Source organism: Salvelinus sp. IW2-2015, linkage group LG4q.1:29, assembly GCF_002910315.2.
Source record: "Salvelinus sp. IW2-2015 linkage group LG4q.1:29, ASM291031v2, whole genome shotgun sequence".
Classification (NCBI taxonomy): domain Eukaryota; kingdom Metazoa; phylum Chordata; class Actinopteri; order Salmoniformes; family Salmonidae; genus Salvelinus; species Salvelinus sp. IW2-2015.
This window is the reverse complement of record NC_036842.1, coordinates 47,808,350-47,952,528: the sequence shown is the minus strand read 5'-3', so window position 1 is coordinate 47,952,528 and position 144,179 is coordinate 47,808,350. Positions and strand designations below refer to the sequence as shown.

The window sequence follows — 144,179 nt, the reverse complement described above, 5'->3', positions numbered from 1 at the left end:
CTCCACAAAGTCTTTTACTTCATAATAAACAAATGTGTGTGTGTGTGTGTGTGTGTGTGTGTGTGTGTGTGTGTTGTGGGTGTGTGTGTGTGTGTGTGTGTGTGTGTGTGTGTGTGTGCTTGTGAATGTACTCTATGTTCAGAAGGCTCTTGAGCTGAATCAAATGCAGTTGTTAGTGGAAGGAAGTGCGTCATTGTTCCTCTGTGCTCCTAATAAGTGTTTACTTCCAGACCAGCGTTTCTTTCAATCAAGTACACTTCAGACTTATTTATGTTTTTTTGCAGGGAACATTTTGCTCATCAAAAGCAATGAAGTGCATTCATTCTGCCCATTTCTGCCACAGGTCTTCGCTTCCAGAGCTTGTTTCACCTCATTACTGATCTCAGTGCTGCGGTTTGCCTCACTGGGAGGCACATCCACATGACTCATTATAGTCGACTTGGGAAATTATTGTTAATAATGAGTTGATGTCTTGCATTAACTGCAACATGTTAAAAGGGAATTACTCACGTCAGAGGTTACTTTTTTAATGCAGCTGATGTTAATGGGTTTGCATTGATTTGAGAAAGACACCGTTTTTAAAACCCTTTACATGTTTGCTGTACTTAGCTTTTCCTGTTCCTCTATTGTGGGTAAAGATGTGATTTTTCTTACCAAGTTTTTATTTATTTTGACCTTCTTACAATATGGTTTTCTTTACTTTTCCCTCAACCAACATATCGGCTATGTTACAACAATGTATTCGATGTTCAGTTTGTATGCTCCAGAAATTGTCAGTGTCATTGCTGTGATCCATCATCAAGTACACTTTAGACATGGGTCCTTACAGCAAACATTCACTTAAAAATATATAAGTTGCAATACTCAATCAGCTTTGCTCGGCGCAAAGTACATGACAAAATATGTACTTTTCACCAAAACATCTGAAATGGTTCAAAATGTCCTAAAATCTTTGTTTTACTGCAATATATCTACTAGTACTAATCCAAACTCACAATGGGGTAGGCCTATGCATGTCTTTTTTTTAGGGGGGAGAAAGATATGGGGTGCTTGTCTTTTGTTGAGTCTGAAACTTTTCATTTTCTCTTTCATCTATTTATATATTCCCTTCTTCTCTAATCTCCCAGGCAGGTAGGCCTGATTTCTCTGGCATGAATTCTTTGACAGGCCCGAGTGCTTTGGAGCCGTGATAATGCTCATCTGGTGTCTGCTTGCCATGTCTGGCTTAAGGGACCCGTACTGTGAGGATCAGAAACCTCTGATCTCTCTCCTTCCATTTTCATACCACAACCCCAAGCTTTATTCACCTACACTTCTTTTTGGTAGATTTTCATAACAATTAACCACTGATGTTACTCCAACTAGAGCACGCGCTCCCTTCCTTCTCCATGTCCTCCGGGGGTGATTATGTAATGATGAAATGATAGGGGAGTTTCTACTTCTTCTGCTTAAGCTGTTAAAAAAAACAACGTTTTAGCCTGATTATTGGATTTAGAGTTTGGAGGCAAACTGTGTCAAGGTGAAGGAAATTAAATTTTTAATCCCCCAAAAAACGATTAATCCAAAAGTGGTGCATTTTCAAAACTTTCCAGCTGAGCTGTTTCACTTGAGTTATTTCACAGAAGCCTTGACGGGCAATGGAAATAAATGATTTAAATTGTAATTATTGTTTACAATTTTGCATTATTTTAAAAACTGTCCAGTAAAGTTGCTTCTTATTGTATCGTTCAGTGATGGTAAACAGATCAAATCAATCAATATGTTAAAAAGTAGTTCAAGTTAAAATATTTTATTGTATGAAGCCCTCAGAATTTACTTTTTTTCCCTTAATTTCAGTAGATGCTCTTATACAGAGAAACTTACAGTATTGAGTGCATCATTTTTTTTGGTACTGGTCCCCCATGGGCATTGAATCCACAACTCTGGCATTGCAAGTGCCATGCTCTACCAACTGAGCCACACGGGTTCCCTTAGTGTGCCACAAAAGGTAAAGGTTTCACTATTGAGAGCGATATGAGCATTCATATGAGCGGACCAATTTGCGATATAAGGTATACAATAAGTTAGGATGCAATGAATAAAGGATTTCCATTTCCAACCATATGGTAGTGGGTTACCCATATCCGAAGATTTTGCCATAAGCATGTAAGATTGGGCCATGAATAAAAACTATTCCCATCACAATACACAATCACTTACTGGAAGTATCAGACATGACTTTAAAATGTTAATTCCATCAGAAAATGTAATTGATTACCATACCAAAAATATGAATATTTTACATGAATTTAAAAAAAATCACACATGCTTACAAAGGTTGTCATCTCGGTTCTGAATTCCAGTCTGGGTTAGGGAAGGACAAATTTGGTGTGTTCTGTCTAGTCTCAGAACAGATTGTGTCAAATGTCTTACGTTAATAATAGGACAGGGCTTCTAGGGGGAGGGACCTATAGTTATTCAGATTAAAGACACTTGCTATAACTACTGACAGAGACAAGGTCAAAACTGACACTAGAGAGAGAGAGTCAGAGAGTGAGACTACAATTGAGATAGAGGGAGTAAAAGGCAGACAGTAAGAAAAAGGTGTGTATGAAGAATAGAGACACTTGCTTTATCTCGTGGCAAAGAGGAAGTTGAAGCTGCTACAGAAAGGGAGATACAGAAAGGAGAGAGAGGAAGATTGAGAGAGGCAGAGGTTGTGAGTGGACAAGAGAGTGCAAAGCAGAGGAAAGGAGGAGAGTGAGAGAGAGAGGGTATAGGAAGCACAGAGCGTGGAGCAGGTTCTTTGCAGGCACAGCCTTACTGTCAGCCCCAGCAGAAATGCCCAACTTTGCCGGTACCTGGAAAATGAAGAGCAGTGAGAATTTTGACGAACTTCTCAAAGCCCTCGGTAAGCCCCTTCTTGACGTTTTGTCTCTCTCATCCCTCTTTTTTGTATCCCTTTCTTTTTTCAATGGCCTGCACAGTGCATCCCTGCGTGAGCTTTAACCATCATGTGCATATAAGAAAATATTTTGTATTTTCCTTGGGCATTGCTTCACTTCCAACAATATGCTATTGTCTTATCTCATCTAAATGAGGAGGGAGGGAGAGCATACAAGCAAGCTGTAGCGGGAAAGCCTTCAGCTACAGGAGATGTCAATGATATAGACATGGTATTGTTATAGCCGGGGTCCGGCTGCATGTGCATGGGAACAACATTACTCATGTATTAACGTTTAAGTAGGGCATGCRTTAGCAGTGTCAGTGGAGGTCTTCATGGAATTCTCTCCTCTTCTGCCTTTTGTGTTTTTTTCTCTCACTTGCTTTTTTCCCCTTTCTGATCATTGTGATGGTTTAGAATTGGACCAGTTTATCTGGGTCACTCATTTGTGTGGCTGGATCTTTCTGTGTCTGGACTGTAAGTACCATGCTGCTCAAGCAATGAGACCACACTGGTTACATTTTGGTTTTGGGTGAGAATATTCTCTATGGGGYTGTTTGGGTTTGTTTGTTGCTCAGAGGATGGCTTTGAGTTGTGAGCACCATTAAACAGTTTAACAGTTAGTAATCCGACGGGTGCGTGTCATCAAATTGGCTCAGGGGGCCTGTTAAACAGTTAACAGAAACATGTTACGGTTCTATATTTCCAGGTACAAATTCAGTTCAAACCAGAAAAAGTAACATTACAATTCAATCTATAACTTGAAAACTGCCCAATCCTWTTCCATTCATGAATTGTAAATCAATTACCTGAATTGAAAGAAAATTGACCCCCTTGTTCTGGACCTGTTTGAGTCCCTCAGCTTAACTAAGTTTGTTTAATATGCAAGCTGCAGTTTACTGACCTTGTTTAGCCTCCACCAAACAGATCCTGTGAACCACTCCGAGCTTTGATTACATTTTCCTTGTGAGATGTCTGCCAACCCAACACAGCACAGTTCAGCTATGACCCAATGGGGACCATTCTTCGTGGTTATGATTGTATGTTTCAGAGAGATTGCATGCATTCCGTCTGTTCTGCATTTCGTTCAGTCGTGCCCACAATCTCTTAAGGATCGGACCCTTTTTTTACATTTTCACCAAAAATGACATGCCCAAATCTAACTGCCTGTAGCTCAGGACCTGAAGCAAGGATATGCATATTCTTGATATAATTTGAAAGGAAACACTTTGAAGTTTGTGGAAATGTGAAATGAATGTAGGAGAGTATAACTCATTAGATCTGGTAAAAGATAATACAAAGAAAAAAAACATGCCTTTTCTCTTTTTTGTTCCATCATCTTTGAAATGCAAGAGAGAGGCCATTATATCACTTAGGAGTGTAGGCGCAATTTACATTTTGGCCAATAAATGGCAGCAGTGTACGTGCAACGTTTTAGACTGATCCAATGAAACATTGCATTACTGTTCAAAATGTTGTATCAGTATGTCAAATCGGAGGGCCTGTTGTCTGGACCTCTGGCAGTCTCTATGGGGGTGCCACAGGGTTCAATTCTCGGGCCGACTCTCTTCTCTGTAAACATCAATGATGTCGCTCTTGCTGCTGGTGATTCTTTGATCCACCTCTACGCGGACGACACCATTCTGTATACCTTTGGCCCTTCGTTGGACACTGTGTTAACTAACCTCCAGATGAGCTTCAATGCCATACTACTCTCCTTCCGTGGCCTCCAACTGCTCTTAAATGCAAGTAAAACTAAATGCATGCTCTTCAACCGATCGCTGCCCGCACCTGCCCGCCCGTCTAGCATCACTACTCTGGACGGTTCTGACTTAGAATATGTGGACAACTACAAATACCTAGGTGTCAGACTGTAAACTCTAAATTAAACTGTAAATTAAATCTAGAATCGGCTTTCTATTTCGCAACAAAGCATGCTTCACTCATGCTGCCAAACATACCCTCGTAAAACTGACCATCCTACCGATCCTCGACTTCGGCGATGTCACTTACAAAATAGCCTCCAACACTCTACTCAACAAATTGGATGCAGTCTATCACAGTGCCATCCGTTTTGTCACCAAAGCCCCACTGCGACCTGTACGCTCTCGCTGGTTGGCCCTCGCTTCCTACTCGTCGCCAAACCCACTGGCTACAGGTTATCTACAAGTCTCTGCTAGGTTATCTACAAGTCTCTGCAAGTCTCTGCTGCCTTATCTCAGCTCACTGGTCACCATAGCAGCACCCACTCGTAGCACGCGCTCCAGCAGGTATATCTCACTGGTCACCCCCAAAGCCAATTCTTCCTTCTCCTTCCAGTTCTCTGCTGCCAGTGACTGGAACGAACTGCAAAAATCTCTGAAGCTGGAGACTCTTACCTCCCTCACTAGCTTTAAGCACCAGCTGTCAGAGCAGCTCACAGATCACTGCACCTGTACATAGCTCATCTGTAAATAGCCCATACAATCTACCTCATCCCCATACTGTATTTATTTATTCATCTTGCTCCTTTGCACCCCAGTATCTCAACTTGCACATTCATCCTCTGCACATCCTACCATTCCAGTGTTTAATTGCTATATTGTAATTACTTTGCCACCATGGCCTATTTATTGCCTTCCCCCTCTTATCCTACCTCATTTGCACATGCTGTATATAGATTTTCCTACTGTATTATTGATTGTATGTTTGTTTATTCCATGTGTAACTCTGTGTTGTTGTATGTGTGGAACTGCTTTGATTTATCTTGGCCAGGTCGCAGTTGCAAATGAGAACTTGTTCTCAACTAGCCTACCTGGTTAAATAAAGGTGAAATACAATAAAAAAAAGTCTGCCCAAATGTGCCGAATTGGTAAATTGATACATTTTCAAGTACATAACTATAGAGAACATACAAAAATGATATGGTAATAATTTTTTTTAGTTACACACTTCCAGGAATGTCATAGATGGATACTTAACTTCCCTACAGAAAAGACACTAACCTTCACACATCTAGATATGGGGGGGCAGACACAGCAGGGGTTCAAACTGTAGAACCCAGTTCCTACATAAAAATGGATTTCATCAAAACTATGCTACATTTTATCTCTGGGACCCTCAGGATGACACATCAGAGCAAGATTAATGAATGTAAGTACATTAACTACCTTCAGAGGTGAATGCATCAAACCAGTTGCCGTGATAAAAGTATTTTGTTGTTGTGCACTCTCCTCAAACAATAGAATGGTATTTTTTCACTGTAAATTTCACTTTGCTCCTGTAAATTGGACAGTACAGTTAGATTAACAATAATTGAAGCTTTCTGTCCATATAAGACATGTCTATGTCCTGGGAAATGTTCTTGTTACTTACAACGTCATGCTAATCATTAGCGCACGTTAGCTCAACCATCCGGCGGGGGGGGACACCGATCCCGTAGAGGTTAACCACAACTGCCCCTGCAGATCATTAGTGTCCTCTTGCATAAGTGCCTGGTTAACTGAGAGCCGTGCATCAGCCTAATGTGGATTCCGAAGTGGCTCTGCCTGTTTCTATCAATGTCCCAATAGTCATCTGTTAACTGGGAGGGAGGGGGGTGCACGGTGGACCATGATGCCGGTATCTTCAGCACGGCAGCACGGAACATCCAGTGCTGTGTGCTATGACGTGATGTCAGTGTACATACGCAATACCCTGGTCCATGGCTCGTTACGTGGTCTTGCTTGTTGCATTCACAAGTTGGTTAAGGTTAAGACTACTGTTACACCAGTTGCTAAGTGCTGAAACCTACTGGGCAAAGACGTCAATTCAATGTCTAGTTTTGAATTCATGTGAATTCAATGTGAAAAAAAATATTTAAAAATGCCCCTATGTCATTGGATTTAGGTTCAAATTTGGTTTTTAAAAATACAAAATTCCCTTACATTGATACATTTTTGCAAATCCAATCAGTTTTCCACGTTGATTTAATGTCATCACATTGAATTTTTGTTGTTAAAATGATGTAGAAACAATGTTGATTCAACCAGTTGATTCAACAGTGGGAAGTATCTAAAGCCCTTGATGATCAATGCATGTTTGAGGGAAGCCATAGGGTGAATGTCTGGGAGTGAGTCCTCCTCCTTGAAAAGCCCACAATTCAACCGTCAGTCTGTATCATCTGTGGCCATTTTGCCTGCAAGATAATATGGACAGTGGTAGGGAGAGACCAGCAAGACCTGGTAGGGCGGATTCAGACAGTTGGAAGGACGTAGGGGTGGCCAGACAGACTTGCAGAGTGGCACAGGGCATGCCAAAGCACTCCCCTCATGCCAGGACTTTGCCATGCGTCTTAGTCACTGCTTTACACAGCCAGCCACCAGATTCTCCGAAACCCAATTCAGATCTGGCCCTGTCACACAACAAGTGTTGTTTTTTCCCCTCGGGGCAATCAGGCCAAATACTTAATCTCTTGCGCAGGCCGGAGTGCCAACAATTCCTCCGGTTTCTCCTCAAGTTTTCAGATTTGTTACCACAGAGCACTTACTAGAAGAACAATGCTCTACTATTATGGTTTACCACTTTTAATTGGTGTTTGTTGAAGAAAAACTATTCCTCATTCAGTTGGCCTATCATGTTTTTTAAAGTAAGAAAATATACATGATTAAGTAGCCAAGAGAAGAGAACGTCCATAAAGAGTGAGAGAGAGATAGGGCAGGGTGGGGTGGTGAGAGAGGGGTCAGGTCGAGGACTGTTTTGGGGTAAATCTGGTCCAGACGGATCTAGGCGGTGGGGGGTGTCTGTCTGTCTGAATCAGGCCTAACTCCCTCCTCCTACCCTTCTCCCTCCCTGGTCTCTGCTGTGCCCATCCAGGCGTGAATGCCATGCTGAGGAAGGTGGCTGGGGCGGCTGCCTCCAAGCCTCACGTGGAGATCCGTCAGGACGGGGAGCAGTTCTACATCAAGACCTCCACCACCGTCCGCACCACCGAGATCAACTTCCACATCGGCCAGGAGTTCGACGAGGAGACGGTGGACGGCAGGAAATGCAAGGTAATATGGAAAGGGTATCCTCCATTGTGCAGTACAGGTACATGTTGCCTCTTAATAAGTGTAATGCACACTGATTTAAAAACAACTATATGACATGAAGTCAATCATAAAGAAGTATTCAACAGATTTTGGTAAATTACACATAATATTCCCATATTTATTTTTCTACTTGTTAGATTAACACTGTTATTAGGGCAACTTCTCGTTCAGTCCAACGGCATCCTTGACTACATCTAACAAACTAAATATGAAAATACTGGCAGAGAACTGTGATCACATTGCCAGATTACGGCAATCTAATACATTGTGCTAATTGTGGGATTGAAACTCTGTTCACTGGAATCTTGCCTGCAGATGTCCTATATATTAAAACATTTATTTCCGAATACAGTTATACAAAAGTATACAGAACACCTGCTCTTTCCATGACATAGACTGACCAGGTGGTCCAGGTGAAAGCTATGATCCTTTATTGATGTCACTTGTTACATCTACTTCAATCAGTGTACAGTCGTGGCCAAAAGTTGAGAATGACACAAATATTAATTTTCACAAAGTTTGCTGCTTCAGTGTCTTTAGATATTTTTGTCAGATGTTACTATGGAATACTGAAGTATAACTACAAGGATTTCATAAGCGCCAAAGGCTTTCATTGACAATTACATGAAGTTGATGCAAAGAGTCAATATTTGCAGTGTTGACCTTTCTTTTTCAAGGCCTCTGTAGTCCGCCCTGGCATGCTGTCAATTAACTTCTGAGCCACATCCTGACTGATGGCAGCCCATTCTTGCATAATCAATGCTTGGAGTTCGTCAGAATTTGTGGGTTTTTGTTTGTCCACCTGCCTCTTGAGGATTGACCACAAGTTCTTAATGGGATTAAGGTCTGGGGAGTTTCCTGGCCATGGACCCAAAATATCGATGTTATGTTCCCCGAGCCACTTAGTTATCACTTTTGCCTTATGGCAAAGTGCTCCATCATGCTGGAAAAGGCATTGTTCGTCACCAAACTGTTCCTGGATGGCTGGGAGAAGTTGCTCTCGGAGGATGTGTTGGTACCATTCTTTATTCATGGCTATGTTCTTAGGCAAAATTGTGAGTGAGCCCACTCCCTTGGCTGAGAAGCAACCCCACACATGAATGGTCTCAGGATGCTTTACTGTTGGCATGACACAGGACTGATGGTAACAACAATTGAACCGCTCTCCTTGAAGTTCTTGATGATCCAATAAATGGTTGATTTATGTGCAATCTTACTGGCAGCAATATCCTTGCCTGTGAAGCCATTTTGTGCAAAGCAATGATGACGGCACGTGTTTCCTTGCAGGTAACCATGATTGACAGAGGAAGAACAATGATTCCATGCATCACCCTCCTTTTGAAGCTTCCAGTCTGTTATTCGAACTCAATCAGCATGACAGTGACCTCCAGCCTTGTCCTCGTCAACACTCACATCTGTGTTAACGAGAGAATCACTGACATGTCAGCTGGTCCTTTTGTGGCAGGGCTGAAATGCAGTGGAAATGTTTTTGGGGGATTCAGTTCATTTGCATGGCAAAGAGGGACTTTGCAATTAATTGCAATTCATCTGACCACTCTTCATAACATTTTGGAGTATATGCAAATTGCCATCATACAAACTGAGGCAGCAGACTTTGTGAAAATTAATATTTGTGTCATTCTCAAAACTTTTGGCCACAACTGTAGATGAAGGGGAGGAGACAGGTTAAAGAAGGATTTTTAAGCCTTGAGACATGGATTGTGTGTGTGCCATTCAAATCAAATAATTTTATTTGTCACATACACATGGTTAGCAGATGTTAATGTGAGTGTAGCGAAATGCTTGTGCTTCTAGTTCCGACCATGCAGTAATATGTAACAAGTAATTTAACCTAACAATTTCACAACAACTACCTTATACACAAGTGTAAAGGAATGAATAAGAATATGTACATAAAAATATATGAATGAGCGATGGCCGAACGGCATAGGCAAGATGCAGTAGAAGGTATAGAGTACAGTATGTACATATGAGATGAGTAATGTAGGGTATGTAAACATTATATAAAGTGGCATTGTTTAAAGTGGCTAGTGATACATTTATTACATAAATTTTTCATTATTAAAGTGGCTAGAGATGAGTCAGTATGATGGCAGCAGCCCCTCAATGTTAGTGATGGCTGTTTAACAGTCTGATGGCATTGAAATTGAAAAACAGCTTCTATCTCGGTCCCCGCTTTGATGCACCTGTACTGACCTCGCCTTCTAGATGATAGCGGGGTGAACAGGCAGCGGCTCGGGTGGTTGTTGTCCTTGATTATCTTTTTGGCCTTCCTGTGACATCGGGTGGTGTAGGTGTCCTGGAGGGCAGGTAGTTTGCCCCCGGTGATGCGTTGTGCAGACCTCACTACCCTCTGGAGAGCCTTACAGTTGTGGGCGGAGCAGTTGCCGTACCAGGCGGTGATACAGCCCGACAGGATGCTCTCGATTGTGCATCTGTAAAAGTTTGTGAGTGTTTTTGGTGACAAGCCAAATTTCTTCAGCCTCCTGAGGTTGAAGAGGCGCTGCTGCACCTTCTTCACCACGCTGTCTGTGTGGGTGGACCATTTCAGTTTGTCCGTGATGTGTAAGCCGAGGAACTTAAAACTTTCCACCTTCTCCACTACTGTCCCATCGATGTGGATAGGGGGCTGCTCCCTCTGCTGTTTCCTGAAGTCCACGATCCACCATCTCCTTTGTTTTGTTGACATTGAGTGTGAGGTTATTTTCCTGACACCACACTCCGAGGGCCCACACCTCCTCCCTGTAGGCCGTCTCGTCGTTGTTGGTAATCAAGCCTACCACTGTAGTGTCCTCTGCAAACTTGATGATTGAGTTGGATGAGTGCATGGCCACGCAGTCATGGGTGAACAACAGGGAGTACAGGAGAGGGCTGAGAACGCACCCTTGTGGGGCCCGTGTTGAGGATCAGCGGGGTGGAGATGTTGTTACCTACCCTCACCACCTGGGGGCGGCCCGTCAGGAAGTCCAGGACCCAGTTGCACAGGGCAGGGTCGAGTCCCAGGGTCTCGAACTTAATGACGGGTTTGGAGCTGTAGTCGATGAACAGCATTCTTACATAGGTATTCTTCTTGTCCAGATGGGTTTGGGCAGTGTGCAGTGTGATTGCGATTGCGTCGTCTGTGGACCTAGTCATTTAGCTCAGTTACCTTCGCTTTTTTGGGAACAGGAACAATGGTGGCCCTCTTAAAGCATGTGGGAACAGCAGACTGGGATAAGAATTGATTGAATATGTCCGTAAACACACCAGCCAGCTGGTCTGCGCATGCTCTGAGGACACGGCTGGGGATTTCGTCTGGGCCGGCAGCCTTGCGTGGGTGAATGGGCAAGACAAAATATCTAAGTGCCTTTGAACAGGGTATGGTATGGTATGGTGCCAGGCGCACCGGTTTGTGTCAAGAACAGCAACGCAGCAATGTTTTTCACACTCAACAGTTTCCTGTGTGTATTGTCGTGAAATTATTGTAAACAAAAGGAGAGTTATTTAAATTTCTTCAAAAGAAGTGAACTTTATTATTTAATTACTGCAGTAATGGAGCTGGTCTGTAACCACCCCTGGAGGTGATCACTGAGAACTCAACAAGCTGGTTTGAGCCACAGCATTTTATAGCAAAGTCCATCCTCCTGGATGTTCATGACAAACAACAGATGTATGGAATGGGTCACAAGGTTACTAATAATTCACAGCAAACAGTATCTGCAGTAAATACTGTCCTCATTGTGTAGAGACCAGGGTCTGGCCCCCCAACTCCATACGGGAGCCATCTCCCCCTGGTACAGTACTATAACAATCTTGCAATTTTGCTCTCACAGTATAAAGAATGGTCCATCACCCAAAGGTCATCCAGCCAACTTGACACAACTGTGGGAAGCATTGGAGTCAACATGGCCAGCATCCATGCCGCAACGAATTGAGGCTTTTCTGAGGGGAAAAAGGGTGCAACTCAATATTAGGAAGGTGTTGCTAACGTTTGGTATAATCAGAATGCACTCATTAGCTCACCGCTCAATCTAAAAAAAAAACTAAAAAAACACAGGCCACCCAACTCCGAGTTTGGTGCCTGAAGCTCAAAGCACAATTAACAGACTTGGGAGAGGAGTGGTGATTGTGTTGGGGATTACCAAATTAGTGTGGTGGGTAGGTAGGGGGGAGAGGGAGTTACTGTACATTTGGAATTTGGGAAATTTGGCTTTCAGTGATGGGATGGATTTGGGTTGGCAAAATATGGTGGTTGAGCATTGGGAAGGGTTGCAGAGCTACAGAGGAGACTGGGAAAAGTGTGCCCTGGGGTTCCCTGAGTGTCACAATCGTTGTAATGAGCGGACCAAGGCGCAGCGTGATTGAAGTTCCACATCTTTATTACGGTGAAACTTTAAACAAAAACCAATAACGAAACATGCACAAAACAATATCCCACAAACACAGGTGGGAAAAATGGCTACCTAAATATGATCCCCAATTAGAGGCAACGATTACCAGCTGCCTCTAATTGGGAACCAATTGACTAGTGACTAGTGTCGGTGGCAGCTCCGGTGCGGGTCGTAGCCCCTCCCCAGACCCCGGATCCAACCATGGTGCCGGGCTGAACGCCGTGCCTGGGCTGGGCACAGGCGCAGAGGAGGGCTCCGGCCTTGGAGCTGGGCTGGTCGCCGTGCTTGGACTGGGCATCGGCGCAGAGGAAGGCTCCGGCCTAGGAGCTGGGTTGGATGCCGCGCCCGAACTGGGCACCGGCGCAGAGGAAGGCTCCGGCCTTGGAGCTGGACTGGACACCGTGCCTGGACATCGGCGCAGAGGAAGGCTCCTGCCCTGGAGCGGGACTAGACGCCATGCCTGGACTGGGCATTGGCGCAGAGGAAGGCTCCGGCCTAGGAGCAGGACTGGGGAGGTGCTGGTGCCCAGTCCAGGCACGGCGTCCAGCTCCAGGGCCGGAGCCCTCTGCGCCAGTGCCCAGTCCAGGCACAGCGTCCAACCCAGCTCCAGGGCCGGAGCCCTCCTCTGCGCCGGTGCCCAGAACCAAGGGCTCTCTATGGTCAGGGCGTGACACTGAGGGTGTGGGAGAGGAGAAGGGGGGATGATAAATAAGACTGGTTGAAGGTGTGTGTGTGTGTGTGTGTGTATCTGTGTTTGTGACAAGGCTTTTAGGGATTTCTTATTTTCCTTTTGAGTAGCGTTTCCATGAAAAATGTATACATTACATGGCTGACTTATTAGTATCATGCTGACGTCTGAGAAAGTGGATTAGAGGGCTGACATATATGAGATAGATGGGGCCTCTCTCCAAGCTTTGGCCCTTCAGAGAATTCTCAAGCCGTTGTTTGGAATGAGCAGGGTCACGATGCCACGTCAGTGCAGATAAACTGTGACTCAGCCATATTCATCAAATACAAGGTACTACACCAGTCCCCGGTTATAGGCTGCTTTTCCACCAGTGTCGTTGCATGTCATTTCAGCAAGCCATGACATTGACCATCTCAGATTGTTCTGAAATAATTTTAGCAGTTTTAAACATATAAGTTTAGCATTCCTGCATCATTTTTTTATTTATATAATTTGATCCCTGAGAAATTAAGCAAATTGATTGCACCCAAATTGGACATTTAAATTGCTAGGTTTCATCGAATATTTTTCTACCCCTTTTTCATGATATCTAATTGGTGGTTACAGTTTTGTCCCTTCGCTGCAACTGCCGTACAGACTTGGGAGAGGTGAAGGCGAGAGCCATGTGTCCTCCGAAACACGACCCTGCCAAGCACTGCTTCTTGACACACTGCTTGCACCAACGTGTCAGAGGAAACATTGTACAGCTGGCGACCGAAGTCAACTTGCAGGAACCCGATCTGCCACAAGGAGCACTAGAGCGCGATGGGACAAGGAAACCCCGGACTGCCAAACCCTCCCCTAACCCGGATGACGCTGGGCCAATTGTGCGCCGCATCATGGGTCTTCCGATCACGGCCGGCAGCCTGGGATCCAAGCCCGGTCTGTAGTGACATCTCAAGCACTGCGATGCAGTGCCTTAAACCACTGCGCCACTCGGGAGGTCCACAAAAGTTTTTTCTAATAATGAGTAAGACATGAGGAATCCAAATAAATGGTAAAAAGCCACCACCCAACCTAAGAACCCAATTCAGAATTTTTTGATCCACTGTCCACACTCAGTTTTACCCATATCAGATTTGCACATTCACACTGTAGCCTCTGAAGTTGCACACAGATGCAATGCTCATTTCCTGGCATTGTTACTTAACATTTTGGGGTGGTTGTCATGGTAACGCCAGGTCTCGTGCATAAAAGCCACATCAGAGCAAACATCAAAATTGTATCAGGATTGAGATCCACATACGGTGCTTTCGGAAAGTATTCAGACCCTTTCTCCACGATTTGTTACATTACAACCTTATTCTAAAATTAATTAAATAAATGTTTTCCCTCATCAATCTACACAAAACACCCCATAATGACAAAGTGAAAACAGTTTTTTATAAATGTTTGCAAAAAAAAAAAAAAAGGATTTACGAAATAACTTATTTACATAAGTATTCAGACCCTTTGCTATAAGACTCGAAATTGACATCAGGTGCATTCTGTTTCCATTGATCATCCTTGAGATGTTTCTACAACTGGATTGGAGTTGACCTGTGGTAAATTCCATTGATTGATCATGATTTGGAAAGGCACACGCCTGTCTATATAAGGTCCTATAGTTGACAGTGCATGTCAGAGCAAAAACCAAGCCATGGGGTAGAAGGAATAGCTCTGAGAGGATTGTGTCGAGGCACAGATCTGGGGAAGGTCCCCAAGAACACAGTGGCCTCCATCATTCTTAAAATGGAAGAAGTTTGGAACCACAAAGACTGGCCGACCGGCCAAACTGAGCAATCGGGGGAGAAGGGCCTTGGTCATGGAGGTGATCAAGAACCTTATGGTCACTCTGACAGAGCTCCATAGTTCTTCTGTGGAGATGGGAGAACCTTCCAGAAGGACAACAATCTGCAGCACTCCACCAATCGGCCTTTATGGTAGAGTGGCCAGACGGAAGCCACTCCTCAGTAAAAGGCACATGACAGCCCGCTTAGTGTTTGCCAAAAGGCACTTAAAGGGACTCTGACCATGAGAAACAAGATCTGATGAATCCAAGATTGAACTCTTTGGCCTGAGTGGCAAGCATCACGTCTGGAGGAAACCTGGCACCTTCCCTACGGTGAAGCATGGTTGTGGCAACATCATGCTGTGGGGATGGTTTTCAGCGGGGACAGGGAGACCAGTCAGGATTCATGGAAAGATGAACGGAGCAAAGTATAGAGAGATCCTTGATGAAAACCTGCTCCAGAGCGCTCAGGACCTCAGACTGGGGCAAAGGTTCACCTTCCAACAGGACAATCATCCTAAGCACACAGCCAAGACAAAGTAGGAGTGACTTTGGGACAGGTCTCTGAATGTCCTTGAGTGGCACAGCCAAAGCCCGGACTTGAACCCCTTCGAACATCTCTGGACAGACCTGAAAATAGCTGTGCAGCGACGCTCCCCATCCAACCTGACAGAGCTTGAGAGGATCTGCAGAGAAGAATGGTAGAAACTCCCCAAATACAGGTGTGCCAAGCTTGTAGCGTCATACCCAAGAAGACTTGAGGCTGTAATCGCTGCCAAAGGTGCTTCAACACAGTACTGAGTAAAGAGTCTGAATACTTATTGTATGTAAATGAGATAGTTTTTTATTTTTAATACATTTGCAAAAAAATCTAAAAACCTGTTTTTGCCTTGTTATTATGGGGTATTGTGTGTAGATTGATGGGGAAAAATTGAATACATTTTAGAATAAGGCTGTAAAGTAACAAAATGTGAAAAAAGGGGTCTGAATACTTTCTGAATGTGGTATATAAAAAAAGATCAGATTCCATGTTTTTTGTTGTTGCTGTTTACACATTAGGGAAAATATCAGATTGGTATCAGATATGGAAATAATCTGCAATTTATAATTTTGCGTCCCCTTGATATTTTAAGTAGAAATTGTGCTCCAATATTGTTATATTAAATAAAGTGCCCTTTAATATAGACCACATAGACAATTCAATAAATTAGATGTTTTATATGAATAAACACCTAAATTGCTAGTGCCAAAAATCTGCATTTTTACATGTCCCTCATGACTTCTAGGAAGATTTTAACCCTTAACCCCAACATTTCTTCAAGTTTTCACCATCATTATAAAGGCCTAGTTACGCAATTTCTGAAGATTATAATGTATTTCATGTGATTCATTCATGTGATCCCTCATTTTACGGTAAACCCTGGTATGCGAACTGAACTCTCATTATAATATGGTTAAACTATTCCTTTTTAAATTATTTTTGCAAAAGAAACATTGAACATATAATACTCAAATCATAGTGTAAAAGCAGGTGAGCTGGTCCTACTCTTTTTGGCCATTTGCTGGTGTTTTGTGGTGGGAAACTGAGCACAACACGTGTTATGTAACAGGGTTGACGTCAACCCTGTTACCTATAGATAGATAGGCTAAAAATGTTTCACAATGAAAATACATTTGTGAAGCTTGCATTCAATTGCCCCTCCCTCCCTCAACCCTGTTACTTTAATGGCACTTTGACACTTATTATAGACATTTCATTTACCCTTTGAAATGGGAAAACATGCTTTTTATGAAGTTGAACACGTGCTCTTTATGACAGAATGTTAAAATGAGGTGAAATGAAGTTGTTTTAGACCAAGTTACACTACCGAAAATATACTCTATTCAAGGAACGACCCAGATCTGAATTGGACTGCATGTGTAAACGCATCCTAATAAGCTCACCCTCAAGTACACAAAACAGACTTTTCTACTTAATTTTAATCACATTAATTGTCCTATTGAATAACACTGCTATGATCAATTCTGAATGAAATAAATGTTTATTTTAATATGAACATTTAAAAAATGTAAATGCCGAAAACCCCCAGAACAATAATAAGCCATATGCTATTGTTTGAACCAAGTCACATCAGTTAACCTCTTGCATTTAGGGGAATGTGAAGAACATGGATCTTCAATTCTTGAGTTAATCATTTTAAATGTGATTAAGTTAGGTCGAAGTACTTACCGGCAATCTCATGTTATAGCAACATTGATCTTGAATCATATATTTTGGTATGTTAGATCTAAGACTGCTTAGGTCACCAGTTTCAGAGCAGGCCATGGATGATTTTACAAAGAGCTGGTAACAGTCGCCAAAGCATACAGCTCTAGGACACCAACATATTCCTCTTAAAATAAAATAAAAGAATAACAGTCGAATCCCCCACAAAATCCCCCAAAAATGTCTAGACAAATGGTATTCTGGTGGCAAGATAATTGCAAATGGAAAGAAAAAAAAACATGCATCATTGCGCAGAGAGCTTTTATGTCAATAAAATTGCTGCTCATAACTGTAAGGGGAAAAATAATCTTACTGGGGAAAATAAATCTTACTTTTGTGGAAAAACATCAAATAGAAATGCCAACATTGTATCGTCATGATACGAATGCATCTTACTCAATTTCTAGACTGACTGAACCAGGAAACTGTAACTCATTGGTTTGAGCATCAGATTATGGCACTGGGTTTTTATTCAACCTTTTTTAAACTAGGCAAGTCAGTTAAGAATAAATTCTTATTCATTTTTAATGACGGCCTAGGAACAGTGGGTTAACTGCCTTGCTCAGGGGCAGAACGGCAGATTGTTACCTTGTCAGCTCAGAGATTTGATCTTGCAACCTTTTGGTTACTAGTCCAACGCTCTAACCACTAGGCTACCTGCCGGGTTCCATAGCCTGTGCAGGATATTTTACAGTTCAGTGTTGGATCGTAAGAGACAGAAAGGGCCCCTACAGTCTGTGCCATCAGGCATGGTGGACAGACCCATACATCTCTTTGGCTGCCATCTCTAGGCCATCTTGTACCTCCAGATCCCCATCGGTTATGTGTAGAGTCTATGGGAATGGCTCGTGTCTGTCAGGTAGCATATGATCGATCCCTCCATTCCTTTTGATTTAAAGTATTTTCTGGCTGTTGGTGAGGTTTGAGGATCACTTTTAAAAAAGGCTCTTCTCCCGTCCTCGATACAAGTATTCCCCAGGTATATTTTCTTGGTCGGCTTCCACTTAGCTTCATAGTAGGCACAGTCCCCAATTAGACACCGTACTGGCTGGGCTTGTGGCAGGGTCCCGAGCCCTGGGCCTGGCCCAGGTTGGGGGGTTTAAAGGGATTACACTAATCTACCCAAGGCAAACAGGCGAGGGCTATTTCACACTGGCACAAGGTTAAAAGCGCTCTCTAATCGGGGGATTGGAGAGGATCAGGAGAGCCCTTCTCACTTACAGGGGCATCTCATTTCTGCCGGCAGGGAGAAAGTGATAAGGAACATTCAGCGCTGAGAGAGTCACCCCACAGGGAAGGGGGCTGGATCAAAGTTTTAGTCAGGAGTCACAGTGACCCCCCCAAAAAGTGATAATGAGACAGAGAAACCTGGCTGACGTTGACGAGCAAATTTCACCAACGCAAAGCTCTTCAACGTCAAAGTGGCCATTGATGCTGTAGAAAGTTGAAAAGCTACAGCTGTGTATATGTACATACCACGTTTAACTCACTCTGCTTGTCAGCGACCACGCTTATTTTTTATACCGAACCTTGGTGCAACCATTATGGTCTCTCCTGTAGACCGACACCAAGAGGAGAACGCTACACTTCACGACAAACAGACGACTTTGACAAATCAAGTCTTTTGGCCTGGCTGGTTGCTATAGAGACAGACTTTTAGAATTACTCACCTGCCACAGGGTACACTACGTGCAGGGGGTTCAGGGAGATCGATTAAGATGCCGTGCAAAGACTGCAGTCGTAGTTCCTTCCCGTCGTTTGAGAAGACAGTCCATTAAGACGACAAAAAGGTGATTCTTATTGACATACAGTCCCTTCATACCCCTTGACTAGTTCTACATTTTGTTGTGCTACAGCCTGAATTCAAAATGGATTACACATTTTTTTTCACCCAACTACACACACTACTCGACAAAGTGAAAACAAATTTGTTTAAAATGAAATGCAGAAATATCTCATATTTCTGCATAAGTCAATACTTTGTAGAAGCACCTTTGGCAGCGATTACAGCTGTGAGTCTTTCTGGGTAAGTATCGAAGAGCTTTCCACACCTGGATTGTGCAACATTTGCCCATTATTATTAAACACATTTTTCAAGCTCTATCAAATTGGTTGATCATTGCGAGACAACCATTTTCAGGTCTTACCATAGATTTTCAAGTAGATTTAAGTCAAAACTGTATCTTGGCCACTCAGGAACAATCACTGTCTTCTTGGTAAGCAACTCCAGTGTAGATTTGGCCTTGTGTTTTAAGTTATTGTCCTGCTGAAAGGTGAATCAATCTCCCAGTGTCTGGTGGAAAGCAGACCGAATCAAGTTTTCCTCTAGGATTTTGGGTGTGCTTAGCTCCATTCCGTTTCTTTTCTATCCTGAAAAACTCCCCAGTCCTTAACGATTACAAGTATACCGATAACATAATGCAGCAACCACTATTCTTGAAAATATGGCGAGTGATACTCAGTAATATGTTTTATTGGCTTTGCCCCAAACATAACACTTTGTATTCAGGACAAATATTTTATTGCTTTGCCACCTTTTTTTTGCAGTATTACTTTAGTGCCTTGTTGCAAACATGATGCATGTTTTGGAATATTGTTTTTCTGTACAGGCTTCCTTTTTTTCACTCTGTCAATTTGGTTAGTATTGTGGGGTAACTACAATGTTGTTGATTCATCCTCAGTTTTCTCTTATCACAGCCATTAAACTCTGTAACTGTTTTAAAGTCTCCATTGGCCTCAGGGTGAAATCCCTGAGCGGTTTCCTTCCTCTCTGGCAACTGAGTTAGAAATGATGCCTGTATCTTTCAGATCTTAAACATGCAAGTAGGACCTAAAAAAAAAAGTTTAATTCACTACAGAAACATCAAGTACTTGGTGGACATGTATAACATCTGATACACCATCCAAAGTGTAATTAATAACTTCACCATGCTCACATTGATATTCAATGTTTGCTTTTCATATTTTTTTACCCATCTACCAATAGGTGACCTTCTTTGCAAGGCATTGGAAAACCTCTCTAGTCTTTGTGGTTGAATCTGTGATTGAAATTCACTATGGTGTAGGGTATAGAGATTTGGTTGTCATTACAAAAATCATGTTAAACACTATTATGGTACACAGAGTACAGACAACTTTTTATGTGAGATGTTATGCAAGTTTTTCCCTCCTGAACTGATTTAGGCATGCCATAACAAAGGGGTTGAATACTTATTAACACAAGACATTTTAGCTTTTCATTTTGATTTAATTTGTAATTGTTATTATTTTTTAAATATATATACACACTACTGTTCAAAAGTTTGGGGTCACTTAGAAATGTCCTCGTTTTTGAAAGAAAATCATTTTTTTTGTCCATTAAAATAACATCAAATTGATCAGAAATACAGTGTAGACATTGTTAATGTTGTAATTGACTATTGTAGCTGGAAACGGCAGTTTTTTTATGGAATATCTACATAGGCGTACAGAGGCCCATTATCAGCAACCATCACTCCTGTGTTCCAATGGCACGTGGTGTTAGCTATTTCCAAGTTTATAATTTTAAAAGGCTAATTGATCATTAGAAAACCCTTTTGCAATTATGTTAGCACAGCTGAAAACTGTTGTTCTGATTAAAGAAGCAATTAAACTGTCCTCCTTTTGACTAGTTGAGTATCTGGAGCATCAGCATTTGTGCGTATGATTACATGCTCAAAATGGCCATAAACAAAGCACTTTCTTCTGAAACTTGTCAGTCTATTTGTGTTCTGCGAAATTAAGGCTATTCCATGCAAGAAATTGCCAAGAAACTTAAGATCTCATACAGCGCTGTGTACTACTCCCTTCACAGAACAGTGCAAACTGTCTCTAACCAGAATAGAAAGAGGAGTGAGAGGCCACGATGCACAACTGAGCAAGAAGACAAGTACATTAGAGTGTCTAGTTTGAGAAACTATTTTCTACTATGTAAAAAATAGTAAAAATAAAGAAAAACTCTTGAATGAGTAGGTGTTCAAAAGTTGACCGGTAGTGTATATCTACAGTGGGCTCCAAAATGACTGGCACCCCTGACTGGCAATGGACAAACAATACTTTAAAAAATAAACTATAGAGAAACTCAAAATACTAACATGTGAGAAATACTGTTCTTTATTAATGTTTCAAACGGAACCCACCAAAATAATTTATTGATTTAATTATAAATCAATGTCCTCCAAATCAAGGTTTCACAATTAATGGCAGCCTTAAAGATTATTGTAAATAACATCTACCAAATTTAAACCAACAATTAAATTCAGTTTATTTAAGTTTATGTAAGTCTTAAGGAACTATATTTAGCCATTACATTACTTCTTTTTTCACTAGGGTATAAAAATTAGGTAACACGCATGTACTATCCCTTTGTCATCCAACACCATGATGAAAACAAAAGAACTGGCAGTTCAAACGAGACAGATGGTCGTAGACCTTCATAAATCTGGTAACGGGTACAAGAAGATCCACATTGAATATACCACTGAGCACTGTCAGGGAAATTATTAAAACATTCAAAAGATATGGAACAGTTGAAAACCACATGGGTAGAGGACACAAATGCATTTTGCTCTTCAGGATAGGGAGGAGTATGGTGAGAGAAGCAACAAAATCCCCAAGAATCACTGTGAAAGAATTGCAGGCCTTGGTGGCGTCTTGGGGTCAACAGGTTTAAAAAAGCACCATCAGACGCCACCTCCACATCCACAGGCTCTTTGGAAGGGTTGCCAGAAGAAAGCCCTTTCTGACCCCAAGACACAGACGCAACCGCTTGGAGTTTGCCAAACATCATTTAAAATATGACTGGAAGAAGTTGCTCTGGTCAGATGAGACCAAAATGTAACGTTTTGGTCAGATACAGCATCGGCATGTTTGGCGTCGAAACAGAGATGCATACAAGGAGAGGTACCTCATACCCACAGTGAAATATGGTTGTGGGTCAGTGATGTTTTGAGGCTGTTTTAATTCCAGAGGTCCAGGGGCACTGGTTAAGATTCACGGCATAATGAATTCCACCAACTATCAGGCAATTTTGGCTGACAATCTGGTTGCCTCTGCCAGAAGGCTGGGACTTGGCCGTGGGGGGACTTTCCAACAAGACAATGACCCAAAACATACCTCAAGATCCACAAAGAAATGATTCTGTGACAAAATCAATGTTCTGCCATGGCCATCTCAGTCGCCGGACCTCAATCCAATCGAAAACCTATGGGCTGAGTTGAAGAGGGCAGTTGATAAGAGCAAACCCAAGACTGTGAAGGATCTTGAAAGGATCTGCATAGAGGAATGGTCCAAAATCCCTCCAAATATGTTCCTTAACCTTGTCAAACATTACAGGAAAAGACTACATGCTGTTATCCTTGCCAGAGGTGGTTGATGAGGAGTGAGGAGTGCCAATAATGATGAAACCTTGATTTTGGTGATATGTATTTTGTATGAAATAATTGTATGATTTTGGTTGGTTCCATTGAAACATTAATAAAGTACAGTATTTCTCACATGTTGGTATTTTGAGTTGAGTATATTGTTTATATATTTTTAAGTATTGTGCCAGTAATTTAGGAGCCCACTGTCTTTATATATTTATACTTTGACATTTTGGGGTATTGGTGTGTAGGCCAGTGACAAAATATATACATTTAATCTATTTTAAATTCAGTCTGTAAAACAATAAAATGTGGAAAAAGTCAAGGAGTGTGAATACTTTCTGAAGGCACTGTATAAGGAGATTCGAAGTGAGTTAGTTCAGTGAGGCAACATGCCTTCAGTTTAGAGTTAAGTGAGATGGCTTCCTGGGTCTTGGCTATTGGAGCTTATTAGGCTGTTGCGGTGACAGCCACGCTCCCTGCTGTCCTTTGACAGACAATGTGTCATCCACAGTCAGCCAAGTGCTTGGAACACGCCTGCAGCGAGGCACAGGGAGACCACAGCTCCACAGCTAGCCGTGGAAAGTCTTATGAAAGAATGCTTTTGGCTGAATTTTGCTCAAACACTGTGTCATGTTGACAACTCACTGGATCAATGTGATAAACTAAAAACCAGTGACGTACCAATGAATAATAGATAGCTTTCAGGACTGTGCATTGTCATAAAATAAAATCTTTATGAAGATGCACCCTGCATCTATACCTTGCAAGCAAATTAAAAACTGTAATAGCCTACAAGAATATCTTGGGTGGGGTGGAGTTCATGGGAAGGGCTTTAATTTAGGATGCCGCTAAGTAAAGCACAAGAAATCCCAATTCACCCCAAAACATAGATGATTATTCAGAGCAGGAAATAGGATTTTCCCCACTTAAAATTAGACTCCCTCTTTGTCTGCTGAGAGGCCATGGTAACAGAACGGCTCTTATCCAAAGCCAAAGCCAGCAGATGTTCCAGTCAACTAGCTTGTTAAATGATACAGAAGAGGCATGACGGGGTAAACCAAATGCCCGGAGGAGGGATGGGGAGAAAGAGACCAGAAGAAAGAGAGAGGGAGGGAGAGAGGTAGAGGGAAAGAGAGAGCAAATCCATCCGAGTCGGTGCCAGAGACGGATGATAGTGGAAAATGGGGCCGTAGCAAATCGCCTCTGGGTTTATTAGAAAGGAGAGGAGAGAGCTTGGAAAAAAGCGCAGTGCACAGCGGAGCTCCACTGTTCAGCTGTAGCTTGTCTGTCTACGGGCCCGGCAGGCACTCTGATCGCTTCCCCCAACCTTTGATATGGTGATTAACATTTGGGTCTCACAGACTAGGAACTGCAGCATAATCTACTGTGGACAACATCAAACAGCGTGGAGAACGGCTATGTGCACACTATCGAGCTTTGTTCAAAAGATGTCCTTTTAATTACATCGAAAAATAGGTATAGTCACCAGCAATTAGAAGGAATAGATTACTTTGTAAATCTTCATAGTTGATTGAAAAAGAGTTGCAGTAGTTTGATCATTTGGGAAAATGTTTTACTCAGTTGTGACTAAATGTGTTGAGACCAAACATTGTACACATTTTGGAGTTAATGTAGTATTAAGCTCCTTTTTGATCATTTGGAAAATATTCTCTGACTGTATTGTGGAATGTGGATGACTAAATTAGCATTGCGTAGTGACTTCATCTTCTGGTCAGTTACCGGAGTGACAGGCTAGCATCTGGCTCCAGAAGTTTGCATGTTATGCTTAAGTCAGTTGCGTTGTTGGGGACGCAGGTTTGAATCTCGAGTCTGCGGTGGTGGAGATGGACAGTGGTGCTATTTTACTCAGGTCTCTCAGTCGGCTCTGAGATTGCTGCCAAGATAGAGGAGGTGGTCAAAGGTAACATTATCAAAACAAACTTCACAAGAAACCCTTTAGCCAAGAACCACAGATCTGGCTCATTTGCATAAATAGTCAGCCAAGACCTTAGGCGTTGGTCCCTGGATTTTATGAATTGATAATCCTTTAATATTTGAATCAATTACCCAAGGGAAAATGTGTCTTAAAACTATTATTAAATCAAACTATGAGAAAAAACTTGACCTTTTTGGTGCTAAGAGGCTTATAGAATGTGTTTTTTCTGCCTATAAAAAAGGCCTTCATAGATGAGATAAATAAATAAATAAGTCTCAAGGATTTGGAGACAGGTCCTGAAGTTTGTATTTCATTTAAAAGAGACTTAAATAAATATAATTTAATGGAGGTTGTTCCTTTTGCACCCCCGGGCAAGATTAGGGGGGTTCAAGGAGAGGATAGGGGTGTTGCATCAAACCGATTGAAGTAGCTTGTGTCCAATGTACATAATGACTAATGGGTCCCATTGAGACCAAGGCCCTCTTTTGAAAGGGAGCCCTGCATAAACAAAATGTATAAAATGTACAACATTCAAACATAATCAATCAATCAAATGTATTTACAAAGGCCTTTTTACATTAGCAGTTGTCACAAAATGCTTATACAGAAACCCAGGCTAAAACCCCAAAGAGCAAGCAACGCAGATGTAGAAGCACAGTGGCTAGGAAAAACTCCCTAGAAAGGCAGGAACCTAGGAAGAAACCTAGAGAGGAATCAGGCTCTGGGGGGGTTGCCAGTCCTCTTCTGGCTGTGCCGGGTGGAGATTAGAAGGGTACATGGCCATTAAGGCCAGATCGTTCTTCAAGATATTCAAATGTTCATAGATGATCAAAATGTCATAATCGAGCATACAGAGGTCGAGACAGCAGGTACGAGAGAGAGAGAGGGGGAGGGAATAGGGAGTCTAAACAGCAGGTCTGGGAAAAGGTAGCACGTCACGTGAACAGGTCAGGGTTCCATAGCTACAGGCAGAACAGAAGCACGACCAGGTGGACTGGAGTCGTCAGGCCAGCTATTCCTGAAGCGTGGTCATAGGGCTCAGGTCCTCCGGGAGAGGAGAGAGACAAGAGGGAGAGAATAACTAAGATCACACAGGACACCTGACAGGAGAATTTAACTAGATAGGACAGACTGACCCTAGCCCCCCGGTACATACACTATTGCAGCATAGACACTGGGGACAGAGATGGCCGTCTCCCCTCTCCACTGGGATTCTCTGCCTCTGACCCTATTACAGGGGCTGAGTCATTGGCTTGCTCGCGCTCACCAATGCCGTCCCTAGGAGGGGTGTATCACGTTATGCCAGGATTGTTTTGCTATACAAGTAGGCTGAGTCACTGGAGTGATCTTCCTGTCCGGTGTTGTGCCCCTCGGGCTTGTGCGGTGGGGAGATATTCATTGGCTATACTCAGCCTTGTCTCAGTGTAGTAAGTTAGTGGTCTGTTGATCTCCCTTTGGTGGTGTCGAGGCTTTGCTTTGGCAAAGTAGGTGGGGTTATATCCTGCCTGGTTGGCCCTGTCCTGCCTGGTTGGCCCTGTCCAGCCAGGCAGGATATAGCCACTTATCAGTAAGAGGCACATGACAGCCCGCTTGGAGTTTGCCTGAAGGCACCTAAAGACTCTCAGACCATGATAAACAAGATTCTCTGGTCTGATAAAACCAAGATTGAACTCTTTGGCCTGAATGCCAAGCATGACATCTGGAAGAAACCTGGCACCATCCCTACTGTGAAGCATGGTGGTGGCAGTATCATACTGTGGGGATGTTTTTCAGCGGCAGGGACTGGGAGACTAGTCAGGATCTAGGGAAAGATGAACGGAGCAAAATACAGAGAGATCCTTGATGAAAACCTGCTCCAGAGCGCTCAGGACCTCAGACTGGGGTGAAGGTTCACCTTCCAATAGGACAACGAACCTTAGCACACAGCCAAGACAAAGCAGGAGTGGCTTCTGGACAAGTCTCTGAATATCGTTGAGTGGCACAGCCAGTGCCCGGACTTGAACATCTCTGGAGAGACCTGAAAATAGCTGTGGAGCAACACTCCCCATACAACCTGACAGAGCTTGAGAGGATCTGCAGAGAAGAATGGTAGAAAATCCCCAAATACAGGTGTGCCAAGCTTGTAGCGTCATACCCAATAATACTCGAGGCTGTAAATCGCTACCAAAGGTGCTTCAACAAAGTAGTGAGTAAAGGGTCTCAATACTTATGTAAATGTAATATTTACGTTATTGTTTTTAAATAAATTAGCAAAACTTTCTAAAAAACAGTTTCTGCTTTGTCCATTACGAACCCGATCAAACATCAGATTGATGAGGGAAAAAAACATTTCATCCATTTTAGAAAAAGGCCGTAACGTAACAAAATGGAAAAAGTGAAGGGGTCTGAATGCTTTCCGAATCCACTGAGTGTACAAAACATTAGGAACACCTGCTCTTTCCATGGCATAGACTGACCAGGTGAAAGCTATGAACCCCTATAGATGTCTCCTCCCCTTCATCTACACTGATTGAAGTGATAAATCCACTTCAATCAGTGTAGATGAAGGGGAGGAGACCGGTTAAAGAAGAAACCTTGAGACATAGATTGGGGTATGGTAGTAAGTGCCAGGCGCACCGGTCTGAGTGTGTCAAGAACTGCAACCCTGCTGGGTTTTTCACGCTCAACAGTTTCTTGTGTGTATAAAGAATGGTCCACCACCCAAAGGACATCCCGCCAACTTGACACAACTGTGGGAAGCATTGGAGTCAACATGGGCCAGCATCCCTGTGGAACACTTTCGATACCTTGTAGAGTCCATGCCCCGACGAATTGAGGCTGTTCTGATGCCAAAAGGGGGTGCAACTCAATATTAGGAAGGTGTTCCTAATGTTTTTTACACTCAGTGTGTGTATGTATATACACTGAACAAAAATATAAAACGCAACATGTAAAGTGTTGGTCCCATGTTTCATGAGACAATGCCACAGATGTCTCAAGTTAAGGGAGCGTGCAATTGGACTGCCGAGTGTAGGAATGCCCACCAGAGCTGTTGCCAGAGAATTAAATGTTAATTTCTCTACCATAAGCCAATTTGACCGTATGTCCAACTGGCCTCACAACACGTGTAACCACACCAGCCCAGGTTCTCCACATCCGGCTTCTTCACCAGTGGGATCTGAGACCAGCCTGAGACCAGCCACCCAGACAGCTGATGAATCTGTGGGTTTGCACAACCAAAGAATTTCTGCACAAACTGTCAGAAACCGTCTCAGGGAAGTTCAGCTGCGTGCTCGTCGTCCTCACCAGGATATTGACCTGACTGCAGTTCGGCGTCCTAACTGACTCCAGTGGGCAAATACTCACCTTCGATTGCCGCTGGCACGCTGGAGAAGTGTACTCTTCACGGACAAATCCTGGTTTCAAATGTACCGGGCAGATGGCAGACAGACAGCGTGTATGGCGTTGTGTGTGCGAGCGGTTTGATGATGTCAACATTGCGAACAGAGTGCCCCATGGTGGCGGTGGGGTTATGGTATGGGCAGGCATAAGATACGGACAACAAACACAATTGCATTTTATCGATGGCAATTTGAATGCACAGAGAGATACGGTGACCAAATTCTGAGGCCCATTCTCGTGTCATTCATCTGCCACCATCACCTCATGTTTCAGCATGATAGTGCACGTCCCCATGTTGCAAGGATCTGTACACAATGCCTCGAAGCTGATGGCCCAGTTCATCCATGGCCTGCATACTCACCAGACATGTCACCCATTGAGCATGTTTGGGATGCTCTGGATTGACATGTACGACAGCGTATTCCATTTCCCGCCAATATCCAGCAACTTCACACAGCCATTGAAGAGGAGTTTGACAACATTCCACAGGCCACAATCAACAGCCTGATCAACTCTATGCGAAGGAGATGTGTCGCGCTGCATGAGGCAAATGGTGATCACACCAGATACTGACTGGTTTCCTGATCCACGACCCTACCATTTATTAAAAAGGTATCTGTAACCAACACATGCATTCCTATACTCCCAGTCATGCCATAGATTAGGGCCTAATGAATTAATTTAAATGGACTGATTTCCATATATGAACTGTAACATCTTTGAAATTGTTGCATGTTGCGTTTATATTTTTGTTCTGTGAAGATAAGCCAAATATCAAAGGTGGGACATACATATACAGTCTGTCACAAACACAGGCTTCAGGGAAGCAGTGGTTCCTTGCTTCCGCGACCACCACTTCCCTAACTATGGAKCTCTCCCATAACAACCACCACTGGAGGATGAGGAGAGGGTCGCTGCGAGCATGTGGTCCGGAGGCTGCTCCATGAGATGGCAGGCTCACTAACCCAGGACCAGATTCAGAGGATCTTGCACTGGGTACTGAGATGGAGTGAGAAGGACAGGGGGAGTGGCGGAGGACTTCGTCGGAAGGCTCCGGGTGAAGTCAGGGGGCTCAAAGCTGTAAAACGGTTAGAGAGCCGCAGCTCTGGGCGAGAGAACAGAGGGAGGATACGTTGGATTCCACTTTGCCTCCAATGGTGTAGAGCAAGACGCAGTAGCTCTCCGGTTCTCGTCAGTGGGATGTGTTAATATGGGAACGTGGTCCAAGGTAGTATTCTCAGTAGCTACTGCAGAGGAGCCCAATCTCGTATAGCAACCAGCATGAGTCACCTCAGTCATTTAGAATTGTTGCATCAAAAACAGCATGCAGTCTTGAAGTTTCCATAGCGAGAGCGAGACGTTCTTTTAGGACCCTGTTCTCCTCTAGTAGCTCAATGATCTGGTCTGTTGAGGCAACGAGTTGTTTACACTTTCCACAAGTGTACAAGTCAGTAAATCATTACTCTTTCACTATGATGAACATATCACAGATCTCACATTTTATGGCTTCACTGTCCATCTCTGGATCTGACTCCAAATCAGAGCAGTCCGACATGCTTGTACTCGGGTCAGAAACAGCAGTCCCGGCTTCTAGAGCCAACCGCGACGTGAGACAAGCTTCGTTGCTGCCAGCCAAGTAGCCTAGCTAGTCGGAGCTAGCCAGGGCTTGCCTGCTAACGTTAGCGCCATGAGACAGTACAATCCAGCCAAAAAGAACAGCACTAACACCATGGCCCCACAATAAACACTTAAAACAGAAGTTTAAACTGGTATAAAATGTACAAGTGTCTTAAAAATGTTAAACGTGTAAGTTTTTTTTTTTTTAAGTATAAAACACAGAAGCTCTGTATCACCGCTCCATACTGTCTGCTTCCTACGAACACCAATAATGACAATACATTGTAGTCATACACCTTATAGTCTTCTACTGTTTTTGTTCCAATTTTAAGCATTTATTCGAGGGCATCCTATGTGGAAAATATTGCTGTGTGTAAAAGGAAAAATGACCAGTTGTGTTGCGGAGGCATCTGCCAATTATGTTTTATATTATAAAACAATGAATGTACTGTAGTCCACTGACTAGTCCCCCTATATCTTCCTATGGCCTCACAGAGTCTAGCAATCTGGGAGACGGAGAACAAGATGGTGTGTAAGCAGACGCTGGTGGATGGAGATGGGCCCAAGACATACTGGACAAGAGAACTGCGAGGAGAAGAGCTGATACTGGTGAGGACTACAATAGTAGTCATAGTGGTAGTCAAGTAGTCTCTTGACAGACTGTGAGCAGGTGATTTGGTTCTGGGTGTCGGGGTTACTGCCCAAGTTCAGGTTTTTGGCTAGCGATACTACTATTACTACYACTAMTAKTAGTRGTAGTAATAGTAGTATCGCTAGCCAAAAACCTGAACTTGGGCAGTAACCCCGACACCCAGAACCAAATCACCTGCTCACAGTCTGTCAAGAGACTACTTGAGTGATTAAACAATCTCCCATTTTGACATGGATCAATGCGCATAGAATATAAATGAATTATTGGTAAATCTTTCCTTGAAATTGTTATATTTCCTTAGAAAGGTCATAGCACCTTCTAGATGCATACAGCATTATTCAACTATGTTGTGTGCTATTTCTTTATTATACCATTTCAGGTCACACTTTATTTGGATAGTCTAGATTTATAATCAACAAACTATCCGTTGATAAGCAACTGCTTGCTAAGGTTACAGTTTAATTTAGAATAAGGGTTAAGGTTAGGGTAAGGGTTTAGGTTAGGGTTAGAGCCAGGGTTAGTAGATAGTAGATAGTTCATTGGAATATTACTCAGTCTGTAGAGCATCTACAGATGGACTATCCAAATAAAGTGTTACCCAGTTTCATAATACACCATCACTGCATCTATAAGATGCTATGAATATGTTTCCAAACCTAATTTTCTGCAGTCCAGCCCAACTCCTCAGTCACAGATCTCATAACATTTTACATTTACATTTAAGTCATTTAGCAGACGCTCTTATCCAGAGCGACTTACAAATTGGAAAGTTCATACATATTCATCCTGGTCCCCCCGTGGGGAATGAACCCACAACCCTGGCGTTGCAAGCGCCATGCTCTACCAACTGAGCCACACGGGACCACATAACTAGTGATATAGTATGAGGGGGAAGGTCTAAAAGCAGCATGTACATTTACTGCACATTAAAGATGGGATATAAAAGCACCTACTGTGCCCTATGAAATACTTTGTTAATAGAATCCCATAAGCAGCCACCCTGGAGATGCATCCATTTCCCAATGCCACATAAAGGAAATTAGATTATATGAGGACATCTTCTGAAGTGAGGAGCTTTACGTCATCTTTCAGAGAGATGTGCAAGGATTACAGGATAACAAGAGGGTTATATAACAGAGTATTGCCAATACCATTATACTCCTGTTGCATGAAGCCAGTGAATACGGGTTTGAGTCATGGTTTAGTCTATAGCCACAAAAGTCAAATAGAACGGGAAGAGTTCAGGATTAGTCCAATGCACCATTATGAGCCAATAGAATACAGTTAACCGCAAACCAAGTGGAAAATGGTTGTTCAGAAACGCTACTAATGACAAAGTAGATCTTCTTTTTATAAAATGCAATGCATCTTCTTACATACTTGCTCTTCCTTGTCAATGAGTCACCATACTGGTGTATGAGCAACCATACTGGTGTATGAGCATCGCTCATAAAACTGACGATCAGGAAAGAGTGTATGTATGGATTTTCTTCAAGTGGGTTAGTGATAAAACCAGAGTGCAGCCGTGTGTTGGGTGCACAGAGCCGGGCTCCGGTGACATTGGATGCCTGACCTCCAGCTGGTGGGGGTGCCTTGCAGCACTAATGGATCCCATTGATATAGTTGAAGAATGACAGCAGCGGAACTATTCGGATGGCTGCTGGTGACACAAGCACTGCTCTTCTTACTTCAGTCCCCATCACAGGGAGGTTGGTGGCACCTTAATTGGGGCGGACGGACTTGTGGTAATGGCCGGAGCAGAATGATATCAAATACATCAAACACGTGGCTTCCATGTGTTTGATGACATTCCATTCCAGGCATTATTATGAACCGKCCTACCCTCAGCAGCCTCCACTGGTCCCCATAGACTATTGCACATGATATGACGCAACCCCATAATGGCTTGATAGAGAACAGGGGTCTTGTCTTGTAACTACGGGAGGGATGTTCTGTCGTTTCATACAGGATGCTATAATCACTCTCCTCTAATCCCGACATCTCTGATTTTTGAATCCCAAATGAACCAGGCTTTTCTTGTGTAGGTAGTTTTGAACTTTCAAGTTAAGGATTTAGAATGTTTTGATGGGTTCAAGGAAGTCCAACATTTCAAATGCTTTTAAAAGTTTAGCCTCTTAGTCAAGCAACAGAGCAGCCACCATTAATGCAGCAAATTAAACCCCAATGTGAAGAAGTTGATACTTGTGAGCATTAAATCACACCAAGATCATACTGATATACTGTAAAAAAATTCACCCTGGAATCTAAGTTCGACATGAGGAAAAGAGTTGTTATCCATCAAACTTACACCCAGACGGTGTCTTTTGAATGATGGGTCAGACGGTGAGACTAAAATATATGCAGGAATTTCACGAAAAAGCCAAAACAAACAGTCTGGCCTCGATTCGAGGCTCAACCATTCATTTTATGGAAGCACACAGACTCAGAAGCTGAAATTCAAAGTGATAGTTTGATTGTCTTTGGCAGTTCTCGCTGTAACTGGGGCACATTTCCATAAAATATGCACGCTCCATTAATTGATTATGATTAAAATCAGTGTTTAAGGCTATGTCTCACAATTAGCACAGCTTTCCCACTTCACTTCAAAAGATAAAAATGGGACAGAATAAAGCTGGTCACAAGGAACCCTCTGTATGTTAGCATTTTGAGGATATGGAAGATATTTACTTTGTTTTATTACCGTGGGCACTCATCTGCCATCCAAATAGGTGTTTAATGTAGTGGAAATAAAACCAATGCTCAATTATGCTATAGTTTAACCTTTGCTGACTTATTCTCTTAACGGTATAATGTGAGCTTGAATTGAGAGTATGGGAATCTGTGTTTGTTTGTTTTCCCTAGATGTTCGGCGCTGACGACGTGGTGTGCACACGGATTTACTTACGAGAATGAAGCTTCTCCAAGGCCAACCTGGACAAGGCAGAAAATAAAACCAGTCAGATATGTTGCAACACTCCTTAACCCCCCATTTCCCTGCCATGCTGAAAAATCAATATATAGTATATCCTACGTAATCCAGCAGCATCTGCTGCATAGTCTACATAAAACAACATTTGCGTAATATGGTAATTTGTGGTGTGGTAATGTGTGTTACAATTCTGCTATAACTGCGATTCTCAATGTTTGATCCATATCTACAACCACTAACTTCTTTGTTGAGTTTGTCAATATTGCAAACAGGAATAAAAATGGGATAAAAAAAATTGAGTGAGTGTTCAAACTGATATTTGACCGTATCCAAATAGAGTTACATTTACATCTACATTTAAGTCATTTAGCAGACGCTCTTATCCAGAGCGACTTACAAATTGGTGCATTCACCTTATGATATCCAGTGGAACAACCACTTTACAATAGTGCATCTAACTCTTTTAAGGGGGAGGGGGGGGTTAGAAGGATTACTTTATCCTATCCTAGGTATTCCTTAAAGAGGTGGGGTTTCAGGTGTCTCCGGAAGGTGGTGATTGACTCCGCTGACCTGGCGTCGTAAGGGAGTTTGTTCCACCATTGGGGTGAGTTACTCAAGCCTTTCCTAGGATTAACAGTGAACATAAAAGGTAACTTTAGGCTTACTCCTGCGTTATCTTGGCTGTGTGCTTAGGGTCATTGTCCTGTTGGAAGGTGAACCTTCGCCCCAGTCTGAGGTCCTGAGCGCTCTGGAGCAGGTTTTCATCAAGGATCTCTCTGTACTTTGCTCTGTTCATCTTTCCCTCGATTCTGACTAGTCTCCCAGTCCCTGCTGCTGAAAAACATCCCCACAGCATGATGCTGCCGCCACGCTTCACTGTAGGCATGGTGCCAGGTTTCCTCCAGATGTGACGCTTGGCATTCAGTCCAAAGAGTTCAATCTTGTTTCTCATGGTTAGAGTGTCCTTTAGGTGCCTTTTTGGCAAACTCCAAGCGGGCTGTCATGTGCTTTTTACTGAGGAGTGGCTTCCGTCTGGCCCCTCTACCATAAAGACCTTATTGGTGGAGTGCTCCAGAGATGGGAAAACCTTCCAGAAGGACAAYCATCTCCACATAGGAACTCTGTCAGAGTGACCATTGGGTTCTTGGTCACCTCCCTGACCAAGTCCCTTCTCCCCAGATTGCTCAGTTTGCCGGTCGGCCAGCTCTAGGAAGAGTCTTGGTGGTTCTAAACTTCTTCCATTTAAGAATGATGGAGGCCACTGTGTTCTTGGGGACCTTCAATGCTGCAGAAATGTTTTGGTACCTTTCCCCAGATCTGTGCCTAGACACAATCCTGTCTTGGAGCTCTACGGACAATTCCTTCGACTTCATGGCTTGTTTTTTTCTCTGACATGCACTGTCAAATGTGGGACCTTACATAGACAGCTGTGTGCCTTTCCAAATCATGTCCAATCAATTGAATTTACCACAGGTGGACTCCAATCAAGTTGTAGAAACATCAAGGATGATCAATGTAAACAGGATGCACCTGAGCTCAATTTCGAGTCACATAGCAAAGGGTCTGAATACTTATGTAAATCAGGTATTTGTTTTTATAAATTTGCAAACATTTCTAAAAACGAGTTTTCGCTTTGTCATTATGGGGTATTGTGTGTAGATTGATGAGGGGAAAAAACGTAACAAAATGTAGAAAAAAGGAAGGGGTCTGAATACTTTCTGAATGCACTGTACATGCCCTTATATCGGTCATCAGTCAAAAAGAGTCTTGTCCTGAAATCTGCTCCTGAATTCATCCCAGTCATCAGCAACAGAGCTTTTTTTTTTTGTTGCCTTGTGTGGTAGGTTTTGTGAGTTTTCACACTCTTATGTAGGTGTCATAACAAGCCATAAAATACCTACCGTGGAAGGTTTTGTGGGTTTTTACACTCTTATTGTAGGTGTCATAACCAGCCATAAAATAACATTAATATATGTCACAACAGGTCTAAATATAGGCTATGACAAGTTATGTCAGCTATTATGACATGGTTATGTCAAGTAAAGTGTTACCCAAAAACCACTCTGRAGAAAGTCTACCAACACTACTAAGAGGCTGTGACACAGAAAACGTTTGACATGTAGGACAAAAACTGCCCTGGTGAAAGTCCAACAACGCCATATATACTGGGGTTACATCGATTAAATTAGACTAACATTTATGCAGGCACAGTAGGCCCATTTCATTTGCTTTCGTTTGGCTACCTCAGAAAAACGCCTTAAAATCCAAACTCAATGCCCCCGCGCTTCATATTCCATCCGATAATACCGCAGCCATTCGTCAATCGCGCTGCACCATCTTCCAGACAATCCTGCAAAACGACCGTCTTCTCGCGTCTGATACTCCAGGCAATRAGATTAAAGGCAGAATGGAGAGACGAGATAAGACCATACAGACTAAACCGAAGACAGTAAATGTGTTTAAAAAAGGCTGTCGCTAGCGTGACAAATGGCAGTGGCGAATTTGCATGAGTGTAGTGTTCATGGTAAGAGAACAATATATCACTGGAGAACAATGAGAAATCTTTATGGTCTGTGTAGTGTATTGGTCTGAACAGTGGAAAACCTATTCAAGTGAACAAAAAGTGCTCTTTTGTGATGACTTGTGGCACTGAAGTCAAGAAGAACCAGTTATGCAAAAACATATATATATATATATATATATATATATATATATATATATATATATACACATACATATATTCTAACAAGTCTCCAGGTTAGATCATTGCAGGGATGTCAAACATGGCCCGCGGGCCAATTTAATATGGCCCACTAAGGTTGTCTAAGTATAACGCCATCGGTTGTGTAGATCCAGCTACTCAACCCCAGATGAACAGAACAGATAATCACAGCAAACCTGAAAATGACATGCTGCTTATCTTTTCCATTCATTTTGGATTGAGGGATATAGCTGGATCTACAGATGGCCCGGGACACCACATTTGAGGTCTAAAAACACCTGACAACTCTGGGATGGTTATATCCCTTTAAAATATCTACGCGTTTAATCCGTGCCTGAGTTCAACTCAGCTCAGACTGAGGAGTGCAATGAGAAAAAAATTGAAGATAGGAGCTAATTGAAAATGGGATCAAAGCTAAGCAGCATCAGATGTGAGACGCACTGCAGGAGGATTCCTTGGGGCTGTGTGTGGGACAGCAACACTATCACTGGATTAAGACAGATCGTGGGAGGACTCTGGGGAGATAACCCACTCTCACACAGCGAGACTGAGCTCATTTGAACGCCAGAACGTTTGGTAGATGGATGATAAGTGTGGGTGAACCCACTCCAAACATTTTTACAGCCCTAAAACCACAATACTCTTCAGGCCAAAATACTGAACAAATTAGAAGAAAGATCCCTGGACTAACTGAACGGTTAATGTGGTAATAATGTGTGAGTGATGATTGTAATACCTCACAAGGAGCAGTAACCTGTGTTGTAATGCTGTGATTACTTTAGTAACAATATTGTACATACCGCATCTTTTGGGCACACTTGTGACATGTTGACATTAGCAACATCACAACACTAGTGTTGACAGGTGGTTTTTACCCAAGCTAGTACACAGGCCTTGTTTTGGGTTATCGTCACCATTGCAATGGGAAACATATTGCCATGGACCTAACCAGCAGAAGCCTTGGCACCAACGAAAGCCGTGTCCACTTTCTATGGCAAGAAAATGGCACCACATCAAAAACAAAAAGCAAATCTGTCTGTCTTTACCGGCTGCCAGGGATTTTCAACACTCCGCTCTGAGAGCCGTAACACAGCAGCAAGGCGGCGGTTCCCATTATTCAACACAGAGGCTGTGTTGAATAATGGGAACAATTATAATGACGACAATGTAACGCCCCTGCTTTTTGACCTGGTATCCCTTGAAAGAATGACTTTCCCCCTGAGTGAATCACAATGCACGGGGAAGCCGGGTCGGGGAGAAGCCGGGTCCGGGGTACAAGCCGCTGCGATGTTAATTTCATGACGAGCTGCAGCTCAAATGATCATCCAAACAGCTGAATAAAGTCATTGTTGTTTTGCTTCTGTCTGTCCCTCTGTCACCAACAGTAGAGAGGGACAGCTCTTCCCAAAAAGCTCTTCCTTACCACCGCCCAACCCAATTAAGTCCTACACAGGGTTTTGAAGGGGAGGGGGCCCTGTTGAAAGTGGCCCATTGGTTTTGTGAACTGAGACAATTAGTACCTAATTGGAGTATACATTATCAGAATGACGTCAGATGCTGAGAGATGACAGATAATAGAAAAATAACGAACTACTAAATGTTTGCACCGGTTTCTTTTTTCAGAGGGGGATAAAAGAAAAAACTTTATTAATACTTCACTGTACATTTTTATTGTTCGCTGAACCTTTATTTAATATTGACATTTTTGTTGTTTTACAACCTCTTGAAAATAAGGTGCAAACGTTGCACTTGTGGTAATGCTTAGTTAATCTGTCCAAAATCAGGATTAGACCAATAAAACACTACATGGCCAAAAGTATATGGACACCYCTTCAGATTAGTAGATCTGGATATTTCAGCCATACCCGTTGCTGACAGGTGTATAAAATCGAGCACACAGCCATGCAATCTCCATAACCAAACATTGGCAGTAGAATGGCCCGTACTGAAGAGCTCAGTGACTTTCAATGTGGCACCGTCACAGAATGCCACCTTTCCAACAAGTCAGTTCGTCAAATTTCTGCTCTGCTTGAGCTGCCCCGGTCAACTAAGTGCTGTTATTGTGAAGTGGAAAGGTCTGGGAGCAACAACGGCTCAGCCGCTAAATTGTACGCCACACAAGCTCACAGAACGGGACTGCCAAGTGCTGAAGCGTGTAGCGCGTAAAAACCGACTGTTGTCAGTTGCAACACTCACTACCGAGTTCCATACTACCTCTGGAAGCAAGGTCAGCACAAGAACTGTTCGTCTGGAGCTTCATGAAACGGGTTTCCATGGCCAAGAAGCCACCCAGAAGCCTAAGATGTGCAATGCCAAGCATTGGCTGGAGTGGTGTAAAGCTCGCCACCATTGAACTCTGTAGCAGTGGAAACGCGTTCTCTGGAGTGATGAATCACACTTCACCAATCCAACGGACAAATCTGGGTTTGGCGGATGCCAAGAGAACGCTACCTGCCCAAATGCATAGTGCCAACTGTAAAGTTTGGTGGAGGAGGAATAATGGTCTGGGGCTGTTTGTCATGGGTCGAGCTAGTCCCCTTGTTCCAGTGAAGGGAAATCTTAACTCTACAGCATACATTCTAGACGATTCTGTGCTTCCAACTTTGTGCCAACAGTTTGGGAAAGGCCCTTTCTTGTTTCAGCATGACAATGCCTACATGCACAAAGAGAGGTCCATACAGAAATGGTTTGTCGATATCGGAGTTGAAGAACTTGACTGGACTGCAGATAGCTCTGAGCTCAACCCAATCGAACACCTTTGGGGTGAATTGGAACGCTGACTGCGAGCCACACATATACACACACATATACAGTACCAGTCAAAAGTTTGAACACACCTACTCATTCAAGGGTTTTTCTATATTTTTACGATTTTCTTAATTATAGAATAATAGTGAAGACATSAAAACTATGAAGTAACACATATGGAATCATGTAGTAACCAAAGAAAAGTAGCAGCATTTGTTTTTCAACAGGACAATGACCCAAAATATAGCTCCAGGCTGTATAATGGCTATTTGACCAAGAAGGAGAGTGATGGAGTGCTGCATCAGATGACCTGGCCTCCACAATCAACCGCTCTCAACCCAATTGAGATGGTTTGGCATTAGTCGGACCGCAGAGTGAAGGAAAAGCAGCCAACAAGTGGGAACCCCTTCAAGACTGTTGGAAAAGCTGTCATCAAGGTAAAGAAAATGTGGCTACTTTGAAGAATCTCAAATATAAAATATATTTTAACACTTTTTTGGTTACTACATGATTCCATATGTGTTATTTCATAGTTTTGATGTCTTCACTATTATTCTACAATGTAGAAAATAGTCAAAATAAAGGAAAACCCTTGAATACGTAGGTGTGTCCAAACTTTTGACTGGTACTGTACATATTCGGAAAGTATTCAGACCGCTTGATTTTTTCCACATTTTGTTACGTTACAGCCTCATTCTAAAATTGATGAAATAGTTTTTTCCCCCATCAATCTACACACAATACCCCATAATGACAAAGCGAAAACAGGAAATATTTGTAAATGTATAAAATACCTTAGTTACTTAAGATGTTTCTACAATTTGATTGGAGTCCACCTGTGGTGAATTCAATTGATTGGACATGATTTGGAAAGGCACACACGTCTATATAAGGTCCCACAGTCATGAGGTCGAAGGAGTTGTCCGTAGAGCTGGATTGTGTCGAGGCACAGATCTGGGGAMGGGCAACAAAAAATGTCTGCAGCATTGAAAGTCCCCAAGAACACAGTGGCCTCCATMAATTTTAAATGGAAGAAGTTTGGAACCACCAAKACTTTTCCTAGAGCTGGCTGCCCGGCCAAACTGAGCAATCTGGGGAGAAGGACTTTGGTCAGGGAGGTGACCAAGATGGTCACTGACAGAGCTCTAGAGTTCCTCTGTGGATATGGGAGAATCTTCCAGAAGGATAACCATCTCTGCAGCACTCCACCAAATCAGGATTTTAGGGTTGGCCTCGCCAGACGGAAGCCACTCCTCAGTAAAAGGCACATGACAGCCCGCTTGGAGTTTGGCAAAAAGGCACCTAAAGGACTCTCAGACCATGAGAAACAAGATTGAATACTTTGGCCTGAATGGCAAGTGTCACATCTGGAGGAAATCTGGCACCATGCCTATGGTGAAGCATGGCGGTGGCAGCATCATGCTGTGGAGATGTTTTTCAGTGGCAGGGACTGGGAGACTAGTCAGGATTGAGGGAAAGAATAATGGAGTACAGAGAGATCATTGATGAAAACCTGCTCCAGAGCACTCAGGACCTCAGACTGGGGCGAAGGTTCACCTTCCAACAGGACAACGACCCTAAGCACAAAGCCAAGACAATGCAAGCTTGGCCACCCCAAATACAGGTGTGCCAAGCTTGTAGTGTCATACCCAAGAAAACTTGAGGCTGTAATCGCTGCCAAAGGTGCTTCAACAAAGTACTGAGTAAAAGGTCTGAATACTTCTGTGAATGTGATTTCAGTTTTGTATTCTTTATAAATTTGCAAACATTTCTCGAAACCTGTTTTGGCTTTGTCATTATGGGGTATTGTGTGTAGATTGACGAGGATAACTTTTTTTAAATCCATTTTAGAATAAGGCTGAACTATAACTAAAATGTGGAGGGGTCCGAACATTTTCCGAATGCACTATATACTGTATTTGCACAGGGACTAATTGGTAAATACATTTCTCCAAGCAAAGGAGCCATGATGCTAAACTGGGTGAATTAAAACCAGCTTTACTTTCCTAGCCTGAAAAGACATGCTTTGGTCTTCTTCGTTGTTGGTTTTGAAAGGTGTCAAAAGCTTAAAAGATTCTCATGTTATCATAAGCAGATGGAACCATTAAAATAGTAAGACTGACAAAGGATGAAAAAGGTCAAGTTCAGCCAAGTGTGGGAGTGCTGTCACATCAAATTACCCAGAGTGCTTTGTGCCTCAGATGTCCCCAATGACTTTCATCCTGTGATATATTTAGTCACGCTTAACTCCAAATAAATGGTTTTCTCAAAGGGCATTCACACATATTCAGAGCTCTGACAGATACTTGCAGTGCAACACAAGTGTCCAAGGATTTATTCCACACAATTGGAATCCAGTAGTAGAACATTTCCAAACAAAACACTGCATTTGATGAAAGTGAAGACATTTTCAAGATTTAGTATGTTTTCTAGGAATCTGTGTGCAAGTTCACACTTGGTTCCCGTTAATGGCTGTGACGACAGAGTTGAAGACAGAAGGCTCACAAGAGGATGAGGCCGCAAACACGTACTGGTATCCAAGTGAGAAAAAATTGCTGGATAAGATGTGTTTAAAAGGGATGAAACATGGAATGCTGAATGTCCTCATTTGAACCTCCAATGTGAAGTAACTGACTATGAATGGAGGTTTTCAATAAAGGTTTTGGAGGCATGTCAGAGATGGGTTGTATTCAGTAGTGCACAACGCAGCAAAAAAACTTACAAGTACTGCTACTAGCACAGGGATAGGTTATAATTACAACAACAAATCAAATCAATAAAAGTAACAAGTAATTAAAGAGCAGCAGTAAAAAAACAATAGCGAGACTATATACAGGGGGGTACCGGTACAGAGTCAATGTGAGGGGGCACCAGTTAGTTGAGGTAATATGTACATGTAGGTAGAGTTATTAAAGTGACTATGCATAGATGAAAACAGAGAGTAGCAGCGGTGTGAAAGAGGGTGTGGGGGGGGGGGGGGGCAATGCAAATAGTCTGGGAAGCCATTTGATTAGGTGTTCAAGAGACTTATGGCTTGGGGGTAGATGCTGTTTAGAAGCCTCTTGGACCGAGACTTGGCGCTCTGGTACTGCTTGCCGTGCAGTAGCAGAGAGAACAGTCTATGACTAGGATGGCTGGAGTCTTTAACCATTTTTAGGGCCTTCCTCTGACACCGCCTGGTATAGAGGTCCTGGATGGCAGGAAGCTTGGCCCCAGTGATGTACTGGACTGTTCGCACTACCCTCTGTAGTGCCTTGCGGTTGGAGACCAAGCAGTTGCCATACACCAGGCAGGGATGCAACCAGTCAGGATGCTCTCGATGGTGCAGCTGTAGAACCTTTTGAGGATCTGAGGACCCATGCCAAATCTTTTCAGTCTCCTGAGAGGGAATAGGTTTTGTCGTGCCCTCTTCACAACTGTCTTGGTGTGCTTGGACCATGTTAGTTTGTTGGTGATGTGGACACCAAGGAACTTGAATCCCTCATCCTGCTCCACTGCAGCCTCGTCGTTGAGAATTTGGGGCCTGCTCGGTCCTCTTTTTCCTGTACTCCACAATCATCTCCTTTGTCTTGATCACGTTGAGGGACAGGTTGTTGTCCTGGCACCACACGGCCAGGTCTCTGACCTCCTCCCTATAGGCTGTCTCATCGTTGTCGGTGATCAGGCCTACCATTGTTGTGTCATCGGCAAACTTAACCCGTGTAGTCTTAACATTCTGGATACTCCCCTTGTCCTAAGGGTAAAAAATGACCCGCCTTCACTAAACCTCTAAAATAAAGCAGTTTAATTGAATTTTAAACCCCAAATCTATTTTGAATGAAGAAACAACCTGTCATTCATCACAAACTTTGTGAATACCTGTGTTTTCCCTCTTCACAATGCAGAAAGACTGCATTTAATCAGTGGACACCACTCGTTTTTACAACACACCTGTCATAATTGTTTTCTTTACTAAAGTAGATGTTTATTATCATTATTATTATTGCTAAAGGTACTGCATAGGTGTAAACATACATTTTTTAGCAAGATATAGCACTTGTATAGCCTAAGAAAGTAGCAGAAATGTGCAGAAAGTAGTTGATGCAATTTATTGAAGGGAAACATAGTGATATATTCTTATATACTGAACATATACTGTACAATGAGGAATTCAACTACAAAATACTAGTCTTCTCCCATTTTTTGAACCATTGCCCCAACCCAAGGTGTAAAAACAACAATAAATAAGAATAAAATAAGATAATTGATTCAAAACAAAAACATAAATGTATCTACTCTAATTAGCACATGTAGGACAGTATGCAAGTGTGTGTGCATGGACTTTGCAGACGTACAGTTGGAGTCGGAAGTTTACATACACTTAAGTTTGAGTCATTAAAACTCATTTTCCAACCACTACACAAATTTCTTGTTAACAAACTATAGTTTTTGGAAAGTGGGTTAGGACATCTACTTTGTGCATGACACAATACATTTTTCCAACAATTGTTTACAGATTATTTCACTTATAATTCACTGTATCACAATTTACAGTTGACTGTGCCTTTTAACAGCTTGGAAAATTCCAGAAAATGATGTCATGGCTTTAGAAGCTTCTGATAGGCTAATTGACATCATTTGAGTCAATTGGAGGTGTACTTGTGGATGTATTGCAAGGCCTACCTTCAAACTCAGTGCCTCTTTGCTTAACATCATGGGAAAATCTAAAGAAATCAGCTAAGAAAAAATTGTAGACCTCTACAAGTCTGGTTCATCCTTGGGAACAATTTCCAAATGCCTGAAGGTGCCACGTTCATCTGTACAAACAATAGTATGCAAGTATAAACACCATGGGACCGCGCAGCCATCATACCGCTCAGGAAGGAGACGGATCATCCTAGAGATGAACGTACTTTGGTGCGAAAAGTGCAAATCAATCCCAGAACAACAGCAAAGGACTTTGTGAAGATGATGGAGGAAACAGGTACAAAAGTATCTATATCCACAGTAAAACGAGTCCTATATCGACATATAGAGTGAATGTAAACTTCTGACCCACTGGGAATGTGATGAAAGAAATAAAAGCTGAAATAAAAAATTCTCTCTACTATTACTCTGACATTTCACATTCTTAATTAAAATAAAGTGGTGATCCTAACTGACCTACGACAGGGAAATTTTACTTGGATTAAATGTCAGGAATTGAGAAAAACTGAGTTGAAATGTATTTGGCTAAGGTGGATGTAAACTTCCGACTTCAACTGTATTTATCACATGTGCAGCACATAGTATTTGTTTTACAGGCCTTCTTTTGGGGGCAGAATTTGCATCGCCTCCTCTTGCCTGCTCCAGCTGCAGCCTCAGGTGGATCAGGACAAGATTCAGCCCCCTGAACAGCTTTCACAAGCGCTGCAGAGGCTGCTGTGCGGGGGAGGCGCTCCCTTCTTTGAAGTTGTGGGGTTACAAGTGCTTTTTCCAGCTGCTCCAGGACCACCCTCCTCTTGTTCCGCTTATCAGGCATCCAGGTAGGGTTGATCTTGTACCATGAGGACACATCAATGATGTTATGGAAGATGACCAGGGGCCAGCAAGCAGTCATCCTCCTGCATCTGTAAATTCCAATCACCTTGTCCAGGTTGTCCACGCCTCATTTGTTGTGGTTGTTGTCCCGGATGATGGCTGGCTTCCTGTCCTCACGATGACTGATCTCAGCCGTTTTGTGCAGTGTGCTCAGGAAGACCACATTCTTGTTCCTCTTTGGGAGGTAAGAAACTAGAGTGGTGGTGGGGTGAAGGCAAACTTTGATGAGAAGGCCTACCCCGTTGTTGCGAGGAGTGCAGGGGGGAGCTCAGGCTTGTTCTTTTTAACTGTGCCAACCATGGTGATCTTCCTCTTCAGGAGCTGCTGGCTGAGTTCAATCAGTAGCACACAATCTTAATTTCTCATTGTATGCGTGTGTGTGTCTGTCTTTCTGTTTTTTGTGGTGTGTAAATGATTTTATAACTGCCGGGTCAAAAATGACCCAAAGACTGAGCACGCACCCCTGAGGGGCCCCTGTGTTGAGGATCAGCGGGGCGGATGTGTAGTTACCTACCCTTACAACCTAGGGGAGGCCCGTCAGGAAGTCCAGGATTGAGTCTCAGAGGGAGGTGTTTAGTACCAGGGTCTTTATCTTATTGATGAGCTTTGAGGGAACTATGGTGTTGAACGCTGAGCTGTAGTCAATGAATAGCATTCTCACATAGGTGTTCCTTTTGTCCAGGTGGGAAAGGGCAGTGTGGAGTGCAATATAGATTGCATCATCTGTGGATCTGTTGGGGCAGTATGCAAATTGGAATGGGTCTAGGGTTTCTGGAATAATGGTGCTGATGTGAGCCATGACCAGCCTTTCAAAGCACTTCATGGCTACAGACGTAAGTGTTACAGGTCGCTAGTCATTTAGGCAGGTTACCTTAGTGTTCTTGGGCACAGGCACTATGGTGGTCTGCTTAAAACATGTTGGTATTACAGACTCGGACAGGGAGAGGTTGAAAATGTCAGTGAAGACACTTGCCAGTTGGTCAGCGCATTCTCGCAGTACACGTCCTGGTAATCCGTCTGGCCCTGCGGCCTTGTGAATGTTGACCTGTTTAAAAGGTCTTGCTCACATCGGCTGCGGAGAGTGTGATCACACAGTATTCTGGAACAGCTGGTGCTCTCATGCATGTTTCAGTGTTATTTGCCTCGAAGCGAGCATAGAAGCAGTTAGCTCGTCTGGTAGGCTCGTGTCACTGGGCAGCTCTCGGCTGTGCTTCCCTTTGTAGTCTGTAATGGTTTGCAAGCCCTGCCACATCCGATGAGCGTCAGAGCCGGTGTAGTACGATTCGATCTTAGTCCTGCTTTGCCTGTTTGATGGTTCGTCTGAAGGTGTAGCGGGATTTCTTATAAGCTTCTGGGTTAGAGTCCCGCTCCTTGAAAGCGGCAGCTCTAGCCTTTAGCTCAGTGCGGACGTTGCCTGTAATCCATGGCTTCTGGTTGGGGTATGTACGTACGGTCACTGTGGGGACGGCGTCATCGATGCTCTTATTAATGAAGCCAATGACTGATGTGGTGTACTCCTCAATTTCATTGGACGAATCCCAGAACATGTTCCAGTCTGTGCTAGCAAAATAGTCCTGTTGCTTAGCATCTGCTTCATCTGACCACTTTTTTATTGATCTAGTCACTGGTGCTTCCTGCTTAAATTTTTTGCTTGTAAACAGGAATCAAGAGGATAGAATTATGATCAGATTTGCCAAATGGAGGGCGAGGGAGAGCTTTGTATGCGTCTCTGTGTGGAGTAAAGGTGGTCCAGAGTTTTTTTCCCTCTGATTGCACATTTAACATGAGGCAGTCCTCCATTCAATTGTAGCCTTTACACCCCATCTACGCTGTGACTGATTCAGTTTTGTTACGGATAAAAAGCATTTGTTTGCTTTTACAATGCACACATACATTGAAAATTGGTGTGCGAAAACTTTGGTAGAGTGCTTGAGAGTGACTGTACTACAGAAGGCTGCAGTGGTTATGCAAAATTGCCAGACTGCTCCTGACTAACCCCATTGCTGTGGAGGAGCCGGGAGGTGGGGGGCCTCAACACAGCACGGAAAGCCCTCATTATAGTTCAGATCTGGAGTATCCCCCGGGTAGAGTGTGCAGAGAATACCCATACTGCAGTTGTGAAAAGAAGAACATTGTTGCAACAAAGCAAAACGAATGAATGAAGATGGGACTTGCTGTTCCACGGTGACTTTTTTTGAGGTACCTGGAGCACTTCATCTTGGCTGCGTAGTGCACTGGACAGAGAATGAATGAGAGGACATCCACCCCCGTGCTCCAGAAGAGAAAAGACTCTGTCCCATGACATACTGGAATAGTAAACAGCATTCGCCAATGTTTGCCAATCAGTGAGTTAATTGGTAGCTTTGACAGTGAGGAGCCTCTTGTTTCAGAGACAATACCTAATCTGTAGTTCCAACAGCAGCCTGCTCTGAGAGTCAAACTTTGTATACGCCGGGCCCCCATTAGGGGCCGTTCAAACACTGTTGGAAGTTGGGAAGCATGCACTCTGAGGCATAATCATGCAGAAGGACTTTGGGGAAAAGTACAACCCCCTCTCCTGCGTTCCCTTTTAACAGAACTCATTACCTCTGCCGGTGGGAGAAGAGGGATTCTGTGGGCATGTGTCAGTCCGGCTCCTCGTCAGGGCCCCGGCGCTACAAGTGCTAACTGGGTCAGGGGGGAACAGATAGGGGTGGGGGACTGGGTTTATCTCTCACCTGTCCGGCCTCATCGGATCTGTGCCAGTCATGGTGCACCACCCAGGGCTCGCTGGCCAGCCAGACTGAGCTCAGTCCCAGTGAAGTCCCCTCAGCCCCAGCCACCCCATCAGATTATGTACACAGCTGCACTGAAAACAAGTGTGTGACCAATATGGCATGTCCCAATAACCTTGAGTGGCTTTTTCTTTGTGTCTCATTTGATCTCCATGACCACTGGTCTGTGAGAGCAATTTAATGGAACCGATCCAGTATTTGCATCCATCATTGGTCAGGAAAGTGACAGGATGAGGAAAGGAACTTATTCGGTGTCTTCGGACACAACCAGGTGCTCATGTAAAAGGATATGTCCAACCACTTTTTGTACACGCCAAGCTTGGTAACTGTTTACGTAATGAGCCAAATGTCCTAAATCAATCTTGGCAAGACGCCTGACTTTTGTCTTAAAGTGGGGGTCACAGAGGGAATCCATATTTATGAACAGAACAACTATTTTCATAGGTTTAACCACAATAAATTAAGCTGAACAAAAAGTATAAACGCAACATGTAAAGTGTTGGTCTTATGTTTCATGACGTAAAATAAAAAACATATGCACAAAAAGCTTTTTTTCCAAAAATGTTTTGCACAAATGTGTTTACATCCCCGTTAGTGAGCATTTCTCCTTTGCCAAGATAATCCACTTGACAGGTGTGGCATACCTAGAAGCTGATTAAACAGCATGATCACTACACAGGTGCACCTTGTGCTGGGGACAATAGGCCCATCTAAAATGTGCAGTTGTCACACAACGCCACAGATGTCTCAAGTTGAGGGAGCGTGCAATTGGCATGCTAACTGCAGCAATATCCACTAGAGCTGTCGCCTGAGAATTTAATGTTAATTTCTCTACCATAAACCGCCTCTAACGTCGTTTTAGACAGAATTTGTCTCAGAAGCATAGGCTACATATTTGATGCAACGAAGGTAGAAATGTCTTGTTTGGGCGATATTATCAAATGTATTTATATAGCCCTTCTTACATTAGCTGATATATCAAAGTGCTGTACAGAAACCCAGCCTAAAACCCCAAACAGCAAGCAATGCAGGTGTAGAAGCACTTACCAAGCAAAGCAGAGCTGTTTTATCGAGGTACCGTGTTTTTTCAATTTGTGCATAGGCGCACAGACACAGCTAGGCTACATTGTAACCGCGAAGTGGTCACGGTGTGCTCGCATATGGGGCTCAGCCAGGACTCTTACTTTTGTAACTGAATAAAAACATTTTAACAATGTGATTTAACCAATTGATGTTGAGAAATTAGATGGCAAAAATGTAGAATGGTGTTAAATGCCTGTAAACAGCTTGGGGATCCTTTTTTTTATTACAGATTTAATCATGTAATATTAGCTACCGCACATGCAGGTTCCTGCAAAGGCGCAACCTTACGTAGGCTGATGAAAGGCTACTCAGAGTCAGAGGGAGAATCTCAATTGCATCCTCCTTGCGTACTCTCCTTCTCAAAATCCATTGGATGAGAAGGCCAGAGGTCCCGCCCCTCTGACCTTCTCCACCAATGGGTTTTGAGAAGGAGGCGAGAAGAGAGGACGCAGGCAATTGAGATTCTCCCAGAGGCTGCTATACATCGAAGACTAATCAGTCATGCCTGTGCCCATCATCGGACATGCAACAACGATACAAACGTGKAGGGAAGAAAAACTTTCCACTGGGCAAAACCATTCATCTTGAGGCGACAGGGGGAGGTGGTCCAAAATGCAATCTGTTAATTTTTATATAATATATCAAATTCACATATCCATTTTAATATAGACTAGCTCAAAATATTACTAATCATTGAAAATGACAAATTACCCAATGGACGTTGACACCTTTCAGGTAAAACACAGGTTAGCACATCTATTTTGAAAGTGGGGCTGCAGCTGCTCCTTTAATGCAATTGCTCAGGCGCCTATGCACATTGGAATACACAGATATAGTGCAGATATACTTACATTCACAAACATTCCCAGTATATATTTAGTAACATTTTTGTTGGTGACTGAGACCAACTACCACCACAATCTACTTTGGTTGACCACTTTACATTACTGGTATATTCTGATTATTTTCTATGGGCAATGCTGCGCATCAACAATTATAATGTACACTGGTATATAACTTAAGTTAGATGGTGAAACAACGCCATCTGCTGGAAAATAAGAACATTGCATGCGTGTACATTTCTTTGCAATTGGTACAAGACACACGTCCTATCCTACAACATCCCCCAGTGGCTAAACAGTACAATGTCCTCAACATGAAAATGGATGAACAATGATAGTCAATGACATGAGCACACCCTGTCAAAGGCTTACGGGCCAAAAATGTGTTAGCGCTTTATCTTCATGGTCGAACAAAAAAAAGTAAACTGATCGACTACATACACTTTTCTGGTGTGTTGCCGATTTTCCCTCCAACTTCCCTCTTCAGAGATATGCCCTCTTCTAGATGGATACATAATCATTCCTTTAAGGCAACCATGGCATACATAGTCAGTGCCTTTCAGAAAGTATTCACAACCCTAGACCTTTTTAAAATGTTGTTGTGCTTCAGCCTGTATAAAATATTTATTAAATTGAGATTTGTTGTCACTGACCTACACACAATAAGACATAACCCCAAAGTGGAATTATGATTTTTGAAATGTTTACAAATTAATAAAAAATGTAAAGCTGACATGTCTTGAGGCAATAAGTATTCAACCCCTTTGTTATGGCATTTTCTTTACAAGTCACGTAAGTAGCATGGACTCACTCTTTGTGCAATAATAGTGTTTAACATGATTTTTGAATGACAACCACATCTCTGTAACCCACACACACAACTATCTGCATTTTGTTTAGTAGTACATACTGTTTTTGTGTCCATTGGAGGATGTACAGGCTGCAAATATATTTTTTTAAACAAACCCTCAAGACAGGGTATATCAGCTACAAATGTCATTTTTTATTATTATTTTAAGTAATGTTGAAATAAAGGGGCTATGATCCACAGAAAATACATGCTCAAGTGACTTTTTCGGGGGTTTTATGGGTTTACAGACACACACACACACGGTCAAAAGTTTTAGAAAACCTACTCATTCAAGGGTTTTTCTTAATTTTTACTATTTTCTACATTGTAGAATAATAGTGAAGACATCAACACTATGAAATAACACATATAGAATCATGTAGTAACCAAAAAAGTGTTAAAGAAATCTAAATATAATTTTATATTTGAGATTCTTCAAATAGCCACCCTTTGCCTTGATGAAAGCTTTGCACACTCTTGGCATTTTCTCAACCAGCTTCACCTGGAATGCTTTTCCAACAGTCTTGAAGGAGTTTCCACATATCAATCAATCACATTTATTTATAAAGCTCTTTTTACATCAGCCGATGTCAAAGTGCTATACAGAAACCCGGCCTAAAACCCCAAACAGCAAGCGATGCAGATGTAGAAGCACGATGGCTAGGAAAAACTCCCTAGAAGGGCAGGAACCTAGGAAGAAACCTAGAGAGGAACCAGGCTCTGAGGGGTGGCAAGTCCTCTTCTGGCTATGCCGGGTGGAGATTATAACAGTACATGGCCATATGCTGAGCACTTGTTAGCTTTTTGTCCTTAACTCTGCGGTCCGACTCATCCCAAACTCTCCCAATTTGGTTGAGGTTGGGAGATTGTGGAGGCCAGGTTATCTGATGCTGCACCATCACTCTCCTTCTTGATAAAATAGCCCTTACACAGCCTGGAGGTGCGTTGGGTCATTGTCCTGTTGAAAAACAAATGATAGTCCCACTAAGTGCAAAATCAGATCAAATGTTATTTGTCACATGCGCCAAATAAAACAGGTATATATAGACCTTACCAGATGTGATGGCGTATTGCTGCAGAATACTGTAGTAGCCATACTGGTTAAGTGTGCCTTGAACTTTGAGTTTCTGCAAGTGAAGTCGCAAAAACCATCAAGCGCTATGGTGAAACTGGCTCTCATGAGGACCGCCATCAGAAAGGAAGACCCAGAGTCACCTCTGCTGCAGAGGATGTTCATTAGAGTTAACTGCACCTCAGATTGCTGCCAAAATAAATTCTTCACAGAGTTCAAGAAATAGACATCTCAACATCAACTGTTCAGAGGAGACTGTGTGAATCTGGCCTTCATGGTCAAATTGCTGCAAAGACACCACTACTAAAGGACACCAATAAGAAGAGACTTGTTTGGGCCAAGAAACACTAGCAATGGACATTAGACCAGTGGAAATCTGCCCCTTGGTCTGAGTCGTCCAAATGTGAGATTTTTAGTTCCAACCGCTGTGTCTTTGTGTGACGCAGAGTAGGTGAATGGATGATCTCAGCATGTGTGGTTTCCACCGTGATTTTATTTAGAATTCAAGAAAATATTAACCAGCATGGTCATCACAGCATTCTGCAGCGATACACCATCCCATATAGATTAGCGCTTAGTGGGACTATTTTGTTTTTCAACAGGACACACCTCCTGGCTGTGTAAGGGCTATTTGACCAAGGAGAGTGATGGAGCGCTGCATCAGATGACCTGTACTCCACAATCACCCGATCTCAACCCAATCAACCCAATTGTAACCTCATATAAATATCTTGGAATTCTAATTGATGACGGCCTCTCTTTTAAATTGCATATTCAACAACTTACAAAAAAATTGAAGCTGAAATTGGGATTTTATTTTAGGAATAAGGCCTGTTTTTCTTTTGAAGCCAGAAGGAGGCTAGTATCARCTACATTTATGCCTTTACTAGACTATGGGGATATTTTATATATGAATGCTTCCRCTCAGTGTTTGAGATCAATTGACATTCTTTACCATGGCACTTTGAGATTTATTTTAAACTGCAAAACCCTTACGCACCACTGCACTTTGTATACCAGGGTTGGCTGGCCTTCTCTAGTCACTCGTAGGCTCAGTCACTGGTATACTTTTATTTACAAAGCCATTTTGGGTTTACTACCTTTTTATTTGGGCATTTTTATTGTTCAGAAATGTGGTGGGTACTCTCTTTGTTTGCTGGACTTTATTCTGCTAACTGTTCCAAATGTCCGACCTGAATTTGGTAAAAGGTCTTTTATGTACTCTGCGCCATCGTCTTGGAACACCTTACAAAATCATTTTAAAGTGGAAGAACTTGTCCCGATTGGTGTTTTTAAATCACTGATGAAGGATTTTGAGGCTGATTCCCTGACCTGTCAATGTTTTTAATTTGCTGTTTTTGATTTTGTTATACTCTTGTGAATTCAATGGTTTTTACTAGATTACTTGTAGTTTTTCATGTTGTCTGTCTGTAATTTTTGTAATGACTTGGTGCTGCCTATCTTGGCCAGGACGCTCTTGAAAAAGAGATTTTAAATCTAAATCTTAAATCCCAACAAGTGCTCAGCATATGTGGGAACTCCTTCAAGACTGTTGGAAATGCATTCCTCATGAAGCTGGTTGAGAATGCCAAGAGTGTGCAAAGCTGTCATCAAGGCAAAGGGTGGCTACTTCAAAGAATCTAATATATTTAGAATTATTTAACACTTTTTGGGGTACTACATGATTCTATATGTGTTATTTCATATTTTATGTCTTCACTACTATTTAACAATGTAGAAAATTGTAAAAATAAAGGAAAACCCTTGAAAGAGCATTTGTGTCCAAACTTTTGACTGATACTGTGTGTGTGTGTGTATATGTGTGTGTGTGTGTGTGTATATCTATATATGTATACATACATACACACACACACACACACACACACACACACACACACACAGCAGAAATCTATCCAGGATGAGAGACCTTGCGAAGAAATTAGACTTCGTTCAAGTCTTCTTGCTGCCTAGGGACTGCAAGAATGAACTGAGGGTGTATCCACAAAGCRTCTCAGAGTAGAACATATTTCACAAACTGTCCTAACCAGTTAACCAGTAGGTGTCTTGATAATAGAAAAGGGCAGCAAGTCAGTGGAGTTGTTGAAATAATGTTTTGATATTCCTATATGATCAATGCATAAATAATCTAGACCTACATGCAACAGTATCTTGCACTTTTGAAAATGATTTCTCATGAGCCCTATTTCACATAATATACCTAACCACACAGTCTAATAAATAAGCAGTTTAAAAAAAAGTATTATTTAAATAACCTACATGTTATTTCAAGTCATCTATTTGGAGCACAATATCACATTGTTTAAAATATGCCTAAATTGGGCATGCATGCCTATAAATTGGGCAATTGAAGGCATCTAGGGCCTGTTAACTTTGATTTAGTTTAATGAAAATGATAGCGCTTTCAATCATTTTATGCAACATTATCAGCAAGTGACTTGACAACTTTGCCAAAGCGATTTAGAGTAGTTAAACGGGAGTGACGAGTGTGTTGATATAACGGTACGCATGCCAACATATTAGCCAAGAATTAAGAGTAGGCAAAGTGATCGTGTCAGGTGAAAATGATATAGTTGTTCCGCACATGCTTTGAGTACACATCCTCGTAATAAGTCTGGCCCCACGGCTTTGTGAACCTTGACCTGTTTAAAAGGTCTTGCTCATATACAGTCATTTGGAACAACTGGTGCTCTCATGCATGCTTCAGTGTTGCTTGCATCAAAGCGGACATAAAAGGCAATTAGCTCGTCTGGTAGGCTTGCATCACTAGGCAGCTCACGGCTGGGTTTCCCTTTGTAGTCTGTAATAGTTTTCAAGCCCTGCCACATCCAACGAGCGTCAGAGCCGGTGTAGTAGGATTCAATCTTAGTCCTGTATTGATGCATTGCCTGTTTGATGGTTCGTCTGAGAGCATAGCAGGATTTCTAATAAGCGTCCAGATCAGTGTCCCGCGCCTTGAAAGAGGCAGCTCTAGCCTTTAGCTCAATGCGGATATTGCTTGTAATACATGGCTTCTGGTTGGGAAATGTACGTACGGTCACTGTGGGGACGACGTCATCAATGCACTTATTGATAAAGCCGGTGACTGAGGTAGTATACTCCTCAATGCCATTGGACGAATCCCAGAACATATTCCAGTCTGTGGTAGCGAAACAGTCCTGCAGCGTAGCATCCGTGTCATCTGACCACTTCCGTATTGAGCGAGACACTGGTAATTCATGATTTAGTTTTTGAATGTAAGCAGGAATCAGGAGGATAGAATTATGGTCATATTTGCCAAATGGAGGGCGAGGAAGAGCGTTGTATGCATCTCTGTGTGTGGAGTACATTTACATTTACATTTAAGTCATTTAGCAGACGCTCTTATCCAGAGCGACTTACAAATTGGTGCATTCACCTTATGACATCCAGTGGAACAGCCACTTTCACAATAGTGCATCTCAAATCTTTAAGGGGGCGGGGGTTGAGAAGGATTACTTTATCCTATCCTAGTATTCCTTAAGAGGTGGGTTTTCAGGTGTCTCCGAAGGTGGTGATTGACTCCGCTGTCCTGGCGTCGTGAGGGAGTTTGTTCCACCATTGGGGGCCAGAGCAGCGAACAGTTTTGACTGGCTGAGCGGGAACTGTACTTCCTCAGTGGTAGGGAGGCGAGCAGGCCAGAGGTGGATGAACCAGTGCCCTTGTTTGGGGTAGGGCCTGATCAGAGCCTGGAGGTACTGAGGTGCCGTTCCCCTCACAGCTCCGTAGGCAAGCACCATGTCTTGTAGCGGATTGCGAGCTTCAACTGGAAGCCAGTGGAGAGAGCGGAGGAGCGGGGTGACGTGAGAGAACTTGGGAAGGTTGAACACCAGACGGGCTGCGGCGTTCTGGATGAGTTGTAGGGGTTTAATGGCACAGGCAGGGAGCCCAGCCAACAGCGAGTTGCAGTAATCCAGACGGGAGATGACAAGTGCCTGGATTAGGACCTGCGCCGCTTCCTGTGTGAGGCAGGTCGTTACTCTGCGGATGTTGTAGAGCATGAACCTACAGGAACGGGCCACCGCCTTGATGTTAGTTGAGAACGACAGGTGTTGTCCAGGATCACGCCAAGGTTCTTAGCGCTCTGGGAGGAGGACACAATGGAGTTGTCAACCGTGATGGCGAGATCATGGAACGGGCAGTCCTTCCCCGGGAGGAAGAGCAGTCCGCTTGCCGAGGTTCAGCTTGAGGTGGTGATCCCGTCATCCACACTGATATGTCTGCCAGACATGCAGAGATGCGATTCGCCACCTGGTCATCAGAAGGGGGAAAGGAGAAGATTAGTTGTGTGCGTCTGCATAGCACATGATAGGAGAGACCATGTGAGGTTATTGACAGAGCCAAGTGACTTGGTGTTATAGCGAGAATAGGAGAGGGCCTAGAACAGAGCCCTGGGGGACACCAGTGGTGAGAGCACGTGGTGAGGAGACAATTCTCGCACGCCACCTGTAGGAGCGACCTGTCAGGTAGGACGCAATCCAAGTGTGGCCGCGCCGGAGATGCCAACTCGGAGAGGTGGAGAGGAGGATCTGATGGTTCACAGTATTCGAAGGCAGCCGATAGGTCTAGAAGGATGAGAGCAGAGGAGAGAGAGTTAGCTTTAGCAGTGCGGAGCGCCTCCGTGATTACAGAGAAGAGCAGTCTCAGTTGAATGACTAGTCTTGAAACCTGACATTTGGATCAAGAAGGTCATTCTGAGAGAGATAGCGGGAGAGCTGGCCAAGGACGGCACGTTCAAGAGTTTTGGAGAGAAAGAAAAGAAGGGATACTGGTCTGTAGTTGTTGACATCGGAGGGATCGAGTGTAGGTTTTTCAGAAGGGGTGTACTCTCGCTCTCTTGAAGACGGAAGGGACGTAGCCAGCGGTCAGGGATGAGTTGATGAGCGAGGTGAGGTAAGGGAGAAGGTCTCCGGAAATGGTCTGGAGAAGAGAGGAGGGATAGGGTCAAGCGGGCAGGTTGTTGGGCGGCCGGCCGTCACAAGACGCGAGATTTCATCTGGAGAGAGAGGGGAGAAAGAGGTCAGAGCACAGGGTAGGGCAGTGTGAGCAGAACCAGCGTGTCGTTGACTTAGCAAACGAGGATCGGATGTCGTCGACCTTCTTTTCAAAATGGTTGACGAAGTCATCTGCAGAGAGGGAGGAGGGGGGAGGGGAGGAGGATTCAGGAGGGAGGAGAAGGTGGCAAAGAGCTTCCTAGGGTTAGAGGCAGATGCTTGGGAATTTAGAGTGGTAGAAAGTGGCTTTAGCAGCAGAGACAGAAGAGGAAAATGTAGAGGAGGGAGTGAAAGGATGCCAGGTCCGCAGGGAGGCGAGTTTTCCTCCATTTCCGCTCGGCTGCCCGAGCCCTGTTCTGTGAGCTCGCAATGAGTCGTCGAGCCACGGAGCGGGAGGGGAGGACCGAGCCGGCCTGGAGGATAGGGGACATAGAGAGTCAAAGGATGCAGAAAGGAGGAGAGGAGGGTTGAGGAGGCAGAATCAGGAGATAGGTTGGAGAAGGTTTGAGCAGAGGGAAGAGATGATAGGATGGAAGAGGAGAGGGTAGCGGGGAGAGAGAGCGAAGGTTGGCGGCGCGATACCATCCGAGTAGGGGCAGTGTGGGAAGTGTTGGATGAGAGGGAGAGGGAAAAGGATACAAGGTAGTGGCGGAGACTTGGAGGGGAGTTGCAATGAGGTTAGTGGAAAACAGCATCTAGTAAAGATGAGGTCGAGCGTATTGCTGCCTTGTGAGTAGGGGGGAAGGTGAGAGGGTGAGGTCAAAAGAGGAGAGGAGTGGAAAGAAGGAGCAGAGAGGAATGAGTCAAAGGTAGACGTGGGGAGTCGCCCAGAAACTGTGAGAGGTGAGCCGTCCTCAGGAAAGGAGCTTATCAAGGCATCAAGCTCATTGATGAACTCTCCGAGGGAACCTGGAGGGCGATAATGATAAGGATGTTAAGCTTGAAAGGGCTGGTAACTGTGACAGATGGAATTCAAAGGAGGCGATAGACAGATGGGTAAGGGAGGAAAAGAGAGAATGACCACTTGGGAGAGATGAGGATCCGGTGCCACCACCCGCTGACCAGAAGCTCTCGGGGTGTGCAGAGACACGTGGCGGACGAAGAGAGAGCAGATGGAGTAGCAGTGTTATCTTGTGGTGATCCATGTTTCCGTCAGTGCCAAGAAGTCGAGGGACTGGAGGGAGGCATAGGCTGAGATGAACTCTGCCTTGTTGGCCGCAGATCGGCAGTTCCAGAGGCTACCGGAGACCTGGAACTCCACGTGGGTCGTGCGCGCTGGGACCACCAGATTAGGGTGGCCGCGGCCACGCGGTGTGGAGCGTTTGTATGGTCTGTGCAGAGAGGAGAGAACAGGGATAGACAGACACATAGTTGACAGGCTACAGAAGAGACTACGCTAATGCAAAGGAGATTGGAATGACAAGTGGACTACGCGTCTCGAATGTTCAGAAAGTTAAGCTTACGTAGCAAGAATCTTATTGACTATAATGATTAAGATGATACAGTACTGCTGAAGTAGGCTAGCTGGCAGTGGCTGCGTTGTTGACTTTGTAGGCTAGCTGGCAGTGGCTGCGTTGTTGACACTACACTAATCACTATTCACACTAAAGGTGGTCTAGAGTTTTTCCCCCCCTCCGGTTGCACATGTGACATGATGGTAGAAATTAGTTAAAACGGATTTAAGTTTGCCTGTATTCAAGTCCCCGGCCACTAGGAGCATCGCTTCTGAGAATTTTCTTGTTTGCTTATGGCCTTATACAGCTCKTCGAGTGCGGTCTTCGTGCCAGCATCGGTTTGTGGTGGTAAATAGATGGCTACGAAAAATATAAATGAGAACTCTTATCATGAGATATTCTACCTCAAGTGAGAAATACCTCAATTCTTCTTCAGTATTAGACATTGCGCACCAGAAGTTGACAAATAGACCCCCCCCCCCAATCCCCACCCCGTCCTGCCGAAACACGGAGAAGCCAGCCAGCTCTATATTATCAGGGTCGTCGTTCAGTTTAGTCTCGGTGAAACAAACTATTACAGTTTTAAATGTCCCATTGGTAGTATCGTCTACCTCTAGCTTGTTTTCCAATGATTGCACGTTGGCCAATAATACAGAGGGTAGTGGTGGTTTACTTACTCGTCTGCGAATTCTTCCTTTCCTGTGGCGGTCCTCAGGAGAGCCAGTTTCATCATAGAGCTTGATGTTAGTTCCTGAAATGTTCCAGATTGACTGTCATTTCTCTTTGCTTATTTGAGTGGTTCTTACCACAATATGGACGTGGTCTTTTAGCAGATAGGGCTATCTTTTGTATACCACCCCTACCTTGTCACAACACAACTGATTGGCTCAAACGCATAAAGAAGGAAAGGAATTCCACAAATTAAGGCACACCTGTTAATTGAAATACATTCCATGTGAATACCTCATGAAGCTAGTTGAGAGAATGCCAAGTGTGCAAAGCTGTCATCAAGGCAAAGGGTGGCTACTTTGAAGAATCTAAAATATATTTTGATTTGTTAAAAACTTTTTGGGTTACTATAGGATTCCATATGTGTTATTTCATAGTTTTGATGTCTTCACTATTATTCTACAATGAAGAAAATAGTAAAAATAAAGAAAAACCCTTGAATGAGTAGGTGTGTCCAAACCTTTGACTAGTAGTGTATATATATTTTTACCATCGTCACATTTACCGCGATTGTCTGAAGCGTGCTAGAGTTCATAGCTGCCGATGCCTCGTCACGATTGTTTTTCTGACATTATTTGCAACGTCATTGAGCGTCATCACCATCTTTCCTTTGCGGTAGCTCAAAACGGTCGTGATTACAAGCGGAGAAACTTCTATGAATTGATTTTACTCCTGGCTCAGTTTGTCTGAGCAGTGTCTTAAAGGCCCAGTGCAGTCAATTTATTTTTATATAAACTCAGCAAAAAAAAGAAACGTCCTTTCACTTTTAACTGAGTTTATTTTCAAACTTAACATGTATAAATATTTGTATGAACATAACAAGATTCGACAAACAGACAAAGTTCCACAGACATGTGACTAACAGAACTGGAATAATGTATCCCTGAACAAAGGGGGGGTCAAAATCAAAAAGTAACAGTCAGTATTTGGTGAGGCCACCAGCTGCATTACATACTGCAGTGCATCTCCTCATGGACTGCACCAGATTTGCCAGTACCTGCTGTGAGATGTTACCCCACTCTTCCACCAAGGCATCTGCAAGTTCCCGGACATTTCTGGGGGGGGAACAGCCCTAGCCCTCACCCTCCGATCCAACAGGTCCTAGACATGCTCAATGGGATTGAGATCTGCGCTCTTTGCTGGCCATGGCAGAACAATGACATTCCTGTCTTGCAGGAAATCACGCACAGAACGAGCAGTATGGCTGGTGGCATTGTCATGCTGGAGGGTCATGTCATGATGAGCCTGCAGGAAGAGTACCACATGAGGGAGGAGGATGTCTTCCCTTTAACGCACAGTGTTGAGATTGCCTGCAATGATAACAAGCTCAGTCCTATGATGCTGTGACACACCGCCCCAGACCCTCCACCTCGATCCCGTTCCAGAGTACAAGCATCGGTGTAACGCTCATTCCTTCGACGATAAACACGAATCCGACCATAACCCCTGGTGAGACAAAATCGCGACTCTTCAGGGAAGAGCACTTTTTGCCAGACCTGTCTGGTCCAGCAACGGTGGGTTTGTGCCCATATGCGACGTCTGGTGAGGACCTGCCTTTACAACAGGCCTACAAGCGCTCAGTCCAGCCTCTCTCAGCCTATTGCGAACATTCAGCACTAAATGGAGGGATTGTGCGTTCCTGGAGTAACTCGGGCAGTTGTTGCCATCCTGTACCTGTCCCGCAGGTGTGATGTTCGCATGTACCGATCCTGTGCAGGTGTTGTTACATGTGATCTGCCACTGCAAGGACGATCAGCTGTCCGTCCTGTCTCCCTGTAGCGCTGTTTTACGCGTCTCACAGTACGGACATTGCAATTTATTGCCCTGGCCCCATCTGCAGTCTTCATGCCTCCTTGCAGCATGCCTAAGGCACGTTTACGCAGATGAGCAGGGACCCCTGTGCATCTTTCTTTTGAGTCAGTAAGTAGAAAGGCCTCTTCAGTGTACTAAGAAGTTATTTGGATTTTTATTAATTATCTTTGAAAGACAAAAGTGAAGTTTCTTTTTTTGCTGAGATTTATATATATATATATATATATATATACATACATACACACACACAAATGCCAGCTTCCCGGACAGCTACAAACAGAAGAATACGTACATTGGTACTCAAGGTACAAAGACAGCAGTCTATGATACCTGCTGGTTTCACCATTCAAGACTTTTGCACCAAAACTTGGGATATTTATGAATTTGTAAGAGGTTCCTTAGGTTCTCAAACTATTGGTACTTTGGAAACACTAAAGTCAACAGGAAAAACGCACTGTGGTGGATGCATTGTAAGACTTGATCCTGACAATCCTGACAAAATCATTTTGAGTAAGTTGAAAAGTGTTTTACATAAAGCTTAAAAATCCTTAATCCTGTCTCCTCCCCTTCATCTACACTGATTGAAGTGGATTTAACAAGTGACATCAATAAGGGATCGTAGCTTTCACCTGGTCTGTCTGTCATGGAAAGAGCAGTTAAATGTTTTGTACACTCAGTGTACACCTAGTATCACATTCCAAACAACTTTAGAGAAGATTAAAATGCCCAGTGCAGTAAAACATGTGATTTTCCTGTGTTTTATATACATTTCCACACCATGTGGTTGGAATAATACTTTGAAATCGTGAAAATGAGAATGCCCTTTTCATGTAAGAGCTGTTTGAAAAGACTTCCTGAAATGTCATCCTGTTTTGGGGGGTTGGAGCTTAAGCCTTTCCATTGTGACATCACCATGCGGTAAATTAGTTAATTGACCAATAATGAGTTGCAAACCTCTCTACCAATAACAGCTAGTTCAGTTTTTTCCTCCCCACTCAGACCACTCCCAGACAGTCCTAGCAAGTCTTTGCTAAGAAGCTATTTTATTATTTTTGACCATTATAATTGAAAACAATCACAATAAGGTACTTAATTATTATCCAGAAATTATTTGATAGAGATTGGCTTAAAACAGGTTTTAAAACAGGATTCCTAGGACCTTTTCTGAGATGCTTTATGGATACAGGCCCTCCGCTAATAGCCCAGCGCCACTCCATTCAGAGTATGTTCAGCATATCCACATAGGCAGTGATATCGACTGAAATGAAAACCAAAATCAAACTTCAAAAAAATTTAAGATTTTATAAAACTTCCATTTCAAAAACAAAGACCTGGATACATTTCTACTTTTCAAATGAACATTTCTTACTACAAAGAACAAAAAAACACAGTAAGGAAAAACAAAAAACTACTATCATAATCAACTCCCTTTGGTAAAAACTGTCTTGCATTTTTATTTTTCATATACGTACTAACTTCAGCCATCTCTCACTAAAGTCCACAGTAAGCTTAGAAAGTATTACTAGCACAACAACGCAGTTCTTAGTCATAAAAAAGGTCTGACACTATGTACAGTTTTATTTACAGTGTGTGGATAGTCCATCCATAATGATCTCGGTTTATGTGTACAAGCTGGTGTATTGGCGTAGTAGGGCGATGCCAGCAACTTCAAAAGGTTGAATATCAGGGCGGCCAGGATTAGTTGTGTTTATATACTTATAAATATATACACAATACATTTCATAATCTGACATTCACAAGCTATACAATTTTACAGTCAGACACAGCAGAGTTGTGTGGCTAATCTACTTGTCTTTTTACATTAAACACAACAGTGCTTTTCACTTCTCACTTCCCCCACAACGCTGCTTGTGACTCAGGCCTCGTTCTCTTAATGCACCCTTTAGTTTGAAAAGGAAAGGTGACCAATAAGAAACAGCTTGTTCTCGTTTTGAAGTGATGTGGTTATTGTGATTTGTCCCCAACACAGGGACGTGGCTGTGCCAGATCGTTTCAACTACAGTCCGCTTTGAGCTCCATGCACCCTTGAAACAGTGGCAACAAACTCAACCCCATCCAATTCCTAGTTAAGTGCACTTATCCCCCAAAACTATTTCCCACGGATACCGCAGTTACACCGTCACAAGTAATCTTTGACAACAGAATCCTTATTCTGATGGCTTCATATATTACTATGTCTGTCAATAACAAACAACCAAACCCCAGTCTACTGACTGAGCGCAAGTGAGGCTGTTAGCTAGCAGGCACCTCTAGGGAGCACACAGGGCAAGTCCCAAAAGCCTTTTATTAAAGCCCCGAAGACCATGATTTGCGATGTGGTTTGGTCTGCTGGTAAGAGCTCAGATCAGTGACTGTGGCTAGATTTCAACCAACAGAACAACTCCCTACGTTTTGGCACCGAAGGCCCTGCAAAAGTGTGCACAGCTAAAAACGCTGGTTAAAAACAGTGATCCAGTCGCCCCCGGTAAAACCTAGTTTTGTGTTGTGCTCCCATATCAGCCTTAGAAAGTTGTTGATATGCCCTCTCCTCCTCACCCATTCCTGACCCATCCTAGTATATAATCCCAAACTCCCCTTCCATTCCTGGTGGGTTATGGTGCTTTGAAGGGTGAGCCGTATTTGACACGGTACTTGTTGATGTTCATGAAGTGGAGGATCTCCAGCTCGCGGGTGGTGGTGCACGGCACCAGGCCGTCACGCCCCTCTCCCATCAGCCACTTGTTGGTCTCAGCGGCCATATCGCGAGTGACATGCTCCTTCACCCAGAAGTCGACCCAGGCCTGGAAGCGCTTGTGCAACCGAGTGCTCACTCTCTCGTGTGACTGCAGGTAGAAAGGAGAGAGGGACACCGTGGTCATGATACTGTGTTAAAAAAACAGAACTCTCAACACAGCAAATACAGTAATCCCTCGTTTATCGCGGGGGTTACGTTCCGAAAATGACCCGCGATAAGTGAAATCCGCGAAATAGAAAACTTTTTTTTTTTTTACAATTAGCAACTATTACATGTATACAAATACAGTGACTCACGTGTAGGCCGTTTCGTCGACATTATGGGTTTAGGAGATGTTCGAAATTACAAGATAATTTGGCCAACTTAATGTAAATTTGCCAAGCTGTTTTATGTACGTACACATAACTGCACGAGACGACAAAATGATAGCACAATTCGTAGCATGTTTTGATACAAGAAGCGGGAGTGAGTTTTTAGCGAATCAGAATGCCGAGCACAATGCACCAAAAAAAAWAAAAAAATGCATTATGAAAATCCGCGAAATAGCGAATCCGCGATAAGTGAACCGCGAAGTGGCGAGGGATCACTGTATAGGTTTCTACGGTATCGCTCACACAATTGGTGGTCCTTTAGAGCAGCGGTTCCCAAACTGAGGCACGCGAGGGATCGGCGGAGGGGGCACTTGGGTCCCACCCCAAAAAGGAACTCAGTCCGGCTTTCAACGTACTCTTGAAAGTTGTAATAGTAGAATGCACAAGGTGCAATTTCGAAAATGGGTAGTGCATCAGTTTTCCTTGTCATGTCAGTCATTGCATAGCATACGTCACGTTCACAAACTAGTCGGAACTAGGCAACGCTGACATTTCCAACTTGCTAACTGGTTGTAGTTATACGTGCCGCGTTCAATGAATCAGCAAGTCTGAAAAGCTTGAGTGTCCTAGTTCCGACTTGCATGTGAACGGGGCATAAGAGAGCTATTTATAACCTCTCAGAAATGTCCAGATCAACTAATCCATGTCAGCGAATGTTTTTTTGCAATACATTTTGTTGTAATGTTTGAGTCACTCAAACATGAAAACACATTAGATATGCAATTTTATAAATTTTTCCAAAACGAGATGTAGAACTTACAATTTTTCTCTGCAACGTGACAAAATGTGTAGAATTGCTGGAAATAAGCTTTAAAGCTGAGAAACGTTCTCTCCACCAACAAGAGGGTTGTGAACAGTCAGAAATAGACGTGGCACGTGTAGGAGGGGGCGCGGAATGTTCCCCAATGCTTGAAGGGGAGCCTGAGTGAAAGTTTGGGAACCACTGATTTAGAGGATGGTTACTAATTTAACCGACTAGAATAACAAGTCACAAATAGGATTGTGCCCATTAAAAGGATGAGGCCACAAAGGGTAATATGTACAGCTCCACTACACGAAGACGGTAGTGGGAGAGGAATATGAGTAAATGGGAGGAGGTGAATACCTGGTGAGCTCGCAGCAAGGCAGTGCGTCGGTACATGTAGTCCTCAGACTTGAAGACATACACCATCTTGTAGGAGTTGAGCTTGAACATACATTCCATTTTAAGGTTCTCAGCATTCTCCATGGACTTTTTCTCTCCCTCGCTGGCCTCCTTCTCTAGCTGCTCCCTACCCCTTTGGTACTTACGTATCCGACGGAGGTTCCTGATTAGAAAAGGTTCCAGGTTAGGCTAGTCAAAGCTAACTCTCTTTTGAGGCATTTTGCACCACTTCTCCCTTGAAAAGGGAGAATAAAGAGAATAAAGAATGCATATTCAAATAGTGACACTAACCTGGGAAGGAAGACAGGTTTCTGAGCAAGGTGTTCCCGCAACTCTGGAGAGGTAGAGTCAGAATTCAGGTAGCGACCCACGTAATCTGACCAGCGCTAGAAAATACAAAACAACTCCACTCAATACACAGACCAGCTGCCAAATTAAAAGGTTAGCAGTGACAAAACACATCTACCGTTTACCACAACACTAAAAACAACTTTCAACTAGATGTGTTCACAGATTGACAACAATCTTCGCCACTGGTCAAATACACTAGAACAAAAAATACAGGTGCGCTAATTAAGTGGCGGAAAGCTGAGAGATGCCTGGGTTCACAGGGGAGAAAATAAAAGCATATATTTGTACTGTGCTGTCTATTACCTCTGCCTCCATGGGTTCATCGGAGTTCTCCTCCTCGGTGTCCAGAAGCTCCACTGTCAGTTGAACATGGCCTCTGTTCTTTAGAAACATAAGCTGTGGCGAGAGCGAGGGAAGAAAGGCAGGAGGGGAGAGAGAGAAAGATAACGTTAGAGTTTTTATTTATACATGTGTGCGATAGTCAGAAACAGACATCACAGGACAAAAAAATATTTCCTGACAGTGGTCGATCTACCTTGAAGCAATTCTCATCGGACATGATCTGTTCCGCCTTGCGCTGGTAGCATCCCTCTGTGGAAGCTCTGGATGTCTGGGTGGGAAGGGGACCTCCGGTGGCCCCGTTGGTGCCCTCTGCTAAGTACAGTTCTGTCACCTGCACGCAGATCTCGTCACTCACTATGTGCTGGAGCTGCAGACACAGAAAAGAAGAAGAGCTGAGTGGAGAAAAGTGCACAAGGTCTAGACCAACAGAACCAACCTATAAAAAATGCTTAAACAAAAACTGAAAACAGGTTTAGAATCAACCTGGAGGATCAAAAAGCTAGCTATGCTACTAGGAACTAGCCCAAACCTAGTGTAAAAGAAAAGCAGTAATGAGGGGCTACTGACCTGCCTGACAATGCTCTGGATGAGCTTGTCCATGGTGAAGGCAGTGTAGGCGTGGATGGTGAACATCTCCCTGAGGGAGTCCTCGTACTGGGTGGGCTCCATGTTACCATCCAGGAGGTTCCGCACCATCTCCAGGAAGGCAGAGTAGTAGTCCTCCACCTCTACATCCACTGTAGGTAGGGAAGAAAGACTATCAGAAACTGAYCATGGCATTATGCATTTCAGTTCAACCAGTGTACAGATGACATTTAAATAGAGGACTGCATTCCCATGGGATGCCCGCAGGACCTGAGGATCCCGACAGATCGTTGTGGCGCGGTCAGCATTTTTCATGCTGCGGGTGGGAGTGGGCGGTCAGACAGAMTTCTTTGGGATGAAAATATTTTTGTTGTCCTGCGGAGTTAGAAATGGTGGTCTTTCCGCTTTGTATGGGTTAGCCTAGGCCTACCCATTGTATTAAAAGCACGTCACATTATTCACAAACTTAGAATTCGCTACTTCAACTTCAGTAGCCGACCTCTGCTCTTCTAGATGGGCATGTGAGATCAAATGCGCCCAGTATACAGTACCAGTCAAAAGTTCAGACACCAACTCCTTCTTAATTTTTACTATTWCCTACATTGTTGAATAATAGTGAAGACATCAACACTATGAAATAATATATACGGAATCCTGTAGTAACAAATGTGTGTTAAAACAAATCAAAATATATTGTAGATTCTTCAAAGTAGCCACCCTTTGCCTTGATGACAGCTTGCACACTTGGCATGATCTCAACCAGCTTCATGAGGGAGTCATTTGGAATGCTTTTCCAACAATCTTGAAGGAGTTTCCACATATGCTGAGCACTTGACTGCTTTTCCTTCACTCTGCGGTCCGACTCATGCCAAACCATCTCAATTGGGTTGAGATCGGGGGATTGTGGAGGCCAGGTCATCTGATGCAGCACTCCATCACTCTCCTTCTTGGTCAAACAGCCCTTACACAGCCTGGATGTGTGTTGGGTCATTGTCCTGTTGAAAAACAAATAAGTGGGACTAAGCCCAAACCAGATGGGATGGCATATCGCTGCAGAATGCTGTGGTAGTCATGCTGGTTAAGTGTGCCTCGAATAAAAATAAATAAAAAATAGCTGACACCAGCAAAGCACCCTCACACCTCCTCCTCCATGTTTCACGGGGAACCACACATGTGGAGATCATCCATTCACCGACACCGCGTCTCACAAAGCCAAAAATCTCAAATTTGGACTCATCAGACCAAAGGACGGATTTCCACCAGTCTAATGTCCATTGCTCGTTTCTTGGTCCAATCAAGTCTCTTCTTCTTATTGGTGTCCTTTAGTGGTTGTTTCTTTGCAGCATTTTGACCATGAAGGCCTGATTCAGGCTGTCTCCTCTGAACAGTTGATTTTGAGATTTGTCTGTTACTTGAACTCTGAAGCATTTATTTGGGCTGCCATTTTTAAGACTGGTAACTCTAATGAACTTCTCCTCTGCAGCAGAGGTAACTCTGGGTCTTCCTTTCCTGTGGCGGTCCTCATGAGAGCCAGTTTCATCATAGCGCTTGATGGTTTTTGCAACTGCACTTGAAACTTTCCAGATTGACTGACCTTCATGTCTTAAAGTAATGGACTGTCGTTTCTCCTTGCTTATTTGAGCTGTTCTTGCCATATTACTAGGGACTTGGTTTTTCTACCAAATAGGGCTATCTTCTGTATACCACCCCTACCTTGTCACAACACAACTGATTGGCTCAAACACATTAAGGAAAGAAATTCCACAAATTAACAAGGCACACCTGTTAATTGAAATTCATTCCAGGTGACTACCTCATGAAGCCGGTTGAGAGAATGCCATGAGTGTGCAAAGCTGTCATCAAGGCAAAGGGTGGCTACTTTGAAGAAMCTAAAATATATTTTTATTTGTTAACTTTTTGGGTTACTATATGATTCCATATGTGTTATTTCATAGTTTTGATGTCTTCACTATTATTCTACAATGTAGAAATAGTAAAAATGCTGCCTGCCCGAACGCATAGTGCCAACTGTAAAGTTTGGTGGAAGAGGAATAATGGTCTGGGTCTATTTTTCATGGCTCGGACTAAGCCCCTTATTTCCAGTGAAAGGAAATCTTATTGCTACAGCATTCAACGACATTCTAGAGGATTCTGTGCTTCCAACTTTGTGGCAACAGTTTTGGGAAGGACAATTCCTGTTTCAGCATGACAATTCCCCATGTACAAAGTGAGGTCCAGAAATGGTTTGTTGAGATCAGTGTGGCAGAATTTGACTGGTCTGCAGAGCCCTGACCTCAACCCCAATGAACACTTTTGGTATGAATTGGAACACCAACTGCGAGCTTAATTGTCCAACATCAGCACCCGACCTCACTAATGCTCTTGTTGCTGAAAAGAAGCAAGTCCCCGCAGCAATGTTCCAAGATCTAGTGGAAAGCCTTCCCAGAAGAGTGGAAGCTGTTATAGCAGCAAAGGGGGGACCAACTCCATATTACTGCCCATGATTTTGGAATGAGATGTTCGACGAGCAAGTGTCCCGAGTGGCGCAGCGGTCTAAGGCACTGCATCGCAGTGCTTGAGGCGTCACTACAGACCCTGATCCTGATCCGTATCACACCCGGCCGTGATCCGGAGTCCCACAGGGCGGTGCACAATTTGCACAGCGTCGTCCAGGTTAGGGGAAGGTTTGGCCGGGGTAGGCCATCATTGTAAATAAGAATTTGTTCTTAACTGACTTGCCTAATTAAATAAAGGTTAAATTCATTGTGGTGTATCTTTCTAAGGAACTGTACTTCCTAAATATGATTTAAGGCTCTAGTTTACAACATTGCCTAGGAATAAATACTGATTAACCACATTTGCCTCAATCTGAAAATCGTCCCACTCCGAATGTAGGCTATAAAAATAGCTCAAGAGAAAGTCTCTCCAAACTACACCTAGCATATTGGCCGATAAACCCAGTAATATCGATAGCTTAATATAATGGGCCACGTGAAAATTACATAGACCTAAAATAACATTGCAGGACTGCGGTTGGGTTGAGGACCAGTTCTTGCAGTAACAGGTGGGAGTCCGCTGGCAGGATGAAAAAAAAAAAGTGCCAGGCAGACCTCTATACTTAAACACATCTTTCAATGCACAATCTGAATAGCAACTSATTTAATGTGGAAATTTTGCAGACAATGGCACATACTGTGTATGGCCAAGGGCTATGATTAGCCAATCTCTAGCTTGCTCAATGCTTCACAGATCCACAGTAGCCCCCCACTAACCCAGTGCGGACTTACCAATCAGTGTCTATGAGACTTACCAATCAAAGTGATGAAAATCAATGAGTTATTGAGTGTGAAAAGGCTGTGTGGAATTAACAGTTTTGTGCTATGAACTCACTGGGCTCTTTCAGTCTCAGCTGGATGGCAGGGTTGTCATTCTTGTCTCGCTTGAGGCCCAGCACCTCTCTCTCCCAGTCACGCTCCCGGATGTCCTCCTCAATCTGCCTCTCCGCCTGCCCGTAGATCCGCATCAGCCGCGAGCACAATGTCTGGTGCAGCCGCAGGAAGATGTACCAGTTATTGTTGACGTAAAATAGATTGTAGGCCTCGGCGCAACTTCGCAGCTTCTGGGCACCCGTGTTGCAGAAGAGGAGCTTGGAGGACTTGTTGGGGCTTCCGCCTTGCGTGATGCCATTGTGCTTCTTGGCCACGGCCACGGCCTCATCCAGCTCCATCTCCTCTTCCTCTTCTTCCTCCAGGTCTGAGAGCTCGCCGCGCTGTGCGAACAGCATGTCGGGGATCAAGTGGTGAATGATTTGTTTGATCTTGTACTTGTCCTCCTTCTGGATGCCGGCCTGCCTCTTGACGTGGTGGATGATGAGGGCGGCAGCGTCATCCAGGATCTGGCTGTCCTCGTAGGTCAAAGTCAGGTGGGGGCCGCTGGGCATTGCGGTGTTCTCTTCCGACGCCTGTTCCTGTCGCTACACCGCAACACAAAAGCACACACTTTTCACCTACTTGCTGGAGAATGAACAGCAACATAAAATTCCCACAATTTAAGATTCTGTCCATTTTAACTTATTGGAATTCAAGAAAACTCACCTCGTCGTAGATGCTCTCAATCTCATTGAGCAGTGTCTTGGATCGTAGCACCTTGGTGTCGTTCTGTTTGAAGTTGATACCTTGGTGGTCGAGAGACTTCAAGTAGTACTTCTCATTCTGCTCCCTCCAGATCTTGTTGAAGCCCCTCTGGGCTTCCCGCCACTCCTCCTCCTTGGTCTTTAACCTGAGGACAACATGGGAATGAGGACGGCTTGCAGGGGAAAACCTCAAGATGTGACTAAGTGAAAAGATTCATCGTTTTCAACTCAACACTTTGATGTAAGAACAGGCATATGAGCATGCATGAAAGAAGAACGTAGACACCCTGTAAACAAATATATAAAAATTGAATCAACAGAATCTAGGAATAGTTCATCCAAATTACATGCGGAATATACAATACTCCTTTCCTGGTACAGTTTGAGTTTTGGCTTGACACTCACCTCTTCAGCACAATGGGAACAGACACAGCAGGGTTCTTCTTGAGCCCATCGATGATGTCAGGGGCCTTGTCACCGTATATCCTCTGGATGGCCTTGCGGTGGATGACCTCGGAGCAGCCGCCCATGGTGTTGTCCAGCCGGAACTTGACCTGCTCCTCGGCCGTCATGCGCGACAGCCTCCTCTGTACCGCCTCCAGAGCTCTTATGGTGGCCAGGTTGGTCTCCAGCACCACGTCCAGCTGGAGGCAAATACAAATGAAAATAAGGGAGCGTTAGATGACAAGCACAACATGGGCAAGACAACATAATAGCATAGATCAGGGATGGGCAAACGGGAGCAATTTCAAAATTTGGTTGTGCTTCAGATACTTAATTAGCCCATGTCAGCAAAAATGTTATAGATTGGTAAATTAGTCTAGCGGCCAGCTATCTAAACTTGTAGTGAATATGGTCGAATTACTGACAGGGGTGGGGCCCATTGGACATTAGTTATATTAAAAACTGCAAAAGTATACCTCCACCCAATGGCAAAATTGCAGGAAATGCTTATTATTATTTTTTTAGATGTCACGGGGGGGCTGAAAATTTTGTTAGCAAGGGGGTTGACACGAGTTCTGTTTTTTGTGGTCCCCACCCCCATCAAAGTTGCCCATCCCTGGCATAGATGGATGTATTTGTCCATGAAACAGATCGAAACTGTTTTTATTTATTTGGTTTAGTTTTGGGCTAACTCACCTCGAAGCGTTCATCCTCACATCTGTAGATGTGCTCCTCATACTGGGTCTTTTTGGAGCTCACAAAGGTGGAGTCTTCAGACCAGGAAGGGAAGGACACCCAGGTGTCATTGAGGACCTGGATGAAGCAAGGACACACTAAACATCTTGTGTACATACTTTACACATATAAAAAGGAGTAATTATTTCTGTGTACAGCTGACAGGTAGGTGTGGTTAATGGCTGGTGAAAAAGGTTCCCTTGAGGGCCTGTTAAATGGCTGTAGTTCTTTAGATTGCCTTCGAGGGGCAGTGTTGCACTTACCTCTTTGCACAGTGGCGTTCTCCCGGTGCACTTGGGCTGCGTGTAGCTCTTCGGCAGTGCTCTGTAGCTCGAGCCTAGTCTCTTGCAGGAAGCATAGTCGATCTCCATGGCAATGCCCTCCAAGGCACGCTCCTTGGGATAGCGCTCAGTGTGGGACATTTCCCGGTATCCTATGAAGTTCTTGAACCAATTGAACAGTTCGGGGAATTTCCTGTCAACGACAGTGGCCATTTTGGTTAAAAAATGTTTTTGCATCAGCCACACAAAGCTTTACTGAATGGATCAAATGAATGCATAACCAGTCGAACATGTCAATGATGTGAAACAAGCCACGACCAATTTGGAGTGGATGAATCTAGAGTTAGTCGGTCACTGACTGATGAGTGTGGCAGTTTCCCAACTTCCGTACTCACCCCAGGAAAGGCAGCACCAGTTGCACCAGCTCAGTTCTGGAGATGACCTCTTGGTTGAAGATGACCAAACAACGCAGGAAGTTGTCATAGGCCTCTGCACTCCGCAAGGCCTTCCGCACCTGCAAAAAAATGTATAAACACCTGGATGAGACGCCAAGCAAAGACAGATTCAAAAAGTTTGATTTATTTTGTTGTTGCATGTTTCCCTTTAAGATTAACTATATCATACTGCACCTTCAATCTTTATGGGGGTATGCCGCCTAGGGTGGCAGGTAGCCTAGTGGTTAGTGTTGGACTAGTAACTGAAAGGTTGCAAGATCGAATCCCCGAGATGACAAGGTAAAAATCTGTTGTTCTGCCCCTGAACAAGGTAGTTAACCCACTGTTCCTAGGCCGTCATTGAAAATAAGAATATGTTCTTAACTGACTTGCCTAGTTAAATAAAGGTAAAATAAAAATAAATAAATTTAGTTCATTATAGCAGGAAATCATAAGCTACTTTTACTCGTTAATATTTAATTAAATTAGTTAAAAACATTGACCTATCAGGTTATTTAATTCCGTAGCTAATGAAACTAAATTGGGTAGAAAGCCAAGCTCAAACTCACCTTCTCAAAGAACAGAGATTCTGTGCCATCTCCATGTTTGCTGGCTTCTACCAGGGACGAGTCTTTTAAATTCAGTAACTTGGGCTTCTTCTTCAAGATAGCAAAGATGTGAACAAAAAAGAGATTGAATTCTCAACTGTGATGTAAAAAATATCATATCAGTTTATATTGATAAATAATTCAACACAAGCTGTAAAATAGTAGAGCATGCTGGAAAGCAGTCAGAGTGTAATGCATTTTCGTATCTACAGTGTGCTGATAAAGGGGTGAGTACCTTGACAGGGGGTGTGGCAACCGTCCCAGAGAGCATGCGGATCTGGCAACCGTTCTGATTGGGCCTCTGTTTGTTGTTGAGCTGCAGCTTCTTCGCTGTGCCACCGTGGTCATTCCGCACAGACTCCGCCTTTTCCGCTGTCGTCTTGCTTAACAGCTAGGGAGGACAAGGGACAAGACATTGGCAGATAACTCAGCGGTAGTTGCATACTCATTTGAAAACCTGCTATCGAAAAGTTACATCAACCACTGAATATTTTGTCTGATATGGACTTTTAGGGACAAATACTTCTGAATACAAATTAATACTTTGAACAGACTTTATAGGCATACACTGAGTATACCAAACATTTGATATCACCTTCCTAATATTGAGTTGAACCCCCCTCCCCCTTTTGCCCTCAGAACAGCCTCAATTCATTGGGGCAAGGACTCTACAAGGTGTCGAAAGCGTTCCACAGAGATGCTGGCCCATGTTGACACCAATGCTTCCCACAGTTGTGTAAAGTTGGCTGGATGTCCTTTGGGTGGTGGACCTTTCTTGATACACACGGGAAACTGTTGAGTGTTAAAAACCCAAGAGCATTGCAGTTCTTGACACAAACCGGTTTGCCCTGCACCTACTACCATACCCCCTTCAAAAGGCACTCAAATATTTTGCCTTGCCTATTCACCCTGAAGGGCACACGTACACAATCCATGTCTCAAGGCTAAACATCCTTCTTTAACCTGTCTCCTGCACTTCAACTACACTGATTGAAGTGGATTTAAGAAGTGACAATAAGAGATCATAGCTTTCACCTGGTCAGTCTATGTCATGGAAAGAGCCGGTGTTGTTAATGTTTTGTATACTCAGTTTAGATTCTCAGGGCACAGATAAATGCTTTGTGCTCTACTCACCACCGAGCTGTTGGCATCTGGTAGGAACTGGCCAAACTCAGAGAGAAGGTCCTCCTGGTTCTTGAAGAGCCGGGCCACCTGGGCATAGACCTCCTGCTCTGTCAGGGCTGGGGTGTAGTTCCCTCCTGCCTCCTTAGCATTCCGCTGCTCCTTCTAGAGTTGACAGAGAAAAACATTGCTATTATGAATGCTCCAGTTGGACTATTATGTGATAGGTGGTCTAAGAGGAAAATGTGGTTTGGCTGCTGACCTGGTAGGTGTGCAGGATCTCCAGGAAGGCTTTGTAGATGTCCGGCTGACCCTGGAAACGGTTCTTGATCTTGTTGACGTAGTTGATGGCATGATTGAACTCCACAGGCTGGTTGTTCTGCAGCGGAGGGGCATTGGGCGTGCCACTGATCGGGGTGTGGGGCTGCAGGGTTGGGGATCGGGGGGAGGCATAGGCGGGGATGGACGGATTGGGCTGGCTGCTTGGCGTGAGGACTGGAGATTGCAGTGGCTGCTAGACAAAGACAAAACGAACATGTATATAAAAATTATGTTGGGGAAAAACTAACATAATTAACATTTTGGACTAGCGGACTGAGAAAACAGAGTGGTAAACATAATACAGGCAAATAATGTGTAATATTTATATTTTCACCCACTCACCTTGCTTATCTTGGTAGGGGTTGGCTGTGTGGGAGGGGGTGGGGCAGAGGTGGTGGTGGGGGCTGGCACCTGGGGCTGGTGCAGGGTGGGTGGTCCCGACAGGGGGATTTGTGAGATAGAGATGCCGTGAGGGGTGATGTGGTGGATCTGACCCGGCGTGGTCACATTGACCAGGTCGTTGGTCGCGACCTCGATCTTGTAGCCCGGTGGCAGGAAGGTGTTGAATCCCATAATGAGGTCGGGGTGGCCTTTGAAGAGCTGGGAGACTCTGCTTATCACCCCTGGAGTGTCAATGCTGTGACGAAACAGAGAAACATATTTGCTTGAAAAGCAGTTAACTTTTGTCATGCTAGAGTAAGAGAGAGGCAAACCTTAAATGTCAATAGTGAATGACCTCACCTTTGAGACTTAAACTCCTTCATGATGTCCAGGAAGTCATTGTATACTTGAGGTTGGTTGCCAAACTGGAGTTTCACTTGGTCCAGGTAAGACAAAGCATCTTCCACCTGAGAGAGACAGGAAGATATCCATCACTCTAAGTCTGATCACTGTTCATCTGGGTCTTATTTGATTATATTTCAGAAAAATGTCTAAATTGCTCCCATTAGGCTGGCTTGGAAAACACCAGGAGGTCTCACCTTGAGCCTCTGGAATTGCTGCTGGCCCTGGGCTGAGGCAGGGGGGTGAGCGTGGCCCTGCATCACAGGGGGCCCGTGGGGCTGGACCGCTGGGCTGTGGTGGTGTACAGCTGGGCTAGGGGTGTGCCCATGACCACTCGAGTTATGTGGCACAGTGGGGACCTGTAGGGGGGACAGAGTCAAATACACTACCGGTCAAAAGTTTTAGAAAACATACTCATTAAAAGTATACAAATAATAATAAATCTTTTTTTTTTTTACTATTTTCTACATTGTAGAATAATAGTGAAGACATCAAAACATATGGAATCATGTGGTAACCCGAACAAGTATTAAACAAAACAAAATATATATCTTTAAAATATTTTTTTTATATTTAAAATAGCCACCAGTTGCCTTGACAGCTTTGCACACTCTTGGCATTCTCTCAACCAGCTTCACCTGGAATGCTTTTCCAACAGTGAAGGAGTTCCCACATATGCTAAGCACTTGTTGGCTGCTTTTTCTTCACTCTGCGGTCCAACTCATCCCAAACCAACACAATTGGTTTTGTGGAGGCCAGGTCATCTGATGCAGCACTCCATCACTCTCCTTCTTGGTCAAATAGCCCTTACACAGCCTGGAGGTGTGTTTTGGGTCATTGTCCTGTTGAAAAACAAATGACAGTCCCTCTAAGAGCAAACCAGGTGGGATGGCGTATCGCTGCAGAATGCTGTGGTAGCCATGCCGGTTAAGTGTGCCTTGAATTCTAAATAAATCACYGACAGTGTACCCAGCAAAGCACCCCGCACACCATCACACCACCTCCTCCATGCTTTACGGTGGGAAATACACACGCAGAGATCATCCGTTAACTCACATTGCGTCTCACAAAGACACAGAGGTTGGAACAAAAAATCTCCAATTTGGACTCCAAACCAAAGGACAAATTTCCACCGGTCTAATGTCCATTGCGCGTGTTTATTGGCCCAAGCAAGTCTCTTCTTATTGGCATCCTTTAGTAGTGGTTTCTTTGCAGCAATTCGATCATGAAGGCCTGATTCACGCAGCCTCCTCTGAACAGTTGATGTTGAGATGTGTCTGTTACTTGAACTCTGTGAAGCATTTATTAGATCTGCAATTTCTAAGGCTGGTAACTCTAATGAACTTATCCTCTGCAGAAGAGGTAACTCTGGGTCTTCCTTTCCTGTGGCGGTCCTCATGAGAGCCAGTTTCATCATAGCGCCTGATGGTTTTTGCAACTGCACTTGAAGAAACTTGCAAAGTTATTAAAATGTTCCGGATTGACTGACCTTCATGTCTTCAAGTCATGATGGACTGTCGTTTCTCTTTGCTTATTTGAGCTGTTCTTGCCATATGGAGAATGCCAAGAGTGTGCAAAGCTGTCATCAAGGCAAAGGGTGGCTATTTGAAGAATCTCAAATATAAAATATATTTTGATTTGTTTCACACTTTTTTGGTTATTACATGATTCCATATGTGTGATTTCATAATTTGTATGTCTTCAGTATTATTCTACAATGTAGAAAATAGTAAAAATWAAGAAAAAAACCTTGAATGAATAGGTGTTCTAAAACTTTTGACCAGTATAAGGCATTTCTTTTTTGGGGAGGAAATTACTGATTGTTTGGTTGTTTTATGAATGCAGTTCTGGAATTGATTGATCAATTGTTAAATCATTCCAAAGTGTAAATAACAACAGAATATCACTATTAGGGAAGTTACTGCTCATCTATTAATAAAAATAGCAGCTAAATCTATTAAACCATAAACCTTGGTTGCGTGTGTAGCACCGCGTACCTGGTAGCCCTGTGGGACAGAATACTGAATGTTGCCTGCGGTAGGCTGCATGCTGTCGCCCACGGCCTCGTACACGGCAGGCGCCGGGGCCAGGACGCGGTGCTGGAAAGCCTCCGTGCTGCCGGTGAGGCGCCGCTGTTGGGACGCAAATACCGGTTCCTGTTCCTCCAAGCGCCGTTTCATGTTGAACTCATGCTCGAGGGGGCTGAAAGACCTGCGGACGAAACAACTTCAGCATGGCGTCCGGGTAGTCATGTATTTACCCGGCCGTTTTTTTGTCATACTCGCGCAAAAATTGTGTTAACMTTTTCACTTAAATGGGGAGAAAGACAGCGTCAAAAATAAATGTACTTTCAGGTAGGAAGGTATACATTTAAAAAAAAAGTAAGCCTAAACTTAACACAATCAGGTTTTATTTACTTCAAACATCCATGCTGGGAAGAAAGTATGAGCGTGCCAGTTGTCATTTGAATCTGAAGTTAAACATGGACATAAAAATACGACTGGCACGTTTTGATACAATGTTGGAATACTATGTAGACTGAAAACAACCTAGCAGCCAAGGCATGCTGCAGAACTATGAATTACTTATCGAAGCGACGCCACCGTACTGGGGTGTATTCAGAACATTACGCCAATTTACTTTGCAAAACAGAAACCGTTTATTCCTAACGGAAAATGTTTTGCAATGAAAACGAGAGTTTCTACTGGACAAATTCAGGAAGGTTCGTCCCCATTTCGTTTGCTTCTTATACGGTTTCCGTTCTAAGATGTAATGAATACACCCCTGATTGAATGTGACTGGCTTGCTACCTTCCATTCATGATCTATCTACCGTGGTAGTGATTTATTTCCTGCAATTTCAGATGATGACAAAATAGTCAATATGAGATTTCTACTTGGTTAGTTTAACGAGAGGTTCCAATAAATATGTATTTTGATGTAATAAAATATCTAGCTAGTAGCTGGTTAACATTTCGGACAGGCTCCTTGTAAGTTACACAATGCTGYATTTGTTATGCTTAGAAATGGCACGCTTGCTAGCAAAAGTTTAGTTAACGTTAGCTATATTGAATTAATATTCCAATACATCTGTGGCTAGCCTACACACGTAGGCTATGATGAATAGACCACTAGCTTAACTATATGACCGGGTCCATGTTTTTGGTTGGTGCCACCTACCTAGACAACCTCGGCTGGCCGACTCGCTAACCAGCCAACATGTAGTTAACTTAGCAAGCGTCTTCGATCAGGTAGGTAACTAACTGCCAACAAACTAACGTCACAAGCTAGTTAGTTAACCATTTATGTTGTGTATCTTGATCGTAGCCACATGCCTAGCTTGCAAACAAACCACCAGCGTTTCCCAAATAAAGGCATTGCGAGTTAAGTATAAAGAGAACGGCTCATATATATGCAAGTGTATTGGCCACAATAATAGCTTCGGCCTTATTTTCAAGTTGAAATTAATGGACAGTCCCCTTTACCCTCCCCCTCTGCTTTGCGGCCTGTCACCATTTCAGAACACCGACCGCGAGTAGCCGAGTTACAAGACGAAGCGATCCAGTGCCCGCCTTTGGATAACGACTCAACTATTAAGTGCTTTAGAGAACATACTAACGCTAACTAGTTAGTGTTTTCAAATGCCATAACTAAGACCACCACAACAAAAGATGAGACATTAACGGTGCCTTTTAAAAATTCGCAAACTACCAATTTTTGTCCATTGCAAAGGTAGGTGTGTTAGTTAGCTAAGCTGTCTTGCTAGCATACAACATAAACAACACATTGATAATCGATTCGAGTGGAGCACGGCACACTATCTACAGTAAGTTAGCGTTGCACAATATTCACATGCTAGCCAATTTACCACATTTTTCCCTCAAATCTTTGCTAAAGAGTACTTCAGCAGTGACTGAAAGTCCAGTTCCACGCGCCAGTTTCCCTTYAGTGTTAGCTATATCAAAGTTGTATCGGGAAATAGCTAATTCAAACGAAACAATGATTGTTTTCTCAATTCTTGACAAATGAACTCACCCCCTGCCCTGGTAACACTGACTTGAACAGGCACGTTAAAGTTGCAGTCAATTCGTCGGTATAAACTTAAACCTTTGAAAGCCGAAAAGACTAACAGGAGCATGCATATACTTTTGTAAATAAAATAATTTAAACAGCTATAAGTATTTTAACAATCACCGCCCCGGACCGCAATAGGAAAATTATCCTCGAGAGAAAACCTCGGCTCGGTTCTTAAACAAGAGGCGTGGCCACGATTGTGTATTTCTCTTTCCCACCCACTGAACAATGTTATTGGTCGGCACTCGAAAGAAGCGGCAAAGTGGGATGGTATTGTAGTTATTATTGGCAGTTTGAGAAGTCCCTCAAATATTAACTGGAAAGGGGTTGTACTTTCACCCCAACCCTCGCGCACACAACATTCGAAAATTAGACTGAACAAAATGCTCGCGAAATAATCCGAATGTTTGTAAACAAAGCCGTTCTGGTAGTTCCGGGATGCGAGCGTCGGAAAGCTGCACTCGAGAACGCAAATAAAACCATATGCAGATCACCGCCGTAATAACTAGACTAATAATGTATATACTCAGTTTAACATTTCTATAAAATCATCAACACTATTCTTGTTATCAAGCCTCCATTATTTTAGGTTGTTAGCTAGCTTGCTTCGTTAATGGAGGAAATGCTAACTACAAACATTGCCTTGGTTGCAGCTGACCTTACTGTATGCTAGCCAGAGCCATGTATTTGTATGTCATTTTGGGGGGGAAATGTATTGCCAGCTAACTCCAATTGCAATGCTGGATAGATCGCTAATTTTTTCCATTTATGAAAACAGCGCATTAATTGACTTTATTTAATCTTCACCCACTAGTATTGTGCAGAATGAATGTATGCAAAGGCAGTAGCTAGCCCATCTGTAGCTCCCAACTACCTAGTTAGCTGAAAAGGGAGAAAGATTGAACTCCGCTATCTTGTTTGAACACCGAATGACCGACCACAAGCTGCCTGCCAGTGGGTGCGCTAGGTGGTTAGCTAAATATTCCTGCTTCAGGCATTGCATTGGCTCTTGTCAGCACGCATGGATGAATGCAGATGTCCGTTATGTCACGTTAACAAAGAAAACCCTCGTTTTCAATTAATAAGCTGTTTTGGTATCTACAACAGTACACACATATTTCCTTACCCAATGCCGATGGTTCCATAGCCTGCCATACGTGAGTTGCTGAGCTGGGTTACGAGAAAGCTATTTGTCTGGTATAAGCTACAGCCTACATGTCGACATGTAACGTTAATCATTGCAATTTGAGCTAACGTTATACACAAATAACTGTTTAAAATACATGATTGTTTGACTGTGATATCCTTCATCTTATGAGTGCAGGGCCATAACCAGGGTTGGAGTTTTAGTGAAGTTGAAGGATATCTCAAAGTTGAAGCTCATTTACTGCATTTCTATACAATTAAAAAACAATATGATTTGGAGAACAGCAAAAATGACCCCAGCCATGATGATCCTTGGCTGCTGTAGGTCCATTCACCTGTTGATCTACAAACACTGCATATTAGCTATACAACTGTAATGTTATACCCCTGAAATATGAGAAATTATTCACATTGACATCGTCATTAATGACAAAATCTCCCCCTTCATCCCACTTCCCTGTAACATGGCAGAAACTCGCACTTGAGCCTTTTACTCTCGGTTTTAGTCCAACAGCTGTAAAAACTATGGTACAATGATTCCCTACACTATTCAGTGCATCTTTTCTCACCAAGAGAAATTTCAAATTTTTGCAACCAGGAATATACAGTGATTTCTACATTGGCCACTTGACCCTATTTTCACTAGATAAACACAGCCACAAAGTCGTCTTCTCTGGTATTATGGCAGCCTGCAAACAAARGTTAAAGGTGTATGCTGCCACATACTATACAGGTACGAGAAAGTGGAAAAAAAATACAATACAAAATTAAATCCTAAAACCAATCTAACTACTTCAGTCATAGTCCAAATCACATCCCTACAGGATGGAACATTCATCAACAGGATTCCTTGTAATGCCATAAAAACGCTAAGCTGCACTCACAACACTGCCTATTTTCTCAGATTTCCAATACGTTTGCACCTTTTTAACATGCAACATGTCAGGATCCTGTTGGCGAGTAACATTTACTCGTTTCTCTAATCCCATGGTTTCTTAAACTTTACTGCCGCCTTCCACTCTTCTCGCCACCTCTGTCTCCTTCACCCGAACAGGGCACTTCCTGCATTCGGGCCATGCTCGCCACCACAATTGCAGCATTTCGCCTCAAATTGCTTATGATACTCCTCCCCTCTACATACACTTCACAAATTTACATTCATCACACTGCATGGGTTTGAGCACAAAGGCTCTTACAGGTTAGCTCGCATAGCCTAAATATATAGTACCAGTCAAAAGTTGACACCTACTCATTCAAGGGGTTTTCTTAATTTTGTACTATTTCYTACATTGTAGAACAATAGTGAATACAAAACTATGAAATAACACATATGGAATCATTTAGTAACTTTTTTTTTTTTAACAAATCAAAATATTTTATATTTGAGATTCTTCAAAGTAGCCACACTTTACCTTGATGACAGCTTTGCACACTTGGCATTMTCTCAACCAGCTTCATCTGGAATGCTTTTCCAACAGTGTTGAAGGAGTTCCCACATATGTTGAGCACTTGTTGGCTGCTTTTCCTTCACTCTGCGGTCCAACTCATCCCAAACCATCTCAATTGGGTTGAGGTCGGGGGATTGTGGAGGCCAGGTCATCTGATGCAGCACTCCATCACTCTCCTTCTTGGTCAAATAGCCCTTACACAGCCTGGAGGTGTGTTGGGTCATTGTCCTGTTGAAAAACAAATGATAGTCCCTCTAAGCTCAAACCAGATTGGATGGCGTATCGCTGCAGAATGCTGTGGTAGCCATGCTGGTTAAGTGTGTCTGGAATTCTAAATAAAATCACTGACAGTGTGACCAGCAAAGCACCATCACACCTACTCCTTCATGCTTCACGGTGTGAACCACACCTGCAGAGATCATCCGTTCACCTACTCTGCGTCTCACAAAGACACGGCGGTTGGAACCAAACATCTAAAATTTGAACTCATCAGACTAAAGGACAGATTTCTTGCTTGTGTTTCTTGGCCCAAGCAAGTCGTCTTCTTATTGGTGTCCTTTAGTAGTGGTTTCTTTGCAGCAATTCGATCATGAAGGCCTGATTCACGCAGCTTCCTCTGAACAGTTGATGTTGAGATGTGTCTGTTACTAGAACTCTGAAGCATTTATTAGATCTGCAATTTTTGAGGCTGGTAACTCAAACTTATCCCCTGCAGCAGAGGTAACTCTGGGTCTTCCTTTCCTGTGGCAGACCTCATGAGAGCCAGTTTCATCATAGCGCTTGATGGTTTTTGCGACGGCACTTGAAGAAACGTTCAGTTCTTGAAATTTTCCGGATTGACTTACCTTCATGTCTTCAAGTAATGGTGGACTGTCATTTCTCTTTGCTTATTTGAACTGTTCTYGCCATAATATGGACTTGGTCTTTTACCAAACCTTACCTTGTCACAACACAACTGATTGGCTCAAACTCATTGAGGAAAGAAATTCCACAAATTAACTTAAGGCACACCTGTTAATTGAAATGCATTTCAGGTGACTACCTCATGAAGCTGGCTGAGAGAATGCCAAGAGTGTGCAAAGCTGTCATCAATGCAAATGGTGGCTATTTGAAGAATCTCAAATATAAAATATATTTTGATTTGTTTCACACTTTTTTGGTTACTACATGATTCCATGTGTGTTATTTCATAGTTTTGATATCTTCACTWTTATTCTACAATGTAGAAAATAATACAAATAAAGAAAAACCCTTGAATGAGTAGCTGTGGCCAAACTTTTGACTGGAACTGTACATACGAAGGAAGAGACTCTTCTTCAAAGTACAAAAKAATGGCTGGAGTGGTCTTCCTTACTCCATCCACCATACAGGACAGTCGGCGTGGATCAACCACTGCATCTACTTTTTCAGTTACATCCCTTGCACACACTTCTAGCGCCACTCCAGAGATAACCCCTTTGATAGGTGCCCTGCTACACAGATCCACACACGCAACACATTCCAATTCAATATATTTTTCAGTTGCAAAGCACGCTCCTTCTGTTCTTCGGACACACAAAAAAACAAGATAAGCCCACTTCTTGTTATCAACCTTACCCAACGCATCTATGATATTCGAGATGTCAAACTGATCTCCCAGATCACGCACTCGGTCCAAAAGTAAGAGCAAGGCTTTACTAGATTCCATGACAATACTTCTCTTATTTCCCTTCTTGTTCGCCACTGCAATGCATTTCTTCTCACTCATCTCTACTCAACGTGTAACGGATGTGAAATGGCTAGCTAGTTAGTGGTGGAGCGCGCTAATAGCGTTTCAATTGGTTACGTCACTCGCTTTGAGACCTTGAAGTAGTGGTTCCCCTTGCACTGCAAGGGCTGCGGCTTTTGTGGAGCGATGGGTAACGATGCTTCGTGGGTGACTGTTGTTGATATGTGCAGAGGGCGCCCGGGTCGGGGCGAGGGAACGGACTAAAGTTAAACTGTTACAAACGCACCATCAGTTTCAAAAGAAACATCCGCCTCTCATCTTCTCCTTCTACCTGACATGCTTTCTGGTGTACAAAACATCGTTTTCGGCCCAGACACAACATATACAGACATGCCTGGTGACCAAATTGATGATGTTTTCCGTGCAGCGAGAGTTGAGTGGAGACTAACGGATTCGGTTCAGTCAGTCGTCCTGATGAGCCCTGATGAGGAATAACTTGTAATATTGATACCATCTGGATCACGTGATAGTCTTCACTGCTCAATGGGGATGTACAATATTATGTTTCAAATTCTCGCTGGAGTTTCTAGCCACAATATCCAATTTGGCTAAAAACTTCAGCGAGAATTTGAAACTTAATATTGTACACCCCCATTGAGCAGTGAAGACTATCACGTGACATCCAGATGGTACCAATATTACAAGTTATTCCTCATCAGGGCTCATCAGGACGACTGACTGAACCGAATCCGTTAGTCTCCACTCAACTCTCGCTGCACGGAAAACATCATCAATTTGGTCACCAGGCATGTCTGTATAGCCTCTTTCAGAGTAGTGAGGAGGATCCTTCATGTCGGGGGAAGTAATTTAGCCATTGGCGATCTGTAGAGTTTTCTTCTGTCAATTAACTTGAAATTCTAGCATTACACATTATAYTAATTATGTCCGATTTAATCAACAAATACGATAGTCAGTTTAAAAAAGGTTAAGGGTACAAGACTGTGTACATATCTGGCTGTGTTGGCAGAAATCACTACATATCCCATCGAGCCAAGCGGGGAGAGAGTGCCCATTGTTACTGTTCCAAGACCAGTCAGAAGCAGTGCTTGACAGGCAGGGGAGTACTGGTGTTGTGCCGAAAAGCTCCCCCCCTTCGCATGAACGCGCACACACACAATTCTTCATTGCTGCGACTTGCTTGCTAGTTAACATTTCTGATCACATTAGGCTGCGTTTCATTTTATTTTTTTATGTCGGTTTGATCGTGGGTGAGGCACTAGTAATGTCTGCAGTTTTCAGGTTTGGCTATTTGTTTCAAATGTATTAGTCTATAAATAAATCTCTTTGACAAAATTCGGCATCTCTCCCATGTCTTATTCGACTAGTAGTTCTGTAATGTTTATTGCTTGCCTACATTTTACTCCCTCCTATGTTTAATATAACATACATACATTAATAATTAATTTTGGTTGCCTATCCTGAAGTGAAGTTTGTGCTATAGAAAGCATTTGACTCTGATGTGTGCCACAGAAAGTATTTGACTCTAGCCACAAAATGTAAAAAATTAGGGGGGAGATTTCGGCAAGGCCATTATCTTTTCTGACGAAATTCTTCCCCCCTTCTATCTTGGGACTGCAAGGCCTGGCACACTTCAGAATACTTTTGGTAGCTCATGTTGACCAGTAGTGTGTGCCACGGGAAGTATTTGACTCCAGCCACAAAATTAAGGAAATTAGAAGGGGGGGTGGGGAACGACAACGATTTCAGCAGGCAAGAAAATGGCCTTGCCAAAATCACCCCTCACCCTCAATTTACTTAATTTTCTGGCAGGGGGTAGCTTTTCGGCCCAACACCGGGACCTAAAATGTTCTATTGCTTGAGCTCCTGTTCCTCTTATAGAATATTAGCTCAAAAGTATTGTGGCGCTGCTGCACCTAAATATCAACCGTACTGGCACACAACATGAGTACCGGCCCCTATTTCAGTCCAAGTCAGAAGCGTCCAGCAAACCCTATGCCAATGACGCAGGTGGATCTCTAAACTGAACTTGGATGCGCGTTAAGTAGTGCAATGATATCCTTCGCTACCTCATTTTATGAATTTGCAAAGTAATCTCGAGACGACTACAATAACGTGATTTTTCTCAATGTTGCCGGCATGTCATTTATACTACTTATCAGTACACTCGTAACAACTGAAGCATTACAAAACTTCTATTCGATCAAATAAACATCACGTGGGAAAAAAAATTTGGTTGACCAAATTTAACACTCATTGACCTTCATACAAAAACTCCTTGATTTGTGGGCGAAACAACGTCACCTGCTGGAGGGAAACAGATTTTCCACCGAGTTGTCTCGCGTATTACTGGGCATATACAGGCTGTCAAAGGCACTCCGACAAAGTTGTTTCTGACAAATGAAAACGTGTCAGTTTGGCACTTTTACAAGGTCGGAGTAATAACATATTCAACAAGACATTGGCCTGACATTAATATATTGGCTCAAATCTAGGTAATGCCTTTAGATTTCGATAAATTTAACTTTGGAATAATATTTCACTCCTCAAACACTGGCCTGTTTCGCTAGCGTTCCCAGAAGTCTCGCGATGTTGCGCGTCTGGGTTTAGAAACTGTGGTGGAACTTCCAAAATAAACCATCGCCCACGGGAGGCGGAGCTGAAGCACAGCCAGGGATTCCTCCCTCCTCCACCCGAGGAGTTACAGCAGCGATTGTATGACAACCGTGCCAGTGTACAGATTACTAGACATTGACCAGTACGCACATTTGAATTCGTTCTGAATCGGGTTTTGGCATGCTTCTGCTGAATACAGTCAACTGGATTCGCCTATGTGACTTATTCAGACTCGGAAATAGAAGCACAGCTAACAATGTCGACCGACGTAGGCACCAGATCTATAATGTTGTCAAACACATAAAAAGCCATATGGTTATTGCTAGAGCGGAAACATTTTAAGCATGTAGCCAACATTAAGCTAACCAGCTAGGACAGAGCAAGGACATTTCAAGTTTTATAGGATTGATGGCAGACAAGTCTCGGTCTCCCTCGATATAGCTAGCAGATTGTAACTGGAGCTTCACATAGCCCTGCAAAATCCCAAATGCTAGCTGGTTCGATATGGCCCCTCTTACTTTTTCTACCGAAAATGATCAGGGACGATTGTGAAATGCTGCGTTCTAAAGCAATACGGGAAACATAGAAAACTACATTATTTCCTCGGTTGCAGCAGCTTTGTTGTGCGTAGATTTGGAACATACTAATGGTTGAAACCTGATATACAAGACAATTTAGATGATTTCGTTTGAAACATGCAAGTCAGTTGCCCTCAATGCCAAAGTCAAATAGGAACTATGAAACATTTTGTAAGCGTCATTACAATTGAAGTTATAGGCAATTCCGTGTCAAAAGCAGTTGTAAATGTAAAGTAAATGCCTCCGTTTGAGCGTCTTGATTACATTCTTTGTTTACTTTGATACTCGGAGTAAAATGTCCTATTCACCACAATAACTCCCTCCCCCTGCCGATCCATTTGCAAACTGTAGCCTATACATCGAGGTCTGCAAGATACTACATAGTATTTTTACTTCTCGGGAAGTGTAAACAATTTCTATATAACCTAATTTACATTTAATTCGTGTTCTTTCAGCAACAGAAACGCATACTAGGRGGAAATTTGGCTTGCAACCATGTCCTTATTTTGGCCGTTCCTTTGACATTATCGCGTAAACACCAATACATTTGCAAGAACAAGATTCATAGCCTATATGCCCTTAACCTTCCCAATCCTTATGAACGTCATATGGTTCGAAATATGAAAGCAGCAACATTTATGTTTGCTTTACCAGCTGTTACATACCTAGGAAAAATGATCTTCTCACTCCGGATTCGTGTTTGTAACAAAATAGTTGGAAACGCCCCCCCCTCCTCTTGCATTGGCGTACACTTCTTCTTACGTCATTTGAGTTTAAATATTACCCGCCAAACTGTTACCTATAGGCCTACTTTTTTATGCTGGTCTAGTCTAAGAAATGTAATAGTTTGAAACAAATAAAGATTTGGTATGAACTTTGATTCATAAAAAAAAAAAAAAAAATGTAGATATGTTATTGTCAGTAGATTCTATCCAAATGTATAAGCTATGGCAAAAGACTGTCACCTGGTGACAGCAAAAGAGGAAGACMTTGACTGTTGAAATGTTACCAATCTTTATTAAATAATAGCTTTTGGGAGCAACTAATGTGAGCAGAAATTTMTTTTTTAATGCATCTTATACCATAAAATTAAAAATGGTACATAATGTAATAATAAATATCTATTCTCGATTAGGCTACCCTCCCTTCACTTTCAGGTGGATGCCACCAGGTTTCCTCCAAATTAAGAGCATCTTGATTCAAGCAAGCCTAAAGTATAACCATGGAGTCAAGACATGAGGCATGACACTTAAAGAAAAAGAAAATCCTCTGCTACTTTTAACTTCTGTGATATCTTTGATATCTTAAAATGCATGCAGACTACTGAGAAGTGACACTTGGCCATACGCTACTGCTGTGTTGGAGCAAAAAACTAAACCTGTGAGTTGAGTCTGTGCAGTAAATGCAATTGTATTCACATTTGTCCAACAATACTAAAGAAAATTGAAGTAAGAGGTAAGGATAGTATGAAGGCTCATTAGGGGTGACAACTTCCCTGTGGTGATAATATTAGGGCATCCTATCATTGATGTCCAAACCACTACTACTGGACACTAAAACWAAAAAAGGTCAACAGCAGATAACTCAAAGTTTTAAAAAGAGCAAGTAACGGTTATCACAGGGGAGATGGAATACTAAGTTGGAGTTGAAAAGATCTTAGCTCCCCCTTCAGGAATTTATGGAGCTTTTGGCCACCTCAGAAAGCTGCAAAACAATCCTGGAGCCAAGACTATAGCCTTTTATAGATGCTAAGAAATGTAATCAAGTCACAGAAAAATAATTAAAGCCAAATTAGATTTTTCAGAAACATGATTAGTCTAGACAAACCAGATTCAAATATGACAAAAGCACACAATCAATTGGGAATCACCATTTTTCCATTTAATATGCTGAATACACTGTTTTGGTCTTCCTTTGAAAGGTTATTGGACATATCCCAATCTCCTTCGATTGGAAAACATAATACTTGGCAAAAAAAATTGGGTAATAAAGACAGAACCATTTCAAATGCACATGTGTAGACAAATGTTGGCTTTTCATACAGCATAGTTTGATTCAGTTGTCCTCAATCATACTAATAAATGTTACAACTGAGAATATAATTTAAAGTAGATACTTTTAAAGTCTGAATACTTGTAAGAAAAAGTTGAATACAATAGAAAAATAATATTGGTCACACTTTGTGTCCGTCATTGAAGGTAATAATTCTAAAATAATTAAGAGTRCACAAGGATGGCGGACTTAAATGGGGCTCCACTTCAAGCAAATTCAATATGAATTCAGTTGCAAAGAACACATTATTTCATCCAACTATAAGATATCATGGAATGATGCAGGCACTGTACAGCAATGGGAACGGTAATATTCTACGTGTAATCATGACAAGATGTCAGGTTCAGATGGATTATATTCGGGAAGTATTCAGACCTTCACTTTTTCCACATTGTTACGTTACAGCCTTATTCTAAATTTGATTAAATCATCCCCCCCAATCTAAACAATACACCACAGTGACAAAACAAAAACAGGTTTAGCMRTTTTTGCTAATTTACAAAAAARWGTAATATCACATTTACTTAAGTATTCAGACCCTTTACTAAATACTTTGTTGAAGCACCATTGGCAGCGATTACAGCAGAGTCTTCTTGGGTATGACACTACAAGATTGACACACCTGTATTTGGGGAGTTTCTCCCATTATTTTCTGCAGATCCTCTCAAGCTCTGTCAGGTTGGATGKGGAGTGTCTCTGCACAGCTATTTCCGGGTCTCTCCAGAGATGTTCGATCGGGTCAAGTCCAGGCTCTTGCTGGGCCACTCAAGGACATTCATTGTCTTGGGGTCTTTGTCCTGTTGGAAGGTAAACCTTAGCCCCAGTCTGAGGTCCCGAACGCTCTGGAGCAGGTTTTCATCAAGGATCTTCTCTGTACTTTGCTCTATTCATCTTTCCCTTGATCCTGACTAGTCTCCTTTTACCGAGGAGTGGCTTCCATCTGCCCACTACCATAAAGGCCTGCTTGGTAGAGTTCTGCAGAGATGGAAGGTTCTCCCATCTCCACAGAAGAACACTGGAGCTCTGTCAGAGTGACCATAAGGTTCTTGGTCACCTCCCTGATCAAGGCCCTTCTCCCTGGATTGCTCAGTTTGGCTAGGCRGCCAGCTCTAGGAAGAGTCTTCGTGCTTCCAAAATTCTTCCATTTAAGAATGATGAGGCCACTGTGTTCTTGGGGAACTTCAATGCTGCAGAAATGTTTTGGTACCCTTCCCTAGATCTGTGCCTCGACACAATCCTGTCTCAGAGCTCTACGGACAATTCCTTTGACCTCATGGCGTGGCTTTTGCTCTGACATGCACTGTCAACTGTGGGACCTTAGACAAGTGTGTGCCTTTCCAAATCATGTCCAACCAAGTTGTAGAAACATCAAGGATGATCAATGGAAATAGGATGCACCTGAGCTCAATTTCAAGTCTCATAGCAAAGGGTCTGAATACTTATGTAAATAAGTGTTTTTTATACATTTGTAAAAATTGTCTAAAATCCAGTTTTTGYTTTGTCATAAATGGGGTATTGTGTGTAGATTGAGGATTTAATTTTGTTTTTATATAGCTCAGAATAAAGCTAACAAAATGTGGAAAAAGTTAAGGGGTCTGAATACTTTAAGGTCAAAAGTCCAACCAACAGTAATGAAGTTATATTGTACCTACACCTTCAGAGAGTTCACACCCCTTTACTTTTTCCACATTTTGTTGTTACAGCCTAAAAAAATGGATTAAATTAAGATTTGTGTCACTGATCTACACACAAATGTCAAAGTGGAATTTTGGTTGTGAAAACATTTAAAGCTGAAATGTCTTGAGTCAATAAGTATTTAACCCCTTTGTTGTGGCAAGCCGAAATAAGTTCAGGAGTAAAAATGTGCTRCAAATCGCATACGTTGCATGGAATAATTCAGTGTTCAATAATAGTGGTTAACATTAGTTTTGAATGAGTACCCCATCTTTGTACCCCACACATACAGATAATAAATTGTAAGGTCCTTCAATTGAGTAGTGCATTTCAAGCACAGATTCAACCTCAAAGACCAGGCAGGGTTTTCAATGCTTTGTAAAGGGCACTGATTGGTAGATGTGTACATTTTTTAAAAAGAAGACACTGAATATCCTTCTGAGCATGGTGAAGTTATTAATTAGGCTTTGGATGGTGTATCAATACACCCAGTCAATACAAAGATACAGGCGTGCTTCCTAATTCAATTGCTGGAGAGGAAGGAAAATGCTCAGGGATTTGACCATGAGGCCAAAGGTGGTTTTAAAACAGTTAGAATTTAATGGTTGTAATATGAGAACGGAGGATGGAACAACATTGTAGTTAGTCCACAATGAAGACACATTTCAGTTGAATGCATTCAGTTGTACAACTGACTAGGTATCCCCCTTTCCCTTTTCCAATACTAATCTAAATGACAGAGTGAAAAGGAAGCCCGTACAGGATACGCAAATTCCAAAACATGCATCTTGTTTGCAACAAGGCACTTAAAGTAAATGTGGCAAAGAAATTAACTTTTTTCCTGAATACAAAACTTTGTGTTTGGGGCAAATCCAACACATCAATGAGTAGCACTTCATATTTTCAAGCATGGTGGTGGCTGCATCATGTTATGGGTATGCTTGTCATTGGCAAGGACTAGGGAGTTTAAGCTAAAAACAGAATACAGCTATAAGCAGATGAAAAATCCTMGAGAAAAACCTGGTTCACTCTGCTTTCCAACAGACACTGGTAGACAAATTCACCTTTCAGCAGGACAATTACCTAAAACATAAGGCCACATCTACACTGGAGTTGCTTACCAAGATTGTAAAATCCAGGTGTGCAAAGCTCTTAGACTTACCCCAAAAAACATACAGCTGTAATCACCGCCAAAGATGCTTCTACAAAGTATTGACTCAGAGGTGTGAATACTTATGTAAATTTGATTTCTGTATTTAAATTTTCAATAAATGTAAAAAAAATAAATAAACATGTTTTCACTTTGTCATGAGGTATTGTGTGTAGATGGGTGAGAAAAAAAATCTATTTAATTCAGGCTGTAACAAAATGTGGAACAAGTAAGTAAGTGTGAATACTTTCTGAAGGCACTGTATATCACATGTATACAATCTCCTATAAATTGTAATTTCACCTTAAATGCACTTTACCAACACAAGAACTGTAATCTCTAAAAGCACAAAGTGCTTCAACATGGCTGTGTATAAAAGTCTATTGCACTTTACTGAGGTGAGGTCTAAGACTGGTGTCTTAAAGCGGAAGCAGGGTTATGGCCTTCCTACACCAGGTCCATCGCCGCATAGGCGTCTCAACAGACGTACATGACACAACTGAAGCATACGGAACAACTACTGAGTGAAAGCAGCGGCGACCAAACATTTAATGTCACGATCACTACAAGATTTTCACAAGGAACGTTTGAACAGCCAATGTGAATGACTTACAATAACAGAATGAAGGCAGATGGTTCATGTGTTGTCAGGAGGCCAGCTCTTAATTATTCGATCTGCAGGAAATGCATTGAGATAGCAACTTTATCAGCTGCTCACAAAAACATTAATATGTGTAGTATTACTTTAAGTTGAACTTAAGGTCATCTATGCATTTTAACTCTCAATGGTTGAGGCTTGGATTGGGGGTAGGGTAAGATGAGAAGTCCACCTGCATCTCATGGGCAACTTCTACATGTAGCCATTCGATTCAATGGCCCAGGAGAAGTTGGGGGGTGGGGGGGGTCATCCCAGGAGGGGTTCAACGCTTGTATGCCAAGTATAGTTGTATCGCTAAGGTCACAACGACAATACCAAGAGGCAAAAGACCATTGAAAAAAAAAAAACTATTCTTATTATTACTTTCTTCTCCAATACCATTCTTCTTTGCTTTCACGGGTAGAGGATGGAGAGAGAGAGGGAGAGAGCAAGAGAAAATGCCTTCTCAAAGGTCACTGAACTGGTCACAGATGTGGCAGGTTGTTAAAAAGGATRTTGAACGCAAAGTTCATGTCATCGGTTACTGCTAAGTATCTGGATCACACAAGACACCAAAGCGAATGATGTGTGCAGTATGTCACAACACTAACGACAGACTCGCATAAACACAGATAACAGCCACGTAATGATTCAAAATCTTCCTCAGAAGACACAAAACTGACAACATTTGTTGCCAGGTTGCTGTGTCTTGTATGTTATTATGTCTTACTATCTATGTAACATTTTTCATCACAACTGTGGCTCTGTCAGAAGTGGCAGAGTCAGAAGGAGGAATGAGTTGGTCTTAAAGGCCTCTTAAAAAGGGAAGAAGTGATGGCATTCGCTAGAAGTGGGCATGCTGATTGGCTACAAAGTGTCCCCTGCATTCACAGATTGGTTGCGAGAAGGGTCACTGATAGGCTACGACAACACCCAGGGCATCACAGATTGGCTGTGAGAAATACGAGGCGACCCCCAGGCATCACTGATTGGCTGAGAGCAGGCCCTGTCTCTGAGCGTGCTCCAGGATGGCGTTGTGGCAGAAGTAGTACTGGTCTGGGGTCTGGATGGTGAAGGCCCTCTGCGTTCTCATCCGCCGCACCGTCTGACACACGTTGAGCGTCCCCACATCCTGCAGCTGGGACAGACAGATGTCCAGGGCACAGAAGGTACCTGGGGTGAGGGGAGGGAAGGCGGGAGACATCATTATCAACAAATGTGTTGTGGGGAAAATGCAGGAATAACATTAGTTCACTATGGCCTCCATACATTATAGCCAAGGTGATGGCCTTAGAAATAGAATCCCTATTAGAGAAATTGAGGTGACACCTATGACTGTCCATAGAGATTCTATGTCATTCTGTGCTTTACACCGATCTTACCACAGGGCTTATTTTTGGCAGGAAAGATGATAATTAAGTTTGATATAAGCCTGCATGAACCTTTATCATACATTGTTTTATGTGTCTTTATTTGGGACTCAAGGACTAGAATGAGTCTGACACGCATAGACTAAAGGAGTGGTGGTCGTCAATGAGAATGAAATATTCACCTGTTCTGCCGATGCCAGCACTGCAGTGAACCACCATGGGGGGTCCCAAGGGGTGGCCCCTCCACTGGGGCCCCATGGCCTTCACTGACCGCCTCTGCTGCCTCTTGACGGCCCCCAGAAAGTCAATGAGCGTCACGGCCGAGGTGGGGACGCCGTAGTCGGGCCAGCTCAGGTACTGGAAGTGGGTCACCTGCCTCTGCTCACAATTCTGGTACAGACAGACACACACAGCCCATGAGATGTAGCTTCAAAATGAGTGAACAACCACCAATGTTTTGCAATCGTTCAAACTCGATGGAAGTTTTGATATTAGCCAACAGTCTAAGAAGAGATGGTAGTGTGTGCTATAGCTAGATAATCTCAGATTTTTGTCCTTGGAAAAAATACAAATTCAGCAATGGGAAGGCATGCGTTCTCCTTGGGTAGAGGGAGCAGAGGTCACTTGAGACGTGTAGCTTGCTACTGTACCTCCATGTTGTGCAGCTCCAGGGTGGTCTGGTTGTAGTGGGAGTGATTGTCCACCCTCTGGTTGACCACAGCCATGTGACCGTACACCTCCTGGCCGCCTTCCTCCARAGGCCAGTACTGACCACACTTCTTCCGACCTCCCTCGTCCGCCCTGCAATACACAGATCGATTATCTCCATGAGGGTATTGACGATCTTTCTAGAACCTCTAGGAAGTGCCCCATTGTAACCTACAGTATTTGGGTCTGGTTCACAACAGTCATTTCCAAATGTCAATGACTCATTTAACAACAATTCTCTACATCATGCCCACTGGGTAAAACAAATATGTAAGAAGATGAACTACCTTGTTGTCATGACAATGACTAGCACGTTTTGCTCCCAGACCATCCTCCAGAAATCCCCATAGGTTTTCTCCAGTGGTCCTATGGACAGCAGAGGGTAGAATGAAGGGAATGAACTACTTTTAATAAAGACAAAGACATCATAAAGCAGGGGTGTCAAGCATACGGCCTGTGTATGTTTGACTGTGTCCAGTTTATTAGGTACATCGATCTAGTACCAGGTCRGACCCCCCTTTGCCTCCAGAACAGCCTAAATTCTTAGGGGTATAGAAAGGTTGCGCAATTGGCATGAAGGGACCAAACATGTGCCAAGACAACATTCCCCACATCATTGCAACACCAGCCTATACCGTGACACCAGGCAGGATGGGGCTATGGACTCATGCTGCTTACGCCAATTCCTGAATTCCTCAATATTCTTTAAAAAGGACAAAAACCAAATGGAAAATGTGTAGAAATGATAATGACCTACATTTATAACGTTTATTGACTGTCTCGCTCGCAAGTAATCACAGAAAAAAAAGTTTATGGCAGCATTTGAAACTGCCGATTAAGAACGCAGAGTTCATCTCAGCCTATGCTGCCCTTCAGTCCCTTGACTTTTCGGCCCTGRCGGAGACATGGAACACCGCTTCTCTCTTTTCATCTGACTATGTTCTCTCTCATAGTACGAGAGCATCTGGACATCGTGGTCATGGCACAGGGCTACTCATTTCTCCTAAGTGGAGATTCTCCTTCCTCCCTCCCTGGCAACTTCAACCTTTCCGACGTCTGCCTTCGATTACTTTCTTTCCAACTCACTCTTTCCCCTCCTTTTGACCTCACTCTTTCCCAGTCCCCTCCCACTCACAAGGCAAGCAATACGCTTGACTAGAGGCTGTTCACCTACACATCTCAGTGCAACCCCCTTCCAGGTCTCTGATCACAAACTACCTCGTTTCCTTTTCTGTCTCCCTCTCCTCCAAACCTAGCCACTCAACCCCTGCAGCTTATCCAGAACGCTGCAGCCCGCCTGGTGTTCAACCTTCCCAAGTTCTCCCATGTCACCCGCTCTTCCGCACACTCCACTGGCTTCCATTTGAAGCTTGCACCACAACAAAACCATGGTACTTGCCTACGGAGCTGCAAGAGGAACTGCCCCTCCCTATCTTCAAGCTATGCTCAAACCCTACACCCCAACCCGAGCAGTCCATTCTGCCACCTCTGGTCTCTTGGCCCTCCCACAACTACTGGAGGGCAGCTTGTGCTCAGCCCAGTCCAAGCTCTTCTCTGTCCTGGCACAATGGTGGCAACAGAATCCCTGCCCATCTTCCTAAAACCCTACCTCTTCTTAAATAATCCCACAGCACCCCAACCCCCCCTTTGTGAACTAACACTTGACCCCCCCCCCCCACCACTAGCTCAGACTCTGCTGATAGCTACTTTGAGGAAAAATGTACTTTGATATGTGGTTGTCCCACCTAGCTATCTTAAGATGAATGCACTAATTAAGTCGCTCTGGATAAGAGCATCTGCTAAAATTACAAAAATTTAAATGTAAAGCTAGGGAGTCTGAAAAGTAAAGAAACTAGGATAGAGGATTAGCTTTTGCAAATTTAGACAGTGAGGAAATAACTAATTTCAACATCTCTACCCCACCCCCAACAAGAAAAATCACATTTTTGACTGCACTGGACATTTAAAATGTGTCTTTATGTATCACATTTTCAACTGACTCAAAATTATTTTGTCAATCAGCGGGTTATAAATGCTTATGACAAGTCTTACAACGCATCCACCACATCAATGCATTTTACCTGCCAACTTTASTGTTACCAAAATACCAATAGTTTGAGAACCAATGGAACCGCTTACAAATTAATAAATAGCCCATGAAAAAATGTATTAGTGCAAAAGTATCTGATGGTGAAACTAGCAGGTATCATAGACGGCCATCTTTGTACCTTGAGTACCGATGTACGCATTCTTCTGTTTGTAGCCGTCCATGAAGCTGGCGTTGATGTAATCCGATCTCTGTGGGAAAAAACAGGACTTTATCACAGCCAACGATAGAATAGGGGTCTTATAACATCAGAGCTGTACAGTAGAAATTCAGATAACATTATACAAACATATGAAAATATAGCTCAGTTATTTGTGTGTCTTAATAGCATATTCAAGATTAATCAAATCATTTAAATTAATATTTTAAGTTCTGGGAACCACATGTAATGCGTAGGCACGTTTACAAAGACAGGAATACTAACAGCAAGTCTTCGAATGCACTTTGTGCTTGATGAAAGGCAATGCCTTCAGAAAGTTTTCCTAGCCTTTGACTAATTCCACMTTTTGTTGTGTTACAGCATGAATTCAAAATTGATTAAAAAAAWAATAATTCTCACCCATCTACACACAATACCCCATAATGACAAAGTGACAACATGTTTAAACATTTTTGCACATATTGAAAATCAAATATCTAATTTACATAATGCACATTTATTGAAAATGAAATACAGAAATATCTACTTTACATAAGTATTCACACCCCCTTGCTATGACACTCCAATTCCCTTTGATCATCCTAGAGCTAGCGCTACAACATGATTGGAGTCCACCTGTGGCCAAATCAATTGTTTGGACATGATTTATACACTGAACACCTTCCTAATATTGAGTTGCACCACCTTGTGCCCTCAGAACAGCCTCAATACATCGGGCATGGACTATACAAGGTGTCGAAAGCATTCCACAGGGATGCTGGCCCATGTTGACTCCAATGCGTCCCACAGTTGTGTCAAGTTGGCTGGCTGTCCTTTGGGTGGTGGACCTTTGTTACACACAGGAAACTGTTGAGCGTGAAACTCGGCAGCGTTGCAGTTCTTGACATAAAACAGTGCACCTGGCACCTACTACTATACCCCTTTCAAAGGCACTTAAATCTTTGGTCTTACCCATTCACCCTCTGAATGGCACACATACACAATCCATGTCTCAAGGCTTAAAAATCCGTCTTTAACCGGTCTCCTTCCCTTCATCTACACAGATTGAAGTGGATTTAACAGGTGACAATAAGGGATCATAGCTTTCACCTGGTCAGTCCATGTCATGGAAAGAGCAGGTGCTCCTAATGTTTTGTACACTCAAGTGTATTAGGTTCCACAGTCGATAGTGCATATTCAGAGCAGAAACTATACCATGCGGTCCAAGGAACTGTCCGTAGATCTCTGAAATAGAATTGTGATGAGGCATATATATCCGGGCAAGGGTATAAAACAATTTCTAGAGTGTTTAAAGTTTCCAAGAGCACAGTGGTCTCCATCATTTGGAAATTGAAAAATATATATGTCACTACCCAGACTATGCCAGACTCTGGCCGTCTGACCAAACTGAGCAACCGGGCAAGAAGAACCTTGGTCAGGGAGGTGACCAAGAACTCAATGACCACTGACAGAATTACAGTTCCTTGGCTGCGAAAGGAGAACAGGCTCTACAGCACTTTACCAATCTGGGCTTTATGGGAGAGTGGCAGACCGAAGCCACTCCTGAGGAACAGGGACATGACAGCACGCCTGGATTTTGCAAAAATCACACAAATGACTCCAAGCATAAGGCAAAAGATTCTGTGGTCTAATGCGACAAACTGAACTCTTTGGCCTGAATGCAAAGCGCTATGTCTGGAGAAAAACAGGCACAGCGCATCACCCATAAAACACCATCCCTACTTTAAGCATGGTGGTGGCAGCATCATGCTATGGGGATGCTGGGAGACTGGTAAGGATAGAGGGAACAATGAATGGAGCCAAACACAGGCAAATCCTCAATGAAAACTTGCTTCAGAGCGCAAACAACCTTTGACTAGAGAGAAGATTTACATTCCAACAGGACAATGACCCCAAGCATACAGCCAAAGCAACGTTGGAATGGCTTCAGATCAAGAATGGGAGTCCTTGAGTGGCCTAGCCAAAGCCCAGACTTGAAAATCTGTGGAAAGACTTGAAGATTGGTGTTCACTCCCCATCTAATTTAACAGAGCTTGAGAAAATCTGCAAGGAAGAAATGGGAGAAATCCCCAGATCCAGATGTTCAAAGCTGATACGGACATACCCAAGACAACTCAAATCTGTAATTGCCACCAAAGGGGCTTGGTGGGGGTGTGAATTGACTCAGGGGTGTGAATACTTATGTAAATGAGATATCTGTATTTAATTTTCAATAAATGTGCAAACATTTCAAAAAATATACTTTCACTTAGTCATTATGGGGTATTGTGTGTAGATTAACAWTTTTTTTATTTAATACATTTTGAATTCAGGCTGTAACAAAATGTGGAATAAGTCAAGGGGTATGAATACTTAGTGAAGGCACTGTATGCACTATGCACAGGTGGTTCCTAGAAAGTGTTACTGATATCTTTTGTATTATGATTCTGTAAAATTTAACTGCATGATGACGTTGTCATTTAACCTTTGAGAAATACACACCTCGTTTCTTCTGGTTTTCAGGTGAACTCTTGTTTGGTCAAGACACAGGACATCCCCATAGCGATTCCTCTCCTGGTTGTATGCAGTACTGGAGAGATTGACAGACACAAAATCAACCAAAGGTGATTTATGAATATCATAAAACAATACATCAAGTTCCTACTCCAAGGGACTGGTGCAAAGTTTTGCCACGCAGTTTGACACTTTACTTCTTTCCTTGGAAGTTTAATTGATAAACCTACAGTCTCCTCTCATTTGTAACCCAGTGAGGGTTCAGGGGCCTCACAAAGAATCAGAGTAGGTATATGCTGGTATATGAGTAGGTATATGCTATGTGCTGGTATATGATCAGTTTTGCCTCAGATCATAAAGAATACGATTACACGGACAGGAGAGATTGATCCTAGATCAGCTCCTACTCAGACGCTTTGTGAATATGGGCCCGGAACTCTAGGCTTCTCCCCGTCCAGCTCAAAAGCCTGGAAATGTAGACTGACCCAAAGCTAAACCTTTATAAGTGCTTCTATCCATCTACTCACAGGGCACAATGGAATGTCCCAGGTGGTTGCTCCTTGCGGATTTCCTCGTACTCCAGGTGGATGCCTGAGCGCTGGAGACTACCCAGGTGGGCCATGAGCTCAGGCAGACGCATGGCCTCAGGCCCAGGGTTGTGGACTGACGAGTCCTCCAGGGGGATGCCAACCAGCTCATCCACGGGGTCCACACGGCCGTTCTGCCCAGCCAGAAGCTGCTGGTTCCAGCCGTGGGCATCCAGGGGCAACAGCCCCCCCAGGTGCTCAGGGAGACAGTCCCGTGGGAGGTGCTGGCAGAGGTCAGACATTTTGACCATCTGGACCTGGGAGAGGAGAGGGGAAGGATGTAGGAGAGAGTGAGGGCTTCACCTACCACAGTCAAATAACTTCCTTGCTCCGTTTCGAAACACACTCACGTCATTACAACTGGACCACATGTCAATACAAGTCTGGAATCCTTTTTAGGACATCCTGATTTGTAAGCTGTAGGTTTCAGCCTTCAGGATGTTCAATGCATTCTGTACAATATAGGATTAGGTTGATTTCATTCCCATTCAATGCATCATGGGACAAGACATTAGATTGAAAATGTGACTCGATAATTATTATTATWATTTTTTTTAAATAGTAAGTCGATAAGTAAAACCAGGGTTTCGCAAACTAATTTCTGGGGTCTCCCCTGGGTGCACATTTTGTTTATTTCCCTAGCACTACACAGCTGATTCAAATAATCAAAGCTTGCTGAGTTGAATCAGCCGTGTTTGTGCTAGAAAAAGTGCAACCGGGGGGGCCCAGGACCGAGTTCGGGAAACTCTGGAAAATAATAAATAATTTTATAATAAATGGATTCCAGTTCTGATGTCTCATATTAAAGCCATTCTACAAATGTAATCTCAATGAAAAAATGTGATTGTGGTGATAACACCAAGCACTCAATCTCATGACCTTCTCCAGTTCATCAAAAGATGCAGGTTAGAGTTAAAACGAGATCATCAATGACTAACTCAAGTTGTCTTTCTAGTTCTGGTGAGGAAAAATCAAATCACTCTCCTACTGCCTTGAACTAATCTGCTTTAAGAGATACAGTACATGCTGTATCTATAAGAGGCACGCAAAAGATTTGTCATATCTACCGTTTAGTGAAATGCCACCGTTTTCCAAATAGAGGGCACTACTTTTGACTAGGGTCCATTGGGCTCTGATCAAAAGTAGTGCACCATATAGGGCGTAGGGTGCCATTTTGGACGCTRCAGTGGGGATTCCTGATACCAAACATTCGCATCCCCTGAGGGGAGTGACTTCCTGTGTAGAGGTCACAGTGGAGACACCTTGCATCCATCAATCATGACAGCGGAGGAAGTGCCTTGTGTACCAATTACATGCAGGGGTGGACAGTGGTTCACCTTCCAACGCCAGGTTTTATACACTGGAAGGGATCATAACGATCATCCCCAGGTGTGTTTATCTGCTCCTTACTAGGAGATGTTCCTAAACTACGGCAGGGAGTGAAAGGGGTTACTGGTGTAATGTCTTTAGAGACACAGGGGCCATGCTTCGCTCTACACTGTGAGGCTAAGCCTATGATAAGTGCACCATGCCAGAACAATCTCCATCATGCTGCATCTAAAAAAACACAGTTTAAATGGAAACTGATGGCACAGCTTGCATGGTGCTAGCAACACCAGGGTTGTGTGATTCCTGCATTGGCCACATATACTTAGGAAGTCTGTGTGACAGTGACTGATGTTCCAAACCTTCTTGATAGTTAAAGTTGGACTTGGTGCTCGTTTCTGAAGATATGATTCTGCCCATAGTGASAATAATACCACTGCACTCACCCTCTCCCTGAGTTTCTCCTTAAGCAGCAGGCTCAGCAGGTTGTAGGGCACGCGGAACCAGACAGGGGCGCCCACTATCAACACTTTCTTCAGCCTGGCAGGGAACGCCCCCTGGTGGAGAGCAGAGCTGCAATTTTGGAACAGTTTTGCAATCCTGGCCACTTTTTCATAAACATACATTTTCTGTCAACATATTAGCCTGGTGAACAGATATTGATACACTACTACAATATGCTGGCTCAGTACTTTCTAACCTTGAGTAAGTTGAGGATCTTCTTGCTGAGGTCCAGCTCAAAGTTGGTGTAGTTGGAGCCCGCCATGTCGTAAATGAACACCAGGCCGTTTCTTTGAGTTTCAAAGCTGGAGGGAAAGAGAGTGTGCAAAGCTGTCATCAAGGCAAAGGGTGGCTACTTGAAAAATCTCAAATTTATTTTGATTTGTTTAACACTTTTTTTGGTTAACACATATGGAATCATGTAGTATTTCATAGTTTTGATGTCTTCACTATTAGAAAATAGTAAAAAATTAAGAAAAACCCTTGAGTAATACCTTCTTCTTAATACATAAGCAGATTTATAATTCCGTGTGCTATGCATAATGTACTATAATGAATGCCATAGGTGCACATAATTAGTGGCGTAAAAAAAAAAGATTATAAAATAAATATATATATATATATATATATATATATATATATATATATATATATATGAAATGTGTATGACCTGGCAGGCATATATATATATATATATATATATATATATATATATATATATACACACACACTAACACCAACATGTCTCATATTTGGTCCAATTTGTCTGTTTTTTTTTCTTCACCCAATGGTCCTTGATTTTCAATGAAAGGAAATTGATCATGTCATTTAAGCCGGAGTCTCAACCACATAACTGAACAGAATAGATAATAGGCTAATACTGGTCCTCCGTAGCTTAGTTGGTAGAACATGGCGCTTGGAACACCATGATCGTGGGTGAGATTCGCAGGACCACCCATACGTAAAAAATGTCTGCTATACGATACACACACACAAACAAATCTCTGTTCTCACCTCTCCACAGCCTGGTCCAGGAGGTAGAAAAGAGCTTGCAGGACAACATGGTTGCCTGTCTTGTTGGGGTGGTGGAGCTTGGCCGTGTACAAGGCTATGGAGGCGCCTGAAGGGTCTCGCACACTCTGGTAGAACAGAACAGAGACAGGGGTCAAAGTAAGGAGCGATTAGGGTGTGCATCTTAGCTGCACTGCGGGGCACAGATGCCAACATCCTAATATTCAAATAAGATTCTATACAGTACCTTAGTTGAGCAAAGGAATAGAATAAGCAGCACATCAAACCAGAAGTCTTTTAAAACAGTGTTAAAAAGTGATTGCAAATTTAATTTAGTATTAACTTCAATTTTTTTCTCTTGATCTAAATACACAGGGAATTGTAAGTGGTATTCTGACAGACGTGCATACAGTTGACAGTAGAAGTACATACAGAACTAGTTGCACACTGGATCCAACATGCAATCATCAAATACATGGGACAAAGCAGCAGCTTGCAGGTCCAAGTATCCAAAATGGGGTCTGGGTTCAGGTTGACCACAAGGTGGCAGAGTAGACATGACCATGAGAAGCAATGAGAGCTTTGGCCACGTGGAAGCACCTGGGTTCACAGTCAGATTTAAAATGGGCGCTGCCTCACATCTCTGAAGGAGTGAATTGTATGAAACTACCAGTATGAAATGGGACATTGCACTTAAGAGGAAACAATTGTTAAAACAAAGGTCCCGTTCAATTAAAACATGTTACCAGGTTACTGGAGTATCAATGACAATACATTGTTCTTGCGCAACTGTGTGACCTATTCAAAACGACAGAATTTCAACTGAATAGTCTAGTCTGAACCGCAACAGTGAAGAGCATACAATATATTGCCACAATTTACACTCACCCCAGCATCCAAAAAGCGGACCGAGTGACTATTTTGACAAATTTATTTACCCCTTTATCAGGGCCCACATTCATAAAGTGTCTTAAGAGTGGGAGTGCTGAGTAAGAGGTTTGACATTTTAGATTATAATGAATAAGATTACGTGGAAGACCTAATCCTAGATCAGCACTCCTCCGAGGCGCTTAATGAATACGTGCCCTGAACACTCCTGTTATTTGAGGGAAAATGTGTCTTATGACTAAAAATACCTGACAGGATACAGACAGAGGGCCAGTGCTGAAGTGGTGGAAGTGTTCTTTCTGTGAGGAAAGAGGTTGTCTCAAATCGATGCAGCAGACTGGCAGTGGCGTGACAATGGGAAGGGAGGGGGGAGAGAAGAGGGATCGGTGACAATCAGCTGTCACAGCTCTAGCCCTGCTGACTGACTCAGATTTCCAGGCAAGGAGGGCAGGGAGAGAGGGAGGGACCCTTCACTACCACACTTGATCCCAGTCCAAGACAAACTACATGGAAGGACCCTGACTTCTCTATTTGAACTATTGAGTTATTATTAACCCATTGCAACAGTCTAAAGACTACCAACATGCTGATATCTTACACCCCCCCCCCCCCACAACATTCTTGCTGAAATTCTATGCAGCTTACCATTAACAATTCTGAATGACTATAAAATACCATTTTGAATTCAACATCCAATTTATATTACTAGTAGTACTACTACTAGCAGCCTTTTACACTCATACCCGTAAATGGGTTGAAAATGTCAAATTTGCACACTGATAAGTGCCTAAATTGAAACCAGTTGCTGTACAGTAACATGATCTCAGGGACTCTATTTCACAGCTCTGTAAGGATTTTGACTGACAGCCGTTCTGACTTGGACCACCACACGCGACTAGAAGTTGCCCCCATTCTCCCACTAATTTGGCAGCTTTTGCAAAAAAAATTATTGCTTGAGTGAGGGAAATGCTGTAACTTACAAGGACTCGATGTGTTTTGAAAGATGAGACGTTGAGGATTATAATACCGCATTGGTGTCATACAAGCAAGCCAAACACCCATGAGTCCAAATGTGCACCTCACATTTCCATATCAAAACTAATGTAATTTACACTCAGTGTAAATTACATTAAGGACAGCTGCTCTTTCCATGACATCAACTGACCAGGTGAAAGCGATGATCCCTTATTGAAGTAACTTGTTAAATCCACTTCAAATCAGTGTAGATGAATGGGGGATACAGGTTAAAGGATTTTTAAGTGAATGGGCAAGACAAAATATTTAAGTGCCTTTGAACAGAGTATGGTAGTAGGTGCCAGGTGCACTGTTTTGTGTCAAGAACTGCAATGCTGCTGGGTTTTTCCATTCTCAACAGTTTCCCGTGTGTATCAAGAATGGTCTACCACCCAAAGTACATCCAGCTAACTTCACAACTGTGGGAAGCATTTGAGTCAACATGGGCCAGCATTCTTGTGGAACACTTCCGACATCTTGTAGAGTCCATGTCCCAACGAATTGTATAGCCTCAACATTTATGATCGCCATGTTTGATGTACAGTTACAAGATGACATTGCGTTATACCCCGAGATGTCCTTAACAAAATGAGCCCGTTTGTTTTGTGAAGAAAATTTGCACCGGACCATGCTTATCTCATGACTAGGGCTGTAGCGGTCATGAAATTGTGTCAACTGGTGATTGTCAAGCAAATAACTGCTGGTCTCACGGTAATTGACCGTTAATTAACAAACACGTCTTGGCTTCCACACATAGCCGACAAGCCACGGAGACATTTTGAACATCTACATCCATTTTTAAAAGTTGAATAAATCCATTTAATATAGCCTACACCGCCACAATAAATCCATTATTTATTTTAGACACGTCTAAAGAAACATGATATGAAGAAAATGTAGTCTATTTTAGAAGAACAGAATACTACTGATATGGCTATGCCATAATGCCTGTGGGCTACACCAATTCATTTAGCAGACAAGATTCGCTTAGAATTGCGTGGCATTTTTTTAATAGTATGAAGAATACAATTGTAAAAAGATGAATAAAATAGAAAGGATGTTTTCGCCAAACGATTTCCAAGGAAGTGCGCACAAACGGCTACTCTGTTGAGCGGTTAACAAAGAAACAAGTCAGCCTATATGCTTAAATTTAGAGTTATTTATGCAACTTTAGTTGCGATACAAACGTTTGGCTACATGTTTTGATTTTTAATACATTTTAAGGCTGCATGATGCGACTAATGATAATTAGAAAAGGAAAAAAAAAATGCATGAAAGGCATGAGCTCCGATTAGTTTTTTTGTGCAGGCTGCATACACTTCAGTCTCGCCTTCACAATTTGACAAGCACTTAATATTCTAACCAGGCCTTATATTTCCCGGTGGCATCCTCCTTGTGTGCCTGTAAAGCCCCCTAAAAAAATCCATAACTTTTGCAACCCAAAGTGTATTGTGCTCTTGGGCTGAATATAATAATTATAATTCCCTTCTCCCGGCTACCATACGCCGAAGCACCTCTCACTCAAAAGGCTCTCAGATATCTCAATTATTATTAGCCAATGACTCAAGTGATCGGGTCCTTCTCACAGGCATCTCAGCTAAGTAGTATACTACAAGTGAAGACCGACATGTCGGGGACGCAACTGAGCGAATCCCTCATCGAATTTGGAGGCGCATATTTAAGAAGAACTGGACACATTTTGCCTACTTTGTCTGCCAACAAAATGAGTAGGCCTAACGAACACCTACGTCAACCTACTATCCCCATAGTACAAAAGTTTATTCTATTGGTCAACTTCTCCTTCTGTGCAATAAATAAATATTCCAACCATACTCCGGGACATTTGAGGGATGTGAGATCCCAAATTAATAAACACTCGCATCAAAAAACTTTTTAAAAGCAAATGAGGCTGATACAGATCAGAACCATTTAGCTTAAAATTGTTGATAAACTATTAGGCTATTTCTTCACATTATAAGCGCAGCAATGCGCACACTGCAGTAGGCTAGGGAGAAAACACTTCTCAAAAGTGACTGCAAATGCGATAAAGCATGTATCGCTTTATTACCAATGTGCAATTATGGTGAAAATTCTAACCCAAACTTGAAACTCACATGCCACCTATGTATGCCAGTTAGGCTCTACACTGGTTGTAAAGCGGATTAAATGTAAAGTTATTTGGCCACTTTAGTTGTGATACAAAACTTATAGGCCTATGGGCTAGGCTACATGAGGTGAGTGACTGATTTTTAAAAAAGTCACAGAAAAAGGCATGCACTGTTTTGTGCCTTGCTGGGCATCATTCACAAGTGATAATACAGTCGGAATCATAAGTTTACATACACTTAGGTTGGAGTCATTAAAACTCGTTTTTCAACCACTCCACAAATTTCTTGTTAACAAACTATAGTTTTGGCAAGTCAGTTAGGACATCTACTTTGTGCATGACAAGTAATTTTTCCAACAATTGTTTACAGACAGATTATTTCACTGTATCACAATTCCAGTGGGTCAGAAGTTTACATACACTAAGTTGACTGTGCCTTTAAACAGCTTGGGAAATTCCAGAAAATTTGAGTCAAATGGAGGTGCACCTGTGGATGTATTTCAAGGCCTACCTTCAAACTCAGTGCCTCTGCTTGACATCATGGGAAAATCAAAAGAAAAATCAGCCAAGACCTCAGAAAACAAATGTAGACCTCCACAAGTCTGGTTCATCCTTGGGAGCAATTTCCAAACACCTGAAGGTACCATGTTCATCTGTACAAACAATAGTACGCAAGTATAAACACCATGGGACCACGCAGCCGTCATACTGCTCAGGAAGGAGACGCGTTCTGTCTCCTAGAGATGAACGTACTTTGTTGCGAAAAGTGCAAATCAATCCCAGAACAACAGCAAAGGACCTTGTGAAGATGCTGGAGGAGACAGGTACCATAGTATCAATATCCACAGTAAAACTAGTTCTATATCGACAGAACCGGAAAGGCTGCTCAACAAGGAAGAAGCCACTGCTCCAAAACCACCATAAAAAAGCCAGACTACGATATGCAACTGCATATGGGGACAAAGATCGTACTTTTTGGAGAAATGTCCTCTGGTCTGATGAAACAAAAATAAAACTGTTTGGCCATAATGACCATCGTTATGTTTGGAGGAAAAAGGGGGATGCTTGCAAGCCGAAGAACACCATCCCACCGTGAAGCACGGGTGTGGCAGCATCATGTTGTGGGGGTGCTTTGCTGCAGGAGGGACTGGTGCACTTCACAAAATAGATAGCATCAGGAGGCAGGAAAATTAGGTGGATATATTGAAGCAACATCAAGAGTCAGGAAGTTGAAGCTTGGTTGCAAATGGGTCTTCCAAATGGACAATGACCCCAAGCATACTTCCAAAGTTGTGGCAAAATGGCTTAAGGACAACAAATTCAAGGTATTGGAGTGGCCATCACAAAGCCTGAAAAATAACTGAAAAAGTGTGTGCGAGCAAGGAGGCCTACAAACCTGACTCAGTTACACCAGCTCTGTCAGGAGGCATGGGCCAAAATTCACCCAACTTATTGTGGGAAGCTTGTGGAAGTTAAGCAATTTAAAAAGGCAATGCTACCAAATACTAATTGTGTATGTAAATTTCTGACCCACTGGGAATGTGATGAAAGAAATAAAAGCTGAAATAAGTAAATCTCTCTACTATTATTCTGACAATTCACATTCTTAAAATAAAGTGGTGATCCTAACTGGCCTAAGACCGGGAATTTTTACTCTGATTAAATTTCAGGAATTGTGAAAAAAACTGAGTTTGTAAACTTCAACTGTACATAAGTTCAAGAGTAAAAATGTGCTTAACAATACACATAATAAGTTGCATGGACTAATAGTAAGTGTTTAAAATGATTTTTTTTATGACTACCTCATCTCTGTACCCGACACATACAGATAATTTTAAGGTCTCGCAGTCGAGCAATGAATTTCAAAACAGATTCAACCACAAAGACCTGGGAGGTTTGCCAATGCGTCACAAAGGGAACCTATTGGTAGATGGGTAAAAATTAAATAAAAAGCATGGTGTAGTTAGTAATTACATTTTGGATGGTATATCAATACATTCAGTCACTAAAGATACGTGTCCTTCCTAACGCAGTTGCCGGAGAGGATGGAAATTGTTTAGGGATTTCACCATGAGGACAATGGTGACTTAAAAAAAAAAAAAGTGAAAATAAGTTAGAAGGAATATAAAAATATTCCAAAACATTCATCCTGTCTGCAATAACGCACTAAAGTAAAACGTGGCAATGAAATTAACCATGTCCTGAATAAAGTGTCTGTGGCAAAGCCAACACAACACTGAGTACCACTCATATTTTCAAGCATAGTTGTGGCTGCATCATAGGTATGCTTATCATCGGCAAGGATTAGGGAGTTTTTTTAATAATAAAAATAAACAGATAAGCACATGCAAAATCCTAGAAGAAAAATCTTGTTCAGTCTGCTTTCCAATAGAAACTGGGAGACAAATTCACCTTTCAGCTGGACAATAACATAACACACACTGGAGTTGCTTACCAAGACGACATTGAAAGTTCCTGAGTTGCCTAATTACAGTTGACTTAAATCATCTTAAATCTATGGCAAGACTTGAAAATGTCTGTCTAGCAATGATCACCAACCAACTTGACAAAGCTTAAAGAATGTAAAAATATTGTACAATTCAGGTGTGTAAAGCTATTAGAGACTTATCCAGAAAGACTCACAGCTGTAATTGATTCTAACATGTATTGTCTCAGGGGGTTGAATGCTTATCTAATCAAGATACTTTTGGTCATGTAGTGTATGTGGACACCTGCTCCTCAAACATCTCATTCCAAAATCATGGGCATTAATATGGTCCCTACTTTGCTTCTATAACAGCCTCCACGCTTCTGGGAAGGCTTACCACTAGATGTTGGAACATTGCTGCTGGGACTTGCTTCCATTCAGCCACAAGAGCATTAGGGAGGTTGGGCATTGATTTTTGGCGATTAGGCCTGGCTTGCAATCGGCATTCCAATTCATCCCAAAGGTGTAAGTTGGGGTTGAGGTCAGGGCTCTGCACGCCAGTCAATATTTTACACACCGATCGACAAACCATTTCTGTATGGACACGGGAGCATTGTCATGCTGAAACGGGAAAGGGCCTTCCCCAAACTGTTGCCACAAAGTTGGAAGCACAGAATCTAGCATGTCATTGTATGCTGTAGTGTTAAAATTTCCCTTCACTGGAACAAGGGGACTAGCCTGAACCATATAACAGCCCTAGACCATTATTGCTCCTCCACCAAACTTTACACTTTACGACTGCACTACGCAGTCGGGCAGGTAGCTTTCTCCTGGCATCTACCAAACCCAGATTAGTCCGTCGGACTGTCAGATGGTGAAGCGTGATTCATCACTCCAGAGAATGTGTTTCCACTGCTCCAGAGTCCAATGGTGGAGAGCGTTACACCACTCCAGTCGACGCTTGGCATTGGCATGGTGATCTTAGGCTTGTGTGCGGCTGCTCGGCCATGGACACCCATTTCATGAAGCTCCCGACAAACAGTTATTGTGCTGACGTTGCTTCCAGAGGCMGTTTGGAACTTGGTAGTGAGTGTTGTGTCATGACGTTGCCCTCTTTGGGTACAGAGAGCACCACCCCCCTCTCTCTCCTACACTCAGGCTGCTGCGACCTCAGTCTCCTCCAGGAATTTACGACCCATCTCCTCATGGCCACAGTATAGAGAGAGAGGGAGTTTTCATAGAGAGAACAAAGGAATTTCTTCCACCTCACAGAACTTGAGGTCTGAAAAAAATTTATGTTCTGGAGAAGGTATAAAAGATCGGTGAAGAATCCAGCTACGAACTGGTCCGTTTGGTACAATTTTGTGAAACTCATGGGAGACAATACGGCAACATTACCATAACGCTGTTAATATAATAGCCTCAGATATGAGGTTTACATCTAATTGTTGTATAAGATGAATGAGTGAGGATGATACTGTTTGTGAAATTGTGTAATGTGATTTTGGGCTGTTTTATGAAGGAAACTCCAATTCCCTAAATCAGAGGACCGCCCATGAGCACAGTTAGAACCTGGTGTCATGAGACAGCCCTTTTCTGCTCTTCCGAATAAAACCCCCACACGGGTTTTCTATCACCAGACCAGCTTACCTTGATAACGAGAGGGCCAAGGTTTGAGAGGAGACCATAAACCTAAGGTTTGAGTAGATGGCTGAATATTTTAACCGTGGTTAAACTCTTAGACTATCGATACCGACAGAATAAGAACAAGTCTTTGATATTAATTACTAGTCTGCAGCTAGGAATTCGGTATCATTGAACGCGAAGACCGACAACCGCCGAAACAACTATTCTATAACGACATGAATGAATGTCACTCTGAACTATCCATTCTAACCACGACAGAGAGAGAGAGAGAGGACGGACAGACTAACAGAAACTAACTTTTCAACAGAGATCCCGACGACACACTGAGCGTAAATATATATTGATTGCAGTTATTCCCGAATGAGTGAGCGTTCATGTGCAAAGGATTAGCATTTCAATTGTTAAAATTAATTATCAACTTTGTAGTGTCATCTCAGTTGACCCCCACTTCCCTTTTTGTCCACCAAGCCGCGATACCGGTTTATCCCACTAGGTAATAATTTCCTTGTAACTATCTACTGTTTGTTTATGCATTTCTGTGAATTACTTAGTAAATAAATATTTTAAGACAGTTGATGTATGGATGACTCATAGTGAAGACTGTTGGTTATCTGCACGAACCCAAACACCCAACGATGTTTGGAATGAGACTAACATGAGGTAAATAATTCATAAATTCAAAGACTAAGTGATCAGATATTCAAATATCTGAAAGTTATGTTAGGAAAATTATAACTTTATAATCTGAATATTTTCCTGGGTGCCCTGACTTCCTAGTTAATTACAGTTACATGATTAATCAGTCTAATCGCGTAATAATAATTACAGAGAGTTATTTGATAAGTCTTCAGTTTAATGATGCCAAAGACACGACAGTTGCAACCAAGGACAGACGATTTTTATACGCTACAGCACTCGGCGGTCTTGTTCTGTGAGCTTGTGTGGCCTACCACTTCCCAGCTGAGCCGTTGTTGCTCCTAGACGTTTCCACTTCACAATAACAGCACTCAGTTAACCGGGGCAGCAATTTGACAAACTGACTTGTTGGAAAGGTGGCATCCTATGACGGTGCCACGTCGAAAGTCAGAGCGCTTCAGTAAGGCCAATCTACTGCCAATGTTTGTCTATGGAGATTGCATGGATGTGTGTTCAAATTGTATACACCTGTCAGCAACAGGTGTGGCTGAAATCGCCAAATCCACTAATTTGAAGGGATGTCCATATACTTTTGTATATATAGTGTATATTAGTGTTAAACAAATAAAAAATAAAAAAACATGAATCCCACTTTGTAACACCAAAATGTGGAGAAAGTGAAGGGGGTGTAAATAATTTCTGAAGGCACTCCAGGTAGGGATAAAGTGACCAGACAACAGGATAGACAATAAAAAGTAGCAGCAGCATATGTGATGAGTCTGTCAATGCAGATAGTTAACCAATAGCTACTATTTAGTAGTCTTATGGCTTGCGGGTAGAAGCTTTTCAGGTTTAAAAAAATATATATATTTAAAAAATAACCTTAGTTGAAGACTGAGTCATAAAAGTGCATTGAAATTACTTAGGAACTGTGCACACTTGAGGTGTGTGGCCACTTGGAAGCACCAGTTATACCTGGCACTCAAACCCTTTTTTTGTCATTGCACGTACCCCAAATATTCCAAGCATATTACCATACTATTGAATGTATCCAGAGTAATTTAACAAATGCAGCAAAAATGTAAAATGCACATTAAATCAACAGTGTACCTTTAGTCTAAGAATTGTCCCATAATCTCTAAACTGTTCCCTTTTAATTGCTACCATGGTTATGCATATGCCCCCCCCCCCCCCCCCCCCCCAAGCTCATACAGCTCCAGAAATCTCAAAGCTGTAAAATAAAAAAAAGTTAAAGTGCATTTCCTCTGCCGGTCTCCCCATCCTGACGAGAGCTTCCTCCTAATGGGGAGTGAGTGACAGGAACGGAAACATCTACTAGCTGCTCCTTAGGCAGAGGATAGCCAATTTAATGTCTAGTCCTGGAGTTGTAATAGTGTTTATCTTTTTCAGCATCTGGGTTGTGTTCAGTAGGCACGATGCAGGAAACACAGGAAACACAGAAAACACAGGGTGCCAAAGCTGGCACACACAATTGGTTAACAGGGATGTGTGCTTATTCCCCTCCTGTACTCCCTGTTCACCCACGACTGCGTGGCCACGCACAACTCCATTGATGGGCCTGCAGTGGAACGCGTTGCGAGCTTCAAGTTCCTTTGTGTCCAAATCACTAAGAACTTAATGGTCAACACATGCACACAGTCGTGAAGAAGGCGCGACAGCTCAGGAGGTTTGGCATGGGCTCTCAAAATCCTCAAAAAGTTGTACAGCTATACCATTGAGAGCACCTTGACTGGCTGCATCACTACTTGGTATGACAACAGCACTGTCCTCGATCGCATGGCGCTACAGAGGGTGGTGCGGACAATTAGGCGGTGTGAAAGGAAGGCCTGGAAAATCATTAAAAAGACTCCAACCACCCAAGCCATAGACTGTTCTATCTGCTTCTGCTTAGCAAGTGGTACCGGTGCATCAAGTCTGACACCAACAAGCTCCTGAACAGCTTCGATCCTCATGCCATAAGACTGCTAAATAGCTAACAGAATATCGGAGTTGACCTTTATATTTTCATTCTTATTTTTCACCGTCCCTATGCACACTCACAGGGCCCAACACACACAGCTGCTACTCTGTTAATCATATATCCTGATGCCTAGTCACCTTACCCCTATCAATCCAGTATCCCTGCACATTGTAAATATGGTACTGGAACTGACCCTGTATGTAGTATGCTTACTTACTTTGTGTTCTTATTTTTAGATCTTGTGTGTTTGTTCTACCGTGTCATTTTTAGTATTAAATTGTTATTGATTACTTCATTTTTGGGGTTAGAGCTTCTAAGAAAGGCATTTAACTGTACATATGTGACATTAAAACTATTACTCACCAGCACAGTGAACTTTCCACTGAGCAGTTCTGAGCGCAGAGGTTCCTCCTGGGGCTGTAGTTTGACAATGCCCTCTTTCAGACGGGTCTCCTAGAAACATGAAAAAAAAAAATGTTAAAAAGGGAACATCAGGCCTGTGAGGCCTACAGTACAACATCCATCCACTACACAGCTGTTCAGGTTGCAATGTGTGTATGCATTTTGTTCCAGTCCAGCACTAACACACTTGGTTCAAATCCACCGACATCTTCAATGTAGGCCGCTAATATTAGTCCAATCAGGTGTGTTTGTGCCGATCCAGAGCAAAAGTCTGCTTCTGTTCCAGCCCAGCACAACGGATTCAAATAAGCTAATCAGTCTTCAATTAAGACCTTGATTTGTTGAATTGGGTGTGTTGGTGCTGGGCAAGAGCAAAATATTGTAGGATGCAAACAGAATTGCATCCCCCATCCCAGACAGTGTCTCAGAACTCTTCAGTGACTGGCCTTTCCTTAATCTGTACTGATCTGATCAAAGGCTGGAAGGATGAAGGCAATAATATGGATAACGCCTACCAGCAAGTGTGCTTTCACTCGTCATGTGATTACAGGGAAGTTTAGATGAAAGGAAGGAGAAAGGAAAATAAACCATTTGACAGATGAGCTTCAGGATGTTCTGCTTCAGTGCTAGGATGTATCATATTACAGAGATACCGTGATATAGAAGCAGATAAGCTATAAATACCTGTGGGAAGCTGTGAATTAAACCTTGTAGGCTACACTACAATAACAGTTCCAAAGAACTACCTGCCCAAGTGACTAGAGCGCCTTTGCCTTGTCTCCCGCTTTGCTCCACACGGATCAAGAGGCTTCAATGGACTACCGTGGCAAACAATTGGATACCCGTGGACAAAGGACTATGACGTATTACATAACATGCTTACAGTTATAGGAGGGGGTCACCATATAATTAATATGTGGGACAATATACTAGTGGCCCTAAGGGGCAAAGTAGCGTTCAATATTTAGTGAGAGTGCACAAAGCACACTACCAGTGAGTACAAATKTATTTTCTTCTTCAAATTGTTGTGGCCACCAAATTTTTGTCCAGTTTAATTAACAATTTCATGCATTAGAGCCTTGAATTTGTCCTCTGGTGTGACATAATTAATGCTAATATAAAAAGGTTTAATGATTCTCAAATTGACAAGAACATTTTTGGATTTCTTTGAAATTCCACACTACTGATTTGAATCAAAAACACAATAATTTAATTGTATATTGACGGTAACCAAGTGTCTCCCCATTACATTTTGAGTAAAATTCACAGTAATTTGACAAAAACCTTTACTTGTGTATTATGATTCCCTGCCTCAGACGTCCTGCAGCGATTTTTTAAAAACTTTTACTGTTGAAAAGCGATATTCCAAGTATAAATACAGTAAAGTTCACACACTCAAGGGTTAAAAAAATTAAATGTTTTGAGCAAAATACTGCAAACTTCAAGGAGTAGGGCATTCAAGGAGTGGTTTCGATGGGAAATTAGTGATGTCATCAGCCTCCCCCTTGCTTGAGGAACAATAGAGGCGCAATAGACGGAGGCGTTGGGCCACCACTAGCCAGAACCACTTCAAAGCACCTTGGCTTAGATTCTACAAGTATCTGGAACTCTATCGGAGGAATGTGAGACCATTCCTCCACAAGAAATACCATAATTTGGTGTTTTGTTGATGGAAAACACTGTTAAAGGCACCTCTCCAGTGTTCAATTGGGTTGAGATCTGGAGATCATGGCATATGGTTTACATTGTTTTCATGCTCATCAAACTATTGAATGACCACTCATGCCCTGTGGATGAGGGCATTGTCATCCTATGGGGCCATAGACATGGCCTGCCCAGCATTTTTAGAAAAGGTTAATCCCCGAGCTGACAAGGCCGTCAATCCCCGAGCTGACTAGGCCGTCAATCCCCGAGCTGACTAGGCCGTCATTGAAAATAAGAATTTGTTCTTAACTGACTTGCCTAGTTAAATAAAGGCAAAATAAAATTGCTTAATTAACTCAGGAACCACACCTGTGTGGAAGCACCGATACTTTGTATCCCTCATTTACTCAAGTGTTTCCATTATTTGGCAGGTACCTGTATGTCACCATTTGAACCAAATTAAGTTATATTTGCCTTTATGGACAAAAAAAAAGGGTGTCACATCAACAAGCCAAATACAGCTCAACCTCACACAAACACTTTCATTCAAGCAGAGGTAAAACATGGGCATTTCAAACACCTTTCACTCAAACTGAAAGAGTTTATAGGGTATTTATTCATAAGAGGCAAGATTATTCAGTCCTTGAAAAATCAACCACCACTAACAAAAAMCTCTAGATTTTGCTGCTTACATTAAGTCACTTTATCAGCCACATCCTGCTGCTATTCAGGAAATTAGAGGGAGAACAAGACATTTGGGAACTTCCCATTCTCTGTGGTGGATTGGAACAGACCAGTCCCATTTTGTGTTCAACAGTTAGAGCCATTTGTCCACAAAGTGACTAAACACAGCACCGTCCAAATGGAGGATTAATTAAAGGTCAACTGCCCCTTAGAACCAACTTCTCTGGTTTTAACTGTAAATAGGATCATTTTTGGTCATTAAGTCAGGTCTCATCCAAAACCGAGTTGAGAGTTTGTCACGATTTACTGGAGAGATGGGTATGGATTACTTACATGCCCACTTTTGCCAAATGATGCCCAATTGCCCAGAGACAACACATTGTGGTCCACCCCCAGCTGCCATGTGGACAATGTTGTCATGTCTGCATAAGGGTGCAACGCACATACATTTCGCTCAGCAAATGGGAGTGAAAATGAGCATCCATAAAGTTGGTGCAAACTTGCAATGCATTTCAATAATATTGCCAGATGGTCAGGATTGGAATGGATTACATGCGACACAGACACTTCTGCTGCCTGTCAACCCACTGGTGTTGGTACATTAGCTAAGTAGATACACTGCCTACAGAGAGTATTCACATCCCTTGACTTTTTMCACATTTAGTTGTTTTACAAAGTAGGATTAAAATTGATTTAAATTGTAATTTAAAAAAAATCAGCAATCTACACAAAAATACTCTGTCAAAGTGTTTATTTYCCCCCCCCTTCTAACATTGAGGGGGGGAAAGAAAACAAAAAGGCAATACATGTKMGAGTCACCTTTGGCAGTGGTGGGATTGTAAAATATTTGCACATTATTCTTGAAAGAAAATTCTTCAAGCTCTGTCARGTTGGTTGTTGACCATTGCGAGACAGCCATTGTCAAGTCTCGCCATAGATTTTCAAGCCAATTTAAGTCAAAACTGTAACTAGGCCACTCATGAACATTCAATGTCGTCTTGGTAAGCAACTCRAGTGTATATTTGGCCTTGTGTTTTAGGCCATTGTCCTGCTTAAAGGTGAATCTGTCTCCTAGGGTCTGTTGGAAAGCAGACTGAACCAGGTTTTCCTCTAGGATTTTGGGTGTGCTTAGCTCTATTTAGTTTTTAAATCCTAGAAACTCCCTAGTCCTAGCCGATGACAAGCATACCCATGAATTAAGTTGTCCCGTCTCCCCCTCTACACACAATACCCCATAATGACAAAGCAAAAACTGGTTTTTAGAAAGCTTTGCATTTTTTTTTATCCCATTTAGATAAGTATTCAGACCCTTTACTCAGTACTTTGTTGAAGCACCTTTGGTAGCGATTACATCCTCGAGCCTTCTTGGGTATGACGCTACAAGTTTGGCACACCTGTATTTGGGGAGGTTCTCTCATTCAAGCTCTGTCAGGTTGGATGGGGAGCGTCTCTGCACAGCTATTTTCATGTCTCTCCAGAGACTTTAGATCAGTTCAAGTCCGGGCTCTGGCGGGGCCAAGCAAGGACATTCAGAGACTTGTCCTTTAGCCACTCCTGTGGTGTCTTGGCTGTGTGCTTAGGGCCGTTGTCCTGTTGGAAGGTAACATTTTGGAGCAGGTTTCCGTCAAGGATCTCTGTACTTTGCTCCGTTCATCTTTCCCCCAATCCTGACTAGTTTCCTAGTCCTCCCTAACCAAAGCCCTTCTACCACGATTGCTTAGTTTGGCTGGGCGGCCAGCTCTAGGAAGAGTCTTGGTGGTTCCAAACTTCTTCCATTTAAGAATGGAGGCCACTGTTCTTGGGGACCTTCAATGCTGCAGACATTTTAATGGTACTCTTCTCCAGATCTGTGCCTCGACACAATCCTGTCTATGCGCTCCACGGACAATTCCTTCGACTCGTGGCTTGGTTTTTGCTCTGACATGCACTGTCAACTGTGGAACCTCAGACAGGTGTATGCCTTTCCAAAATCATGTCCAATCAATTGAATTTACCACAGGTGGAATCCAAATCAAGTTGTAGAAATATCTCAAGGATAATCAATAAAAATAGGATGCAACAGAGCTCAAATTTAGCAAAGGCTCTGAATACTTATATTATTATTTTTAAACCCGTTTTCACTTTGCCATTATGGGGTATTGTGTGTAGATTGCTGGGGATTTTTATTTAAATCAATTTTAGAATAAGGCTCTAACAAAATGTTGAAAAAGGTCAAGGGATCTGAGTACTTTCCGAAGGCACTGTATAGGTTTACTACTAGGGATGCACGAAATATCGGTAAGCATACTTTCCGAGTGCACTGTATATGCAAATTAGCCCATAACTCCACCTATACAACATAGGCCTCGGACTATACATCCTTTAAGCAGGGTTCATACAGACATTGGCAAGTCAAATTCAAGGACTTTCTCAAGCACTTAAAGGACTTCAGTGTTATACAATTGTATAATAAAAAAAAAATGGTACATATAGGGCCTAATATACAGCAGAAGCCCCCCTCCCCAAAAAAGCATGTAGCGTAAAAAAGAAAAGTAGGCCATTACCACTAAGAATAGTGCATTTATATTCAAATGATGATTACATTCTAAAGTACTGTATGTGAGAATAATGTGGACATTGCCTGACTAAAATAGATGGGATGCAAGGAGATTTTTCTGTAGCGTATGTGGCCGACGCAGGCACACAAAGCCAAGAATAGCAGTAGCATTAATCTCATAATGTGTGTCACACCATCGCTGTTTTTATAAAGAGAATGTGACGAAAACCAGGTTCCTTTTTTAAATGGAAGACTTTGTTTGGAAACCCAAGTTGAAGCCAACATTTACCACAACACCCTTCAACTGAAGTGGCAGGAAACAAACGAGTGGACACATCGCTCAAAAACAGAAAAAAATACAAATCTGAGATAGTTGTAAGAGAGCAGGACAACTTATAAAATTGGCTCCAACAATTACCAGGACTTTTCAAACACCACATTGAGGAAATGTCTGATTGTCAAGGTAGACGGCCTACTCCAAATTCAAGTAGGTTACTTCAAGCCCCTTGTATTGTTTAAAATTGCAGGTCTAACATGGATATTTAATTTGATTCATTAGCAGTTCAGATTGTGAATAAACCCGTTACGCTATGTAAGTTGTTATAATTAATAGAAAAAGCATTGGTCGTTGCGCAATAGTCTATCCTACACGTTTGCGCACAGTAGACTGTGTCCAATCCGAGGCACAAAACCATGAACCCATTACCTTGGGCGCTGTGTGCTCTTCAAACATGTCAGGGAATTTTATTATTTGCACATTGTTATATTACTGGGGCGGCAGGTAGCCTCGTGGTTAGAGCGTTGGTTCAGTAACCGAAAAGTTGCTAGATCGAATCGAGCTGACAAGGTAAAATATGTCGTTCTGCCCCTGAACAAGGCAGTCATTGTAAATAAGAATTTGTTCTTTAACTGACTTGCCTAGTTAAATAAAGGTAAAATAAAAAATTAGGAGAACACTGCTTCTACAGTATTATGGAAAGTATGGTTTATTCTACATGGAACTGTTACACTTTATTTAGAATATAGGTTCAACAACTGCACTCTTCTCAAATTACTCTGTAGGCTACTGACCGATGCAAAGCTTCCTCAGTAGCCTACATCTCACATCTGCCTGTAGGTCTTGAACTCTACCTGCTGGACACATGGGTTGAGGCAAACTCATGTCATCCACCTGTCCATAACCTGTAATACATTACAWAGATGGAAAGGACTTCGTCACTCACCGGAGACTTGAAGACAATCTCCCCAGAGAGCCGTGCATGTCAGTGTGTGCTTACACAGCCAAATCCATATATTTGGACAAATAGAATGACATTCTAGTTCTGGTTAGACCGCTGAAGTACTCTACACAACTTGTTTTATTTGCTAGGTAAGTGCATATTGCAACACTCAACTTCACTTTTTCATGACACTATATTTACACCCGCTGTAACATATTGAATTATTTTATGTCTGGTTATGACACCTACATAAGTGCCAAAACTGACATTTATTGAAATGTATTTTTTTCCCTGCCAAGAAGTTTCCTTCCGTTTGAAAGTTTGTTTCTTAAATTCTTTAATCATTTAAAAAAAAAAWATCTAATTTTAAATAACTTGTAGAAAATACACGTTATGACACTGTCATGACCATCAATTATATAAGCCAAACGTGTGCACGCCGGCATGTACACATACACACGACCGGAAACATACACCTGCATGTGACCAGAGAAGGCTCTTCCAGGGAGGAAGAGGATGTTCCCCCTCAAATGTAGGAAAAATAAACCCAATAAATCCTCCTAAAAAGTTTAGTTCAAAATAAATTTGCCTAAAATCTTCCACCCAACTTCACAAGTTACCAGCAACCACTGGCATGCCCCACCCCCCCACACACACACCCTGTAGCTGTGGAAGAGCTCGATGGCCCTGAGCACGTCGAACTTGCGCGCCATGAGGAACTTGACGGCCACTTCCCAGGACAGGGGGGACACTCCATGCTGAGTGGTCCACTTGTTGATTTCCTCCAGAAACTCCTTGGTAGCCTAAAAATACACACAGAGAGAGATGTGGTCACACACAATGTACTCACTCCAGGGAGAAATGAAAGACTAGAATAAGTGAAACTCAGGTTTAACATGATACATCCTATGAGGAAGTGGTGCATGTATGACCTTTCTATGACATGAAATGCTATCTCACAGGAGGCTACAGAGGGTAGGACAGCTCATAATAATGTCTGAAATGAAGTAAAGGTAATGGTATCAAACATGGAAACCATTCCATTTATTCCGTTACAGCAATTACCATGAGCCCTTCCTAAGTAAACCTATGGTGGCACCTTAATGAGGAGGAAGGGGTGTTTGGTGGGGGTGGGGACTTAACTTAGCTGTGAAAAAAAATGATACCATAAAAAAAAATATATAAAAATATTATAGGTACAGTAGCACTTTTTGCTTCCACATTTCTGTACTTCCAACAGTGGTCTATTAATCTAAATCAGAACAACTGGATTCCATAAGGTGGAATAAATGTCAGAGAGACTATTTCCGCAATGTTTAAATTGACATTTTTCTGCTGTACAGGAAAATTCCACCAAATGGCGACTAGCTGCTTATTGCAAATGGTCAAAACATCAAACGGACATGGCCGTTTCTCGTAAATGGAAAAGACTTCGAAGACGAAACTCGGTGAACACAGGTTTGGCCAAATGTACTTTTAGCCCAGAAACAAGATGGCGTCGAGGCCTCAATGCTCTTTGAACGAATGCCCATTTTCTGGGATTAAAGGTTGAAAACGGTAATACAGCACTAATTTGACCGCTTCAAGTCTAAGTACATAAACCTACGATGTAAGGAAAAATAGAAACATCCATTTATCTATCGGAATTTACGAGAAATCGTACAATGTCCGTTTGGTGATGGTTAAACAAATGTGTTTATCTTCAAAAAAGTTAGCTCCAGTTGCGGCGTGTTAAGGCGAATCCGTTAAGGCGGGTTTCGAAGCGCTACGTGATTTTCCGTACACACAGTCAATGTGGAGTGACACAGTGTGGGGTTTACATACACAGAGCCTGCAATAGTTACCTGTGTTCGAACTATCAAAAGAACCGTCAGACCTAGAGATCTGAAACTTTATAAACCTGTTCTGGGGCTTCAGTCGGTAGTGCACGGTGAGTTATGTGGCTCTAAAAAGATTCTCAGGCCGAGAAACACCCTCGTCCATTTGCAATAACATCAATTAATTTTGAACGTTGCGAAAATAACAACACTTAGAAAAGTCCCAGAATCACAAGACTAGGTGCATTGAAACCACCTCGGCCCAGAGACGGACCCTAAAGTCTGTCCGATAGCTCTTTCAGGGACCCCGTTACCACACCCGGAAAAAGTGAATTTTCATCACTAATTAAGGTCGTTGCTCGGTCTCCGAATGACCAATCGAGCCAAAACTCATGGTCGCCTCAGCTAGGTCTACACAATGTCAGAACAGGACCCGCAGCTCGAATGTAACCATGTTTTTGAAGGTTTATGGTTTCAACMGAAGGCACTATAAATTGTGTGCCAGCTCTGAAATATGTGAATCCTTGCTATTAAAAGAGTTGGACAAAGTGAGTTTGGAGTCAGTATGTATAAGTTTGGTGTCAGTATGATATCTTATTGACTGACAGTATAATATATTGGCATTGTACATTTTATATTGTAAATGGACAGTGTACATTTCCAATGTATTTAATGAGGGATTTACCATCACCAAATGGACAGGCTGAAATCAAAACCAACGAGCGATGGAGAGGAACCACTATCACTGCTCGGCCATCCCGTGTTCAACGAGTCAGTCAATTGAGCATTTCTACAGTATATTAGAGCATGTCCAATTCGTGTTGGTAAATGTCCATTGTAAGACATTGCAAATGGACAGCCGTGCACCTGGTAATTGAACGGGTTACCAGGAGCATATTTTTAATATGGCTCTAAATGGCTTCAGGGGGGTGCTARGGGTCCATGGCCGGGTAGGGAGCACCTCCCACCCAGGTCGAACCAACAGGGGGCGCCCCTGGTCATTTTGGACGTTTTCAACCACCAGCACGTRGGAACCCAATGCAGTATATTATAGCATGTCCAATGATGGTAAATGCCCATTGTAACATTGCAAAATGGACAGATTACATTTGTCCATTTCCAATGTATTTAATGAGGGATTTTTCATCACCAAATGGACAGGCTGAAATCAACACAAACGAGCGATTGGACAGTGTCCATCACACATATGCTATATCGTCAGTGTGAACATGCTCTTCTGCAAGTTGACAGTGTCCATTGCCAATGTATATCCATAAGGACTTCATTACGAAATGGACATGCTGAATCAACATCAACGAGAAATTCTTACTTCCAATGATCAAACATGACAAAATAGACATGTGTGTGTTAAGCCAATCTCATTTGGTCAGTATATGCCATTTGGACATGGTTCACTGACTTTTGGGTTCGGGAAGCTGACTTCCTATGATCATATATTGCAAATGGACAAAACATAGGCCTTATGGACCAACTCTGTAAAATAAGACAAAATGTCCATACGGTTATGTATAATTGAAAAAAATAAAGAAATMATTTTTTTTTAAACAAAAAATGGACTTGGGAGGTTTTAAATTATTTTTTTCAAAATTTCACCCTTGGGACCTGACTGTGACCATTTGCCATATGTAAATCTACAGTGGAGCGCACTCGCCATCTTTGGGATTTTTGGTGTATGACACTTGGCTTTCTCCATGTTCCGCTTGCAATATGGTTTTGATTAACTGCCGTCCATTTGAGTGATATTTGCGATTGTGTATATGGTTCGCCCAATGCCAATAAGTTGCCATTAATTTTCGTCCATTTCATGGGGCTCTTCCCTTACCATAGCAAATACACTGGCCTTCTGTGCAGAAAACACCGACTACAGTTAAATGAGGCTTAAGATCCAAGACTGCAAAATCAGTATCAATTTCAAGAAAATATGTGCCCTCGCTATTGAAGGAATGGCAGTTTTAAACAAATGGATCAGGGCTCTACGCCAACTTAAAAAAAAAAAAAAACAAGGAGAATGTGTGCGCCTAAATTAAAAATGTAACCGCACAAAGAAACTTGGGAGCACAATAAAAAATATTTGAGGTAATAAAGCTGGAATCCTTCAAATTTGTCGAGGCGCAAAATTCCAGGTCGCACAGCAAAACATTTAGGCTATATGCAAGTAAAATGGTTGCACTGTAAAATGGTTGCACTGTAGAGCCCTGTGGATGTAGATTTCACACACACCCATGTGCGCACACCAAACACAGACGCCTTGGCCACTAAGATAGGTAAGCAAAATGTACTTTAGATACAGCAGATGCAGATACTTTAGATACATGAACGCTGCCTGGGACTGTCCCCCCTCCCCCCCCTTGTTGATTTATCAATTACATAACTATGAACACAATTCCATTTCAGCACTCTGCTCAGTTATCTAAGCGTTCTTTATGAACTACAAGGTTGAGTAGAGAATTGAATCAACAATGTTTTTCAAAGAGTAAAAAGTGATGTGCATAGATAATGTTTTATAGAAGAATGCTATGAAAAATAACATTAGCTAGGTGCTATTGGAGCTGACGGGGCAATGATCAAGGTGGACTATTAACTTCCTGTCCCTCATATCATGCCATCTTTCCCTCTAAACACCAGGAGCTAATTCAAAGCTTTAAGCTTCCCCATTATCCATTCAATAAAATATTCAAATGAAACACATTTGGACAAAAAGGGTTTCATAACACTATATATTTGTTCTGTTCTGTATTTTTTATGATGTATTGTTTGTATATTGTTGTACTTTACATTTGTGCAAGTAACAAAACTATCAATGTTTTGTTACTTGCAATGTTTTGTGTTTTGAGGACCCAAGGAAGAGTAGCTGCAAAATCTAATGAAGATACAAATAAACAAAATCAGTAGTGAAACCTACAGTAGTGTGAAAAGGCACTAGAGACCCCCATTATATCATGTTTCAACTAGTAAAGAGACCAATCTAAGCGTGCACGCTCTCTAGGTCCATGTCCTCCCTAAAGGCTTCCGGACATTCTCTTTGACGAGCCCAGCCAGGCAGCACCAGCAAGCTGTCACAGAAGCCCGAGGGGGGAAATGAAAGCTCAAAGCAAGAGTTCCACTTCTCCAGCCAGCGAGAAGGGGTAGTCAAGTCAGGCTCTTCAAGAATACAAAAAGCTACTGATGAGCAGAGCTAAAAAGGACAGGATGCCACCGTCCTCCTCTTGCAAAGCCCAGGCTTTCAAAGACAAAAGGGTGAGTGTCAGGGCCTCCTGCACTATTAAAACAGCTAAATGCTGAGGAGAAAGCCAACTTGTAATTGTTGAAGAAATAAATTGCACCGTGTTGCTGTATTGTGTTGTCACCATGTAGTTCTTTCATTCTCATCTCTGTTTCTGTGTATCAGTCGATTCTTTTAACTGGTAAATCCAAGAACGTCACGATATTGGCCCGGCTCCTTTAGAAATCTCACGCAAAAAGCATTTCCTCTGGTTGCAGGTGGTGTTTAAAGGAGGTGGGCCTCAATATCTAATCAGATTATCAGTACATTTTAAAGTGCTCTAATTAGCATTATCTTTTTTTGATCTTCCTATATAAATATCAATTGTATAAAAACTGATACTATATTAAAAAAAAAAAATTCAGGTAAATGACAACAAATGGGCMAATATCAGCCAATAATACCAGTCAACTGATATCAGTCTGGCTCTACTCAAAATACAACCAGGAACCCTGGACTCCCAGAGAAGATGAAGGAATGCTATTATTTATGATCCAAAAGAGCCCAACAACCAGGATTCAATAACGGACCACTACAAATTGTGATACTCAAGGACACTGAATATGCTCTCAGACTCACACAGGCCGATTAAATTACAATGTTATTGAGGGACTAAAAACAGGTGTTTGCGCATGGATAAACTATTAAAAAGTAACCTACCTCTGGAATAACTTTCTGGTTCACCAAAACTTTTAACCTTCACAGTTCACACTTGAACATGCACCAAGAGTTGGACCCATTACTGACCTGTTACGTCAAGATGGGTAACTTTTCTAATTTCAGGTGAACTAAGTGCATGAATGGATTCCTAAAAAGTATTCTATGGACCCTGTGTGTCACCAACCCAAAATGTTCTACTTCGAAGAAAAATGTTTTGGYGCAGGCAAATTCTGTGAATCAAGAGGATACACGGAAATATTTACATATTGTAGAGGATCCAGTATGTTGTTCCTCAAATGGTGGTTCTGCTGGGTTACACATGTTGCAATAAAAGCAAAAAGTGTCCATCCTTACAGAGTCATTTTCTTACCGATCTCGCTCCATCTGCAGAAAAGCAAAAACGACTGCTTGCTCTAGGAACAGGTCACAGCCTTCCCATACACTCTGCCCAGAGTCTGTTGCGTCTCCTTAAAAGGCTAAGATAGCAGACAAATGAAAGCTCAGAAACTTGACTGTACCTGACAGTAGTAGTTAGGATCATATTCATCAGTGAGTTCCTTGGTTCACATGGAGAGGGGTGACTGGCTATATGCTGTAACAAGGGCCAGAGGAGATCAATATCAAGTGAGTAGACATGAGAGACTGGCCATTTCACAAGTCTGAAAGCTATACGAACCACCAGTGAACGAGTTCATATTAGAGCCTGACCGATATGTTTTTGGGGTCCGATACAGATTCCGATTTTTTGGGGGGGCGGGGGAACAAAACCGTGTGATAGTGGTACATCTTCAGATCTACTGTTTTACAGCAGGACAATTGCCATCCAAAAGAGCAGTTGTCCAAACAAATATGCTTCAAAATGTTGATTCCTTACATTGTGACAATAATGACACAGCATGAGAATGGCTGCATGTGTTCAGATAAGCAGGAGGTATACYTTTTTGATCCAATTTATTGAATATCGTTATTGGGTGGAATTATCGTCCGCTATCCGTAAAAGGCCAACATCGTCCGATTAGTCTCTAGACAGATGGGTTGCCTCCCACAATGTACCAATGCTCCATGTTTGTAGAAGTTCCGGAATCTCTGTTAACAGCTGGTGCGCAACCTCTGATGTTAAGGAAGTTTTGAGTTTTTGCTCACCCGAGTTAGAATACCTATTATTTACAAAGAGAGTTAGAGTTTTTCATAGTTCTCCATTTACCACCACAAACCGATGCTGGCACTAAGACCGCACTCAACGAGCTGTATAAGGCCGTAAGCAAACAAAATGTAGATCCAGATGCAGCGCTTCTCGTGGCCGGTGATTTTAACACAAAGAAACTAAAATCTGTTTTACCAGCATGTCACCTGTGCAACGAGAGGAAACAAACTTTAGATCACCTTTACTCCACACGAAATACATGAAAGGCTGTCCCTTGCCCCCCCTTCGGCAAATCTGACGGTAACTTTATCGTCTTGAATCATGCTTACAAGAAGTACCAGTCACATGCTCAATATGGAAGTAGTCCGATGAAGCGGATGCTAAGCTACAGGACTGGAATATGCTCCGGGATTCATCTGATAACATTGAGGTGTCACCAGCTTCATGAATAAGTGCATCGACGACGTCCCCACAGTGACTGTACATCCCAACCAGAAGCCATGGACTATAAGCAACATCCGCACTGAGCTTACACCTTCAAGGAGCGGGACACTTAGAAAAATACCGTTACGACCTCCRATGAGCAATCAAACAGGCAAAGTGTCAAAACAGGACTAACACAGAACCCAAACCGGCTGTGCGCGTGCGCCACCGTGCATACATTTATTTTGTCCCCCTACACTAAACGCGATCACGACACTCAGGTTCAAATATCAAAACAAACTCTGAACCAATGACATTAATTTGGGGACAGGTCGAAAAGCATTAAACATGTATGGCAATTTAGCTAGTTTGCTTGCACTTGCTAGCTAATTTGTCCTATTTAGCTAGCTTACTGTTGCTAGCTAATTTGTCCTGGGATATAAACATTGAGTTGTTATTTTACCTGAAATGCACAAGGTCCTCTACTCTGTTAATTAATCCACACATAAAACGACCAAATGAATCTTTTCTAGTCATCTCTCCTCCTTCCAGGCTTTCTTTGAACTTATATGGTGATTGGCACTACACCACACCACAATCATTAAGTTTGCGGATGACACGACGGTGGTAGGCCTGATCACCGACAAATGAGTCAGCCTATAGGGAGGAGGTCAGTGACCTGGTAGTGTGGTAGAACCACCTTTGGCAGCGATTACAGCTGTGAGTCTTTCAGAGCTTTCCACACCTGGATTGCTCCACATTTTTCCATTATTCAAGCTCTGTCAAATTGGTTRTTGATCATTGCTAGACAAAAAAAWKTCAGGTCTTGTGCTAGATTTAAGTATATTTAACTGTCTTCTTGGTAATCAACTCCAGTGTAGAGTTGGCCTAATGTTAAGTAATTTCCCTACTTAAAGGTGAATTTGTCTCCCAGTGTGTTGCAAAGTAGACAAACAAGTTTCTYTAGGATTTTTCCTGTGCTTAGCGCCATCCCATTTTTATCCTGAAACTCCCCAGTCCTTAGAGATTACAAGCATTCCCATAACATGATGCAGCCACCACTATGATTAAAAATATGGAGAGTGGTACTCAGTACTGTGTTGAATTGGATTTGCCACAAACATAACGCTTTGTATTCAGGACATAAAGTTACATTTCCTTGCTACATTTTTTGCATTTTTACTTTAGTACCTTATTGCAAACAAGATGCATGTTTTGGAATATTTGTATTCTGTCATTTAGGCACGTATTTTGGAGTAACTACAATGTTGATCCATCCTCAGTTGTTTTCTCCTATCACAAKCATTAAACTCTAACTGTTTCAATTAATTAATAACGTCACCATGCTCAAAGGGACATTCAATGTCCGTTTTTTTTACCCATCTACTAAAAAGGTGACCTTTGCGAGGCATTGGAAAACGTCCCTGGTCTTGGTGGTTGAATCAGTGTTTGAAATGTACTGCTTGACCGAGTTGCCTTACAGATAATTGTATGTTTGGGGTACAGAGATGAGGTAGTCATTCAAAAATCATGTTAAACACTATTATTGAAAACAGTGATTCCATGCAACTTATGAACTCACTCAAGCACATTTTTACACCTTAACTTATGGAGGCTTGCCATAACAAAAGGGGTTGAATACTTAAGTCAAGACATTTCAGCTTTTCATTTTTAAATATTTAACTTTCACATTTTAGGGGTAGTCTGTAGGCCAGCAACAAAAAACACTAAGTAAAAAAATTATTTAAATTTAAAATGGATTCAATAAAAACTTAATGTGGAAAACATCAAGGGGTGTGTATTAGGGATGCAAATGTCTGTCAATTTTGTTCTCACATAGGCATTCCTTTTGTCCAGGTGTGAAAGGGCAGTGTGGAGTTCAATTAAGATTGCATCATCTGTGTATCTGTTGGGAAGTATGTGAATTAGGGTGGATCTAGGGTCTCCGGGATGATGGTGTTGATGTGAGCCATGACCAGTCTTTCAAAGCACTTCATGGCTACCGACGTGAGTGCTACGGGGCAGTAGCCATTCCCTTTCTTGGGCACAGGGACTATGGTGGTCTGCTTGAAACATGTAGGTATTACAGACTCGGTCAGGGAGAGTATGAAAATGTCAGTGAAGACTAGAGGGCGACCGATTAATCGGCATGGCCGATTTCAAGTTTTCATAACAAAATCGGTAAATCTGCATTTTTGGGCACCGATTATGGCCGATTACATTGCACTCCACGCGGAGAGAGGCTGACTACCTGTTATGCCAAGGTAAGGTGCTAGCTAGCATTAAACTTATCTTATAAAAAACAATCAATCTTAACATAATCACTAGTTAACTACAGATGGTTGATGATATTACTAGTTTATCTAGCTTGTCCTGCGCTGCATATAATAAATGCGGTGCCAGTTAATTTATCATCGAATCACAGACTTCTTTGCCAAATTGGTGATTTATTAACAAGCGCATTCGTGAAAAAAAGCAGTCGTTGCACCAATGTGTACCTAACCATAAACATCAATGCCTTTCTTAAAATCAATACACGAGTATATATTTTTTAAACCTGCATATTTTAGTTAATATTGTCTGCTTAGGGATGCCACCCGTTAGATAAAGGAATGGTTCCGTATTTCACTGAAAGAATAAACGTTTTGTTTTCGAAATGATAGTTTCCGGATTTGACCATATTAATGACCTAAGGCTCGTATTTCTGTGTGTTATATTATAATTAAGTCTATGATTTGATAGAGCAGTCTGACTGAGCGGTGGTAGGCAGCAGCAGGCTCGTAAGCATTCATTCAAACAGCACTTTCCTGCATTTGCCAGCAGCTCTTTGCTGTGCTTCAAGCCTATCAACTCCCGAGATTAGGCTGGCAATACTAAAGTACCCATTAGAACATCCAATAGTCAAAGGTATATGAAATACAAATGGTATAGAGAGAAATAGTCCTATAATAACTACAACCTAAAACTTCTTACCTGGGAATATTGAAGACTCATGTTAAAAGGAACCACCAGCTTTCATATGTTCTCATGTTCTGAGCAAGAACTTAAACGTTGGCTTTTTTACATGGCACATATTGCACTTTTACTTTCTCCAACACTTTGTTTTTGCATTATTTAAACCAAATCAAACATGTTTCATTATTTATTTGAGACTAAATTGATTTTATTAATGTATTATATTAAGTTAAAATAAGTGGTCATTCAGTTTTGTTGTAATTGTCATTTATATATATATATATATATTTTTTTTAATACGGCCGATTAATCGGTATTGGCTTTTTTTGGTCCTCCAATAATTGCTATCGGTCGACCTCTAGTGAAGACACTTGCCAGTTGGTCCGTGCATGCTTTGAGTACACGTCCTGGTAATCAGTCTAGCCACACAGCCTTGTGAATGTTCACCTGTTTAAAAGGTCTTGCTCACRTCGGCTTTCTAAATGGATAACGACCCTAAGCACACAGCCAAGACGACGCAGGGGTGGTTTCGGGAAAAGTCTCTGAATGTCCTTGAGTGACCCAGCCAGAGCCCAATCGGATGTCTCTGGAGAGACCTGAAAATAGCGTCGCAGTGGCGCTCCCCATCCAACCTGAGAGCTTGAGAGGGTCTGCAGAGAGGATTGGGAGAAACTCCCCAAATACAGGCGTGCCAAGCTTGTAGCGTCATACCCAAGAAGACTCGAGGCTGTGATCGCTGCCAAAAGGGGCTTCAACAAAGCACCGAGTAAAGGGTCTGAAAACTTATGTAAATGTGATATTAAAGTTGTAGAAAAAGGTGTCTGAATACTTTCCGAATGCACTGTAGTTACACTTTCCTACTCATTACTGCTGCAATGCTTGTTGTAGTGCTGACTGGAAATAGTGCTGACTGGAAATAGGAAGAACATATATTTTATGGCTTTTAAAAAAAGTGTTGAACACAGTGTTGACAGCGCTGAGTAAGAACTTGAACGCACTCATAAAAACATCTCTTTGCTGTATTCGTTGACAGTCTCTAGTCATGGTTGTAAAAATCTCACAGTATCAACTTTGCTGTAGCTTTCTTTTATGCCTGCTACATTACCGCAGACACGGTCATCTGAGCCATCCGATTGGCCAGTGGTAGGCCTATAGTGCACTTGATTTGCTCTCTGTGACCACCTGCAAAAGCCCGAGAGAGAGAAAGAAAAAAAAAATATTCAAAGCTTTATTTTTTTACAGAAATGTTTGCCGATCGACTAGGAATGCATTGGAGATCAACCAGTTGATCGTGAGCAACAGGTTGGTGACCACTGTTCTAGAAAGTTGATTGAAGTACAATCTGTTGCTTCTCTCAGTGGGCTGATATTTCAGCATGTCAGTCTCGGGGCTACTGCACACGCAAAGCTTAGAGGGAACATTGCCTGTAAGTAACAAGGTACAAGAGTAGTGAATTGATGTTGGCTTCAGCTGTAAGCTAGCAAGGAAAGCTATCGGTATCTTCTTCCCATTGTATGCAGTGTTCTAGCCTGTACTAGACATTGTTTCGGGAACAGTCAGTAATTAACAGTTTCAACATTTCTACATGCCATGTTGCATTATTCAAGTGTGTTAACTTCTGTGCAGCATAACTGGTGATGCAGTACAGACTCCCAGTGAGATCAGTGGTTCCTCATGGCAGGCTACAGCTAGCAATGAGTAAGTAGCACAGGTAGGCAAGAGGAGGCATGAACGGTGTACTCGCACTATAAAAGGATCGGCTATGCTGATAGACTTGATCCTCTCAAATCAGTAGATGCCACGAGAAAACGTTTTGAAGAACTACAGAAATGTTGGTATACTGTGCATCACTACTAGGATATACAGGCCAGAATCTAAAAGAAACCAGCCAGGCCTTATAGTCTTGCTAAACCTATGAACTGTTAAGTTTAGAAATGTTAAAGGTGATTCATATGTAACATGATCATGATTATTGCTGAGACATTAGCCATATGTGGAGAGTGCCATCCTATTCCGTTCAGTCCCATTTGGCACAAGTCGATCCTAACAGGAAGTCTCGTGCGTCATTCTTTCTATCCCCCACTCGCTCTTTCTTCCTGTTAAGCTTCCTGGGAGCCGACTGACTGCCTGCCCCCTCCCCCAACACACACACACACACACACACACACACACACCACACACACACACACACACACACACACACACACACACACACAACAGCAGCATCACTCCAGTGGAAATGTTTTTAACAGCTGCCTATAAGTGAAGTTCCACCATACTAGCAGTCCCCCAGAGGCCCTCTGTTACAACCGGACACAACCAGGCCGAGGTTCTAATAACCCAGCCTACAGGCGTTCAGCACTCCACCATGGCTGGGCCCGCAGAGGAAATTAAGTCCCCAGATAAGACTTACTCTCTGCCGGCCAGATGAGCCACGGGGAATGTGAAATGGGATTAGGGCCTGGAAAGTGTAAAGAGCATCATTACCAACAGGCTGGAAAAAGGGACATCAGGCTTTATAGCATGAATAGACCTACAATAGGTCAACCAGCTCCTTTTTATGCTGTGGATAAATGTTAATCATATGGACTCTAGCAATAGATAGCCTATCATTATATAATACCAGTTCCCTGCCTGGTTTAAAAAAAATACAGAGGCAGCAGCTTGGCATGGATATATTGACCTGTACTAGCCATATTGTTGTTGTGTGGCATGTTAAGGGGGATGTGTGGGCTAAGTGCATCAATGCAAATATAAAATGACAAAACATTGCTTTTGAGATTCTTGCCCTTATTTAATTTAACTAGGCAAGTCAGTTAAGAACAAATTCTTATTTACAATGACAGCCTACGAACAGTGGGTTAACTGCCTTGTTCAAGGGCAGAACGAAGATTTTTACCTTGTCAGCTCGGGGATTCGAACTAGCAACATTACGGTTACCGGACCAATGTTCTAACCACTAGGCTACCTGCCGCCCCTTATACTGTTCGTTTCTAATGCTATAGCATTTGATAGACTGTCTACATTCGCGGAAATCAAGTTTCAATTGTGTTTTTCACTAGCTGTAATAAATCATAAACAATCCATTGTAATATTTTGTAAAGGCCTGTGCCATAAATGTATACAATGTTTGTGATCGAGATGCCTGAGTCGCAACAATTTAACCATTTAAGAGCATAAACTTGCATTGGTGTAGGTAGCCTAAAGCATCAGACATTAAGGTCGTTGTAATTACATTTTCCCTTTAAGGTCTGAACTGCAGGGTGCCGTGATCAGGACACCGCGGAGTCGGCGGGAGATGGCTCGTTAAACGTACCGGAATCCAGGGATGGAAGAGGGCGCTGTACTCCTAATTATACATTGAGAACAATTAAATACTGCTAGATTTTAATTAAACTTCAATTGTCTTCAGCAACGCATTCTAGGCTAGCTAATGCTAAAGCAAACCGTTGGATTCGACAACACTTCCGGTTACTCACGCCAATGCGTGGCGTCGTATTTTCATGGAATCCAATGGCCTGCTACAGTAACGGTAGGCTCGCATTAACAGTAAATTATTGGGCTAGCATACTGTACCACACCATTCAGACTAGAGAGAAGAAATGAACGTAAATCGGATTCTGGCTATGGTAGGCTACCTGGAATGCAACTACTTGACACACAACAATATCATGATTTCTTACGGCGGTATAGATTATCAAATATTTTGCATTATTTTCAAAATTACCTGTTCTTCCTCCGCTGACAAACTGGCTGCCATTCTTCAGTCTCGTTCTTGAGATTCTGACACCTTAATTCTTCAACTTGGTGGCCTTTTTTTCTTTTCGTAAAGGTAAACGACGAGAGTTCTATCCTCTTACCGGGCAGTACCTCAACCGGTTTTGCCTAGGTTACTGGCATTTCACAAAACTGAAATGTTCCTCATATAGAAATGGAAAGCTTATACTGTTTTTGTTTGTCTGGCCTGTTTGAGTCGAATAAGAAATTATATGGAATCTTCCATCAAAAGACTCATGCATGAGCGAAAATCGCTGTTGTGTCAAATCTTCTCGARTACTGAAGAAAATAGTCCTCAACAGTTTGGCGTTTCTCTGGGACGAATCGCAGTTGATCGAATTTGACCCATTTGTCCAGCCAGTAAAGTCACCCACCTTTGCTAAGAATCAAGAATAAAGTCAAAAGGCATGGTGTTCAATCTTTTATTCTCTACGTACGTCGCCTGGACTACTATTCTGCCAGCAGCACTAATGACGTCACTTTTCTATGGTAATGAGAAACCTTCAAAATAAAAGCCTGCATTTCAAAACAGTGCGAGGTGGATAACTCTTTCAAAAGATTGGTGCTTATAACCTAAATTTAAGAAGGAATTTATGTAAATGTATGTATGTGTGTGTGTGTGTGTGTGTGTGTGTGTGTGTGTGTGTGTGTGTGTGTGTATATATACACGTGTTTTTAAAAACATTATATACAGACCACTAATAGAAAAATACTATGTTCAGGCTGGTATGTTGACAATATTGGGGTTATAGTGAACATAAATATTGTTTTTGCCGATGATTGAATTTTACAATCAAATGTATTTATAACAACCTTTTTACATCAGCAGATGTCACAAAGTGCTTATCCAGAAACCCAGCTTAAAACCCCAAACAGCAAGCAATGCAGATGTAGAAGCATGGTGTCAAGAAAAATTCTCTAGAAAAGGCAGGAACTTAAAAAGAAACAGATGAAGCAGGCTCTGAGGGGTCTCCAGTCCTTCTGGCTGTGCGAGGTGGAGATTATAAGAGTACATGGCCATTAAGTTCTTCAAGATGTTCAAACGTATCATAGATGATAGTTTCAACAATACTGTGTAACTCCAGTAGGGCAACGTCTGGAAAAATAGCGCCTACTTGGTAGTGTGTAGCTTGAGGTGCTCGACCAGTCGGCGAAAGCCAACATCACCCACGACAGAGAACAGTTGATTGTCAAGGCCAATGAATTCCATTATCTTGGTGTTAATGGATTTCGCCATTGAGTTGTCTCGCTGAAATTGTCTTACTCTTCGACACAGCAAAAATTGTGGGCTAGGTTAGTAGTTGGGCATGCTTTGAACGTGTAGCGCTATGTTTTGTGCCGTCATTTACCTACATTATATAGGTATGAACGTCATCTTTGACATTGGTTTTGCACATCGGGGGGGGGGGCCTTGGTCAGGGAGGTGATGAAGTACCCGATGGTCACTCTGACAGAACTCTAGAGTTCCTCTGTGGAGAGGGGACAACAATCTGTGCAGTACTCCACCATTTAGGCCTTTGTTAGAGTGGCTAGACAGAAGCCACTCCTCATTAAAAGACACCTAAAGACTCTCAGACCATGAGAAACAAGATTCTCTGGTCTGATGAAGCGGCAGGGATTGGGAGACTAGTCAGGATTGAGGAAAGAGACGAACAGAGCAAAGCACAGAGATCCTTGACGAAAACCTGCTCCAGAGCGCTCAGTACCTCAGACTGGGGCGAAGGTTCACCTTCCAACAGGACAATGACCTTAAGCACACAGCCAAGAACACGCAGGAGTGGCTTTGGGACAAGTCTCTGAATGTCCTTGAGTGGCACAGCCAGAGCCAGGACTTGAATTGAACATCTCTGGAGAGACCTGGAAATGGCTGTGCAGCAACGCTCCCCATCCAACCTGACAGAGCTTGAGAGGATCTGCAGAGAAGGATGGGAGAAACTCCCCAAATACAGCTGTGCCAAGCTTGTAGCGTCATTCCCAAGAAGACTTGATGCTGTAATCACTGCAAAGGTGCTTCAACAAAGTACTGAGTAAAGGGTCGCAACTTATGTAAATGTAGTATTTTATGTTTAATAAATTAGCAAGAATTTCTAAACCGGTTTTTGCTTTGTCATTATGGGGTATTGAGGGGGGGGGGCAATTTTAATCAATTTTAGAATAGGGTTGTAACGTAACAAAATGTGGAAAAAGTCAAGGTCTGAGTACTTTCCGACGGTACTGTATGTGTTGCTTATATAAGGTTAGCAGTATACAGTAAAGTCATAGGCCTATTAAACTTTTTTCAAAAACAAGAGTATGTACAAGTTATATTGTGGTGATTATCAAGGTCAGTGACGTTATTTTCTGTACAGTTTTAAAATGCATTACAAGAGACCGTCTGCTGTATTCTTCAAGCTTAAAACCTTTCAACTAATTTCCACTAACTCATAAAATAGTCTCTCATGCCATTGTAACAAAGTGTATTCACATTGTTCTCCAAAGACTTAGAGTGCAATCACCACAACAAACTACCGTCTGACAGTTTTCTAAAATGGGGGCACCGATGAGAAAATGCATAGTTTAGTGTCACATTTACCACAACTCCATGCATTGCCAGAGTCTAATGCCAGGTATTTCTGAATTGGAAGTAGTGTATCCTCTACTCTTTCATAGTGGCTTCAGGAATCCATCATAAGATCTAAAGTAATGCAATTACTACTACATGTTGCATATCTATGGCTATAACTTTCCAATGTGACTAAGTTCACTGGCCCGATCACATGCTTAAAACCCCACCTGTTGTGGGATGTTCTAGGCACATTTGGCATARCTTCTTTGCTGTCACAAAACCGACTGTGTAACTCTCTTCTGGCCTGTCTACCTTCACAAGTAATGTAATTGGAGCATGGATGACATTAGGGCGGACATTAGAGCTTGACCATTGAAAGCCGTTAGCAGTATTACAGTAATTTGTCATGTGGCCAGCAACACACTGTACTATTCAGTGCCCCATGAAATGACACCATACATACACTGAGTGTACCAAACATTAGGAACACCTTTCTAGTATTGGTCAGTCTGTCATGGAAAGAGCAGGGGTTTCTAATGTTTTGTATACTTCGTGTAATTTTTACTCCCAACCCCACTTTTACTTTGGCAAAGAGTTTTAAAAACTTTTTTATAAGCAAATATGTCATTTATAGGCTTACAGTGTATTGCATTGGGACCACTGGAATGGGCGGAGTAAAAAGTGCTGCTGGGTATGTAGACCTCAGTCCCCCAATAAATACAACACATATAGATTCCACAGACCCTACTGAGTAATCCTAACCCCACATTTACATCGGCACACAGAGTAGTTCTTTCTCCATAAGCCAATATGTAATTTATATGCAGTGCATTCAATTCCAGTGGGTGGAGTAAGGAGTCATTAGCATTCTGTATTAAACCTGTTGCCCAGCACATTAGACCAATTTAAGTTGTGTAGACAATATTGAGTAATTCCAATGACATATATTTGTATTTTATTAAAAGTGTATTTCTTTACATTTAGCCTACACAACAGCTTTCAACATACCAGTGTTGGTGTAAACGTTCTACAGAAATACTTGTATGAATAATACAATGTAAAAAATAATAGTACGTGAAATGATCCATACATTAAAAGGTGGTTGCAGTGCTGTGAGAAACAGTTGTACTGCACTAGAGTGCAGAAAAATGTTGATATTCCAAGTTTAACATGTCTTAGTGGAGGGACTCTTATTATATTTTTTTWAAATCCGCGATCGTGCTGCCGGCGTAATACACTATATACAAAAGTATGTGGACACACCTTCAAATTTGTGGATTCGGCTATTTCAGCCAAACCAGTTGCTGACAGGTGTATACAATCGAACACACAGCTATGTAATCTCCATAGACAAATATTGGCAGTAGAATGGCCTGACTGAAGAGCTCAGTGACTTTCAACGTGGCACTGTCATAGGATGCCACCTTTCCAACATGTCACTTTGTCAAATGTCTGCCCTTCTAGAGCTGCTCTGGTCAACTGTAAGTGCTGTTATTGTGAAGTGGAAACATCTAGGTGCAACAATGGCTGAAGTGGTAAGCCACACAAGCTCACAGAAACGGGACCGCCGAGTGCTGAAGAGCATAGAGTGTAAAAATCATTTGTCCTCGGTTACAAAACTCACTACCGAGTTCCAAACTGCCTCTGGAAACAACGTCAGCACAAGAACTGTTGACCGAGCAGCTGCACACAAGCCTAAGATCACCATGCGCAATGCCAAGCGTCAGCTGGAGTGGTGTAAAGCTCGCCGCCATTGGTTTCTAGAGCAGTGGAAACGCGTTCTCTGAATCACACTTCACCATCTGGCATTCCGACAGACAAATCTGAGTTTGGCGGATGCCAGGAGAACACTACCTGCCCGAATGCATAGTGCCAAATGTTAAGTTTGGTGGAGGAATAATGGTCTGGGGCTGTTTTTCACGGTTCGGGCTAGGCCCCTTAGTTTAAATGAAGGGAAATCTTAAAGCTACAGCATACATTCTAGATGATTCTGTGCCTCCAACTTTGTGGCAACAGTTATGTTTCAGCATGACAATGCCTCCGTGCACAAACAAGGTCCACACAGAAGTGGTTTGTCGAGATCGGTGTGGAAGAATTTGACTGGCCTGCACAGAGCCTTGACCTCAACCCCATTGAACACATTTGGGATGAATTGGAACCAACTGCAAGCTTAATCGCCAAACATCAGTGCCCGACCTCACTAATGYTCGTGGCTGGATGGAAGCAAGTCCCCGCAACTATGTTCCAACATTTTGTGAAAATCATTCCCAGGAGAGTGGAGGCTGTTATAGCAGCGAAGGGGGGACCAACTCCTTATTAATTCCCATGATTTTGGAATGAGATGTTCGACGAGCAGGTGTCCACATACTTTTTRTCATGTTGTGTATTTATGGGGATATCCTGCTGCCAGGAGAACGGTAATGTCACCTGGTGAGGCACAGACTCTTAGATATAACAACTCAACCCTCTGGTGACCACAAGGAAGGACAGTTAAACTTGCCTTCTTTCATTAATAAAAATAGAATAGGAAAATCACAATTTTGTTTCATGCACACACCTTGATGTGATTTCAATGCATAATGAATTACAATTTGACCAAAAATTGAGTTCATGGAACAGCAGGGACTGTGAGGGGACACACATACAAACACACACAAACATACGCACACTAACACTCACTTTATACTTTTAGTTGTGTTGTTTGTATTATTATTTTGTTGTTGTATTGTATATCGTTGAATTTTACATTTGTGTGACTGTCCTTGTCTATCAGTGTATCAGTTACTAGTCATGATTTATGTTTTTTGTGGACCCCAGGAAGAATAGCTACTGCTTCGGCAAAAGCTAATGGGGATCCGAATAAACCAATTAGATGAAACCAGCTGATAATGATTCAAACATTGCAATGAGTTATTTTCCGCTCTGTTTAATAAAAGTGAGTCACCTTTAAACTCCTAGAATTAAAAAGATATTGGAAACTTTAACATTATAATCAGAAGATAGCCTACCTATACAATTGGATTAAAGAGCATTTAGGTACAAATTTTCTTTGTGACCATCACTACCAGTCAGTAGGAAGATGTCTACATGTAGGCCTAGGCCAATATGCTGGAATTGAGTGATCCATTGCATTTAGAAGTCAAGAGACAGGCCCCACATTCTCCCATGTAGTGGAAAGCAATGCATTTTGGGAAACTGCAAATTGTCATATAGAACACATGGAAGCCTTAAAGGGCAGTTCTGCGACTTTTCAACCTCATATTTATTATCTCCAACACCAAACCAGTGTCTGCATACAGTACCAGTCAAATGTCGACACACACCTACTATTTTTTTAAACTATTTTCTACATTGTACAATAGTAGTGAAGACATCAGAACTATGAAATGACACATATGGAATCATGTTGTAACCAAAAAAAGTGTTAAACAAATCAAAATATATTTTATATTTGAGATTCTTCAAAGTAGCTACCCTTTGCCTTGATGACAGCTTTGCACACTCTTGGCATTCTCTCAACCAGCTTCACACTGGAATGCTTTTCCAACGTTCTTGAAGGTGTTCCCACATGTGCTGAGCACTTGTCTGCTTTTCCTTCATTCTGCGGTCCAACTCATCCCAAACGGGTTGAGGTAGGGTGATTGTGGAGGCCAGGTCATCTGATGCAGCACTTCATTACTCGCCTTCTATAAAATATTTGGATTTGTTTTACACTTTTTTGGTTACTACATGATTCCATATGTGTTATTTCATAGTTTAAGTCTTCACTTATTATTAATTTTTTTTCACCTTTATTTAACCAGGTAGGCTAGTTGAGAACAAGATCTCATTTACAACTGCGACTTGGCCAAGATAAAGCAAAGCAGTGCAACACAAACAACACAGAGTTACAGATGGAATAAACAAACACACAGTCAATAATACAATCGAAAAAGTCTATATACAGTGTATGCAAATGAGGTAGGATAAGGGAGGTAAGGCAATAAATAGGCCATAGTGGTCAAAATAATAGATGTGCAGAAGATGAGTGTGCAAGTAGAGATACTGGKGCGCAAAGGAGCAAAATAAATAACAGTATGGGGATGAGGTAGTTGGATGGGCTATTTACAGATGGGCTATGTAAAGGTGCAGTGATCTGTGAGCTGCTCTGACAGCTGGTGCTTAAAGTTAGTGAGGCAGATATGAGTCTCCAGCTTCAGTGATTTTGCAGTTCGTTCCAGTCATTGGCAGCAGAGAACTGGAAGGAAAGGCAGCCAAAGGAGGAATTGGTTTTGGGGGTGACCAGTGAAATATACCTGCTGGAGCGTGTGCTATGGGTGGCTGCTGCTATGGTGACAAGGTGAGCTGAGATAAGGCGGGGCTTTACCTAGCAAAGACTTATAGATGACCTGGAGCCAGTGGGTTTGGCAACGAATATGAAGCGAGGGCCAGCCATCGAGAGCATACAGGTCGCAGTGGTGGGTAGTACATGGGGCTTTGGTGACAAAACGGATGGCACTGTGATAGACTGCATCCAATTTGCTGAGTAGAGTGTTGGAGGCTCTTTTGTAAACGACATCGCCGAAGTCAAGGATCGGTAGGATAGTCAGTTTTACGAGGGTATGTTTGGCAGCATGAGTGAAGGATGCTTTGTTGCGAAATAGGAAGCCAATTCTAGGTTTAATTTTGGATTGGAGATGCTTAATGTGAGTTTGGAAGGGGAGTTTACAGTCTACAATGTAGAAAATAGTAAAAATAAAGAAATAAAGAAAAACCTTGGAATTAGTAGGTGTGTCCAATCTTTTGCCTAGTACTGTATGTGAAAATAGGACGTTTCTATGATCTGTATTTAAAAAGAAGAAAAACGGTGATTTTCAAAACCTGCAACAAGTTTCTAGCCAGATACTGGATATTTGTGTACTCCCCACATCACCTCAAATCTCATAGTGTTTGAAAATCACCCTTTAAAATGTTTTAACTTTTGGTGATGTCATCAGGTAGAACCCACATGAAAAATACTATAGTACACTATGGTCTAAATACCATGTTTTTGCAGACTTTACTATGGTATTCACTGTAGTGTTTTTAAGGACACGACTAATATATTATAGTATTCACTGTAGTGTTTTTTGTGGACATGACTGTAGTATACTGTAGTTTTTACATGGACATGACTAGTATGCTATAGTATTCACTGTGGTGTTTTTGCGGACATGATGGTGTTAGCTAACTAGTGTTAGCTAAAATGTCTACCAGACTTCTCCAGTTACTGTTTAATGAGGGGAACACTTCAACCAGAACATAAGACAAAGGTTTGTGACAGGCCACCTATTGAGATGGGTCAGCAGTTTTGAGCAATCATGTCCAATCAATTTAATTTACCACAGGTGGACTCCAATCAAGTTGTGAAACATCTCAAGGATGATCAATGGAAACAGGATGCACCTGAGCTCAATTTCAAGTCTCATAGCAAAGGGTCTGAATACTTATTTATATAAGGTATCTGTTTTCTATTTTTAATCAATGTGCAAACATTTCTAAAAACCTGTTTTAACTTTGTCATTATGTGGTATGTGGTGTAGATTGAGGATTTTTTTTATTTAATCCATTTTAGAATAAGGCTGTAACATAACAAAATGTGGAGAAAGTCAAGGGATCTTAATACTTTCCGAATGCACTGTATAGTGGTTGAGGACTGTTTATATATCATGTTGTGAGCTACATACTTGTTCTTGCTGTTTTTCTTATTCACACTTTACAGTAAAGACAGTCACTTCATCCTTCTTGTTTTAGTTTGTCATATACTCTTTGGAGGCTAGACCATCAAGACATTTACCTAACCTTGTGTTGTGTAGTGTAGTGGCCTTTCACTGAGGACTTTTCTGCTATGGTAGGTACATGGGTGAGAATGGCTGTCCAGCTGTAGACAATGAGGGTAGACCCTTGAGACATTTACCTAATCAACATAACACAAGGTTGTACACGGTCATGTGCAGTGGCCTTTCAATGGAGAGCTTCCTGCTTTGGTACATGGGTGAGTGTCCAGCTGTAGACAATAAGGACAGACCCCCAAGACATTAACCTCATCTACATAGTAAATTTGAACTGCTTTGTACATGAGCTGAGTGACTGATTCAGAACAGTAACATTTTACAAAAAAACAGACAAATATATTTGCAGACCTTTTAAATATTTATTTATGAAAATAGTGAAATGTAAAACAATGTAATACACAGGTGAAAAGTGTGATGAAAGGGGAAATAAGATAAAAAACACAAAGGTAAACCTCACTAACATGTGAATGAGGAAATAAGTAAAAAAAGAAACATGCAAAAAAATAAAAAAATGTTAATTACTCATCACCCTAAAGTGTGAATAAGAAAAGCACACAGCATCAGTTTTTTGGGTGAGACGGAGGGCACTGATCAATGGTCCTGTGAAGTACGTTGTCATGTCCCTGACAAACGGGACACATTGATCAACAGCAAAATACACCATACATGACTGCTGATGTTTCTGTAACTCCTGCTGACTTTTCTTTAATTCATCCACCCACTGCATAATGTCAGTGTCCAAAGGATCCTTAGCAGTCTTCCTCTTACGGCCATTGCAGCTGGGTCAGGGAGATGGGGCAGATGTTGATGGAGTTGCAGGGCAGAGAGCACCTGGAAGGTGCGTTGGTGAGAAGGGCCTGGGTGTTGAGGAGAGGGGCCGGGAGGTGAGGAACCATACCGGGTAGATGATGAACCAAAGGGCAATTAACCACCTGTAGATGGACCCTATGGACTTTGTCTCTAGGCAGTCCAAAACACCATCCCCCTACAACACAAAGTAGATGGAGAATACATTGCAAGCAATCTCAAAACATCTCCATGGGCTCCTTTTGAGTTAAAATGCTTACTCAAAACAGATTTCCTAAACATCTTAATCTATTTAGCACACACGCGCCAGAGGGAATAGCCTCCGTTTTACTGGATCTTGACCAATTGTGCTATTTTGTGTGTTTTTGCGCAGATCCTAACTTTTGTTTTTACATAATGTTTTGGACATTGTTTCATAATAAAAGAGCTTCTGGACATCAAAACAGAGATTACCAACCTCGATTTGGATGAGGACTTCTATTTCAACAAATTGGAAGCAAAGGACATAATGCTCATCCCAGACCAGGCCCAAATCCCCGACACTCGGAGGAGGCGGAGCTATATTAGTCACCGTGCGGGATATCTAACAAGACTGCGATGGCGAGTGGATAAGTTGCCATTACCCCCCGTTCTATTGGCGAACGTGCAATCATTGGAAAATAAACTGGATGAGCTCTGTTCGAGACAATCCTATCAACATGAACTTTAATATCCTATGTTTCACCAAGCTGAACAAGTACATGGAACATATAAATCTAGCTGATTCTTTTTATACATCGGCAGTACATAACAGCTGTGTCCGGTAAGTTGAGTGGAGTGAAGGGGTGTGTCTCTGTCAATGAGAGTTGGTGTGCAAGCTCTAATAATAAGGAAGTCTCGAGCTCTTGATCACCTGAGCTAGAATACCTCATGATAAGCTGTAGACCACACTATTTACCAAGAGAGTTTATCTATTTTTCGTAGCCATCTATTTACCACCACACACAGATGCTGGCACTAAGACTGCGCTCAACGAGATATATATGGCCATAAGCAAACAAGAAAATGTTCACCTAGTGGCTGGGGAATTTAATGCAGGGAAACTGAAACCCATTTTACCTCATGTCTCCTGTGCAACTAGAGGCAAAAAAAACTCGATCACCTCTACAGACAGAGACGCATACAATGTTCTCCCTCGCCCTCCATTTGGCAAATCTGACCATAACTCCATCCTCTGAATTCCTGTTTAAAAGCAAAAACTCAAACAGGAGGTACCTTTGATGCGCTCAATACGGAAGTGGTCCGATGAAGTGGACGTTAATGTACAGGACTGCTTCGATAGCACAGATTGGAATATGTTCCCTGATTCATCCGTTGGCAGTTTACCACATCAGTCACTGGCGTCATTAWTAAGTGCATCAACGACCAGAAGCCATGGATTACAGGCAACATCCGCACTGAGCTAAAGACTAGAATTGCCGCTTTCAAAGAGTGGGAAACAAATCCGTCCGCTTGTAAAAAATCCGGTTACTCCTTCTGACGAACCGTCAAACAGGCAACGCATCAACACGGGACTAAGAGTGAATCCTACTACACCGGCTCTGATGCTCGTCGGATGTGGCAGGGCTTCAAACTATCACGGATTACTAATGGAAACCCAGCTGTGAGCTGCCCAGTGATGCGGGCCTACCAGGCGAGCTGAACCATGCATAAGAGCACCAGCTGTTCCGGACGACTGTGTGATCACGCTCTCCGTAGACCTTTTAAACAGGTTAACATTCACAAGGTCGCTGGGCTAGACAGATTACCAGGACACATACTCAAAGCATGCGCTGACCAGCTAGCAAGTGTCTTCACTCACATTTTCAACCTCTCCCTGACCCAGTCTGTAATACCCACGTTTCAAGCAGAACACCATAGTCCCCGTGCCCCAGAATGCCAAGGTAACCTGTCTAAATGATTATCGCCCCGTAGCACTTACATCTGTAGCCATGAAATGCTTTGAAAGGCWGGTCATGGCTCACAACACCATCATCCCAGATACTCTGGACCCACTCCAATTCGCATATCACCCCAACAGATCCACAGAATACAATCTCTATTGCACTCCACACTGGGTGTGTGGAGTGTGTGTTCATAGATAAAACAAAGAAGGCCTTAAAATGTCCAAAAATCTCCTTGGCCAAATGTAAACAGTCCCACACAAAATCAATACAGTTCAAACAACAATAAACAATAACTCTCACTCAAATTCCCTTAACTAAAATGTCCCATCAGATACAGCTGGCAGGGGACTAATAATCTAAAGACAGTTA

General features: G+C 42.5%; 3 protein-coding genes across 9 annotated transcripts; 1 reads left to right on the top strand and 2 right to left on the bottom strand.

Moving 5' to 3' along the window:
• The first annotated feature begins 2,496 nt into the window (after window positions 1-2,496).
• crabp1a (cellular retinoic acid binding protein 1a) lies at window positions 2,497-33,052 on the top strand. Its single transcript, XM_023984826.2, has 4 exons — window positions 2,497-2,890; window positions 7,757-7,935; window positions 29,943-30,056; window positions 32,962-33,052. Exons 1-4 carry the CDS (start codon window positions 2,821-2,823, stop codon window positions 33,010-33,012), a joined length of 414 nt encoding a protein of 137 aa, XP_023840594.1. The 5' UTR covers window positions 2,497-2,820; the 3' UTR covers window positions 33,013-33,052.
• Window positions 33,053-60,985: 27,933 nt separating this feature from the next.
• sin3aa (SIN3 transcription regulator family member Aa) lies at window positions 60,986-86,420 on the bottom strand. Of its 4 annotated transcripts, none has more exons than XM_023984823.1 (21): window positions 86,364-86,420; window positions 76,109-76,322; window positions 74,309-74,470; window positions 74,070-74,176; window positions 73,671-73,965; window positions 73,270-73,521; window positions 73,020-73,172; window positions 72,121-72,276; window positions 71,847-71,936; window positions 71,239-71,357; window positions 70,826-71,036; window positions 70,524-70,640; window positions 69,789-70,027; window positions 69,346-69,529; window positions 68,642-69,224; window positions 65,234-65,403; window positions 64,860-65,033; window positions 64,628-64,720; window positions 64,265-64,359; window positions 63,935-64,136; window positions 60,986-62,546 (listed from the first exon to the last, which is right to left on the bottom strand). In XM_023984823.1, the coding sequence occupies exons 2-21, from the start codon at window positions 76,289-76,291 to the stop codon at window positions 62,316-62,318; spliced, it is 3,816 nt and encodes a 1,271-aa protein (XP_023840591.1). In that variant the 5' UTR covers window positions 76,292-76,322; window positions 86,364-86,420; the 3' UTR covers window positions 60,986-62,315. The 4 variants fall into 4 exon arrangements, with proteins under 4 accessions (XP_023840591.1, XP_023840593.1, XP_023840590.1 ...); XM_023984825.2 differs by lacking the exon at window positions 86,364-86,420 and adding an exon at window positions 78,146-78,375 and having other exon boundaries at window positions 71,847-71,933; XM_023984822.2 differs by lacking the exon at window positions 86,364-86,420 and adding an exon at window positions 78,146-78,374.
• Window positions 86,421-87,557: 1,137 nt separating this feature from the next.
• ptpn9a (protein tyrosine phosphatase non-receptor type 9a) lies at window positions 87,558-133,433 on the bottom strand. Of its 4 annotated transcripts, XM_070442929.1 has the most exons (14): window positions 132,671-133,433; window positions 130,049-130,125; window positions 119,321-119,464; window positions 112,539-112,628; window positions 101,478-101,602; window positions 100,663-100,768; window positions 100,409-100,519; window positions 98,577-98,893; window positions 98,038-98,125; window positions 95,518-95,587; window positions 93,577-93,655; window positions 93,232-93,382; window positions 92,764-92,971; window positions 87,558-92,384 (listed from the first exon to the last, which is right to left on the bottom strand). In XM_070442929.1, exons 2-14 carry the CDS (start codon window positions 130,070-130,072, stop codon window positions 92,194-92,196), a joined length of 1,704 nt encoding a protein of 567 aa, XP_070299030.1. In that variant the 5' UTR covers window positions 130,073-130,125; window positions 132,671-133,433; the 3' UTR covers window positions 87,558-92,193. The 4 variants fall into 4 exon arrangements, with proteins under 4 accessions (XP_070299030.1, XP_023840585.1, XP_023840588.1 ...); XM_023984817.2 differs by lacking the exon at window positions 130,049-130,125; XM_023984820.2 differs by lacking the exons at window positions 130,049-130,125; window positions 132,671-133,433 and adding an exon at window positions 132,179-132,578.
• Between the last annotated feature and the right edge of the window lie 10,746 nt (window positions 133,434-144,179).

Bases quoted from the DNA above. Each gene is read 5' to 3' on its own strand.
- sin3aa (XM_023984823.1), bottom strand. From the start codon at position 76,291: ATGAAACGGCGCTTGGAGGAACAGGAACCGGTATTTGCGTCCCAACAG. The intron at 72,277-73,019 runs GTGAGTAGAGCA...TGTCCTCCCTAG, and splicing joins CAGATGCCAACAGCTCGGTG to CTGTTAAGCAAGACGACAGC. The intron at 64,137-64,264 runs GTTAGTGTCACT...TTTTCTAATCAG, and splicing joins AAACCTGTCTTCCTTCCCAG to GAACCTCCGTCGGATACGTA.
- crabp1a (XM_023984826.2), top strand. From the start codon at position 2,821: ATGCCCAACTTTGCCGGTACCTGGAAAATGAAGAGCAGTGAGAATTTT. The intron at 2,891-7,756 runs GTAAGCCCCTTC...GTGCCCATCCAG, and splicing joins CGAACTTCTCAAAGCCCTCG to GCGTGAATGCCATGCTGAGG. The intron at 30,057-32,961 runs GTGAGGACTACA...TGTTTTCCCTAG, and splicing joins GAGGAGAAGAGCTGATACTG to ATGTTCGGCGCTGACGACGT.